Source organism: Saccopteryx bilineata, chromosome 1 (assembly GCF_036850765.1).
Source record: "Saccopteryx bilineata isolate mSacBil1 chromosome 1, mSacBil1_pri_phased_curated, whole genome shotgun sequence".
Lineage (NCBI taxonomy): Eukaryota > Metazoa > Chordata > Mammalia > Chiroptera > Emballonuridae > Saccopteryx > Saccopteryx bilineata.
Genome location: NC_089490.1, coordinates 153,417,545 through 153,560,967, shown reverse-complemented (window position 1 = coordinate 153,560,967; position 143,423 = coordinate 153,417,545). Strand labels below are relative to the sequence as shown.

Genomic DNA, 143,423 nt, shown 5'->3' with positions numbered 1-143,423 from the left:
AACATTATTTAGATTATATATATATATATATATATATATATATATATATATATATATATGTTTTTGTTTTACCCTAGTGGAATATTAGCTTCAATTTAGAAGAAAGTTAATGTGGCAGGCTGGAGGAGGAGGTTCAGGATGAGAAAACGGAACGTGGAAGCGGGGGAGGGGCTGTCCACATCTGTCTGGGCCAGCCCACTGGACTTAGTACATGGGTGGCCTTTCTTCATTGCAGGGTATTGAAGGGTCCCCGCCTCCCTCGGAGCCTCCAAGCCAACCCTGGTTTGAGGCAAGTGCTGCATTGTGGCAGGTCTTGCAACCTGTGGTGCAGGAATATTGGGGTTACAGATGAGTTCTGTCAGCTGGTCGCTGCTCTGTGTGAAGGATATGCTTGTAACACATGAGGTTTTTCCATGGCAAGTGACAGAGCACTTCTGGTTGTCTTGGAGGGGAAGGGATTCAGTAGGAAGGTAGGAGGGGAGACTTAGAGAATGGAAATGGGGGTGACATTAGCTTGGATGCACGGCCTCCCACCAACTCCCTCCCCTCATGCCACTTGTACCAGCATCAAAACCAGCCTGAAGAGCAACCCAACCTACACCCTCACTGCCCCCCATGTAGATTGGCATTAAGTAAGGGGGAGGACCTGTTTCTTCACTAAAAGAGGGTGCTATGATTCCCCCAAAGTCACATACAGTGAGAACCTCCCTAAAGCAGAATCCAGGTGCAATTGAGCATGGTGTTTGGGCCCCAAAGAGTAGCTGTCTGCTGCAGAATTTACTGTAGTCTGAAGATGAGGGTGAGGTGGGTCTGGGTCACCACTAGGACAACTCATTTTTCTGGAGGTTGCTAATCACATCCATCAGGACAGCTTGTTCTATGCCAGGAGTAATCAAAACCACTAACATATGCCCCTGCCACAGCATTGTATCAGTGAGCCTTTGCTGCATAACAAGTAATCCCAAAATGTTACAGTTTGAAACAACATTTATTATCATACAGTTTCTGGGGGCCTGGACTCTGGGTGTAGCATTATTGGGTCCCCTGCTTGAGGGTCTCAATTATAGCAAAATTGTGGCCAGTGACCATGGCCTCCAAGAAAGCTGAACTGAACAAGGAGCTGCTCCTGAGTGCACTCCTGTGGCTGTGGGCAGGATTCAGTTCTTGTTGGCTGTTGGCACCTTCTTCCCTCATGACATGGGCTTCCCATTTGGTCATTCACTTCATCACAGTGAGCAAGCAAGTCGGCCAGAGAGTATGAACAAATGCACGTCCTAGATGTTTACAACCACATCGTGGAATGACATTTTTATCACTTTTGTCTTATTCTGTTTGTTTGAAGCAGTCACTACGTCTCATCCACACCCATGGAGTGGGGCTCACAGAAGGGCATGACCACCAGGAGGCAGAGATCAAGGGCTGTGTCTGAAGCTGCTCCACCATACTGTATTTGTCCTCTATGCCCTGTATTGTCCACTGCTCTGCCCTAATACCTAGCACAGTGACCAGTTCAATTAGGTGCTCCATTAACAAATGTTTGTCAAGTCCTTCATTCACTTGCTTATTCAGCAAATATTTACTGAGCAACTACTATATGCCAGGACTGTGCTGAGAACCCAGGGTGACCAAGAGGGACCAGATCTTTGCCTTTGGGGATCTTACAATTTAGTGGAGAGAAACTGGCATTCAATAAATAACCATGTCCAAAAATACAAAACCACAACTGTGATCAACGCTAAGAAGAAGTAGGGAGCTGGGAGGACATTTTAAGGGGCCTGACCTGGGCTAGAATGTTCACAAAGAATTCTGGAAGAAGCCTGAGCTGGGATCTGAAGGATCGATGGGAGATGCAAAGCCAGACAGGGGATCAAGGGGCGCTTCCAGCAGAGGGAGCATGCAAAGGGAAGGGAGGAGAGGGAGGCTGGGCCTTGGGAGGCCCTGAGGATTAAAAAAGATTTTTTTAAATTGAGATAATTTACACGAGATAAAATTCACTACTTTAAAGTATACAATTCAGTGGTTTTTAGTATGTTCACAGAGTTGTGCAAATATCATTAGTAGCTAATTTCAAAACATTCTCATCACCCTAAAAGGAAACCTCGTCCCCATCAGCAGTCATTCCCCATCCCTCTCCCCCAGCCCCTGGCAACCACTAATCCATTTCCCTCTCCATGGACTGGACATTTCACATAGATGGAGTCACACACTCTGTGGCCTTGTGCGTCTGGCTTCTCTCACTGAGCGTCATGTGTTCAGGTTCATTGATGTTGTAGCAAGTGTCAGTCCCCCACTCCTTTTCATGGCTGAATAATATTCCAGTGTGTGGATGGGCACATCTTGTGTACCCACTTGACACTGATGGACTTTGGGTTGTTTCCACATTTGTCTATTATGAATTATGCTGCTATAAATATTTGCATACAAGTTTTTACACAAACATATGTTTTCACTTCCCAGGGGATGGCATTGCTGGGTTATATGTTAATTCTACATTTAACATTTTTAAAATTGATTTTAATTTATTGTGTTTACATAGATTCTAATGTCCCCCCTGAATGCATCCCCCTACGTTTAACATTTTGAGGAACTTTCAAACTGTTTCAAAGTGGCTGTGCCATTTTAAACTGCCCCCATCCCTGCCAGTAGCAAATGAGGGCTTGATTCTTCCACATCGTGGTCAACACTTGTTATTGTATGTATGTATGTATGTATTCAGTGAGGGGAGGGGAGGCAGAGAGACAGATTCCTGCATGTGCCCCGACTGGGATCCACCCAGCAAGCCCACTAGGAGTGATGCTCTGCCCATCAGGGGCTTTGCTTGGTTGCTCAGCAACCGAGTTCTTTTTTTTTTTTTTTTTAATAAATTTTTATTAATGGTAATGGGATGACATTAATAAATCAGGGTACATATATTCAAAGAAAACATGTCTAGGTTATTTTGTCATCAAATTATGTTGCAAACCCCTCGCCCAAAGTCAGATTGTCCTCCGTCACCCTCTATCTAGTTCTCTGTGCCCCTCCCCCTCCCCCTAACTCTCTCCCTCCCTCCCTCCCATGTCCTCCCTCCCCCCCACACCCTTGGTAACCACCACACTCTTGTCCATGTCTCTTAGTCTCATTTTTATGTTCCACCAATGTATGGAATCATGTAGTTCTTGTTTTTTTCTGATTTACTTATTTCACTCCTTATAATGTTATCAAGATCCCACCATTTTGCTGTAAATGATCTGATGTCATCATTTCTTATGGCTGAGTAGTATTCCATAGTGTATATGTGCCACATCTTCTTTATCCAGTCTTCTATTGAAGGGCTTTTTGGTTGTTTCCATGTCTTGGCCACTGTGAACAGTGCTGCAATGAACATGGGGCTACATGTGTCTTCACGTATCAATGTTTCTGAGGTTTTGGGGTATATACCCAGTAGAGGGATTGCTGGGTCATAAGGTAGTTCTATTTGCAGTTTTTTGAGGAACCACCATACTTTCCTCCATAATGGTTGTACTACTTTACAGTCCCACCAACAGTGAATGAGGGTTCCTTTTTCTCCACAGCCTCTCCAACATTTGCTATTACCCGTCTTGTTGATAATAGCTAATCTAACAGGAGTGAGGTGGTATCTCATTGTAGTTTTGATTTGCATTTCTCTAATAACTAATGAAGCTGAGCATCTTTTCATATATCTGTTGGCCATTTGTATCTCTTCCTGGGAGAAGTGTCTGTTCATGTCCTCTTCCCATTTTTTTATTGGATTGTTTGTTTGTTTGTTGTTGAGTTTTATGAGTTCTTTGTAAATTTTGGATATTAGGCCCTTATCTGAGCTGTCGTTTGAAAATATCAGTTCCCATATAGTTGGCTGTCTGTTTATTTTGATATCAGTTTCTCTTGCTGAGCAAAAACTTTTAATTCTGATGTAGTCCCATTCATTTATCTTTGCCTTCACTTCTCTTGCCATTGGAGTCAAGTTCATAAAATGTTCTTTAAAACCCAGGTCCATGATTTTAGTACCTATGTCTTCTTCTATGTACTTTATTGTTTCAGGTCTTATATTTAGGTCTTTGATCCATTTTGAATTAATTTTAGTACACGGGGACAGGCTGTAGTCGAGTTTCATTCTTTTGCATGTGGCTTTCCAGTTTTCCCAACACCATTTGTTGAAGAGGCTTTCTTTTCTCCATTGTGTGTTGTTGGCCCCTTTATCAAAGATTATTTGACCATATATATGTGGTTTTATTTCTGGGCTTTCTATTCTGTTCCATTGGTCTGAGTGTCTATTTTTCTGCCAATACCATGCTGTTTTGATTATCGTGGCCCTATAATATAGTTTAAAGTCAGGTATTGTAATGCCCCCAGCTTCATTCTTTTTCCTTAGGATTGTTTTGGCTATTCGGGGTTTTTTATAGTTCCATATAAATCTGATGATTTTTTGTTCCATTTCTTTAAAAAATCTCATAGGGATTTTGATGGGAATTGCATTAAATTTGTATATTGCTTTGGGTAATATGGCCATTTTGATTATATTTATTCTTCCTATCCAAGAACAAGGAATATTTTTCCATCTCATTGTACCTTTTTCGATTTCCCTTAACAATGCTTTGTAATTTTCATTATATAGGTCCTTTACGTTCTTTGTTATGTTTATTCCTAGGTATTTTATTTTTTTGTTGCAATTGTGAAGGGGATTATTTTTTTGAGTTCGTTTTCTAATATTTCATTGTTGGCATATAGAAAGGCTATGGACTTTTGTATGTTAATTTTGTATCCTGCGACCTTACTGTATTGGTTTATTGTTTCTAATAATCTTTTTGTGGAGTCCTTCGGGTTTTCGATGTATAGGATCATATCATCAGCAAAAAGTGATAGCTTTACTTCTTCTTTTCCGATATGGATGCCTTTTATTTCTTTGTCTTGTCTGATTGCTCTGGCCAGAACTTCTAGCACCACGTTGAATAAGAGTGGAGAGAGTGGACAACCCTGTCTTGTTCCTGATTTAAGGTAGAAAGTCCTCAGTTTTATGCCGTTTAATAGGATGTTGGCTGATGGTTTATCATATATGGCCTTTATCATGTTGAGATATTTTCCTTCTATACCCATTTTGTTGAGAGTCTTAAACATAAAATTGTGTTGTATTTTATCAAAAGCCTTTTCTGCATCTATTGATAAGATCATGTGGTTTTTGTTCTTTGTTTTGTTGATAAGCAACCGAGTTCTTAATACCTGAGGCGGTGGCCATGGAGCCATCCTCAGCGACCTAGGCCAACTTGCTCCAATCAAGCCATGGCCGCAGGAGGAGAAAAGAGAGGAAGTGAGAGAGAGAGAGAGAGAGAGAGAGAGAGAGAGAGAGAGAAAGTGAGAGGGAGAGGGAGAGGGGTGGAGAAGCTGATGCATGCTTTTCTTGTGTGCTCTGACTGGGAATGGAACCCGGGACATCCACACATGGGGCCCACGCTTTACCACTGAGCCAACCCTTCAGGGCCTGTATATTTTAAGTTAGCCATCCTGGTGTATTGAGTGTGGAGTTGCTCACTGTGATTCTCATAGCTTATAAGCCTGGAGAGACACTGTAGTAGGAAGTCACTGCAGAGAGACTCATGCGGATGATAGTGAGAGGTCCCCCAACGAGATGCAAGTGCCCCAGCTCTCTGCCACTTTCCTTCCCAGTGTCTTATATGAGGGCTCACAGGGTGGGAGGGAAGAGGTTAAGCCAACCCAGTCTTCCCATAACTGGGAACATCAGCAGGGCCCCAATACAGCAAGGTTGGCTATTCAGGAGGTTTATTCAGCCGGATCCCCTTCCGAAAGGGCCTCCAGGCTGCTGCTTGGGAACGAAGCTTTAAGATGGAGGGCCCCTTTGTAGGGTCTCTTCTGGGGCCTATGCAAGGGTGGGGACAGCCTCGCCTGAAGCCCTCTGGCTGCAGCTGCCCATTGTTTGCCTTGATTGAAATGCAGAGAAAATTAAAATTCTCCTGCTCCTTTCTCCTTTCTTCTGGGTTTTAATTAATTCAGTGGTTACAGGCTGAGCAGGTGAAAAAATGACTTTTGAGATGCTTTATAAAAGAAAAATTTTCAATTCCAGGCTGGTCCTTGAGTTAAACTTCAACCAGCAGAATATCCCCCCAAAGTTGCGTGGTCTGGACGGCTCTTTCTCCGTTTTGGCTGCTCCGCCAAGTTCTTCTACCAACTTGCTTCTTCTTTGGATTCACAAGGAGACTTTATAAAGCTGCAAATGACGTCACCTGTGTACCAGACAGGTGGTTGTAAAAATAAATATACGGGAGAGTATGTTTGCAAAAGACTCATCTGACAAAGGACTGTTGTCCAAAATATACGAAGAATTCTTAAAACTCAACAATTAGCTCACATCCAACTCAACAGTGCAAAGCTGAAAGCTTTTCCTCTAAAATCAGGGCCACTGACCAGGTGGTGGCGCAGTGGATAGAACGTCAGACTGGGATGTGGAGGACCCAGGTTCGAGACCCTGACGTCGCCAGCTTGGGTGCGGGCTCATCTGGTTTGAGCAAAAGCTCACCAGCTTGGACCCAAGGTCACTGGCTTGAGCAAGGGGTTACTCGGTCTGCTGAAGGCCCACGGTCAAGGCACATATGAGAAAGCAATCAATGAACAACTAAGGTTTCAAAATAAAATCTGGGCCTCCCTGTCATATGGCCAATGGGTACAAGAAGGCCCACTCTCTCCATATCTATAGCCAGAGCAGTCAGACAAGAAAAAGAAGTGAAAGCCATCTTAATTGGGAAAAAAAATTGTCTGTTTGCAAATGACATGATGCTATATTGAAAAATACCCTAAAGACTCCACCAAAATTTTTTTAAAAAGTATATATATAGCTAATAAATGAATTCAGCACAGTTGCAGGAAACAAAAATCAAAATACAGAAGTCAGTTGTATTTCTGTACACTAACAATGAACTATTCAAATAATAATAAAAAAAAACATCCTATTTGCCATAGCACCAAAAAGAATGAAATACTTAAGAATAAACTTAACCAATGAAATGAAAGACCTGTCTACTGAAAGCTATAAACCATTTATGAAACATTGAAGAAAATGCAAGTAAGTAGAAAGGTATTTTGTGTTCATGAATTAGAAAAATTACTCTTATTTATATGTTCATATAACCCAAAGTGATCTATAGATTCAATAAAATCTCCATCAAAATTTCAATGGTATTGCCTGACCAGTGCTGGCACAGTGGATAAAAGTGTTGACTCAGAATACTGAGGCCGCTGGTTAGAAACTCAAGGTTGCCAGCTGGAGTGTGGGGTTGCTGGCTTGAGTGCAGGATCATTGACATGATCCCAAGGTCACTGGCTTGAGCCAAAGGTCACTGGCTTGAGCAAGGGGTTGCTGGCTTGGCATGAGCCTGAGGTCATAGGTCTGAACCCCAGTCAAGGCACATACAAGAAGCAGGTAATGCACAACTAAGTGGAGCAATGAGTTGAGGCTCCTCTCTCTCTCTCTCTCTCTCTCTCTTTCTCTCTCTCTTTCTGTCTCTCCCTCCCTGTCTCTCCCTTTCTCTCTCTCTTAAAAAAAAAAACTTTAAAAAATTCCAATGATATTTTTCAGAGAAATAGAAAAAACTATCCTAAAATTTATATTGAACTACAAAGGACTCTGAATAGCCAAAGCATTCTTGAACAAGAACAAAGCTGGAGCTATTACCTAATGATTTCAAAAAATATTACAAAGCGCCTGACCTGTGGTGGCGCAGTGGATAAAGTGTCGACCTGGAATGCTGAGGTCGCTGGTTCAAAACCCTGGGATTACCTGATCAAGGCACATATGGGAGTTGATGCTTCCTGCTCCTCCCCTCTACTCTCTCTCTCTCTCTCTCTCTCTCTCTCTCCTCTCTAAAATGAATAAATAAAGTCTTAAAAATATATATTACAAAGCTACAATAATCAAAACACTATATATTGGCATAGAAACAGACACATAGGTCAATGGAACAGAATAGAGAGCCCAGAAAAAAAAAATCCATGTATTTTTGGTCAACTCTTCTTTGTCAAGAGTGCTAAGAACACACGATGGGGAACGAATAGTGTCTTCAATAAATGATATTGGAATAACTGGACAGCCACATGCACGAGAATGAACTTGGACACTTATCTCACACAGCATATAAAAATAAACTCAAATGAATTAAAGCCTTAAAAGTAAGACCCAAAACTTTAAAATACTAGAAATAAAGCAGGGGAAAAGCCTTTTCTTTTTCAGAGACAGAGAGTGAGTCAGAGTGAGGAATAGACAGGGACAGACAGGAACAGAGAGATGAAAAGCATCAATCATTAGTTTTTCACTGTGCGTTGCAACACCTTAGTTGTTCATTGATTGCTTTCTCATATGTGCCTTGACCGCGGGCCTTCAGCAGACCAAGTAAACCCTTGCTCGAGCCAGCGACCTTGGGCTCAAGCTGGTGAGCTTTTGCTCAAACCAGATGAGCCCGCGCTCAAGCTGGCGATCTCGGGGTCTTGAACCTGGGTCTTCTGCATCCCAGTCCAATGCTCTATCCACTGCACCACCGCCTGGTCAGGCTGGGAAAAGCTTTTTGACATTGATCTAGCACTAAGATTTTTCATAATAAGACCCCAAAAATACAAGTGACAAAAGCAAAAATAGACAAGTGAGACTGCCTCAAATTAAAAGCTCTGCACAGCAAAGGAAACCAACAGAGCGAAGCAACAAGACATGGAATGGGAAAAAATATTTGCCAACAATACATCTGATAAGGGGTTACTATCCAAAATATATAAGAAACTTAACTCAATAGCAAATAAACAAATGACCAGATTTTAAAACAAGTAAAGGGCCTGAACAGGCATTTCTCCAAAGAAGACATATAGGTTGCCAACAGGCACATGAAAAGATGCTCAATGGTCCTGGCCAGTTGTCTTAGTGATAGAGTATCCACCAGGCATGTGGAAGTCCCATGTTCAATTCTTGGTCAGGGCACACAGGAAAAGCCACCATCTGCTTCTCCACCCTTCCCCCTTCTCCTTCTCTCTGTCTCTCTGTCTGTCTGTCTCTTTCCCCCTCCCACAGCCATGGCTCATTTGATTCCAGCACGTTGGAACTGGGAGCTGAGGATGGCTTTGTGGAGCCTCCACCTCAGGCACTCAGTTGCAAGCATGGGCCCCAGATGGGCAGAGTGTTGGCTCCAAATGCGGGTTGCAGGGTGGATCTGGTCGGGGGGCATGCAGGAGTCTATCACTCCTCACTTAAATTAAAAAAAAATTACAAAAAGATGCTCAACATCACTGATCATCAGGGAAATGCAAAACAAATCCACAATAAGGAATCACCTCCCAACTGTTAACATGACGTTCATCAACAGACAAGAAATAACAAGTGTTGGTGAGGATGTAGAGAAAAAGGAACTCTAATACACTGTTGGTGGAATTGTAAATTGGTGCAACTAACGTGAAAAACAATATAGAGATTTCTAAAAAAAGGGGGTGGGATAAAACTATCATATGACACAGCAATGCCACTTCTGGGTACTTATCTGAAGGAAATAAAATCACTATATCAAAGAGATAATGTGCACCCCCATGTTCAATGCAGCATTATTCACAATAGCAAAGACATGGACCCAACCTAAGTATCATTGACAAATGAATGGATTAAAAATGTGCTATATATACAATAAAATATTATTCAACCTTAAAGAAAATCCTGCCATTTGGGACAATGTGGATGAAACTAGGGGACAAGATGCTAAGTGAAATAAGTCAGAGAAAGACATACTGTGTGCTGTTATATATGGGATCTAAAAAAGTCAAACTCATAAAGGCAGAGAGTAGAATGGTGTTTGGTGAGGCCTTGTCGGGGGACCAAGGGTGCAATGGGAGATGCTGGTCAAAAGGTACAAAGTTTCAGTCATGCGGGATGAATGGGTTCTTGGTGTTGCCAGTGGAAATGGGGTCCTTTCACGGAGTTGCAAGAAAGCATTTCAGGAGACTGGGGGTGGGGGTTGAGGTGGTGTTGTGGTAAGATTCGTTGGGGGCTGAAATAATCAGCTGCGCCCAGGTTCCCTATGTCTCATCTCCGACCTCCCACTGTGAAAGAAGTTCAACCTTGTCTTCACCAGACCCCAAAAAAGGCCAAGGTCCAGAGATTCTGTGCCACCGGTTCAGTCCAGTTCAGTCCCTGTTGCCGGTTGCACACAGCGCATCCCGCACTCGGCGCCTGCAGTCTGCCCCAGTCTGCCTGGGCCTCAGGCGGCGGCACTGGCTGCATGGCTGCTATAGAGGGAGAAGGAAGAACAGAGGTGGTGGGGGCAGTGGTGTTATCCAGCAACAGAGAGAGGAAAGGGCCTTGCCTTTATTGAGCTTGGAGTATATTATCTCAGCCTTGGGAAGGACTAGGACCCTTTGAATAACCAACTTCTTGATCTTTTGTTGGCTGGCCGTATCCTAGATTTTTCTGGGGTCTATATCCAATCGGATCCTTTTTCCCAGGATAGGCCCCACCCCTACGGTCACCATCTTAGTTCCTCCTTGGCATGTATTTACCTTCCCCTGGGCTGACTTGGCCTCTGCTGGGCATGTGCCCAGCACAGAAATTTCTCCTGCTGTTTTTTTTTTTTTTTTTTTTTTTTTGCATTTTTCTGAAGCTGGAAACAGGGAGAGACAGTCAGACAGACTCCCGCATGCGCCCGACCGGGATCCACCCGGCACGCCCACCATGGGGCGATGCTCTGCCCACCAGGGGACGATGCTCTGCCCATCCTGGGCGTCGCCATGTTGCGACCAGAGCCACTCTAGCGCCTGAGGCAGAGGCCACAGAGCCATCCCCAGCGCCCAGGCCATCTTTGCTCCAATGGAGCCTTGGCTGCGGGAGGGGAAGAGAGAGACAGAGAGGAAAGCGCGGCGGAGGGGTGGAGAAGCAAATGGGCGCTTCTCCTGTGTGCCCTGGCCGGGAATCGAACCCGGGTCCTCCGCACGCTAGGCCGACGCTCTACCGCTAAGCCAACCGGCCAGGGCCTCTCCTGCTGTTTTTATTCCTCCCTCTATAATGACTGCTGCTTTGAGGATTAGGTCCTAAGGGTGGAGAGTGCAGAGGTCTCCTGGAGAGCCTATTAAGTTGTAGCTTCCTAATGAAGCAGGCTTTTTTCGTGACAGAGACAGAGGGACAGATATTAAGGTGATCAACTTTTTTACAATGAAAAGGAGGACAAAAATAAATTGAAGAGCCTGACCAGGCGGTGGCGCAGTGGATAGAGCGTTGGACTGGGATGCAGAGGACCCAGGTTTGAGACCCCAAGGTCGCCAGCTTGAGCGCGGGCTCATCTGGTTTGAGCAAAAATCCCACCAGCTTGAGGTCGCTCAGTCTGCTGAAGGCCCGCGGTCAAGGCACATATGAGAAAGCAATCAATGAACAACTAAGGTGTTGCAACGAGCAATGAAAAACTAATGATTGATGCTTCTCATCTCTCTCCGTTCCTGTCTGTCCCTGTCTATCCCTCTCTCTGACTCACCCTCTGTCTCTGTAAAAAAAAAAAAAAAAAAAAAAAAAAAATTGAAGAAAACAATATTGTAAATAAAAGAAACATTCATTGCAGCAATAATACACTATAATATGATAAGTGCATAATAAAAACATTTGTAATATTTTATATTGTAATTATGCTTACATGCCTATTAATTTTTAATAATAATTGTCAGAAAAAAAGTACTCATTTAGATACAAATACGTCACATCACACACAATGGATTGACTCTGCATTGATCAAATACAGATATTTACAGATTAGTCTTCCAGTATTAAAAGAAGGACATGTAGGAGGACACTTTTCGAGGGAGGATGAAACTTACAAAAGAAGGACTGTCCTCCCTAAAGGAGGAGGATTGGTCACCTTACAGATAGGGACAAACAGACAGGAAGAGAGAGAGAGAGATGAGAAGCATTAATTCTTCGTTGTGGCACCTTAGTTGTTCATTGATTGCTTTCTCATATGTGCCTTGACCGAGGGACTACAGCAGACCGAGTTACCAGTGACCTTGGGTTCAAGCTGGTGAGCTGTGCTCAAACCAGATGAGCCTGTGCTCAAGCCAGCGACCTTGAGGTTTTAAACCTGGGTCCTCAGTGTCCCAGTCCAATAATCTATCCACTGCACCACTGCCTGGTCAGGCATGAAGCAGGCTTTTTTCTTTCTTTCTTTCTTTTTTCCCGAAGCTGGAAATGGGGAGGCAGTCAGACAGACTCCTGCATGCGCCCGACCGGGATCCACCCCACACACCCACCAGGGGGCGATGCTCTGCCCCTCTGGGGCGTCGCTCTGTTGCGACCAGAGCCAGTCTAGCGCCTGAGTCAGAGGCCACGGAGCCATCCTCAGCACCTGGGCCATCTCTGCTCCAATGGAGCCTTGGCTGCGGGAGGGGAAGAGAGAGACAGAGAGGAAGGGGAGGGGGAGGGGTGGAGAAGCAGATGGGCGCTTCTCCTGTGTGCCCTGGCCGGAAATCGAACCCGGGACTCCTGCACGCCAGGCCGACGCTCTACCGCTGAGCCTACTGGCCAGGGCCTGAAGCAGGCTTTTTGATGTCTGATTCCCCTTGCTCCCTTCCTCAATTAATATCTAGCTACCCCGCAAACATGGGAACCTAATGTACAGCATGGTGACTATAGTTGACAATACTGTACTGTATGCTTGGAATTTGCTGACAGCGTAGCTCTTAAGAGTTCTCACCACACACACATAAAGGGACCTGTGTGAGGTGCTGGGTGTGTTCATTAACTTGACTGTTGTGATCATTTCACAATGTAATGTGTATCAAAAGATCACATTGTACAGCTTAAGTATATATATATATATATAGTGACCAATTGTCCTCCTTTAGGGAGGACAGTCCTTCTTTTGCAAGTTTCATCCTGCCTTGAAAAATGTCCTCCTACATGTCCTCCTTTTGATACTGGAAGACTAATCTGTAAATATCTGTATTCGATCAATGCAGAGTCAATCCATTGTGTGTGATGTGACATATTTGTATCTAAATGAGTACTTTTTTCTGACAATTATTATTAAAAATTAATAGGCATGTAAGCATAATTACAATATAAAATATTACAAATGTTTTTATTTTGCATTTATCATATTATAGTGTATTATTGCTGCAATGAATAAAATGTTTCTTTTATTTACGATATTGTTTTCTTCAATTTATTTTTGTCCTCCATCTCATTGTAAAAAAGTTGGTCACCTTAGTATATACAATCTTTATGTGTCAATTATATCTCAATAAAGCTGGGGGTGGGGAGGGAACAATAAGAAAACAGCCAAGCGTGCGGAGGACCCGGGTTCGATTCCCGGCCAGGGCAGATAGGAGAAGCATCCATTTGCTTCTCCACCCCTCCGCCGCGCTTTCCTCACTGTCTCTCTCTTCCCCTCCCGCAGCCAAGGCTCCATTGGAGCAAAGATGGCCCAGGCGCTGGGCATGGCTCTGTGGCCTCTGCCTCAGGCGCTAGAGTGGCTCTGGTCGCAATATGGCGACGCCCAGGATGGGCAGAGCATCGCCCCCTGGGGGGCAGAGCACCGCCCCTGGTGGGCGTGCCGGGTGGATCCCGGTGGGGCGCATGCGGGAGTCTGTCTGACTGTCTCTCCCTGTTTCCAGCTTCAGAAAAATGAAAAAAAAAAAAAAAGAAAACAGCCAAAGAGCTGAACAACACCTCACCAAAGAAGATACACAGATGGCAAACAAGGATATAAAAGAAGGCTCTACATCACCTCTCCTAAGGGAAAGAAATGCAAATTAAAACCGCAATTAACTACCGCTACACACCTATCAGAATGGCCAAAATCCGGAACACTGACCACAGCAAATGCTGACAAGGATGTGGAGCCACAGGAACTCTCACTTGTTGCAAAACGGTGCAGCCACTTTGGAAGACAGTTTGGCAATTTCTTTCAAAACTAACATACTTTTACCATACATTCCATGCCCTGTGGCATTTACCCCAAGGAGCTGATAACTTATGTCCAACAAAAATATTCACAACAGCTTTATTCATAATTGCCAACCCAGATGTCCTTCAGGAGATGATGCGTAAACAAACGGTGGGGCATTCAGACAGTGGGATGTTACTTGGTGCTAAAAGAAATGGAGCTATTTCTTCAGTGAAAGAAGGCACTTTGAAAAGACTACAACTGCATGATTCCAACTCTGTGACATTCTGGAAAAGGTGAAGCTATGGAGACAGCCAAAGGATCAGCGCTTGCCAAGGAGGGATGACCGGGTGGCGCTCAGAGGATTTTCAGGGCAGCAAAACTACTCAGTATGATACTGTAATGGAGGACACACATCATCACACAATTGTCTAAACTCACAGAATGTACACCACCAAGAGTGAGCCCCTCATGTCAACTGTGGATCTGGGTGAAGACGTGTCAGTGCAGGCCATCGACTGGAACAAATATTTCACTCTGGGGGGCTTTGCCAGTTATAAGGAGGCTGTCCATGTGTAGGGGCAAGGAGCTTATGGAAAACTTGTACCTTCTGCTCAATTTTGCTGTGAACCTAAAACTTCTCTAAAAAATAAAGTTTGTTTAAAAATATATAAAGGAAACAATTAGGTTAATAAAAATTTTTCCTGCCAAAGCACTTGAAGCTGAGACCTGATGTCCTTCCAAAAAAAAAAAAAAAAAAAAAAAGTAGGAGATTGGAGGGTCTAACAATCTCATACTAGTGTGCTGACCAAATGGCTGACTCTTTTTCATTGCTTCATTGTATTCCATCATTTTTACAGAAGGCATATTCCATAATATTCCGTGTTTTTGAACAAGAATGTCAACAGCAGCTTTGTTCCTAAAACAGAAGCAGCCCAAATGCTGATTGACAGCAGAATGGATAATCCAACCACAGAATATTATGTTTGGAGCAACAAGAAAGGGGGATCATGGAACAGAAGCAACACATAAGTGTATGCGGGAAAGAAGACAAACACCAAAGAAAACATGCTTCATTATTTTATTTCTATGAAGCTCAAGAGCAGGCAAGATTAATTTACAGTGATGGGAATTAGTGGTTCTCCCTGGAGTGGCAGCATTGACTAGAAGGGGCACCAACAACTCCCGGGGGGGGGGGGGTCTGCTATGACAGAATTCTAGAGATTGAGAGGCTTATAAACAACAGACATTTATTTCCCTTAGTTCTGGAGACTGGAAGCCCAAGATCAAGGTGCCAGCAGATCCTGTCTGGCAAGAGCCTCTTCCTGGTTCATACATGGTAACATGGTACCTTCTGGCTATGTCCTCACATGACAGAGGGGTGAGGGAACTCTCTGGGTTCTATTTTATAAGGATACTCATCCCATTCAAGGGGGCCTCCACCCTGGTGACCTAATAACCCCCAAGCATGCCACCTCCTGCTACCATCACATTGGGATGGAGGATTTCAATACGCAGTTGACCCTTGAACAACATGGGTTTGAACTGTGCAGGCCCACTCATACATAGATTTATTTTTCAGCAAATACTCACAAAAGTGTTTTCTCTGCCTTATAATTTTTTTTTCTGAAGTTGGAAACAGGAAGGCAGTCAGACTCCCGCATGCGCCCGACCGGGATCCACCCAGCATACCCACCAGGGGGCGATGCTCTGCCCATCTGGGGCATCACTGTTGCAACCAGACCCATTCTAGCGCCTGAGGTATAGGCCATAGAGCCATCCTCAGCGCCCGGACCAACTTTGCTCCAATGGAGCCTTGGCTGTGGGAGGGGAAAAGAGAGACAGAAAGGAAGGAGAGGGGGAGGGGTGGAGAAGCAAATGGGCGCTTCTCCTATGTGCCCTGGCCGGGAATCGAACCCAGGACTCCTGCACGCCAGGCCGACGCTCTACCACTGAGCCAACTGGCCAGGGCCGAGGTGGATACTCTTATAATCTTTCTTCCTTCCTCTTTGATTGTGGTAAAATACACATAACATTTATCATCTTAAGCATTTGTTTTCTTGAGAGAGAGGAGGGGAGGACACAGAGTGAGAAGCATCAACTTGTAGTTGCTTCGCCTTAGTTGTTCATTGATTACTTCTCATACGTGCCTTGCCTGGGGATTGGACCGGTGACCTCAGGCCCAAGTTAAGCCAGTGACCCTTTCTTCTGGCAACCTTTGGGCTCAAGCTGGTGTCCTCAGGGTTTTGAACTGGAGACCTTAGTGTTCCAGGTCTATGCTCTACCTACTGCACCACCACTGGTCGGCCCGTCTTAACCATTTTGAAGTGCACAGTTCAGTGACATTTAGTACATTCACATTGTTGTGCAACCATCCAGCCCATAACCCTTTTCATCTTGCAAATCTGAACCCCTAACTCCATTAAACACCGCTTCTCATGGTCCCCTCGTACTAGCCTCTGGCGCCCACTTTTAGGATCTAGTGTCTTTTTTATTTACATTTCTCCTTTGTTATTGCTGTTGTTACAACCAGCTGCTGACTTCAAAAATTATTATAACTTTTTATTTTGAAATAATAGACCCACAGAGAAATTGCAAAAATAACAGGGAGTCCTGTGTGTCTTTCCCCTGCTTCTCCTCATGAGAGCATCTTACATAACCACAGGACATGTCCTGAAGCCAGGAAATCAACGTGATACAATACTAGTAACTAATGTACAGACCTTATGTAATTTTAAGCAATTTTTCCTCGTTTTCTGGTCTAGAATCCAATCCAGGACCCCACGTTGCCTTCAGTCATCACATTTTCTAAGTCTCCTCTGGTCTGTGATAAATTCTCATCGTTTGTCTTTCACGGTCTTGACCGTGACAGGGTACTGGTCAGTTAAATGTCCCTCAATTTGAGTTTGATGTTTACTCAGAATGAGATTTTTGCATTTGAGAGCAGGAATATCATAGAAGTGATGCTGTGTCCCTCCCAATGCATCATGTCAAGAGCAGTGGTGGGATTCAGCCAGTTCGCACTGGTTCGGCAGAACCAATACCTATGTTTTGGTTGAGTTTGACGAACCGGTTGTAATCAGGGTTCTCTCTAAGGGGGTGCCTGGGCAGCCATCCAATGTGGAAATCACAAATTTATATTCCTTATTCTTTTTTTTAATGAACTTTGCATTTGTCCTTTTTTATTCTCCCTATTTTTTTTAGATTGTATTTATTCATTTTTTTAGAGAGAAGAGACAGAGAGAGAGAGAGAAGGGGGTGGGGGGAGGAGCAGAAAGCATCAACTCCCATATGTGCCTTGACCAGGCAAGCCCAGGTTTTGAACCAGCGACCTCAGCGTTCCAGGTCAATGCTTTTACCCACTGTGCTACCGCAGGTCAGGCCTCCTTATTCTTTTTTTTAATGTCCATCTGTGCAACAGTGTATTCTAAGTGCCCATAGTAATGTTCATTCTGTCCATAGGTGAAAAAAATTTGATGGAACTATGCTTGTAATATTTATTTACTCATTTTATAAAACTCATTATGCCTTTGATGAAATACTACATTTGGATTCCTTCGCACATGTTACTTCAGTAAACAAACATATAATGTAAAGAAGAAAAGTGCCAAACCACCAGAGGGTGACAAGCTGTCATTGGAAATATCTTAAATAATAGTTTTATTGTTTTTTGTCAGGTATTACCTAATATTTTTTCATTAATATATATACATTTTTTTATAAAAGCTATTATTTTATTTTTAAAAAATTATGCACACTGTGCTACTCCTTGCTTTTTTTCAATACTTCTTTTTTATATAAATAAATTTTTATTAATTTTAATGGGGAGACATCAATAAATCAGGGTACATATATTCAAAGAAAACATGTCCAGGTTATCTTGTCATTCAATTATGTTGCATACCCATCACCCAAAGTCAGATTGTCCTTCATCATCTTCTGTCTAGTTTTCTTTGTGCCCCTCCCCCACCCCCTCCCCTTCTCCCTGCTTCCCTCCCCCGCCCCCCGTAACCACTACACTCTTGTCCATGTCTCTTAGTCTCGTTTTTATGTCCCACCAATGTATGGAATCATGCAGTTCTTGTTTTTTTCTGATTTACTTATTTCACTCTGTATAATGTTATCAAGATCCCACCATTTTGTTATAAATGATCCGATGTCATCATTTCTTATGGCTGAGTAGTATACCATAGTGTATATGTGCCACATCTTTATCCAGTCTTCTATATATATATTTTTTTACAGCGATTAAAGCCTTTAAGCAAATTCTTGGCCAATACAACAAGAATCCATAAAAGAGTAGTGTCCTTAACATGTTCACCAAGTCCAAGTTGGCACCAACACCATTCCAAATCCCTGTGAATGCAACCCAACCCCAGTTCAGTCCATTAGGAGCTGTCACAAGAAGCAGGAGTCCAGGAAAAGTCCACATCCAGGAAAAGTCCGCATGGCACTGGAATTGTTGTCACAATTCTATACTTTGCAGCTCACATCCAAGTCCCAATGACCGCTGCTTCTAGCTGGTAATGATTCAGGTAGACTGGAAAAGCCATCTGCAGCATGTGTGGAGATGGAGCCTCTGTTCTTCTCTGCCTGGAGAGATGAGACCAGGGTGCTTTTCCCTGGAGCTCTGCAACTGTGGCATGATAAAGAGAACCTTGGGATACACTAAGCTGGGTGGCAAAGGTAAATTCACAATAGAAGTTGGCAAAAGGGGGAGAGGGAGCTCTAAATTAGGAGTGGGTCCCAGCCTGAAATATGAGTGGGGCACTGAGGTAGGAAGAATAAAGGAAACACTATATATTAAACAAAGCATCAGAAAATAGGACTATCAACACCCACAACAGAGATCTTTGAGGGAAGAATAAAAAACCTGACTATTCAGGCAAGACATAGTTAAGTGGCCCTTGTGCAAATGAGATCAGTTCACCTGCTTCTTGGAAGAAATACCCTAGGCTCGTCCACAGTGTCATAGATGGGGCCGATGGCCCTGGGCACCTTCAGCCTTCAGTGGCAAAACCCAGCATTCTGGGCAAGGTTAGGTCATAGGTGGCTGGAGCAGGGCTGGAAGAGACTGAACCCTCCCTTAGGAGCGAGGGGAAAGCCTACCTTCTAGTATCCCTTTTTCCTCACAGCAAAGGCATATAAATATAAGCCTGGCAGGCTTTAGCTCAATGACCTTCCTTTTCACTATTGAAGCAGGATCCAGATGGATTCCTATGAGACCCCTTTGGGGTGTTGGAGCCTTTAAGGGCATACCCTAAAAGCTGGTCGTTCACCTGATCTCTATTGGGCTTTTTCTGCCTCTTGGTACCTTAAAAGCCATGCTCAGAAGATCTCGCTGAGGGGTTTGAGGATCCCCATCCACCTATATAAACCTTTTCTGTATATCTGGAGCTATTTGGAAAAAGACAAAACAGTGTTATTAGCTGGATCAAATAAAAGAAGGTGGAAGTTTGCAGAAGAAGAAGATTTGGCATCTCCTGTTCATCAGCATTCAAAAGAAATTTAAAATTTTTTAAGTAAAAAGCATGATATGGTAGACCTATAGGAGTTCCAGGATATGACTCCCCCCTTTTAAATTTTTTTAAATTGACCTTAAAATATCAATATTTGCTGAGTATGCTTTAATAATACCTTGACTTTAAAGATTGTAAGAAATACCCATAATTCAAGAGGTTTGACAAAATACAGTAAATGCTTTTGCTACATATGCAGGAGTATTGTCAGTTTTCACCAGTTTAGGAAATCCAATAATAGAAAAATGCATACAGACAATGAGCTATAACATGCTTAGCAACCTCTCCTGTTCTGGCAGAGGTTACTATGTATTTACATCCAGAATAAGTATCCACTGTAACGTGGACATAGGACTGTTTGCCAAATGAAGGTATATGAGTAACCTCCATTTGCCAAAGTTGTCCTGGTAGGAGTCCTTGAGGGTTAACTCCAAATGAAGGGACAGATTGTAGTATAAGACCCCTTGGACAGGATTTACCAATCTGCTGTGCTGCTTCCCGAGAAAGTTGAAGCTGTTTACACAGGGCTGCAGCGTTCTGGTGATGAATAGTATGAGACTGAATTGCTCAATCTGTCATGGTTGCTCCAAATAATTTTCTTTTGGGTAGCTTGATCAACAAGGGCATTCCCTTGTGCTAAAGCTCCAGGGAGCATGGAGTGAGCTTGAGTATGTTCTATAAAACATGTTGGTGACCTGTGGTGGCGCAGTGGATAGAGTGTTGACCTGGAACGCTGAAGTTGCTGGTTCGAAATCCTGCACTTGCTTGGTCAAGGCACATATGGGAGTTGACACAAGTCCTATAAAACTTGTATGTCTATGTTGACATACAAGTCTTTGAAGAAGGAGGAGCTGCTGAAATATTAATAGTTCATCAGCAGTTGTCCCTAAGACAGCAGTCTCTATAGTGGAAACACCATAAGTAAATATTTGCTGTCTGTATATAGATTAAAGGAGGAATATGGCAAATGCTGAAAAGCCATGATAATGGCATATAATTCTAGTCTTTGAGCTGATTTTAAGTTGACTATTTCAGTATAAAGTTGTCCATTGATTTGCAAAAGTGATTTGCCATTTAGTGGAAGTTTCCCAGAGCCATTGTTGTTGATCCTTTGAAAAAAGGAACAACAATAATTTTATATACATTTTTAAATATATTTTTCAGTGTGCCACAGGATTTTTTTTTTTTTTTTTCATTTTTCTGAAGCTGGAAACAGGGAGAGACAGTCAGACAGACTCCCGCATGCGCCCGACCGGGATCCACCCGGCACGCCCACCAGGGGGCGATGCTCTGCCCATCCTGGGCGTCGCCATGTTGCGACCCTCCTGGGTGTCGCCATATTGCGACCAGAGCCACTCTAGCGCCTGGGGCAGAGGCCACAGAGCCATCCCCAGCGCCCGGGCCATCTTTTGCTCCAATGGAGCCTTGGCTGCGGGAGGGGAAGAGAGAGACAGAGAGGAAGGCGCGGCGGAGGGGTGGAGAAGCAAATGGGCGCCTCTCCTATGTGCCCTGACCGGGAATCGAACCCGGGTCCTCCGCACGCTAGGCCGACGCTCTACCGCTGAGCCAACCGGCCAGGGCCAACCACAGGATGTTTTTAACTTTTATTTATTCATTTTAGAGAGAGAGAGAGAGAGAGAGAGAGCGCAAGCGCGAGTGAAGGGGGGGAGGAGCAGGAAGCATCAACTCCCATATGTGCCTTGACCAAGCAAGTGCAGGGTTTTGAACCAGCAACTGCAGCATTCCAGGTCAACACTCTATCCACTGTGCCACCACAGGTCAGGCCTAATATTTTTTTTCATTAATATTTTAAAACTCTTTCTTATAACATCTAGTTTTGTGTACTTCTTTTATTGTTCTTATTTAAGTATTAAATTCATGAAATAATAAACTACCTTTCAGTATATCGTTTTTTTTATAATCAAAATGGTCAGTAGGGCAGAAAACCGGTTGTTAAATTATTTGAATCTCACCACTGGGCAGGAGGCACATGCCGTGGGCATGTCTCCTCACTGATCACTTGGTTAAGGTCTTGTTGGCCCAGTTTCGCCACTGTAAAGATACTTCTGTTCTCTTTGTAAAAAAAAAAAAAGAAAAGAAAAAAAAGTATCTTGTGTGAAAAAAAAAAAAGTATCTTGTGTGGAGTAACTCTAAGAGTATGCAAATATCCTGCTTTTCCTTCCTTTTTTTTTCTTCTTTCTCCACCCCACTGCCTCCCTGTTGGCAGTCATCAGCCGTTCTCTGTATCTATGGAGTCTGCTTCTGTTTCATTTATTCATTTGTTTTGTTTTAGATTCCACATATAAGTAAAATCATACAGCTTTGTCTTTCTCTGTCAAGCTTACTTCATTTAGCATAATACCCTCTAGGCGTTTTGGCAAATGGCAAGATTTCATTCTTTTTTGTGATTGAATAACATTCCACTGTGTATAAGTTTCACTTCTTCCTTATTCATTCATATATTGGTGGATACTTAAGTTGCTTCCATATCTTGGCTATTACTAGTAACACTGCAATGAACATAGTGGGTACATGTATCCTTTTGAATTAGTGATTTTGTTTTCTTCAGATAAATACCCAGAAGTGGGATTGCTGGGTCATAAGGTAATTCTATTTTTAATTTTTTGAGGAAACTCCACACCGTTTTCCAGGGTGGCTGTACCAATCTGCATTCCCACCAACAGTGCACAAGGGTTCCCTTTTCTCCACATCCTTGCCAGCACTTGTTTGTTATTTATTAATGATAGTCATTCTGACAGGTGTGCAATGAAATCTCATTATGATTCTATTTTGCATTTTTCTGATTAGTGACATTGAGTATCTTTTCATATATCTGTGGTCATTTTTTAATTGAATATTTTTTTGGGTGTTAAGATGTATGAGTTCCTTATATATTTTGGATATTAACCCCTTATTGGATGTATCATTGGCAAATATCTTCTCCCATTGAGTAGTTTGTCTTTTTGTTTTGTTAGCTTCCTTCACTGTGCAAAACCTGTTTAGTTTGCTGTGGTCCCAATTGTTTATTTTTTCTGTTGTCCTTGCCCAAGGACACAAGTCCAAAAAGATATTGATTGCTAAGAGCAATGTCAGAGAATTTACTACCTATATATTTTTTCTAGGATTTTTATGGTTTCAGGTCTTTTTTAAAAATTTTATTTATTAAATTTAATGCAGTGACATTGATAAATCAGGGTACATATGTTGAGAGAAAACATCTCTAGATTACTTTGACATTTGATTGCACTGTATACCCCTCCCCCAAAGTTAAATTGTCTTCTGTCACCTTCTACCTGGTTTTCTTTGTGCCCCTCCCATCCCCCCTCCCCTCACCCCCCACCCCTGTTGCCATCACATTCTTATTCATGTCTCTGAGTCTCATTTTTATGTCCCTTCTATGTATGGATTCATATAGTTCTTAGTTTTTTTTCTGATTTACTTATTTCACTCCATATAATGTTATCAAGGTCCATCCATGTTATTGTAAATGATCCGATATCATCATTTCTTATGGCTGAGTAGGATTCCATAGTATATATGTACCAAAGCTTTTTTTTTTTTTTTTTTTTTTTTCTGAAGCTGGAAGCGGGGAGAGACAGTCAGACAGAATCCCGCATGCGCCCGACCAGGATCCACCCAGCATGCCCACCAGGGGGCGACGCTCTGCCCACCAGGGGGCAATGCTCTGCCCCCCTGGGGTGTCGCTCTGTTGTGACCAGAGCCACTCTAGCGCCTGGGGCAGAGGCCAAGGAGCCATCCCCAGCGCCCGGGCCATCTTTGCTCCAATGGAGCCTCGCTGCAGGAGGGGAAGAGAGAGACAGAGAGGAAGGAGAGGGGGAGGGGTGGAGAAGCAGATGGGCGCTTCTCCTGTGTGCCCTGGCCGGAAATCGAACCTGGGACTTCTGCATGCCAGGCCGATGCTCTACCACTGAGCCAACCGGCCAGGGCCTGTACCAAAGCTTTTTAATCCACTCGTCCTCTGACGGACACTTGGGCTGTTTCCAGATCTTCGCTATTGTGAACAATGCTGCCACAAACGTGGGGGTGCATTTCTCCTTTTGGAGCCGTTCTATGGTGTCCTTGGGGTATATTCCTAAAAGTGGGAGAGCTGGGTCAAAAGGCAGTTCGATTTTCAGTTTTGTTGGTTTTTGTTTTGTTTTGTTTTTTTTACAGAGACAGGGAGTGAGTCAGAGAGAGGGATAGACAGGGACAGACAGACAGGGTTGGAGAGAGATGAGAAGCATCAATCATTAGTTTTCCATTGCACGTTGCAACACCTTAGTTGTTCATTGATTGCTTTCTCATATGTGCCTTGACCGTGGGCCTTCAGCAGACCAAGTAACCCCTTGTTGGAGCCAGTGACCTTGGTTGGATTCAAGCTGGTGGGCTTTTGCTCAAACCAGATGAGCCCTCGCTCAAGCTTGCGACCTCGGGGTCTCGAACCTGGGTCATCTGCATCCCAGTCTGACGCTCTCTCCACTGCGCCACCGCCTGGTCAGGCGATTTTCAGTTTTTTGAGGAATCTCCATACTGTTTTCTACAGTGGCTGCACCAGTCTGCATTCCCACCAGCAGTGCAGGAGGTTTCCCTTTTCTCCACATCCTCGCTAGCACTTATTCTGTGTTGTTTTGTTGATGAACGCCATTCTGGCTGGTGTGAGATGATATCTCATTGTGGTTTTAATTTGCATTTATCTAATGATTAGTGATGTTGAGCATTTTTTCATATGCCTATTGGCCATCTGTATGTCCTCTTTGGAGAAGTGTCTATTCATCTCTTTTGCCCATTTTTTGATTGGATTGTTTGTCTTCCTGGTGTTGAGATTTACAAGTTCTTTATAAATTTTGGTTATTAACCCCTTATCAGACATATTGTCAAATATATTCTCCCATTGTGTAGTTTGTCTTTTTATTCTGTTCTTGTTGTCTTTAGCTGTGCAAAAGCTTTTTAGTTTGATATAGTCCCATTTGTTTATCCTGTCTTTTTTTTTTTTAAATATCTGATTCTTTTTTTTTTTAATTTTTTTTTTTACTTTATTTATTCATTTTTAGAGAGGAGAGAGAGACAGAGAGGGAGAGAGAGAGACAGAGAGAGAGAAGTGGGGAGGAACTGGAAGCATCAACTCCCATATGTGCCTTGACCAGGCAAGCCCAGGGTTTCGAACTGGCGACCTCAGCATTTCCAGGGCGACGCTTTATCCACTGCGCCACCACAGGCCAGGCATGTTTATCCTGTCTTTTATTTCACTTCCCTGTGGAGATAAATCAGCAAATATATTGCTCCAAGAGATGTCCGAGAGCTTACTGCCTATGTTTTCTTCTAAGATGCTTATGGTTTCACAGCCTACATTTAAGTCTTTTATCCATTTTGAGTTTATTTTTGTGAGTGGTGTAAGCTGGTGATCTAGTTTCATTTTTTTGCAGGTAGCTGTCCAATTTTCCCAACACCATTTGTTAAAGAGGCTGTCTTTACTCCATTGTATTTCCTTACCTCCTTTGTCAAATATCAGTTGTCCATAGAACTGTGGGTTTATTTCTGGGTTCTCTGTTCTGTTCCATTGATCAATATGCCTGTTCTTATGCCAGTACCAGGCTGTTTTGAGTACAATGGCCTTGTAGTATAACTTGATATCACGAAGTGTGATACCTCCCACTTTATTCTTCTTTTTTAAGATTGCTGAGGCTATTTGTGTTCTTTTTTGGTTCCATATAAATTTTTGGAATATGTGGTCTATATCTTTGAAGTATGTCATTGGTATTTTAATTGGTATTGCATTGAATTTATAAATTGCTTTGGGTAATATAGACATTTTAATGATGTTTATTCTTCCTAACCATGAGCACGGTATATGCTTCCACTTGTTTGTATCTTCCTTGATTTCTTTTATCAATGCTTTGTAATTTTCCGAGTACAAGTCTTTAGTCTCCTTGGTTAAGTTTTCTCCTAGGTACTTTATTTTTTTGGTTGTAATTGTGAAGGGGATTGTTTCCTTAATTTCTCTTTCTGACTGTTTATTGTTGGTGTATAAAAATGCCTCTGATTTCTGAATATTGATTTTATATCCTTCCACTTTGCTGAATTCATTTATCAGGTCCAGTAGTTTTTTGACTGAGACTTTAGGGTTTTGTATATACAATATCATATCATCTGCAAATAATGATAGTTTTACTTCTTCTTTTCCAACTTGAATGCCTTTTATTTCTTCTTCTTGTCTGATTGCTGAGGCTAGGACTTCCAGGACTATGTTAAATAAGAGTGGTGAAAGGGGGCACCCCTGCCTTGTTCCTGATCTTAAGGGTATTGCTTTTAATTTTTGCCCATTGAGTATGATGTTGGCTGTGGGTTTCTCATAGATGGCTTTTATCATGTTGAGGTATGTTCCCTGTATTCCCACTTTGCTAAGAGTTTTGATCAAGAATGGGTGCTGGATTTTATCAAATGCTTTTTCTGCATCTATTGAAATTATCATATGGTTTTTCTCCTTCTTTTTGTTTATGTGATGAATCACATTGATTTACGAATATTGTACCAGCCTTGCCTCCCCAGAATAAATCCCACTTGATCATGGTGTATGATTTTTTCCATATATTGTTGGATCCGGTTTGCTAATATTTTGTTGAGGATTTTAGCATCTATATTCATCAGAGATATTGGCCTATAATTTTCTTTCTTTGGCCCTGGCCGGTTGGCTCAGCGGTAGAGCGTCGCCCTGGCATGCGGGGGACCCAGGTTCGATTCCCGGCCAGGGCACATAGGAGAAGCGCCCATTTGCTTCTCCATCCCCACCCCCTCCTTCCTCTCTGTCTCTCTCTTCCCCTCCCGCAGCCAAGGCTCCATTGGAGCAGGGATGGCCTGGGCGCTGGGGATGGCTCCTTGGCCTCTGCCCCAGGTACTAGAGTGGCTCTGGTCTCGGCAGAGCGATGTCCCGGAGGGGCAGAGCATCGCCCCCTGGTGGGCAGAGCATCGCCCCTGGTGGGCGTGCCGGGTGGATCCCGGTCGGGCGCATGCGGGAGTCTGTCTGACTGTCTCTCCCCGTTTCCAGCTTCAGAAAAATACAAAATAAATAAATATATATATATATATATAAATTTTCTTTCTTTGTGTTGTCTTTGCCTGGTTTTGGAATCAGAATTATGCTCGCCTCATAAAAGGAGCTTGGAAGTCTTCCTTCCTCTTGAATTTTTTGAAATAGTTTGAGAAGGATAGGAGTTAGTTCTTCTTTCAATATTTGGTAGAATTCCACTGTGAAGCCATCGGCCCCGGACTTTTCTTTGTTGGGAGTTTTTTGATAACTGTTTCGATCTCATTTGGTGTAATCGGTCTGTTTAGGTTTTCTGATTCTTCCAGATTGATTTTTGGAAGATTGTATGTTTCAAGGAATTTGTCCATTTCATCTAGGTTGTCTAGTTTTTTGGCATACAGTTCTTCATAGTATTTTCTTACAATATTTTGTATTTCTGTTGTGTCAGTTGTTATTTATCCTCTCTCATTTCTAATTTTACTTATTTGAGCCCTCTCTCGCTTTTTCTTGGTGAGTCTAGTTAAAGGTTCATCAATCTTGTTTACCTTTTCAAAGAACCAGCTCCTGGTTTCATTGATCCTCTGTATTGTTTCTTTAGCCTCTATGTCATTTATTTCTGCTCTGACCTTTATTATTTCCTTCCTTCTACTACATTTGGGCTTTACTTACTGTTCTTTTTCTAGTTCTTTTAGATGCAGGGTTAAGTTGTTTATTTGAGCTTTATCTAGCTTCTGAAAGTGTGCCTGTAGTGCTATGAACTTCCCTCTCAGTACTGCTTTCACTGTGTCCCATAAATTTTGAGTTGTTGTATGCTCATTGTCATTCGTTTCTAGGAATTTTTTTATTTCTTCTTTGATCTCATTCTTAATCCATTCATTATTTAACAACCTGCTATTTAGTTTCCATGTGTTTGAGAATTTTTGAGCTTTTCTGTTGTGGTTCATCTCTAGTTTCATGCCATTGTGATCAGAGAAAGTGCTCGATATGATTTCAGTCTTCTTAAATTTGTTGAGAGCATTTTTGTGCCCTAACATGTGGTCTAAACTAGAGAATGTACCATGAGCACTTGAAAAGAATGTATATTCTGCTGCTTTAGGGTGAAAGGTTCTGAAGATATCTATTAAATCGAGTTGATCTAGTGTGTCCAATAAGTCTGCTGTTTCTTTGTTAATTTTCTTTCTTGAGGATCTATCTAGTGATGTTAGTGGAGTATTGAAATCCCCTACTATTATAGTATTACTGTTGATCTCGCCCTTTAAATCCATCAAAGTCTGCTTTAAAGATTTGGATGCTCCTATATTAGGTGCATAGATATTTATAATAGTTATGTCTTCCTGTTGGATTACTCCCTTTATCATTTTGTAGTGGTCTTCTTTATCTCTTACTATATCCTTTGTTTTAAAGTCCAATTTGTTTGATATAAGTATTGCTACCCCAGCTTTTTTTTCATTTCCATTTCCATGAAATGGTTTTTTCCATCCTTTTACCTTTAATCTATGTGTATCTTTTGTTCTAAGGTGTGTCTCTTGTAGACAGCATATGTATGGGTCCCGTTTTCTTATCCACGCAGCTACCCTATGTCTTTTGATTGGATCATTTAATCCATTTACATTTAAGGTTATTATTGATATGTAGTTGTTTATTGCCATTTTCTTCTTTAAAGGTGTATTCCTTTTTTGCTATATTCTTTTTCCACTTTGATCTGTTTACAACAGGCCTCTTAACATTTCCTGCAGCATTGGTTTGGTTGTAATGAATTCCTTGAGTTGTTTTTTGTCTGGGAAGCTTTTTATTTCTCCTTCGATTTTAAATGATAGCCTTGCTGGATAAAGTAGTCTTGGTTGTAGGTTCTTGTTCTGCATTACTTTGAATATTTCTTGCCATTCCCTTCTGGCCTCAAGTGTTTCTGTTGAGAAGTCGGATGTCATCCTTATGGGGGCTCCTTTGTAGGTGATAACTTTTTTTTCTCTTGCAGTTTTTAATATTTTCTCTTTATCACTTAGCTTTGGTATTTTAATTATGATGTGTCTTGGTGTAGATTTCTTTGGGTTTCTCTTTAATGGAGTCCTCTGTGCTTCTTGGACTTGTGAGAGTTTCTCTTGCATTAATTTAGGGAAGTTTTCAGCTATGATATGATTGAACAAAGACTCAATCCCTTGTTCTTTTTCTTCTTCTTCAGGAATCCCTATGATGCGGATGTTATTTCTCTTCATGTTGTCACAGAGCTCTCTAAGAGTTTCCTCTGACTTTTTTTTTTTTTCTTTTTCTGAAGCTGGAAACGGGGAGAGACAGTCAGACAGACTCCCACATGCGCCCGACCGGGATCCACCCGGCACACCCACCAGGGGTGAAGCTCTGCCTACCAGGGGGCGATGCTCTGTCCCTCTGGGGCATCGCTCTGTGGCAACCAGAGCCACTCTAGCGCCTGGGGCAGAGGCCAAGGAGCCATCCCCAGCGACCGGGCCATCTTTGCTCCAATGGAGTCTTGGCTGCGGGAGGGGAAGAGAGAGACAGAGAGGAAGGAGGGGGTGGGGGTGGAGAAGCAAATGGGCGCTTCTCCTATGTGCCCTGGCCGGGAATCGAACCCAGGTCCCCGCACACCAGGCCGACGCTCTACCGCTGAGCCAACCGGCCAGGGCTTCCTCTGACTTTTTGAGTCTCTTTTCTCTTTTCTTCTCTGCTTTCATGCCTTCATTCCAGTTGTCCTCCAACTCGCTGATTCAATCCTCAGCTTTATCTATCCTGTTTTTAATTCCTTCCATTGTGGTCTTTATTTCTGATATTGTATTTGTCATCTCCCACTGATTCTTTTTTATACTTGCTATTTTTTTATTTAGGTGTTCATAATGACCATCCATTGTTGTTCTAAGATCCCTAAGCATCCTTACAATCATTATTTTGAACTCCGCATCTGGAAGTTTGATTATTTCCATATCACTCAGTTCATCTCCTGAAGGTGTCTCTTGTGGTTTCATTTGGATTGCACTTCTTTGTCTTCTCATTGTCTGGTTTTGGGTGTTTTATTTGTAGGGTTGGTTGAGTCTAGGCTTGGTGTTGTCTGCCTCCAGTTTTCAGTTGTGTTATTTCTAGGTCTTCTTGGGTTGGTATCAGCTGTTATCTGTCATCCACTTTCGGATTTGGGCAGCTTTGAAGTCTTGATTTGTTTGTTTTCTTAACAGGTGATAGTCTTGTTAATGATCTCAGCAGGAGGCTTCCTTGAAACTGTATCCAGGAATGCAATGGGTGTAACCTGAGACTCTGAAGGCCTCTTTAGTCAGCTAATCTCACTGGGGGCAGGGTGTTTTCTCAGCTTCAGTAGGGGGAGGTGTATCTCAGATCTCCATGGAGACCTGAGTTACTGCCCCTCCTCCCCACTTCTTGTTTTCAGCTGTGTCTTGTTGCGCTGATTGGAGCTGGATAGATGTCCGGAGATCTCTGATCCGGAAGCAATTCAGCTCTGTTTTTTGAAAGGTTCAGTCCCTCCCCCAGCTATGGCCGCCTCCAGCATGGATGAGTCAGCTTTTTTAGGTTGTCTCCTTCATTCCTTAGCCCCTCACAGTCTGTCCCTCTCTCTTTCCTTTCCACTTGGGAGATAAGCTGGTCTTTTCAACACACCTCGCTCCCTGGTCGCCAGGCAAGTGGCTGTGAGCAGTAGTTTCAGCTCTTTTCCCTTGTGTGAGATCCCCTCTGGGCTCTCAGCCTCACGCCCCCCCCTCCATTCCTGTAAGCAGGGGAGATTCAGGCGCTCCCTACCAGGTTTTTTGTGGCTTCTTCTTTGCTCCTAGGTTTTTGAGAGCTGTTCTTGCAGTTCAGAGTTGGTTTTTCATGCTGATTTTTCCTAAATTGATTTGTATTCCAGTTTGGTGGTGAGAGCTGGGTGTCTGTGCGTCTGCCTACTCTGCTGCCATCTTTTTCTCCTATGGTTTCAGGTCTTAAACTTCAGTCTTTAATCCATTTTGAGTTTATTTTTGTATATGGTATGAGAAAGTGGTCCAATTATCCTTTTTTTTTCATCCACTAATTTTACTATAATCATCATCATCATTTCCTTTCTTCTTTGGTTCGGTCTTTTCTGAAACATAGAGTTCACAGTTAACTTGTACCAGGTAACACTGTGCATATCCTAGTGATATTTATTTATTTATTTTTCTTTTTTCTTTTTCTTTTTTTCATTTTTCTGAAGCTGGAAACAGGGAGAGACAGTCAGACAGACTCCCGCATGCGCCCGACCGGGATCCACCCGGCACGCCCACCAGGGGCGACGCTCTGCCCACCAGGGGGCGATGCTCTGCCCATCCTGGGCGTCGCCATGTTGCGACCAGAGCCACTGTAGCGCCTGAGGCAGAGGCCACAGAGCCATCCCCAGCTCCCGGGCCATCTTTGCTCCAATGGAACCTCGGCTGTGGGAGGGGAGGAGAGAGACAGAGAGGAAAGTGCGGCGGAGGGGTGGAGAAGCAAATGGGCACTTCTCCTGTGTGCCCTGGCTGGAATCGAACCTGGGTCCTCCGCACGCTAGGCCGACGCTCTACCGCTGAGCCAACCGGCCAGGGCCTATCCTAGTGATATTTAAAAAAAATGACTTCTCTTAAATAATTGCAACTGAGAGAGTGAACTCTGCCTGACTTTGCCTAGTGATGAGAGGTTCAAATGCAAAATGTGGGACAGTGTGGACTTCTCTTTTATATGGAAAATCGCCTATTTTGGGGGCTGTGAGTACATAATCATATATCTGAGTGTGCTGTGTGTGCTTGATAAGAAATAGAATCAGAGCTATCTGTGGCTGGAAATGTTCTTTGTTGAGCTGCACCAACTTCAGAAATAGACCAATAACGTTTTATGGTGGCTTTGTAATGTAATCTATTTGGGTTTTCTTATTTCCAGTATAATTGAAGACAATTCTTTCAAATGATCTAGGTAGGCAATCATATCTTTTGCAATAATGAAAGCTTTGGCTACCTGACTAGTCCAGCTGACTTGGTAGCAAGAGACTAGCTGGCCTGCAAAGCCTAAAATACTCATATTTAGTTCTTTACAGAAAAATTTTGCCAACTCCTAAAGTTTCTGCATGATCAAGTCAATATATTAGGTTATGGGACAGTTGTTTATTCTTTTTTTTAATTAAAAAACTTTTATTAAGTGAGAGGTGGCAAGGCAGAGAGACTCCCGCATGTGCCCCACCTGGGATCCACCCAGCAAACCCCCTACCAGGCGATGCTCTGCCCATCTGGGGCCGCTGTTCTGTTGCTCAGCAACTGAGCTATTTTAGTGCCTGAGGTGAGGCCATGGCACCATCCTTAGCGCCTGGGGCCAACTTTGCTCAAACCATGGCTGAGAGAGGAGAGAGAAAAAGAGAGAGAGAAAGGGGAGGGTGGAGAAGCAGACAGATGCTTCTCCTGTGTGCTCTGATCAGAAATCAAACCTGGGATTTCCACATGCTGGGCTGACACTCTACCACTGAGCCAACCGGCTAGGACCTAGTTGTTTATTCTTTTAATCAAATGCTTTGGAGTAATATTTCTCCCCTTTTCTATTGATAGATTTATTATTTTATTATTCTGATATACAAAAGTCATATAATGACATAATGGAGACCATATCTTCACACCCAACTTGAAAAATAGAACACTACATGACTTTCTGGATTTACCTGTGTAATCTGTATCCTTTCCTTCTGCTCAAAGGAAACATTTATTCCAAATTTGTGTATTGATGAGTTGCCCTAGTTTTATAATTTAGCTCCTACATTTAAGTCTCAGATCCATTTTGAGTCAATTTTCATATATATGAGGCAAGGGTCCAATTTCATTCTTTCGTATGTGGATGTCCAGCTGTCCCAGCACCATCTGTTGAAGAGACCATTCTTTCTTCATTGAATAATCTTGGCATCCTTGTCAAAAATCAATGGTCATAGATGCATGGGTTTGTTTCTGGACTTGCAATTCTGTTCCATTCATCTCTATATCTATCCTTATGCCAATATCACAGTGTTTTGATTACTGCAAGTTTTGAAATTGGGAAATTTGACTCCTCCAATGTTGTTCAATTTCAAGACCATGCCTTCTAGTCTGGGTCCTTTGCAATGCCATTTGAACTTGAGAATTGGCTTGGCCATTTCTGAAAAATAAAAGTCATTGCAATTTTGATAGGGATTGCATTGAATCTGTAGATTGCTTTTGATAATATTGCCATATAATTTTTATATATTTGCTGCTTATCTGTTTATTTCTAACTACTATTGCTTGCTTTATGTGTTTTAAAATATCCCATAATGAAATTACACATTTTCTTCTTGCTTCCTGCTTGTTTGGTCAGTGTATTTGAGATTCACTCATGTTGTGGGTCAGAGTTCTAATTGCTTCATAGTCACTGCTGTATATATTCCATTGTATGACCTTATAAAATTCTTTATGCATTTTCCTGCTGGTAGATATTTAAGTCGGTTGCAATTAAAAATTTTTTCCATTGAGAGAGAGAGAGGAGAGAGAAAGAAGCATCAACTCACTGTTCCACGTAGTTGTTCCATTTAGTTGTGCACTCATTGATTGCTTCTCTTAAGAGCCGTGAGCAGTGATAAAACCCATAACCTCGGTGTGCTGGAACGATGCTTTATCCACTGAACCACCTGGCCAGGGTCCCAATTTTTTCCAGTTAAAACATTTTTAATGTATTACACTTTGCACTTTAAAAAAAAAAATTTTTTTTAATTTTTCCGAAGCTGGAAACGGGGAGACAGTCAGAGTCCCGCATGCGCCCAACCGGGATCCACCCGGCATGCCCACCAGGGGGCGATGCTCTGCCCATCTGGGGCGTCGCTCTGTTGCATCCAGAGCCATTCTAGCGCCTGAGGCAGAGGCCACAGAGCCATCCCCAGCGCCCGGGCCATCTTTGCTCCAATGGAGCCTCGGCTGTGGGAGGGGAAGAGAGAGACAGAGAGGGAGGAGAGGGGGAGGGGTGGAGAAGCAGATGGGCGCTTCTCCTGTGTGCCCTGGCTGGGAATCGAACTTGGGACTCCTGCACGCCAGGCCGACGCTCTAACCACTGAGCCAACCAGCCAGGGCCTGCACTTTTTTTTTTTTTTTTTTTAACATACTTCCACTTTGGGTGCACCTGTAAGTCTCCTTGGCACATCGCGAGTCCACAAAAGATGTAGCTCAGAGTGTAATTGTTGGGTCAAAGTTTATGTATATCTTCAATTTACTAGATACTCTCAACTTGCTCTCCAAGGTAGCAATTTATTCTAACTCTAATTTGAATGTTTATTCTAACTCTAATTTCTAATGTTAAACTGTTCTTATTCTTTTAATGAGATGCTCTATTTGCATTGCTGGTATTTTCTTAGCCTTTTTGCATCTAGGCACATAAAAGGGATGTGCTACCCTCATACCCCAATGTATCCTTGTACAGTTTGAGCACCACTATATTTGTTCCCTTATAAGCTGACAGTTTGTAAAAAATGCAAATCATTTCTTCCTGAAGATTTCACAAAACTCACCTGAAAAACCACCTGGAAAGGATTTTCGTATGGAGAATAGATCCTTGATGATCATTTCAGTAATTTCTAAGATTACTCATTTTAATGACTCAATTTAATTTTGATTTATTCTTTTCTATTTTATCCTTTTATAGACGTAGTGGTATGAAGTTGTATATACACGCCTTAAAACCTCCTGTAAGATAGTTGGTCTGCTACCATCCTTAATGTTGTTTGTGCCATCTGCCTTTTAATAAATAAATTTTTATTAATTTTAATGGGGTGACATCAATAAATCAGGGTACATATATTCAAAGAAAACATGTCCTGGTTATCTTGTCATTCAATTATGTTGCTCGACCTGGAAGTGCTGAGGTCGCCCGTTTGAAACCCTGAGCTTGCCTGGTCAAGGCACATATGGGAGTTGATGCTTCCAGCTCCTCCCCCCTTCTCTCTCTCTGTCTCTCCTCTCTCTCCCTCTCTGTCTCTCTCTCTCCCTCTCTCTCCTCTCTAAAAATGAACAATTATGTTGCATACCCATCACCCAAAGTCAGATTGTCCTCCATCACCCTCTATCTAGTTTTCTTTGTGCCCCTCCCCCTCCCCCCATCTGCCTCTTTTATTGTTTATAAAGATCCAGCTTTTTATATTGTCATTTCCTTGTTGCTGCTGTAGTTTCCATTTATTAAATTCTGATTGCCTTAAAATGTTTTCCTTTGACTTACCTTGGGTTTGTTCTTTTTGTAGATGTTTAATTGAGAGCTTTAGTCTATCTTCAGTTATTTTCCTCCTAAATTCATATAAGGCTATGTATTTGCCTGAGTACTCCTTTGGCTGCTGTTTCATTCATATTGTGATCTTCCTCCCCCAGCAAATGCACCTGACTTTAAATTTACCTCTGAGCATATCTTCGGTTGCATCCCACTGATTTTTTTTAAATTATTTATTTATTTATTTATTTATTTTTTACCGAGACAGAGAGTGAGTCAGAAAGAGGGATAGACAGGGACAAACAGGAACGGAGAGAGATGAGAAGTATCAATCATTAGTTTTTCATTGAGCGTTGCAACACCTTAGTTGTTCATTGATTGCTCTCTCACATGTGCCTTGACCGCGGGCCTTCAGCAGACCGAGTAACCCCTTGCTGGAGCCAGCGACCCTGGGTTCAAGCTAGTGGGTTTTTTCCTCAAACCAGATGAGCCCACACTCAAGCTGGCGACCTCGGGGTCCCGAACCCGGGTCCTCTGCATCGCAGTCCGATGCTCTATCCACTGCGCCACCACCTGGTCAGGCACATCCCACTGATTTTTATTTGCAACAGTCTCATCACTCAGTTCCAAATAGTTTACAACTTATATGATTTAATTCATTATTTAACACTTCCAATTATGTGGATTCCAGGAGCTAGATGCCATTGATCTATAATTTTATTGCATTGTGGCAAGTCTTGACTCTTGAATTTTCCTTTATGATCTAACACAGGTTCTGCTTTTATGACAGCTGTTTGAACAGAATGTATATGTACAAAGTCCTATACATATCTATTTGATCAAGTTTGCTTTGTATTATAAATCTCAAGATCCTTATTTTGATAACTTGGTCTTTCTGTTCCCAAGTTAGGTTCAATCTCCAGCGCCACTGTGCTTCTTTCCATTCCTCCTCATGGGTGTTTTTGTTTAAACATTTAAAAATAATGTTAGAGATAGTGTATTGAGGTCACTTGCACCCAACAGCACACTACAGTGCATTGGCTCCTGACAAACCCATCATGATCGGTGGTGGCGCTCTGTTCTAGGCTGTCTTCCTGGTCTTGGGCTGTGGTGTGCGTGTGTGTGGCTGATACTGACCAGGAGCAGGCAGAGCTCAGAGATGCCTTTAACTCCCTCACTATGGCCATGGGGAATGGGTAGACCTGCGTCATCTTGAGTAAGAGACTTGACCTCTTAGGTCTTTTTTTCTTATTTTTATATTGTCAGTAGGATTGAGATTGCATGAGGTAAGCATAAAATAAGTGCTCAATAAATGGGAATGGATGTTATAGTATCCTGTGGCAGAGCCAAGGCAAATGAAGATATTTAGTGTCTTGGTAATCTTGCCTGTAGGTTAAGACAAGTCCTTAGGGCTCTCTTCTTCCAGAAGCCCTCAGGTAAATTCTTGTCTGCTTTTACCTACAACCAACCATAGTCATGAGCATCGTAAGGGCTAAATCACTGAACTGAGCATCATACATGTTCCTTTTTCTTGAAGATCCTCTTCATCCAGTTTCCAGTAAGGAGGGCAAGGTAGGTCCTAGACACTTAAGCCTCATGGACTTGGGAAACCAAAGGGGTTTTTACCATGGGGCTTTGAGGATTAAGTGTGAGTTCTCTGGGCGGAGGACTCATCTTAGGTGATTCAGCTAGGACTGAGCTTAGGTTTGAGTCTGATTTTTCTGTCCATTTTGTCCCACAACCTGACACTAGAAAGAAGATCCCTCTCCCTTATTGAATTCAGAAGTTAGGAGCCAAGTGATTTTTGTTAATACAAAAGAAACTACAAAATGCCCCATTAACTTCCACTTTCATATTTATTTTTATTTTTTGTTAGGATTTATTTTATTATTTTCTAGTTATTTGAATTGAAAGCTTGGTTCATATTGTTTTCTGATCGTGTTCATTACTGTATTTTCCTCTGGGTACCCCTTTGACTGCAATCCACAGATTTCATTACATAATATACTTATTTATAGTCTTTCTTTAAACCCATGCCTTATTTAGAAATGTTTTTAAAAATTTCTCACTTTAGGCCTTTTTGTGGAGGCAGACTTTACTGCAGAATCTACTCCACGGTGCCAAGATCTGGTTATTTTATCTAATATTTGTTTTTTTTAATTTGTAAAGCTGTCCACTGCTGGTTTTTCTAAATGTTGACTTTTTAAAAAATGGTCCATGTGTTTGAGAGATTGGGGGCTGGGGAATATAGGGGTTTTTTTTTTGTTTTGTTTTTAATTTTTCTGAAGCTGGAAACGGGGAGAGACAGTCAGACAGACTCCTGCATGCGCTCGACCGGGATCCACCCGGCACGCCCACCAGGGGCCACGCTCTACCCCTCCGGGGCGTTGCTCTGCCGTGACCAGAGCCACTCTAGCGCCTGGGGCAAAGGCCAAGGAGCCAACCCCAGCGCCCGGGCCATCTTTGCTCCAATGGAGCCTTGGCTGCGGGAGGGGAAGAGAGAGACAGAGAGGAAGGGGGGGGGGTTGGAGAAGCAAATGGGCGCTTCTCCTATGTGCCCTGGCCGGGAATTGAACCTGGGTCCCCCGCACACCAGGCCGACGCTCTACCGCTGAGCCAACCGGCCAGGGCCGGAATATAGGGTTTGATCAGCCTATTTGACTAAGTTTATTAATAGTGTTAGCTACATCTTCTATATATGTACGGACTACTTGATCTAATGGTTTCTAAAAGGAGTAATTCTGTCCTTTTCTAGGCTGGGCCCATGTCCTCACTAAAACCATCTCTCCTTGTCCCTGGGGCCTCTGTATGACCACAGAGTGAAGGATCTTTCATCCCATCTCTGGCTCTGAGTCAAGGTATAGACAGAATGGCCCACCCTCCATCTTCCAGGGTCTGATTCTGGCTTGGAGCATGGGTCCACTGGTAATAGTGCTCCTAACTCAATGCTTTCTTCTCTGGACTCAGCTCTCTCACCAGCCCTTCCAGAAAAGGTGGCATGGCTATGGTTAAGACTGACCAGAGTATGATTCCCTGCTCCATTTCAAACCTGTGTATATGATTTTGGGTTAGTGCCTGCCTTTCTCTGAGCCTCAGTTTCCTCATCTGTAAATTGGGTTGATGATGCCCATCTTAGAGATCTGGCTCCTGGTAGATGCTCAGTGGTGGTCACATTATAATCAACAAGAATAACTATGATCAATGAGGCAGACCCTGTAAGACCAGAACTTAGGTTCTAGCTTTAAGTCTTAGTACAGCCTCTTTAGACACTCTGATCTTGGACCAGCAACACCACCTCTCTGGGCCCCACTCCTCATTAGTCACACAATGGCATGAAAATACAGCTTTCCAGGCCCTGGTCAGCACCTAGGACAAGATGAGACAGACAGAGGCACGACAAAGATGCCACCAACGGCCGGGTTCACACGATCTTCCTTTAATACAAAGTTGATATATCTACATACACAGAGGTGGGAAAACCACCCAGCTGCTTCCATTTGAATAAACAGGGTCATGAGCAATGGCAGATCTGCTCTTGTACAAAGAGAAAAACTCACTTGCTCGGGGATGGGGGATACCGTCCTTTCTGCTTTTGCCCCAGAGTCCCAGGGGAAAGCTCCCTGAACGGGGCAATACACAGCCTCTCTGTCCCTGAAGAGGCGGAATCTCCTGTTTTCTTCATTCTTCCTCCTCAGGGGCAAGCGATGGGGGCTCGGGCTGCGGGCAAGGCTGGCTGCGGTCATCTCCTGGGGCGGTGCCCACACCACCCTGCCCACCTTCTGAACTATTCTTGATATGTCTGAGAATTTAATCATTAAAAAAAAAAAAGGTAAAAAAGAAACCAGGAGCAAAAGGACATCCTATTTCTTGAGTGAGGCACGGCTTCTGATGGCAGGAAAAAAAGCCAGCCACAGGGATAGCTGTCGTGGTGCGCACTTGCGGACACAGCCAGCACACAAGAACATTTTCTATGGTGAAAAAATAGACTGTGAAGATAACAGGAATAAGCAACATTTTTCTTTTTAAATTCGCTTACTGGCAAGTTACTTTTTTTTCTGTTTGTTTCTTCTTTAAAAAAATGGAAAAAAAATACGCTATTTAAAAAAAAGGAAATGTCACTGGATACAGTCACATGGAGTTTGAAAAGAAAGCTGAATTCTGCCCCCCTCCCCACCCCAGTGCCCCAGGATGCAGGCTGGAAGGCTCCTGGGGGGATGAGGGGTCCCGTCCCCGGCCCCTGCCCTCTGGTTCTGGGGAGAACCCCCATTTATTCACCATCCCCTCACCCGCCCCACCCCGGAACTGCTCGTTTTGGAATCCAAGGAAACGAGGAATGTGGCAAGTATCAGAAGGCGATGGCCTGTGCCAGGGAGGTTGCTGGGGCCGCGGGGGGGGGGGGGGGGGGGGGGGGGGGGGGGGGCTCGAGGGGCTGCGTTGTTCCCAGAGACCGTGCAGAAATGCTGCCACCGGGGTGCAGGCGTCCCGGGGCCTGCCCAACCTGGGCAGGAGCATCAGGAGCCGGTGCAGTTGGGCCGGACGACCATGGCTTTAGGTTGCATAGTGGTCAAAGCTTCCCAGATACTCCAGAGCTGCCTGGTAACAGAACTGGTACTCATCCTGTGGAGGCGGGGGTGGGGGTGGGGGACAGGAGCTGTCAGTGACTCCTGCTCCCTGTGGCCCACAGGAGCAGCCATCTCCTTAGCCTGGTGTGTGTCCCTTGCACGGGCTAACTCTGCAGCCTCAAAGTCCTCTCCTCTCTGCCTACAGGTCACACACATCTTATAAGACTCGACTGCTCAGCTGTCCCCTCCACCTGCCACCTGCCCCTCCAGGCTAGGAACCTGTAACTCCAGCTTTGTCTCTGTAGAGATGGGAGTTTCAGTACATTGTTTTTAAAATGCCCAACGAAGAATGCTATTGCAGGAAGACCCTCCCCACTCTGGGCCTCACTTTCCCCATCTGGGGAGAGGTTGGACTTTACAGTCTGTGGCCTGTACTAGGGCCCTGGCTGACTGAGCCATGAACTTTGAGACTAGAATGGAACCCTCTCCATCCATTCCAAAGGGCACATCTTGGCTCTGGACTTCAGCCTACTCTCATGTCAAGAGTTAACTAATCCCCTTTTAGTCCAAAGCAGGAAGCGATGAAGACCACCCATTCACAACAAGCCCACCTCACAGAGGAGGGGACTGTGGTTCAGGCGACAGAGCTGTGAGGCCAGGCCACCTCCCCCTCACTCCTCACCTCCGTCTGCACCATGGCTGGCCTCTGGGTCCGCAGCATCTTCACCGTCTGGAAGATGTCCACCACTCCTTCGTACCGCATCCGCTCCAGCACGATGCTGAGCGTGATGAAGACACCGGTCCTGCCCACGCCGGCACTGGGGGAGGGGGTGGCAGTTCAGGGCCAGGGGCTCTGGAGCCCCCACTTCTCCAGGCATGAAAATAGCCCAGACTGGACTGCCTGAGGCTGATGGCTATTCTCCTTAGGCCTGTCTCCCTAGACAGAAAATGGGCTGGGGCTTGGGGAGCAGCTCACCTGCAGTGGACAGAGATGGGGCCATCCTGGCCGAACTGTTCCTTAGTCTTGTGCACTTGGCCGATAAAGTCAATGAAGCCCTCCCCTGACTTTGGCACACCCTGTTCTGGCCAGTCCGTGAACTGGAACTGCCGGACAGTCCGGGACTGGCCGTCCTGGAAAGAAGAACCCAGTCTTGCTATTGAGGTCAGTGGTAGTCATGGTTGTTTTCTGGCCCTGCCAACCTCCACTCTGATCCTCCAGCCCAGCTAATAGCACCCTCCATCCCTCCTCATCCACCCTGATGACTCACTGTCCTTCACCTCTTCCCCTGAGATGCTCCGGTCTCACTGCCAACACCACTGTACCCCTCCATCTTCTGTTGTCTCGCTCCACAGACACCACCTTACATGGCCACTGTCCACCCCCCATCACGCCCAACAGCTCCTCTCTCCATATCTCCAATCCCATCCACCACAACCACAGTGCCAGCCAACACGACCATTCTCTGCCATCCTCCATCCTGTACCACCCACCTCCCTGTCCTCAGTCACCCTGCACCATCTCCAGGCACCACTGGAACCATCATCTTCCGTCCTTCACAACCCAGCAGCTCCATCTTCTACCAGCGCCAACCAACATCAGCACCTGTGCCCTTCGCCACCCAACCGCGCCATCTCCCCCCACCCTCCGTCTCTGTCACTCAGCGGACCACCTGAAACGGTCATCTCCCCCCTCCCCCTCCCCCCCCAACTTATCTTCTGCTGCCATGTCGTCCAACACCCCCTCCACCACCCACCATCGATAGAGCAGCGCCTCCCTCCTCCGTAGTTTCGCTTTCTATGGTTTCAGTTACCCGCTGTCAACCATGATCTGAAATCTGAATTATTTCTGGAATTTTCCATTTAATAAGCTTTAAGTGGTGTGACTTTCTGAGTAGTGTGATGAAATCTCACGCTGTTCTGCCTGGCACGGGAGTCACCCCTTGGTCCGGTGTGTCCACACTGTAGCTGCTCCCTGCCTATCAGTCACTTAGTAGCCATCTTGGTCTTCAGATCAACTGGTGTACGTGTTCAAGTTGCCCTTATTTTACTTCATATTGGCCCCAAAGCTACTCATATAACTTGTTACAGTATACTCTTATAACTGTTCTACTTTATTGTTGTTAGTGTCTTACTGTGCCTAATTTATAAATTTATAAAAAAAAATTATAATAGGTACATATGTCTAGGAGAAGACGGTCCATACAGGGTTCAGCACTATCCACCAAGTCAGGTATCCTCTGTGGGTCTTGGAACACATCCCCTACAGCTAAGTGGAGGACAACTGTACACATCACCCTGTATCACCACAGAGTACCCCCTAACACAGTGGTCCCCAAACTACGGCCCACGGGCCGCATGTGGCCCCCTGAGGCCATTTATCCAGCCCCCGCCGCACTTCCGGAAGGGGCACCTCTTTCATTGGTGGTCAGTGAGAGGAGCATAGTTCTCACTGAAATACCGGTCAGTTTGTTGATTTAAATTTACTTGTTCTTTATTTTAAATATTGTATTTGTTCCCGTTTTGTTTTTTACTTTAAAATAAGATATGTGCAGTGTGCATAGGGATTTATTCATAGTTTTTTTTATAGTCCGGCCCTCCAACGGTCTGAGGAACAGTGAACTGGCCCCCTGTGTAAAAAGTTTGGGGACCCCTGACCTAACACTATGCCCTCCTATCATATCATCCACCATTGCCAGCTCCCAACCTTTGACCACCCCATGTCACCTTCCACCGACGGTCTCCATTTCCACCAACCACTCTCCCTCCTTGCCAGTCCTGTCTCCCACTACCCAGCAGTGCCATCTGGATCCTCGCCCTCTGCCACTCCCACTCCTCACAGCCCAGCGGCACCACTTCCCCATCCATCTCCACTGTCCAAGGAATGTTATCTTCCTCTGATGTTCTCTATCCTCCTTTCCCATCATCTGCTTTTCCCCAATCACATTCTCTACAGCAAAATGGTGACATCCAATGCCATCTCACCCTAAAAATCTCAATCCTCCACCACTTGCCAGACCCTTTCTCCAAGCCTGCCTTCCTCTATCTACAGCACTGTCAACCACCAGTGAATGTTTACCATTCTCTATATTCAGAAGTCATTTTCCATTGATTTTCTTCACCACCCCCTACTGGCTCTTCTCCAATCTCTTCTTCCTCCGTCCATTGCTGATAACACATCACCCTCGCTGGCCTGTAGCACCATGTTCCATGGGCATTACCCATCTTTTGTCCACACATTTCCATTCTCAATCCTCTCCCATTCAGCGCCATTCTTGTTCACACCCACTTCCGCCATCCAACAGTACACTCTCCCACCAATTCTCCAATCCCACAGCCCCGTCTTATACCACCCAACAGTGTGACCAACGATGATGATCATTGGCTTTGCCAGCCACTGGCAACATCCTGACGGCGTCTTCCCAACCCCCATCATCCTACCTCTGCATTCTCCAATCCCCTCTTCTACCACTCACTTTGATCCTCTGTAACCCAACAGGGCCACCGTCCTGTGTTAGTCTTTATCTATTGCCATCTGATAGCTACTGTTCTCCCACCATCCAATACCACTATCCTCCACTGAGTCCTTATCAAACACCTCTGCTCTGCTTCTCATCTCTCCCTACTGCCCTGGTGCCAAGTCCCACCACCTCACTCTCATTGTCACCACCCCTTTCCGTTCCACAGCTCCAGTTTCCGCCACCAGCAGCATCAAGCCATCACATCTCCCCCCAGCCTCTGCCTTCTCACACTACCCAGGCTGCTGCTTCCAGGGCACACTGCTCACTCCCTTTCACATTATCCCCGTGGGCTGTGTTCCCTAAGAGTGGGGTTACACATGCTCCAGTGGGGACACTATAGGACAGCACAGGGACACAGTCCTCTCTTCTACCCACTTGGTGGCAGGAGAGATCGGTCAACTCACTCTTTTTCCTCCCAACCCTTATGCTCATTCCTACCCCCTGGGTCTTTGCTTCTGCCCCCAACTAGAGAAGCGCTCTCCAGATCACCAGGGAAACAGAGCCAGCCTGGGCTCTTGCCAACCTGTCCCCACACTTACCCGGGCGTCTGTGACCTTGAATTCTCGCAGGATGTACTGTGGCATGTTGTATTCCGCCATTGGGTCCACCACGAAATACTGGTAGCGGGCGGAGCGCTCAGCTGGCCAGTACTGGTGACATTTTTCCTATTGAGGGGATGATGTCTGTGGTCAGCCCTGTCCAAGTCCCTGCTTGCCTGGGCCCTGCCCTCCATGATCCCCACGTACCCGGCCCATCTCCCGCAGCTTGGTGAGCATCACCACAATGGTCGAGTTGTTCTCCCACAGCATACGCCAGAAGTCCTCCGTGGTTTCTGCCAGCGGTCCCTGTGTTGCGATGTAGGCCTTCTGCTGCCTGTGGGGTGGGGCTGTGAGGGCAGGGCTCGGGGAGGCCTGGGCCTGGCTTGATGCTGCCTAACTGGTCAGGAGCAAAGCAGGACTCCACACCTGCAGCATGCCAGCCTTCCTTGGAACGGGTAGCCAGTGGACCATCTCCCTCTGTCTTATTCAGCTTTCCCAATGACCCCACTTTGCACATGGGAAATCCTCAGGATTTGTTCCAGCTCGCTACACTGTCCGCTGACCTCACTGCTTCACCTCCCTTAAGTGCCAGTAAACTAGTTTCTGCTGTTGGCACAGACCAAGTTCTCGCTCACACCAGGGCCTCTGCACAGGCAGTACCTTCTGCCTAGACACCTGCCTTGGCCAGTTTTTCAGCATCAGCAGCATTGACATTGAAGGTTTGATCACACTCTGTGACCAGGCACTGATCTGGGGAAAGCCCTGGCCTCTGCCCACTACATGCCACCCCCCAAACACACACTCAGATCATCACAATCAAAATCCCTAAGCATTGCTAAATTTCCCCTGGGTGGCAGAATTGCTCAGATCGAGGACCACCAATATATATATTTAAAAAACAAATCGTGTTATAGACAGCAGCCACTAGTTATATACATGCTGGAAGACTCCCTCTGCCTCAACTGAGACTGCACGGGGCTGGCAGTATCTGTGCAGCTTGTCTCCCAAGTAAGAATGGAGGCCCCTTGGGGACAAGGCTGGAACCCTTCTGGTGCCCCACTATTGCCAGGCAAAGGGGAGGTACCTGTAGCCATCAATAAAGCTGGCATTGATATAGTCGGAGCCTTCAACGCCCCGGATGGGCTGTAGGCAGACCCGCGTACTCTCATATGGCATGATGTTTACCAGGCGGTTCTTGAACTTGTTACAAGGCAGATTGGCACTGATGAATCGGGATGTGTGGGCTTTGGAGTTGGCTAGCCGCTGTGGGGACAAGGAGGCGGGGGCTGCCATCAACACAGCCGCCAGCCAGAGCACTGATGGTGGAACGGAAAGCAGGGGAACACCACCCCCAAACTCTGGTCCCCACCGTTAGGGGTAACTTCAGTCTACAGCTCCTCAGTCCCCTCTCATCCCACCCACAGCAGGCCTCCACCTCCTTTCCCACCTTGAACTCGAGTTCCATGCCAGTGACATGCTCGCCGGGCTCCACCTGCGCCAGCTTCTGAATGTAGGTGTAGAGGCTGCGGGCAGGCACCTCCGTGTTGCCGCAGCCCACGGCCTCCAGCAGGGCCTCATGGATGAAGCTGTACTGGTCCTCAGTCTGCACCATGTAGTTGCGCTGGGACCGCATGAGTGTCACGTGGCCATACACATCCACCGTCTTCTCAGGTTTGATCCGCTCCAGCATGGCATCAATGACAATGAAGCAGCCAGTGCGGCCCACGCCAGCACTATGGGGAGAGGTGTGGCGATCAGGGACCCCTTAGGAGAGGGGGACAAGGCAGGGCATGCAGAACAGGGCAAAGGACAGGGATGGGAATACCTGCAGTGGACCACAATGGGGCCAGCATCTGGGGGATTGCAGGTCTTGACTCTCCGTAGGAAAGCGAGGAAGGGTGTCGGGTACTCAGGCACTCCGTGGTCCGGCCACGCTGTGAACTGGAACTGGCGGACTTCACGTTTCTCGCTGGAGCCATTCTGGGAGCCACAGAGACACTGCCTGTCTGTCATGCAGCCAACCACCCACAGGCAGAGGACACCCAACACACACCTCCCGACCACTGTACCCAAGTGTCCCCTAGACACAGAGGAGTCTCCACAATGAAAGTTGTGTGCCTGCCTCACACAATGCAGCCAACACTGTGCCCCAACTTTCTCCCCAAACCTGCTCCCTCCATCTCAGCTGATGGTGGTTCCATCCTTCCAGGTGCTCTGACCAGAACTTAAGTCACCCTCGACTCAACCCCCTTCCTATATCCAACACAACAGCAACACTGTCAACTGCCTTCAGAGTCTGTCCCAAACCTGCCCCCTTCTTGCTCTCCTCATGGTGGTCACCATGGTCCACCCCATCATCGCCCTGGGACCATGTGAGTGTGCCCTGGTACCCCCAGTGTACTGGTGTCACTCCCACAGCCTGTTCCCCACACAGCAGCCAGCATCTGTGAGCATGAGCCAGGTCCCCCACTTCCTTTGCCTACAACCCTTGAAGGCTCCCACTTCCCTTGGGGGAAAAGTCCAACTCCTCCCTGAGGCCCACTAGGCCCTGCACAACTTGCCCCATCAACTCCTTGACCTTGATTCCTCCCTCTCTCCTCATTGTTCCCTCAGCCCTAGCCACATAGCCTTCTCATTGTTCCTCCAACATGCCAGGCACAGTCCTGCCCCCGGGCCTTTGCACAGGCTGTGTCCGCTGCCTGGAATGCTATTTCTACATACCTCCTCATGGCTCCCTTCCTCAATTCCTCCAGGTCCCCCAGTACACATTCTACTTTATTTTAATCCTACATGTATGATTTGTTATTTTTGGACCTTGGTCTCAGAGGGGTTTCTGTAAACTTGATCCTCTCCCAAAGGCAAGGGAAATAAAAGAAAAAAACAATGAACGGACTGTATCCAATCGAAAGGCTTCTGCACTGCAAAAACCAATGAAACGAAAGGCAACCAACCAAATAGGAGAAGACACTTGTAAGTGATACATCCAATAAAGGATTAATATCCAAAATATATAAAAAAACTAAAAAAAAACTGATTAAAATATGGGCAGAGGACCTGAACAATTTTCCAAAGACATACAAATGGCCAATAGCTATACGAAAGATGCTCAGCTTCACTATTAGGAAAATGCAAATCAAAACCACAATGATACACCACCTCACTCCTGTCAGATTGGCTAATATCAACGAGACAAGTGTTGGAGAGGCTGTGGAGAAAAGGGAACCCTCATTCACTGCTGGTGGGAATGCAGACTAGTACAGCCATGGAAAATAGCATGGAAACTCCTAAAAATTTTAAGAATAAAGCTGCCATATGACCCAGCAATCCCTCTTTTGGGTATCTATTCAAAATACTTGAGAACTCTTACACATAAAGATATATGTGCCCATATGTTCCTGGCAACATTATTCACGGTGGCCAAGACATGAAATCGACCTAAGTGTCCTTTTAAGGATCAATGGATAAAGAAGATACAATGAAATATTCAGCCATAAAAAAGTTGAAATTTGCGACAACCTGGATGAATATTGAGAATATTACGTTAAGTGAAATAATTTAGACAGAAAAGAACAGGAACATATGGAACAACAAATGAACAAACTCATTGATACAGGCAACAGAATGGTGGTTACAGAGGGGAAAGGGAGAGGACAGTGAGGATAAAGGGGGTCAAATATACATTGACGGAAGGAGACCAGACTTTGGGTGGTGAGCACACAGTGGAGTACAGAGATGTCACATTATAAAGATATATAGCCTGACCAGGCGGTGGCGCAGTGGATAAGAGCGTCGGACTGGGATGCAGAGGACCCAGGTTTGAGACCCCAAGGTCACCAGCTTGAGCACAGGCTCATCTGGTTTGAGCAAAAGCTCACCAGCTTGGACCCAAGGTCACTGGCTTGAGCAAGGGGTTACTTGGTCTGCTGAAGGCCCACGGTCAAGGCACATATGAGAAAGCAATCAATGAACTAAGGTGTTGCAACAAAAAACTAATGATTAATGCTTCTCATCTCTCCATTCCTGTCTGTTTGTCCCTATCTATCCCTCTCTCTCTCTGTCTCTGTAAAAAAAAAAAAGAAAAAAAAAGATATACAATTGAAACTTACATAATGTTATCAACCAATGCCATCCTAATACATTTAATTTAAAAAGACTTGTTATTTTCATGTTTTTTGTCTGTGTCTTGTCCACTAGACTAAGCCCCACAAGGTGAGGATATTTGTCTGTCTTGGTCCCACCTGTTTCCCAGTGCCCAGGTGAGGATCTGACACACAGTGTGTGCTTAATAAGTATGAATGAACTAAGAATTCTTACTCCCTCCTCCTGTCCACCTGCTCAGTCTTCTGGCACTCGGGCCAGGTGTGTGCTCATGTTGAGAGGGGACCTGACTGGAGTCAGGGGAGCATCGTGGTGCTAGTAGCCCCTCCTCTTCCCATCACGACAATAAAGTAAGTTCCCTGGATTGCAAACTGCCACAACTGAAAACCACTGATAGAGAAGACAGATGGAACCATAATATGTATCTCGAGACTACCTTTGTCCCAGCCTTGACTTCCCAAGGCCAGCAAGGTCTCTGTGTGTTCCAACCAAGACTTAAGGCTCGTTACGGGCAGGGGTTAGACTCTGCCAGAACTCTGTCAGAGGTCTCGGGCAGGTAAGGCCAGAGAATAAGGGGTCAGGTAACACCTGGGACATAACTGATGGCAAGAGGATAACAGTTTTATTGCTAGGTGGGTTCTGTTGGTTTTGTCCTCCTGCGGTGACCAGAGACAAGAGGCATGAGAATGTGGTCAGCCTGGGTCAATATGCTTGGTTATCTCTGATAGGAAGTTCCCAGGGCAGAAGCTGGGGTCCTGTCTTCCTCCTGCGCCCAGCATCCCTCCCGTGGCCTCTAGCTCCGGCTGAGGCCTACCTTGTGCAGGGAGAACGTCCGCACACAGAATGTGGCCAGCTCGATGGTGTCCAGCAGCGTTACCTGGATGAAGCCGTAGGTCTCCGTGCCCCTGTTGGGCCAGTACTGATCACATTTGATCTGTGCCGAGCAAGAGACCAGAGGTGAGGGTGTGCCGGCCTGGCTGGGGGCTCTGGGGCGGTGGGACTCAGGCCTCACCCGTGATTTCTCCTCTAGCCGTGTCATCATGACAATGGTAGCTGAGCGCTGCTCCCACACCATTCGCCAGAAGTCACCAAAGGTCTCGGGCAGCGGCCCCTGCGTGGCGATGTATGCGTTCTGCCGCCTGTAGCCGTCCACATAGTTGGCATTGATGTAATCACTGCCCACGATGCCTACGACCAGGGTGAGAAGCCAGAGATCAGTGGGGGTGCCCTGTCCTTCTAGGCTGGCTACATGTGGTCCACCTGGAAGCCCTCCTGGGGTGCCCTAATCTGCCCTCAAGGAAATGGTGAGGCATGGACTTCAGGACTTTTCCACCTCAGCACTACTACCATTTGGGGCCGGATCATTCTCTGTGGGGGGCCGTCCAGTGCCCTGGCCTCTACCCTCTTAATATCATTAGCAACCTCCTCTTCCAACTTGTGATCATGAAAATGTCCCTAGACACTGCCAAACGTCCCTTGGCAGAATTGCCCCAACTGAGAATCAGTGATGTAAAGTGACAGATGGAAACAGGTCATGGGTAAGAGTCACTGGTTAAATACGAATCAGAAAATTCCCAGAGACCTCTGGCTAGTGTTGGAGCAGGCCTGAGACCAGAATCAGGCTTCAGTTTCCCTATCTGTGCCTGAACCTGTCCATGCTGGCCCTGCCCCGTGGCCAACAGGAGGCGTGGAGTCCACGTGCTATTCTGGGAAGCGAAAAAGGGCAGGATGGCACCAAGGCCCTCACGTTACCTTCGATTGGCTGGAGGATGACGCGGGAGTGGTCGTAGGCGATGACATTGGCATAGCGGTTCTTGGGTTTGTTCACTTCCAGGTTGGAATGCTCCCACGTGAACTGCTGGCCTGGGTCAATGGACTGTGGGAGAAGGTGGGAACTGTCAGGGTGGGCACTACAGGGTCCAGGATGGTGGGAGGCAGGGTCCAGCTTACCTCGTACTCCTGTGAGAGCTTGAGGCTGTCATTAGCCTTGAGGCGTTCTGTGTGTTCTGCCATGTCTGAGATGGGGATTGGTGGGTGGCTGAGCATGCCTGTGGGGAGAGCAGACATAAATGGTGTGGGCTGGTCACCAGGGGGCCAGCCTAGAGGCTGGGGGTGGGGGTGCTCTACAGAGTGAGTCTACAATGGATGAGCTGCAGTTAGAGGGCGTGGTGGGGGTAGGGACCCCAGGCCTGAGGGTCTGAAGTGGAGCATCAGAGGCTGAAGTTCCTGGCGGAGCCCCACTCCTCTGCTCAGACTGTCCTCCCACTCCATCTCAGCTCAGGGGGCGCTGCCCCAGAGGACCTGAAGCTCCTAGTGCCTCGTGGCAGGAAGCAGGCGAATGACACAGAAATGACGAAGCAGATGGCAGCTACCTGGGCCTCCAGAAACACTGTTCCCTGGGATGGGAGACGAATACTCCTTTCTGCCCCCTTGGGATCAGAGGGCCTGAAGTTCTCTGCCAGGTAGAGCTGAGGGACTGCAGGGGAGACATGTCCCCTTCCATCTGTGCACCAGCCCAGGGCAGGTGTGCTGAGCCCCTGACTCTGAGGGCTGGTTTCTCATCTAATACATGAAGTGGATGACCCTGGTCTTCAGAGCGCCTGGGGGGTTGCCTGAGGTAGTGGGGTGGGTCTGGTTCCTTCCCGAGCTGGCACTACACATGCACTCACACGGAGCTACAAGCCGCCACAGAAGCAGTGGTGTTGAACAGTGCCAGGCCAGCAGGTAAACAACTTGTTCTGACTGGTGCTCTGGGAGCCCACCTCCGCGGGGTTTGAGGCATGTGCCTGTGGCTCTCCTTGTCTGTTACATGGGGGGGCTCCTGTTCTTACGTATGTATGTGTGTCTCAGCTACATACCTGCTGCCACCCCCCCACACACACAGTCACAACCAGCACCCTAAGGGCACAATGGACCAGACCTCCCCCAGAAACCAGTGCAGGACAAGTGGGCAGAGAGAGGTGGCGGGATGGAGAAACCGAAGATGGAAACAAACGAGGGGTGGTGGGGGGTACGGGAGCCGAGAACAGAAAGACACAGAAACTAACTTTCAAAGTGAAACCCCGGCTCCCTGAGGGGGCTGCTGAGGCCTGAATCTGCAGAAACAGCAAACAATAAAGAAATGAAAACACGCTGGGGGCTCGCCTCCCCCACCCCTTGGTGGGTGCACGCACAACAGCCTGCCGACAGACGCCAAGGGCAGAGCAACTTCAACAATGAGGGCCGCAGGCTGCGGGCCTGACCCAGGGCCTAGAGGGGCTGCTGTGTTTCCCTCTGCCTGGGCTTCAGCCATAACGTGGGGAAGATCCCAAAATTTTAGGTTCTTCTGTCAATGTGTCACCCCAAACCAACCTGGCCTTGGGCCCCCTGTTGGGGTCACGAGAGGGTATTTTGGAGAAGAATGCAGAATGGGAGGGAGAAACTTGGGGGCAGAGGAAGGACATGTGGGCCCATGCCATGAACTTTAAGGAGGACAGCAGCCACCAGTTAAGCTCATGTGTTTAAAATCCTCATTTGGGCCTGGCCTGTGGTGGCGCAGTGGATAAAACATCAACCTGGAACACTGAGGTCACTGGTTCAAACCCTGGGCTTATCTGGTCAAGGCACATATGGGAGTTAGTGCTTCCTCCTCCTTCCTCCTTTCTCTCTCTTTCTCTCTCCTCTCTAAAAATGAATAAAATCTTAAAAAAAAATCCTCATATGAATGGAAACTAACATAAGACAGAAACTCTTTTCTGACCGGAGACAGAAAAAAGAAAGGTGTACATTAGAGGCGCCACATGAGACCTTTCATGACCTTTTATGGAGAGCTAGAGCCATCAGTTAAATACAAATGTTTAAAATCTCCATTTGGTTGAAAACATTAATATGAACCAGTTCAGACACAGGAGTGGAGACCAGAATGCAGGTAGTAGGACAGATGTGACCATGCTATGAGATCATAAGAACAGCAGCAGCAGTTACATAAAAAACTCCTGATCTAGTTAGAAGCAACTGGCATGAGCCCATTAAGAGGGAGGAGCTGAGGGAATGCGTGGATGATCAAGGACAAGACCCTGATTCAGTTCCCCCCTAGGCTCTGCAGGTGATTTAAGCTGCACCCCATTACTCTACAGGGGACTGTTAGAGGCAGGAGTGGGAGCAGCTGTGGCCATGGAGGGGAGAGAAGCAGGGCATGTGGGAGGTGTAATGCCTGTGCCTGGCTAAGGACACATCCCAGAGGACTGTGAGAAAAGGCCAGTCTTAAGACTAGAGGTGTGAACAGAATTGTAGCTCTTTCTGCCGGAAGAACTGGGGGGGAGGGGGAGTTGGTTTTGAGATGTCCTTTAAGCTCCCCACAAAAGTCAGCAACCACCAACTAAATGCAGCTTTTCAAAAGCCTCATTTGGTTTTAAGCAGAAACGATCCATGAGAGCTCCAAGCCTGGATGGATCCATGTGGAATTTGGGAATCCGAAATTTAACTGCACAAGCATGGTTTGCTGGGAAGAAGAGGGTCGCCAGGAGGCCACTTCCTCTTCCCTATCAGTGTTGTCCTTGGCACCTGGGGTAAGCACATACCTGGTGTCTGGAAGTTAATGCGTCTCATTTCCACGGGGTCCTTGGGGTGGTGGGGGGCAAAGTCAGCATTGTTCAGTAGGCATTTGGTGCGGGGCTCTGAGTCCTTGCGTTTACTTTGTGGAAGGAAGAGGGAGAATCAGTGAGAGCCAACATGTGCCCAAAATGTGTATGCACGTGTGAACACACTCCAGGCACCGTGAACGTGTGACCCAGCCAGTGGGAAAGGAATCGTGTGTAGGCATGACTGGAGTTCCCAGGACCACGCATGCACACATGAGCACCCTGCTAGAGCGGCCAGGCACCCCCACCCCCAGGGCTCAGCACCACCCGTTCTCCCTCCTCAGCCTCCTGTCTGAGGCCTCTAGAGGGCACGGCCAGTTCTTACCTGTCAGGTTTGCTGCTCCCAAAAGCAGACACAGGAAAGGAGGGAAAAGAGACAGGTGAGGGTGTGCTGGCCATAAAGTACCTGTTCTGTGACGGTGGGTGGCCTTAACCTCTCTAAGCCGAGCGCTAGTCCTTTCTGCTGAGCCCACCACCCTCCTTTTCTAAGCTGGGCTATATCCCATGTGGCCACTACAACCACCATCTTCATTAAACTGGACAGAGATAGCCTCTACCCCCAATCTTCTTACTGAGCGGAGCGTGGGGCTTAACAAAAGTCAAGTCACTGGCCTGGTGTGGACCCCAGCCCTACTTCTTCCCAGGCTGCGTGTCTCTGATCAAGTGGCTTAACCTCTCAGCCTCAGTTTCCCTATCTATACCATAGAGGGTTTCTATAATGATCTTCTGAGATGACTTTTCCCTAGACCTTTCCAGAACACCCTCCTTTTCCAGGAAACCATCCCTTCTGTCAAGCAGGGAGTGTAGGGGACTCACTTCTTGTAGAGCAAGATGGCAATCACGATGCAGATGATGAAGACCACAGCCAGCACAGGCCCGATCACCCAGATGAGCCCCTCCTCGCCGTCCACAATAGGCTGGGGGTCTGGGTTATCTAGCTGGAAGGGGTCTGAGAAGGGGCTGGCTGCAAATGTCTGCACAGACAGGGTAGAGAGAACCTCCATCAGTCTCTATCCTCCTCGCAGTGGCCAGATGGGTCCTCCACAGTCACAAATCTATGTCTCTCCCCTACTCTAAAACTTCTTATGGCTCCCTGGAATGGAATACTGACCCTGGTGGTAGCCTGCATGGCTGGGCCCTTGCCAAGCTGGCGTTCTCCTGCTTCCCTCTCTGCTTCAGCCACTCTGAAATCCTTTCTGCACCTCTTGTATCTTCAGACCTTTGCACATGCAAATCCTTGGGTGTCTTTTTGTGACACCAGTCAAAACCCCAGTTTCCCAAGTTCCTTCCTCTAAAACGCCTTCTTCTTGGGCTTCCCCTAACTTCAAGTCCTTCTCTCTTGCCAGGAAGCTGGGAACATCTGTGTCTGCCTGAGGTCAGGGCCCTAGGCTGAGGTCACTTTGGGGCCTGCCTCACTCAGACAGCATGGCTGGATGTAGGCAGACATCACTGGGGACTTACGGGCTCGCTCTTCTGCAGCACAGCGAGCACAAAGAGAACATATCGGTGGCCAGGTTCCAGGCCTCTATTGTCAAAGCCCCCATACTGCTTCTGGTCCCCGGGCTGGAAGGTAGATGGCAACATGGAGAAGCGAGCTGCGATGTAGGGCCGGGGCACCTCGAGCTGGCGCGAGTGCCGCAGGCTGCGCCTCTGCAGCCGGGAGATGTCCTGGATAAGCTATGGAAACAGAAGCGTGTGCTTCTCAGAGCCCGGCTGGGATCAACTGGGCTCACGACAGCTGGGACACGTCTGTCTGTTGCAGTTTAGGCCCTAGCCCTCACCTCCTCCAGGTCCATGTCCTCCGGGCTGCCCAGTGGGGTCAGGAACTGTCCACCACGAGACTTGCGCAGTGGCACCATCACAATGAAGTAGTTCCTTTCATGAGACAAAGAGTCAGACGGAGGCTATGTACAGGCAGGACCAGAGATGCTGTCTGGGGGTGAGTGGGGAGCCTCCCTTTCTGAATCTTCACTTCTGCTTACAATGGGTCTATTCCCCTAATGCCCCAGCCATAGTTAAACCTCCAGGCCTTTGATTACACTGTGCCTTCTGCCTAGAAAGCCTAACCCATACAACTATATTTCTTGAATTCCTTACACACCCTTCAAAACCTCAGCTTCCATGCCCACACATTTTTTGCAGCCCTTAATGCTTCTCTGCCTCTTACTGCCACACCAAGGGGCTGATGGCCTGTTTAGCTGTCTCCCCACCAATCTGGGAACCCAAAATGAGAAGGTCAGCCACACAGATATGTCATTTACTATTCCCAGGAGACGCACTGGACCTTCAGGGGAACCACATAAGATGGGGCTGACATAACCCCCATTTTATAGACAAGTGAGGAAAATGAGGCACAGACAGGTCAAGTGGCTGTCCTGCCACACAGCTGGCTAATGGGAGTGTGAGGAATCCTGGAGGTTGGGGGTGTCAAGCGTACTGGACTGGCACGGGGCTCTGGCCGTCAGGTAGATACACCATGATGAAGCCATCGGCGTTGGGCTTGGGGGCCACACTGGGCTTGCCGCTGAGCAGACTGAAGGCAGTCCAGGCAGTGACTGTCTGCTGGAGGCCGCCTAGGCTGCTGCCGCGGTTGGTCAGCACAAAGTTGTAGAAGGTGTTGGGCTTGAGATGCGTGATGAGCTTTTTGGTGGTGCGGCCATCCACGTCCAGTGTGAGCCCATTGTACTGGATCTGTGGGCCAGAGCTGGCTCAGTGGAGTTCTGGGCTGACCCCCAACTTGGAGATCCAATCCTGACTGAGCCTTAATCCTAAAACTCAGCCCTGGCCCAGGACAGAGCCTCAACCCCAGGTGAGTACCAATTCTGAACCCTAATCCCAGGCTGAATCCCATCTCTGAGACCCAATCCCCACTGAGCCCAAACCATAAAATTTGAGCCCTAAATCCTGACAGAGCTTCAGTCCCAACTGAGTCCCTACATTAACTGAGCCCTAATCCCAGAATGAGCCTGATCCCAGGTTACATCTCGAGCCCAGACTAAGCCTCAATCCTAGCTGAACCCTTAGCCCAAGAGAAGGCCCAGCTGCAAGACCCCATCCTGACTGACTCCTAATCCCCAACTGAGACTGAACCCAGAATGAGCCTTAATCCCCAGTGAAGCCCAATCCCACACAGCCCTGAGTCCAAATGAACCCTTTCACCAAGACTCCAGACTGAGCCACACCCCCCTGCCAAGCTCCTAAACCTGACCCAGCCCACCCGCCTGCCAGGTGGCCACACCTTGTAGGGTGTCGGCGAGTTGTAGTTGTCCGGGAACTCCCAGCTGAGCAGGACTGATGTCTTCATGATCATCTTCACCTTAAAGTTCTTGGGTGAGACTGCCAGGCAGCAGCCAAGCAGGAGAGAGCAGAAGAGAAGCCACGTGAGTGTCAGGATGGGCCAGGCAGGCAGATGGGGTGGGGTGGGGCGGCCCAGGCATTCCCTGTAGTCCACTGTGCCCATGGCCTTCCTGCCTGGCCCTGGCCCGGCCCTGCCTGGCCCTGTCCCAAGACCCTGCTGGGGAAGACGGCGCGGCTGCAGAGAGAAGGCAGAGGAGGAGGGAAAGTGGGGGATGGTGGTGCCACCTAGGCACGTCCCACCTTTGCCAACGCCAGAGCCTCGGGGTCCAGACTCGCCTCGAGCATCCACGAGGAAGCAGAAAAGTGACCACTTACCTGGGCAGGGGAGAGGGAGGGGGCTGGGGTGGGGGTGGGCACAAGGCCCAGTCCGGCTCTGGTGCGGGGGTCGCCGCGCGCCTACCTTGGTCCCGCAGGAATGTCCGGTAGCGGACGGGGGGGCTGTAGGGGCCGGGGCCCCGGCGCGTGTGGGCCCGCACTTGGAGGTCATAGGCCGTGTCGGGCTTGAGGCCCTGCAGTGTGAGCACATTCTCAGCGCCCGGCTCGGCTGCTGCCAGCAGCTCAGTCTCTCGGGCTGGGCCTAGGGCACCGGCCTCCCGGACTGCCACTGTGTACTTGACAATGGCCCCGTTGCGCTCAGCGGGCACTGGTGGCAGCCAGCGCAGCAAGACAGTGCCAGCAGAGGCGTTGCCAGCTGCTTCAAGGATCTGCGGGTGGCCACGGGGTGTGTCCTCTGGGATGCTCAGGACCTCCACTGCCTCCTCGCCCAGGCCGCCTCGGCTCCGGGCTGCCAGCCGGAACACATACGTGGCCCCCTTGTGCACGCCTGATGCTGTGTAGTGGTCCTCAGTGGGCAGGAACTCCAGAGTGGCCAGGGGTGATGAGTCCTCACGGCCGAACTGCAGGCGGTAGCCCAGTACCTGGTCCTCGGTGGTACTTGCTGGGGGCTCCCAGTGTGCCAGCAGGCTGCCCTCGGGGGTCTGCTGCACCGACAGAGTGGGGCGGCCCAGCACTGTGGGGACAGGGCCAGTGTCAGTCACCACCTGGGAGCATGGGTAGGGTTGTAGTTCTTTTTTTTAAAAGATTTTTATTTATTGATTCTTTTACAGAGAACAGGGGGAAGAACAAGAAGTATGAGTTGCTTCACTTTAATTGTTCATACATGGCTTGTTGCATGTACCTTGACCAGGAAGCCCAGGGTTCGAACCTGCGACCTCAGCAATCCAGGTCAACACCTGTCCACTATGCTACCACAGGCCCGACAAGGGCTGCACTTTTTTAAAGTGGGTCTCAGAGAGGCCTACTGAGAAACAAAGACTTGAAGGAGGGGAGGGAGCCACAAGGAAGTATAGGAGGAACCGTGTGCCAGGCAGAGGGAACAGCTAGTGTGAAAAACCCTGAGGTAGGACTGTGCTGGGTGAGTGTAAGGAACAGCCAGCAAGGAGGCCAGGGACTCAAAAAACCCAGTAAAGAAAAAACCCCCAACGTTATATAGCAGGCCTCATCTACTTATTTCCTCCTTCGGTCAGTAATCATACATTTCTTGCCATGTTTACTGCCCCTCACTGGCACCTGATTAACATCCGTGGGACACAGGAGTGTTCACATCCTGCCCTCGCCCTATAGTTCTCGCAGTTTTAGTAGTGAGTGTGCCAAGAGGTTTTGGGTCAGGTAAAAAAAGTGGGAAAGTTGGGCTCCAAACTTCTCCTCTGCAGGACTTACCAAGACCTTTACTGGACTATGAACAACCACAGTGTATGCAGTGGGTTCAGCTTAGCAAGCATGGCTCTAATGCAATGTTCCTGACAGAAAAGGGGGAGACCAAGGGAGACTCCTTGGAAAAGGTGACATGGGCACTAGGCACTGGAGGAGATACAGACTAACGAGGCTCAGGAAACAGCAAGGGCAAGGCTGGCAGCAGTGTGAAGATGGGCTGTGTTTAGCCTGAATGTCATGCTGTGTGGTCACAGGTATCGCACTGAGGGTGGCAGAGAGAGGAGTGAGTGCAGGAAGTGAGGTAGAGACCTTGCTATGGTTTCTCAAACACACTAAGCTTGTTTCCCTTTTCAGGCCTTTGCCTGGACTGTGCCCTCTGTTTGGAACATCCTTCCCTTACATTTTCACGGCTGTCTCTTTTTCCTCACTCAGCTCACTTGTGGGTGGGGAAAAAACAGAACCTTGGGGCTGATGGGAGAAGCCAGAAGGGGCAACTGAGGCAGGACTGCCAGGAGAAGAAGTTTCCTGGCCCTGGCCGGTTGGCTCAGTGGTAGAGCGTCAGCCTAGCGTGCGGAGGACCCGGGTTCGATTCCCGGCCAGGGCACACAGGAGAAGCGCCCATTTGCTTCTCCACCCCTCCGCCGCGCTTTCCTCTCTGTCTCTCTCTTCCCCTCCCGCAGCCAAGGCTCCATTGGAGCAAAGATGGCCCGGGCGCTGGGGATGGCTCTGTGGCCTCTGCCCCAGGCGCTAGAGTGGCTCTGGTCGCAACATGGCGATGCCCAGGATGGGCAGAGCATCGCCCCCTGGTGGGCAGAGCGTCGCCCCTGGTGGGCGTGCCGGGTGGATCCCAGTCGGGCGCATGCGGGAGTCTGTCTGACTGTCTCTCCATGTTTCCAGCTCAGAAAATGCAAAAAAAAAAAAAAAAAAAGAAGTTTCCTGTTATAGCTGAGAAAGGCACACCACCTCAAAATGACAACCCACCCAGGGTGATCAGAGCCATGATGGGGGAATGACTAGAGTGCTGGGTGGGCCCAGAGGGGACATCAAACCGAGACAGTGGGATGAGGTGGGGTGGGGAAGGCTTCCCCGACGAGGTAGAGACAAAGCAAACACCTAAAGGATGGAGAGGAGACCGCCAGCCCAGTTGAGGCAGAGGGAGCAGCCAGGAAAAGCCAGAAGAACTTGGGGGTTAGAGTCAGCCATTAACTATTTGCATCTGGCTGGAGCCAAGTGACAAAGGAAGAGAGTGGATGAAGATAAGTTGGGTTTGGAACTTGCTGGGCCCTAAATACCACTTGAGCAGCCCCCACCCCCTTTTCTCTGGCTGTTCCCCTTGCCCAGTACACCCTCTACCCACATGGGCTCAAGAACTCTTTGGGAACACTCTGGGGGCAAAGGAACCATTAGGGGAAGGGCGCCTCATACCTGCTCCTTTGGTCACTACCACCTTGGGTTTGCTGCGAGCGCCATCGCCTTTCATAGTATAGGCAGCTACAGTGATGGAGTAGGTGGTCTCAGGCTGCAGGTTGGTGATGACCATCTCCTGCAGGCAGGGGTGAGGTCAGCAATGCAACCAGGGCTGAGATCAGCCCTGTCCATCCTCCTTCCAGGGCTAGGCTCAAACAAGGTAAATGTGGGCCTGGTCCATGGGCAGAGACGTGCACCCAACCTCATGCACAGACCCCAACAGGTATTAGGTTCATGCTGAGATGGGCACACGCAGCCTGATGGAACAAGGAAACTAACTGCCTCTGTCCCAGTAATCTGGCTCCCATCCCCTCACCAATTGTGTCCTCCTTGTAGCAGCCACCAGAGGGTGCCTGTGAACACCTGAGTCAGTTCCTACCTCTCCTCTGCCCAAAGCCCTCCAGGGCTTCCACCTTCCTGGAACAAAAGCTCAAGTCTTTCCCGAAGCCTTTATAAGGTCCTACAATGCCTGCCAGTTCCCCTCCCTGCTCTCACCTCCTCCTCCTCTTCCCCTCACTAGGCTCCAGCTATAAGGACCTCGTTACTGTTCCTCCAACAGGCCAGGCATGGTCCTGCCCATTGGTGTGCTTGAATTTCTATACCAATTCACAACAGCCAATAGTTAAATTTTCATAAGTTTTGTGAGCTAGTTATTAAACATAGCCATTACTGAAAAGCAAATTATATAAATGTACAATAAATAAAAAATTTTAAAAAGGTATTAAAAACTCAACCCTCTATTCTTAACGATCCTAATATGTTTATCACTTTCTGTGATGTCAAGGTCATTCTGCCTCTTGTACCTTGTGGTAGAAAACTACACAATGATGAGCTATTGCACATCTAGCCAGTAGCTTGAAACTGACATGGTGGGAGTATTTATACCACCGGCAAATGCTACATATTAGGGTTGCCCTCATCCACCCATCTGGAGAGCTGACATTTATACACCACTGTCTCTACACCCTGCCTCCATCAGTGCTGTACCTAGACATTTATTTGCGTTTTTTCCCCCATGAATGTCCCTCTCCCACACTGGACTGTGACTCCAGGGAGGGCAGGGTCAGAACTCTGTCTTGGTCACTGTCATTTCTGTAGCATGTTACACAGTGTTTAGCCTACATTAGGTGTTCAGTAAATGACTGCTTATTCTACAAATGCCAGAGCACCCTGCACACACACCCATATACACCATCACACGTGTGCCCATGTTCACACATGCACACCGCAAACACAGTCCAGCATGCCTGGGAGCTGTGGGGTGTCCCCAGGTCTAGAGCATGAGGGGGACAAGGATGCATGAACAGAGGGTCTCCTGTCCCTGAGCCTCACATTTAGTCCCTCCCAGGGTCTTGGTGGGTGGAATGGATTGAAACTTCCATATGTGACAGGGTAGGGCCAGTGTCAATTTAACATCAGACCTGGGGCTCTCAGAAGAGCCTGTGGCCCTCTTATGAAAGGGTGAAAGATAGTCCAGAGAGGCAGTGACTTGACCAAAGTCACACAGCAATCCCAATGCCAGTTTAGGGCCTCCAGAGAAAGCTTGGAAGGATGCAAACAGTGGTGCTGCAGGCCTCCTTTCCCTCCCTGGGCCCGCTAACCTTGCTCCTCACTCAGTGGCGAGAATGAAGCAGATGCTTTGGCCACAGAAATTTCTAGCTCAAGGAAGGCTGAGGCAGGTGATAAAAGGGTCCGGCTGGGTTGGAAAGCAACCTGGTCCTGGTCTGGGTCTGACACGGGAGGCAGTGGGGCAGACGAGTGGGCTGGCACTATAGCAGGGGTCCCCAAACTTTTTACACAGGGTGCCAGTTCACTGTCCCTCAGACCGTTGGAGGGCCGGACTATAAAAAAAACTATGAACAAATCCCTATGCACACTGCACATATCTTATTTTAAAGTAAAAAACAAAACGGGAACAAATACAATATTTAAAATAAAGAACAAGTAAATTTAAATCGGCAAACTGACCAGTATTTCAATGGGAACTATGCTCCTCTCACTGACCACCAATGAAAGAGGTGCCCCTTCCGGAAATGCGGCGGGGGCCGGATAAATGGCCTCAGGGGGCCACATGTGGCCCACAGGCCGTAGTTTGGGGACCCCTGCACTATAGTAAAGGCACTCTAGTTCTCAGGAACAGCTTGAGCAAAGGTTTAGTAGTGAAGACCGCAAATGGTGTGTGTGTGTGTGTGTGTGTGTGTGTGAGAGAGAGAGAGAGAGAGAGAGAGAGAGAGATAGACTGGGAGTCTAGGGACCAAGTTACATTATCCAAGTAAGAATAACAGATGACCTCTGGAGTCCCCTAGCAGGTGCCCCTGGGGCTGCTGGGTCCATTTTCCAGAGGTCAGGACTGGAAGTGCTTGCTTTAAGAGGTAATGTGTATCCAGGACCCAGGGGAGGAGACCCTTTGACAAGGGGCGTGCAGGAGGGGATCACAGCACAGCAAGACACTGCCCGAGGAAAGAGCACGCCAGTGGCCAAAGAGTACTACTTACATATTCAGCCGTGTCATCCGTCTCCCACTGAGTGTGGGAGGAGGCCGCAGGGAAGAGAGCAGGAGATGAGCAGGGTGGCCAGAGAGAGAGAAGCAGCAAGAACGCAAGAGGAGCACTGGTCGGGCACATCCCCGCCCACCTGGAACTTCACCCCCCTAGGACCCGCCCCCAGAGCCCCGCCCACCTGGGCATCGGCCAGCATGACATCCTTGATGCGCGGTGGCCCCTGGGCCTCAGCACCCTCCATGCGCACGTAGTGGACCTGGTAGCCGCGGATCTGGCCGTGCTGCCGGCCTGGCGCGGGTGAGCGCCACAGCACACGGATGGCCGTGGAGTTGAGCGCCTCCGCTTCCACCTTCCGCGGTGGCGCACTGGGCACTGGCGGGGGAGGGGGAGCGGGAAGCGGAGGGGAGGGTGGGGGCACTGTTACCAGGGGATCCGGCCCTGTCCCGGGCAGCTGCCCGATGCCAGGGTGCCAAGTGGCGGCTGGCTGACTGGGTGCTCTAAGTGCACAGCACCAGCAAGGGAGGGCACGCCTCCATCACGCCTCCCGCCAGCCCAGGGAGAGAGCCCTGATGGTGTGGTGTGCTCCATCAAACAACAGATGGGGCAACTGAGCAGCCCCAGAGCCTGTGGCTCTGTGATAGTGCCATCCACATCCTGTTCTAAGAACTTAAGCCATACAGTTGATTCCATGACCACAGGGTTAGAAAGAGGCAATGCAAGGGTCTGAACCCAGGTAGTCCAGCTGCATGCTCCTATGCAGTGAGCCCACTTGGTCTGGCGATCTTTCTCAGTCAGTCCTCAGATTAGAACCCTCTCCGACCACCTCCACCCATGAAGAGCATCTTTTCTTCCCCATGCTCAGGATACAATATGGGGCTGCCAACTGAATCTTCCAGGCCAATGGCTCAGAAAGCAAATCAGGTTCAAAGGGGCTATTTTATTGGGAAAGCTACTTGCTTTATTTCACCCCAGACGTTCAGCTTCAATCATGTCAGCACCCATCTCACTTGGCAGCTTAAAACTTTCTACTTCCCAACTGTCCACAGCAGAAATATTGACACCCCAGAAACTGACCAATGGTACAAATCAGTTTCTGTCTCCCAAAGAGCTGATGATTAAGTTTATCAGCCCACAGTCTACCTACTTTTAGGTAGAATGGTTCAAACCCAGGAAGCTGGAGATCCTAGTCTAAAAGCTAGGTTTCTGGGGTCAGGGACCATAAATTTTTTGCAAATGATACTCATGCTTCTTACACTTTGTTTCCATGGTTTTCAACATTGCACCAAAATATTGGGATGTCCATTCAACTTTCTGGGCACAAGGCTCAGGGGGCAAATGGTGCCCATTGGTCTAGATTAGAAAATTCCAAGACAAGAAACCCAGAATTTCTTGGGAACAGTGCTTGCTTCATGTCTCCCTTTCATGACAGTGGCTTCTACCTTTTGGCCACCAGCCAGCCCAGTTTTCCAGAGAGAAGACTCCAAGGCAGGGTGGACTGGGGCCTGAGGGGGATCCCCAGGCCAGGGCGATGCTTACCGTCCTCGTCGGTGCGGATGACCACGGGCGAGCTCTCAGGCCCTGGTCCCACCTCTGTGTGAGCGACAGTCGTGATGCGGTACTCGGTCCACTTGTCCAGTGCCTCCAGCAGGATCTGAGTGGTGGTCGGGGGGATGCCGTTCACCTCCTTGGGTTGTGGGTCCTCCGAGCCCAGCGGTCGGTAGCGGACGCTATAGCTCACCAGGGCCCCGTTGTGCGTTTCCGGTGGCGGCGGGCGCCAACTTACCAAAATGGCCGTGGAGCGTGTGCTGACACACTTAACATCTTGAGGGGGGGCAGACGGTTCTATTGGAGGAGGGGAGAACGTAGGGGTGGGGAAGGGAGGCAGGATGGGCAGGGAGGGGGTGGGGAAACAAAAGATGGGAAAGAGAAAATAAAAAAAGAAGATGATAACAAACAAAACAGGACCAAAGCAAAAAGAAGTCGAAACCAAAAGAAACGGGTGTCAACCAAAAGTGAGATGGGAGGGTAGGGGTTGGAGTGGGGGCTGGGAGGGCTGGCCAAGAACACTGCACCCACTTATGTGGCTACACCTACCTGACACATAGTAGGTCTTAGGTAGTGGGCAGCCACAGTCCCTGTGGAGGACATGTGTGTACAAAGCATTGTAACGAAAGGAGCAGCAATAATAGCTCCATTTATTGGGCATGTACTATGTGCCGACATGGTGCCAAGGGCTTCACTGAATAACAGCAAAAGGATGTATTTATTGAACCCATACGACATGCAAGTACCATGACAAGTGCTTCATAAAATAGTAAATGTGCTTATTTATTGAACATCTACTCTGTGCTACACATTGTGCTGGAGGAAGAGCAATAAAAGCTCCATATACTGGGTACCTACTATGTGCCAGCCACCATGCCAAGTGAAAAAGCAATAAAGCCTCATTTATTAGATAACTACTATGTGTCAGACACAGTACCTAGGGCTTCATAGAATAACAGTAAAATACAGTGTGTCCGTCAAGTCATGGTGCACTTCTGACCAGTCACAGGAAAGCAACAAAAGATGATAGAAATGTGAAATCTGGCCTGACCAGGTGGTGGCGCAGTGGATAGAGCGTCGGACTGGGATGCGGAAGGACCCAGGTTCGAGACCCCGAGGTGGCCAGCTTGAGCGCGGGCTCATATGGCTTGAGCAAAGAGCTCACCAGCTTGGACCCAAGGTCACTGGCTCCAGCAGGGGGTTACTCAGTCTGCTGAAGGCCCGCGGTCAAGGCACATGTGAGAAAGCAATCAATGAACAACTAAGAAGTCGCAACGCGCAACGAGAAACTGATGATTGATGCTTCTCATCTCTCTCTGTTCCTGTCTGTCTGTCCCTGTCTATCTCTGCCTCTGTAAAAATAAATAAATAAATAATAAAAAAAAAATTAAAAAAAAAAAATAAAGAAGTGTGAAATCTGCACCAAATAAAAGGAAAACTCTCCCAGTTTCATACCTATTCAGTGCAGTTCGATGTGGGCTCACACACAGATTTTTTAGGGCTCCTTAGGTAGCTATCCCGTATAGCCTCTACAGACTCGTCACTGACTGATGGCCTACCAGAACGGGGTTTCTCCACCAAACTGCCGGTTTCCTTCAATTGCTTATCCCACCGAGTAATGTTATTCCTATGTGGTGGCACTTCGTTCTAAACATGCCGATATTCACATTGCACTTTGGTCATGGATTCAAATTTAGCGAGCCACAGAACACACTGAACTTTCCTCTGTACCGTCCACATCTCGACTGGCATGGCTGTGGGCTGCTCGGTGTATACACAGTGTTACGTCATCATCTGTGCATGCACACATGCTGCCACATCATCCTACAGAAACTGGGAGGGTTTTCCTTTTATTTGGTGCAGATTTCACATTTCTATCGTCTTTTGTTGCTTTCCTGTGACTGGTCAAAAGTGCACCATGACTTTACGAACACACTGTATTTATTAAACACCTATTATGTGCCAGGTACTGTGCCAGAAGATTAGCAAAAGCTCCATTTACTGGGCACCTACTGCGTGCCAGGCATAGCACCAGGATGGGATAACAGGAAACACATTAATTTACTGAACACCACTTGACTAGATGGCGGTGCAGTGGATAGAGTGTCAGACTGGGACACAGAGGACCAGGTTTGAAACCCCAAGGTCGCTGGCCTGAGCAAGCGCTCATCCGGATTGAGCATGGGGTCACTGGTTAGTGCGTGGGATCATAGACATGACCCCATGGTTGCTGGCTTGAAGCCCAAGGTTGCTGGCTTGAGCAAGGGGTCACTCACTCTGCTGTAGCCCTCTGGCCAAGGCACATATGAGAAAGCAATCAATGAACTAAAGAGTCACAACGAAGAATTGATGCTTCTCATCTCTCTCCCTTCCTGTCAGTCTGTCCCTCTCCCTGTCTCTGTCAAAGACAGACACACATACACATACACACTTACTGAACACCTACTGTATACCAAAGGAAGAACAATAAAAGCCCCATTTATTAGGCACCTACTGTATGCCAGGCACCCATGACACTAAGAGCTTCATAAAATAATAGTAAATGCATTTATTTAGTGAACCAGTGTGCCAGAGGAATAACACACTACCAGGGAAATACCTACTATGTGCCAGACACTGGGCCAGGTAGAAAAGCAATAAAAACCCCACTAGGTAAGTATATGCCAAGCACCATGCCAAAAGCCTTCAGAGAGTGACAGTATATATTTATTAAAGACCTACTATGTGCCAGGTACTATGCTAGGATAGGTAACAGCAATAAAAGCCACATTTATTGGGCATCTACTGGTGCTAGAGCTTCACAGAGTAACAGTAAGCACATTTATTTACTCAATACCTACTGTGTACCAGGGGAATAGCACTGTCAGGTAACAGCAGTGTTAGGGGAGTAGCAGTAAAAGCCCCATTTATTGGGGACCTACTGTGTGTAGGCATGGTGCTAAGATTTCACAGGTTAACAGTAAAAGCATCTATTTGCTGAATATGTGTTCTGTCAAGGACCCCAGAGGCTATCCCTAACCAGGACCATAGTCTTGGCCTCACTTGAAAATGTTGCCAATGTCTTGAGCACCTACTGGGTACCAGGGAGCATGCCAAGGGCTACACAAAGTAATACTATAAATGCCTTTATTGCACACACACTGTGTTGGTCCCGGACTGAGGACTTTATAGAGAACACAGCACATATTTAGCACCTACTATGTGCCTAAGTCTTTATATATCTGAGTTGTTTTGAGTCCACACTGCATCTGGCACCCACACTAAGCATTACAGATCAAAAGTAAGTCTTATTGGCCTGACCTGTGGTGGCGCAGTGGATAAAGCATCAACCTGAAATGCTGAGATCGCCAGTTCAAAACCCTGCGCTTGCCTGGTCAAGGCATATATGGGAGTTGATGCTTCCTGCTCCTCCCCCTTCTCTCTCTCTCCTCTAAAATGAATAAATAAATAAAAATAATTAAAAAGTAAGTCTTATTTACTGAGCACCTACTATAGGCTAGGCACTGTAATAGCCCTCTAAAGATAAAAAGTGTGTACCAGGCACTGTGCTAGGGTTAACTTAAAAACAGTAACAGATCCCACATATTAAGCACCTACTATGTGCTAGGCAAACAGAACATGAATACTGTGGTTCTCACTTCTTAAGCACCTACTGTGTGCCAAGAGCTGTATTATTGGATAAACTGGTTAATAGTAGTAGTTCCCATACATTAAGTACCTGCTGTATTCCAGATACTACACTAAGGGCTTTACTGGATAACGGTAGTAGTTCCCATGTATTAAGTTCCCATTGTGTGTCAGACACTATGTTAAGAGCCTTACATACAAATCATAGTAGTTCTTATCGAGCACCTACTATTTGGACACATGGTGACAAGGGCTTTGCAGAAAATAACTACACGTTTTGAGCAAAAACTGTACCAGCACCATGTTAGACCCTTTCAGGCTGACAAGGGTTCAGATCTGAACACATTATACCTACTGCCAGGCCGACTTCATTTTTTTATTTTATTGTTTTAATTCTTTAAATTTATTAATCTTGAGGGAGAGGAAGGAACAGAGAGAGAGACAAAAACATTGATCTGTTCCTGTATGTGCCTGAACAGGGATTGAACCCATAAGCCTTGAGTATCAGGATGATGCTCCTAACCAAACAAGCTATCTAGCCAGGGCCAGGCCAACTTGTTTAAAGAAAATACCACTATTGAGCACTTATTGTATGCCAGGCATCATGCTAAGGGCTTTGCAGAACAGTAACAGTAGCCCTCATGTTTTGAGTATCTACTGTGTACCTGGCACAAGATTAACCTTGTAATAAACTGCTAATAGTTTCCATTCATTGAGTGCAAACTATATTCCCAGCACCATGACAATTTGTATTTAGACTTAAAACAGCAGCTGCATATATGAAGCACCTACTGTGTGCTAGGCAACATGCTAACAGTGAGACTTTCCATATCTCAAGCACCTACTGTGTGTTAAAAGGCTTTATGAAGTAACAGTAATGGTCTCCATGTGTTGAGCACTACTACGGGCCAGGCTATGTGTCATTGGCATTATTGATAATAAACCTCAAGTTCTGTGTGCTTTTTGTACACCTAGTACCCCATGCGCTCTAAAGACTCAAAGCGTGTCCCACTGATCATATTTCATTTAATACTCATGACCAACTATTACCCCTTCCCAAACCAAGGCTCAGCTATTCTCCAAGGACTGCTTCAACTTGAGGCTGGGAATTCTGACCTCAGCCCGTACCTTTGATCAGCTCAGGCCTGTTGAGGATGGCTGGAGCCACACTCCCTCAGCTGCCCAGGACTCCAAGTCTACCTTTCCTAGAAGAAGGTCCAGAAAGGTCACTGGCCTTGCTTGATGTCAAGGCACAGATAACCCTCAGCATCATGCCAGCCTCATTTGTTCACTAAACATGTGTTTACAGAGTATTTACTACATGCATACCCTAGGATCCAGAGATGAATCAGAAGCTCATCTTCAAAGTCATTGGGCTACCAGAGACCCGAGAAGCCATTCCATAGACTTACTTCAACTACAATGACCCTCCAACCTCACTTAAGGTGAAATACTGGAATGCCCTCCTTCAAAACTAGACACTTGGGGTCCCCTCCCCTATTTCTTGACCAGCCACCCCAACCAAAAGTGCCCAGGGGAGTTAGGCAGGAGGGAAAAAACCAACCAAGGAATGTGTTGGAAGAAATGGATTCACTGACAAAGGGGGAGGAACAATAAAACCAAAACCATAATAAAATACGAAACAGTGATGGTAATGATGATGAGGAAAACCATAATAAAAGAAAGACGCCTTCCAGAAAACTCCCAGTCCGGTTACCTACCTTCCACTCTTCAACTGCTAACTTATAAGACTTTCTTACGAGGGAGGGACTGGCGAGTGCTGAGCTACAAGGCCAGACCGAGCTCTGGGTGGGTCTCCAGACGCAAGCGGGCCTACAGCCCTGCTCCGGCCCCCAGTGTGAGCATGCTGCAGTTCCGGACTGGTGCCGACGAGGCAGGAAGGTGGGATGGTGTCTGGGGAGACCCACGGCTGAGTGGTCTGGCCTCCACCTACCCTTGAGGTCAGCCTAAGAAGCCCGTAGCCCCCAGGGGATACGCCTGGCCCTGAATCTTGGCTGCCAGTTTTCTCAGGCCCCACCCATCTCGGGCGAGAAGCAGAGTCCCTTCTCCCCAGGTCCCTGTCCTGGGCCGCCCCTGAGGTTCCATGGCTGGGCCAAAGCCACTTTCTTGACGACCCTGGAGGCCGCCTCCTTCACAATCCGGCCCAACCTGCATGACATCTTGGAAGGGGGTGAGTGTGAACAGAAATAAGACACGTGTGTGGCAGCACGTGATTCCAGATTCCCCACTTCTGGGCAGATGTGCCTCTTGGCAATAAAGAATGTGGGGGGCTGAATTTGGGCTCTGGACTGCCTATGCAGCCCAGAGCTGCTGGGGCAGGTGGGGGGCACACAGGGTGGGCCGTCTTTGTGAATCTGCTTGAGACCAGCGCGTACTCACCTTCACAGCACCTGTGCCAGTCTCTCACGTGGCCACCCAAGCCACAGGACACCCTCACTGATCGCCTCACGCACAAACACGCCCAGACGTCTGTGACCTGCAGAGCACTCGGCTCGGCACGGAGGAGTGGGGAGGAGGGAAGGGCTGCAGGTGGACAGCTGCTGTGTCTCCAAAGCCCCTGATCCCAGCAGTTCAGACACCCTGGCCCAAGTTGCTGTTATTCTCTACTGACCCGTGATCCTCCCCCAGGTGCACACACCCAGGGAGGGCTTGAATGTTTGAACACTGAGGCTGCTTCCAGTACAAGGCCTCGGTGGCTACGCGTGACTGACTGAGAAGTGGGAGGGGAGGAGGCCACAAACGACGAAGGCCACAGCAGTGGAGACCATGTGGCGGAGGCCACACCAGAGGCCACGCCAGGCTAGGCTGAGCAGAGAGGAGAAAGCAGAGGGAAGAGAGGGAGGCAGGGAAACAGCAGGAGGAGGGGCCTGCACAGGCCCTGAGCTCAGAGCAAGCAGGCAGAGGGCAGTGGCGGGGGCCACGGTGTGGCCCAGACTCAGCTCCCAGCTGTAGTGTCCTAGCCAAAAGGTTAACTTGTTTGTGACAGGGAAGCCAGGCAGGCACAGCAAAGAACTCGAGGAATTTGAGAGCCCTGTACTGAGCCCTACACTACCCCCCAAAACCAATGTCAACTCTGGCTCCCACCACCCCTGTGTTCGACCAAGGGGACCCTAGAGTGAGGGAAGGAAGGGCCACCTAAGGAGGTAAAATGGTCTCTGCACCCTTTCTTCTCTCCAGGTGTGGCCTGTGACAGCCTCATGTACCCCTCTAATTAGCATCAAATCAGGAAGAGGAAGAGGAGAGAGGTGCAACCAGCAACTCCTCCCAAACTAAGAGCAGTCCCCTAAAACTAGCCCCCAGGAAGACAGAAACCAGAGCCTGCAGGACCTCACTGCCCTGGTGGGGAAGGCAAGGACAGCCGCCAGTGGACGTGTCCAAAGTTAAGAAGGAGGGGATAGGCCAGAGGTGCCCCCCACCCCTTACGGCAGGCTCCACCTGGGTCAATGCACACAGACGAGATCTGCGACAGACGAGGGGCCCACCGAAATGAGGGCGGGGTCTGCGAGACACCTACTGGACTGCAGCGTGCGCTGCCGCACCACCGAGGTGAAGGCGCCCAGGCCTTGTGGGGAGCGTGCCGCTAGGCGGAAGGCATACTCCGTGTTGGGCTTGAGGTCGTCCACCACGAACACCGTGGTCGGGTCGAAGGTCCTCCCGACCTGGGAGCAGGGGCAGGAGTGGGGAGACACACACAGACAGAGACAAACACATAGAGACAGAGAGAGACAGATACAGAGATGACAGAGACAAACACACAGAGACAGAGAGAGACAGAGGCACAGAGAGAAACAGATACAGAGATGACAGAGACAAACACACAGAGACAGAGAGAGACAGAAGCACAGAGAGAAACAGATACAGAGATGACAGAGACAAACACCCACAGAGAAGGAAACAGATGGGAACAGGTGTATGCAGAGATTACAAGAGACAAAAACACAAAAAGACAGAAAAGAGAAAGAAATGGAGAGACATAGATGCAAATGAATTATAGAGAAAAAGAGAGAGGAGCAAAGAGAGAGGAAAAAGTGGGCGGAGGGAAGGGGGAGAGAGACAGACATGGAAAGAGATGAGAGGCAGGAAAATCAGGAACACATAAGGCAAGAGAAGGGGGAAGAGAGACATCCAGACAGAGTCAGCGAGACAGGAGAGGAAGCTCAGAGCAGGCTGGGAGGCCCAGCTGAGCACCGCTGCTGCCCGCCGCCTTGCCCCCAGGTACCTCTCTGCCATGGTCGCCTTCCCGGAACAGGAGTTCATACTTGACGATGCTCTCCTGCCTTGGGGGGCTCCAGGAGAGCCCAATGCTCGTCTCTGACTTGGCCTCGGCCCGGAAGTTCATGGGCTGACCAGGCACTGGGGGGAGGCAGAGGAACAGAAATGTGGGGAGGCTGGGAGGGGTCCACCCCTGGGGTGCATAACTTGCTAGGTATCCACATTCTCCTTAAAAAGAGCCCTGTGGGACTCAGGCTGTCTCTGGATGTTTCCAGAATATTCTCCCACTGTCCTTATTACTCTTATTTTCCCAGGTGACCTTCTATAGTCCCCTTGTTGTCTATCATCCACCTCAATTCTCCCACTCTCTCTGCATCCAGTGGAAAACACATTTTTAAATTACCCCCATGCCTTTTCCCTCCCCCAAATTAAGTGACAGAGAAATGGGAGGACAGGAGATAATATTTGGAAATATGCATCTCCATCCTTTCTGCTGTGTGGTGGCAGTCCCAACCCTCCTGTCCATTTGCTTGAGTTGCCTGAGACCTCCTGGATTTGAGGTTCAGGAAGCCTGAGCCCATGAGGAAAGGACCAGAAACCTGCAGAGAGCTGGGGCCCCACACACCTAGATGCCCTCCACCCCCACCCTGGTCCTTCAACCTCAGTGGCTGGAGACCAGCCTATCCTCTTTGGGTCATGCGCATTCCGTTTGTTGCTTCAAATTGGGCAGCGTGCATCTCTTCAGTGACAGCAACGGGCAGGGGCTCTCAAACTGAGATCCCAGTGGGCTAGGCAGTTACTGGAGAAAAGCAAGGGAACTGGAAACCAAACCCCTTTATTCAGATACAGCCATGGGGATCTATCTAGATGTCACACTGTAGCCCTGTGGGCTTGCCAAAATCAGATTTTCCAAGTGAAGCCAGAAATTTGGGTTTTTCTGGGACAACTTCCTGCTTTGAAACGCAAGCATGAAAATATTTTAAAGCACTGTGTAGGACAAATGAACCATTTTGCAGCTTCCAGGCATGATCAGCCAGCTGCCTACTAGGAGGAGGCATATCATCATACCGCTGCCTCTCCCTCTGTTGGGACACCCCAAATCCTGCAGTCCCCACAGAAGTCAAGCCTCCCACAGACGTCTCACCTCCTTGCTGTGTCTTGACCTGGATAGGGTCCGAGAGGGGCCCGTCGCCCACAGAGGTGAAGGCCAGCACGCGCACAGTGTAGGTCTCATCCTCCAGCAGGCTGCCCACAGTGGTCAGCAGGCTGTCATCCACATTGTGCTTCTGCCAGTTGCCCACGGGGTGCTCAGGTTCCATGGTGTAGTAGATCCTGTAGCCCCGGATGAGGCCGTTGGGCTCCACTGGCTCCTCCCACTGGATGATCATGGTGGTGGCACTCAGCATGCGGGCCTGCACGTTACGTGGCGCACTGGCTGGGGCCTGCTCGCCTGTGCGGGTGACCACTGACTCACTGGGGGGACCCTGGCCAATAGAGTTGACAGCTGACACCCAGATCTCATACTCCGAGTTGGGGCTCAAGCCACCGATGCTATAACGTGTCGTGGTGATGTCCTCTTTGATCTGGTACGGTCCATCCTGGCTCTTGGATTTATACTCGATGACGTAGTAGGACACAGGGTCTGGGTTACCTGAGTCCCATGTGATGGTGATGCTTGTAGCTGTATTCTCTGTCACCACAGGAGTCCCGGGGGCTTTAGGGAGAGCTGTGGGTGGGGGCATGGTCACATGTTGGGCATGCTGCCTGTAGGCCCTGAAAGCTGTGTGACTTTCAGCTAGACAACTGACCTCTCTCAGCCTTGATTTCCTTAGCAGTGACCATGAGCCTAATGCACCCTATCCCGCCTAACCTGTGGTGGCGCAGTGGATAAAGTGTTGACCTGGAAATGCTGAGGTTGCCGGTTCGAAACCCTGGGCTTGCCTGGTCAAGGCACATATGGGAGTTGATGCTTCCAGCTCCTCCCCACCTTCTCTCTCTCTCTCTCTCCCTTTCTCTCTTCTCTCTAAAATGAATAAAATTTAAAAAAACCAAAAAACTAATGACCCCTATCCCATCACCTATACCAGTGGTAAGCAAACTATGGTCCAAAGGCAGGCATCTATTTTTGTAAATAAAGTTTTATTGGAATACAGCAGTGCTTACTTATTGCTGATGGCTACTATTACACTATGAGGCAGAGATGAGTGTCTGCAGCAGAGACCAGATGGCCCATAAAGCTGAAAATATTTACTAAAAAAAAAAAAATGCTATTTAGGAAAAATACTTATGTTTGAAGGACACATTGGCGGCACTTAAGCCACAGCTCTCTCTGTGGTTCACTCTGCTCAGCCATAGGGTCCTTCTGTCTGTTCCCACTTCCCACTTTGCTGTTCCAGTACCTGGAATACTCAGACAGCTACATGGCCAGCTCCTATAACCATTCCTTAAGGCCTCACCACCTTGCTTACCACCCCTTGCCCAGTTCTTATCACCACCTAAGGTCATCTCATTTTCACATCTGTCTATTCTCCCTAACAGCGGGGCCCAAGTTTACAGCTGTGTCCCAGCACCTGTATAATTGTGACTTTCTCTCCCACTTGTTCCAGTATCTCATACCACACAGGCCCCAGGAAGCATTCACCAGGAGTTCAATCCCTCAGCAAAATGACCAACAAATCAGCTGACGCTGACACCTCTAGGGCCCTAGGGCAGGGCTCATTAATCTTTTCCCGTAAAAGCCCACAAAGTAAATATTTTTAGCTTTGCAGGCCTGTGTTGAGACTATTTAGCTTTCCCTCTGCAGTCAGAAAGCTTCCGCACACAAAGCATGAACAAATGGGTATGTGTCAATAAAACTTTATAAAAAAAATTGAGGCCCAATTCAGCCTGTGGGCTGAAGTTTGCTGGCCCCTGTTTTAAAGCTAGAAAAATATTTGTGGGCTTCCTCTGAATCTCACCACAACTTGACACAGGGAAAATCTGCAGTCCTCATATCTTACCCTGCCTTTCTCTCTAGGTCTCTGAATGAGCTCTTTCTTTTCCTTAAAACTGTGCCCCATCTTTTCTGGCTTATTCCTCTTTCAACTTTTAGTCTTTCCCTGATCTAACTTCCCTGGGAAATGTGGCCTTTACTCTGAGGGTGTGAACAGTGCTATGGGGCCCCCATGACAGCCCTAATCCACCTGTATCATGGCTACCTGGCTACATAGGCATCTTCCACTTTAAACTATGAGATCAAGGGAGAGCAAGGCCCAATTTATAACCAACAAATGTATGTCCAGAGAACTATCACCCTCGACACCACGAATGAATAAAGCCAAAACTCAGAGGTTTTCCACCTGTATCCCATCATCTGCACCTGGGGTTAGGGGACCACCTGCCTCCCCCGCACTCCCTGCTTACATTTCACTGTGATTTGGGCCACAGCCTCGATGACGCCCAGGCTGGACATGGCTACACATGTGTAGTTGGCAGAGTCCTTGACATCCGTGAGTTCTAGCACATTCCGACCCACGGGCATGTCATCTTCTGGTGTCAGGTCCTCAGCCCCCTGCATCCACTTGACATATGGCATGGGAGAGCCCACAGCTACACATGTGATGTTCACGTTGCCACCTGGCATGATCTCGTGGCTCATGGGCAAGATGGAGAATCGAGGAGCCACGCGGCGGACTGGGGGCAGGAGGAAGATGCATGGGGTTGGGGGTTGAGTTGGGGAGACAGAATGCAGAGGGAAAAAGAAAGAAAGGCAAGAAGAAAGAAAAAGGAAAAGAAAGGAAAGGAAAGGAAAGGAAAGGAAAGGAAAGGAAAGGAAAGGAAAGGAGAGGGAGGAGGGAGGGAGGGAGGGAGGGAGGGAAGGAAGGAAGGAAGGAAGGAAGGAAGGAAGGAAGGAAGGAAGGAAGGAAGGAGGGAAGGGAGGGAGGGAGGGAGGGAGGGAGGGAGGGAGGGAGGGAGGGAGGGAGGGAGGGAGGAAGGAGGAAGGAAGGAAGGAAGGAAGGAAGGAAGGAAGGAAGGAAGGAAGGAAGGAAGGGAAGGAGAAAGAAAAACAAAAAGAAAGAAAGAAAAAAAGGGGGGGGAAAAGTGGAAAACAATTTAAATATAAACAGGGCTGTTTCCTTTCCCTCAGTTGAATTTTTTTTTTAATTCCAAATGAAAAGAAAACAAATAAACCAAATTAAAAAACCAAATTCCAACACAAAGAAACTAAAACTTCAAAGGAAGGTACTCCACAAACAATAGAGATATATTGATATATATTCAGAGACATGAAGCATTATTTCATAGCAACAGGGTTTCAGAGACCAGAGGGGCTGGTCACAGCACAGTTACAAACACAAAAATTTATCAGCTGTTTCTCATCTTTGATGACAGATATGGCTTCAGGGAGCAGACCCTCCACCCGCTCTCCCAAGTGGGGAGCTTTGGAAAATCCTGGCTGCCCATGGGGGGTTCTGGGACAGAATGGAGCAGGGAGGTCAGGGAAAGGGTTGGAACCAGGAGGTAGAGGGGGCCAGTAATATCAGGCCCCACCCTCACCCCCTTGGTGACTCAGGGGCCCCGCCCACTTCCCCAGGGGCCCTCCAGGAAAAGATGAGAAACTCTAATGAAATTTTTGTGGTTTTTGGGTATAGAAACCCTTCTAAAAGCTTCTGTCGGATCTCACAAGTTTCCATTGATAAATGCAGCTCTCAGAGTCACAAACAGCATGCAAAAGAGATTGGTTGATAGAAAGGGAGAGAAAAAGAGAGAGGCAGGAAGAGGAGAGAGCTAATGCATTGGAGAGGCCTGGATCTCAAGGGCCTTAGTGCACACTCATGTGGGTACCATAGAAAAGACAGATGAAGCAAGACAAAGATAACACAGGAAGAGGGACAGAGAGAGGGAGGGAGAGAGAAATTAGGAGGAGGGAGGGGGCCCACTCAATGCTGCATATTAATTCTAGTGGATGTGACCCAATGTGACATGTCACATTGTCACATCACAGCCCTGGCAGAATACAACAACAACAACAACAATAATAATAAACTGGGGGATGAACTTGAATGCTGAGAAAACAGGGACATATTCTGTGCATTTCTTAGTGGGAAAGCAGATGCAGCCTTCTGTCCCATCTCGCAGACCATGAAGGCAGCAGGACACATTTCGGGGGCTCCATTTTCGGAAGTTGGACAGGTTTCTGGGTTGGGGAATAGGGAGATGGTGCTCACAGGCACCTGAACTTCCAAAAGACCTTGCTGCCCTCTAAGAGTGGTTTAACCGTAGTGGGAAGAACTGGGGTTAACCTAGTAAATCCTTCTAGCCAGAAAAAGTCTGTCCCTAGTTAACATCTTGGGGCATCAAGAAGCCACGTGGGCAGGTCCCCAGCTTTGGGTGGACCAAGGAGTCTTGTCTCTGACTGTGGAGAGGACAGAGTAGAGTCTCAAAAGGCAAAACAGGGCTACAATGTGACTTTCAGCATTCCAACCTGCCTCTAATTTTCACATGGTACTGGGGTTCAGCTGTACCCCTAAAAGGATTCTTGTAGGGAGTGTGGCCTCCCTACAGAGGCGGAGGCTATAGGGGACAGATAAAGAGAGGCAGCCTGGTTCCCAGCTAGAACGCCCACCCCATTCCCTGAATCGCTGAATGGAAGCATAGAGAAGGAGGGAGCCCCTTGGGGGGTGGGGAGGAGAGCCAAGAAGCTGGCAGCCCTTCAGAAAAGGAAGCCCCACGAAAAGTCCAGAGTCATGTTGGAGACAGGATAGAGGAAGTGGAAGGTAGCCCCTGAGGGAGGAGTGGGGGAGGCAGGGAGGGGAAACAAAGGAGCCATGCAGACAGACTAGGGGTGATGGGTGGGGCTCTGAGATGGGGGAACAGCTTTCTGGCAGGGCTGGGTGGAAGGCAGTGGGAGTCAGAGGAGGAGAATGGGGTAGGGCCAGTCAGTGGACTCGGTCCAGGCCAGCCGCAGCCGCCGGCATCCACAGCGAGGCATATGAGTGGGATGCCCACTGCTGCGTTGTCATGGAAACAGAACACGATGGGAGATGAGCGTGGGGAGCTAATTAATCAAGGACAAAAAACGGCAACGACGTCCAAAACAAAACCAGGAGAAACAAATGAAGAAACAAAGCTAAAAAAAAGAAAAATCCAAAACAATCAAACAAAAAACCATTCCAAAACAAAACACCCAAAAGCAAGAAGAAAAAAAGACATGGAATGGGTATGGGGCTGAAAATCGGGGTCTGAAAGGAGAAGGGCTGTGGCTTCCCCTGGGAGGTACCCCCCCACCCCTGGCAGAACACAGGGTCTGGCCCCCCTATTCACCACCCAAGAGCTTCAGCAGCCAGAGGTGACATCCTCACAGAGAAAACCTTCGGGACAAACCAACCCGGCCCCACTAGAGCCCCTCTCTACAAAGCCCCTCTAGGCCTACTTCTCAGTGACATCCTGCTTGACATTTAGGGCTGAACAGAGGACCAGACACTAATTGCATAATAAGACCAACTCCTCAAGGCTTCAGGAAACCTCTCTGGGCAGAGGTGGGGGTGCTGACGTGGCTGAATGAGCCCCGTGGCCTTGGGTAGGTCTCTCATCCTTCTGGAACCTCAGTTTCCTCATCTGTAAAATGGAGGCAATCGGTGGCACGATGAGGTCATTAAGCTGCCTGGGGCAGTGCCTAGGACGAAGTAGTTGCTTGGCCTGGCATGGGACTGGTGAAGTTTTCTTCTGAATGTCCAGGGTTCTGGGAAGATCAACTAGATTCTCTACCTTAAGAGAGTTTGGGGGATGAATTAGAATTAAAAAAAGAAAATTTAAGGAAATACTAAGAATTTGTATTGAATCTCCATCTCACTTTATCCCTCCCAACTTTGAGAGGCAAATGTTCTTATGGCTATTTTGTGGATAAGGGAGTGGAGGCTCAGAGAGGTAGCAGGGCTAGCTGGAAGACACAAAGGAAGGACATCGTGGTGGGTGAGGCCACAGATCAGAGCCAGGCATACCTGGTCTCTGCCTCAAAGTGAGCCTTCTCTTCTTACACCAAGAAATACAGCCAGGTGTCCCTTTTTGGCATTTGGCTCTTGCAAACTTGTGTGGCCTTACCCACTGAGGACACGAAAGAGGGCAGAAGTCCCCATCACCTACCTATATACCGCTATTAACTGAATAATGCCCAATAACCACCAGTTCAATAACAACCAGAAGCCTTATAATGAAAGGGATTGTTGGAACATCAAAGGGAATGAGAGCTAGTTTTAGGATGTAAAGCTTAAATGTGAGCCCAGTTTATCCCTCTGTAAGGCTCAACATCCCACCCAAAAGACCCCGTTCACATCTGATCTTAAAATATCTTCCCTTAGGAAGTATCATAATTTGGAAGGTACCTTTTTTCAGAAGTAGAGACAAGGCATACATCTTCAATATGTAAAAGACTTGCTGTGCAAGGTTGTTAACTATACGTCGGTTAAATGTGGGAGGCATTTATCAACAAGAGCAATTTTAGTGCTTATAATCCCCAACATGGCCGGCAGCCATCAGTTAAATGGATCTGCCAATAGCTATAAAAGCTGATGCCTAAGACACTTTGCCTACATGCTTTCTCACCCATCCTATTCACTTCTAAGGATATGCTGTAGGAGGAGGGCTGGTTTGCCACGAGTTTGGGGAGGATTGTGCCCATTGGCACTAGTGACTCAGAACCCCCCGGGGGTCTCATAAGGCTTCCAGCCATCCTCCCAGCTGGCAAGGTCAGGTGGCTGACGCTGTGTTCTGCCCAGTTTGGTGCTGATACCCACCCATGTCATCTTTCCACCCCCGGTTGCAAGTGTGAGGTATGGGTTAGAAAGTAAGGTGGGCGCGGAGCCCATAGGACAGAGTGGCCCCGCGGGACCCCCGCCCCCAATTACCGACCTGAATGGAGGGTCCAGGCAGGTTATAAGGGGACCACACCAGCCTTGGTCCTCAGCACGCTCCAGCTGGCTCTCGTTTCCAGCTCTTCTCGTCACCGAGTAGCTGGGGGGTCCCAGCGGGGGACCCGCATGGGTGAGGGGATTAGGAAGGTGGGCGGTGGGGGTGGCGGGTTTGGGATGGGGGTGGGTCGCTTCAAACCCCGATTCACATGGCAAAACAACTCAAAAACTGTCAAAGCAACTGGGAGACGACCCCTACCCCAAGCAGGAAGAGGCAGAAACTCAAAAACCAAAAGTGGGGTTCAAGGGAGAAGGGTGGGGGAAAGGTGGGAAGAAACTCAAAAGTGAGGTGATCTGGTTGAAGCACTAGATAGGGAACTCAACAGTGTCAGACATCTCAATGATTCAGCAAGCCGCAGCTCCAAGGGGTGGGGGGTAGGGCTCTGCTGGGCATTTTGAGGTGAGAGAAGCTACTAATGCTCCTCCAAACTCCAAAATGAGGATGAGGGTGGGGAGGACAGGGGAGAGATGCCAAGAAGTTCTGCAGCCTCCATGGGTTTAAGCTTAGATTACACCTGTCAGGGGAAGGGAGGGGGTCCAAGGCCTAATTTCAAACCCTGTTTCTCAGCCCCTCCATTGATCCCCAGCCTGTAGCCCAGGGAGGGTGGGTACCGTCCCCCCACTGGCCTGCCTTGTGCATCTCCCCTCTCCACCATCTTGCCTCCCTCCTCCTACCACCAGCTCCCTCCGCCATCCGGATAGCATGCAAAGGCCTGGAGGGACCTGGCTGGACTCCTGCCCCATGGGCTGACCAGTGGCCTTGGCAAACTGGTGTTTTAAGCTGGACATTTTGCTGCACTATCAATTTTTTTATTGGTTCTTTTTTTTTATACCCTCTCTCTCCCCATTTCTTTTTGTTTGTTTTGGTTCTTGCAGAAAATGGAATGACATCTTGCCAATTGACTGATTACCCTTGCCCCTTTGCTGCAGCTGGAGACACAGGGCTTTCCAAGTGACAAGGTGTAATCTAATGTTCCCCTCACACCCCACCAAAAACAGAGGAAACAGCAATGCAGAGTGTGTGGGGCAGGCAGCAGGCGAGAGGTGTCTAGAGCTCAGTGTTCCTGCAGAATGCCTCCCTCCCCACCACCCGCCATGTCCAAACAGGGGAGAATCTGCCTCCCCACCCTGGAGCCCCCTCTCCCCTAGGGGTGAGGGTGGGATGAGGAGAGAAGGGCTGGGTCCTGGTCTGCCATCGCCTACCTTCATGGGAGTAGCATGGCTAGGTATAAGCAGAACTGGGGAGCTCGCCCACATACCCCAGGGAAGTATTCTGGAGATAAAGGAGGTGAGAGAGGTTCCAGGCCTAATATCTTCACCTACTCCTGCTTTGGGAGACCAGGAGGTAAGGAGAGCACTTAGAGGTTATATCCATAATTATATGGCTTGAGTACCAGAAGTTTAATTTTAAAAACAATTTGTCCCATAAGACTCCATGCGGACTGATCTAAAAAGAACCAGGGACGGGTCTCCGATAAAGGTTCTGAAAAACTCCTGGAAATCAGAACAATCTAGGTCTCCCACTGGTGATGGGTTTCTTAGTTTAGCATTCAAGACTAGGCATTAAATTACCCCAACCCTACAAACCCTGATGATATCTCAAGTCCCTTAAAGGTGGAAAGTTCTGCCCCATGTCTCCATCTTGCTGTGAGTTCTCCCTGCATATTCCCACAATACAGGTGTGTGGCACACCATTTTACTGGGTCCTGTGCATCATGGTTCAGTAATGCTATGTTGCTAGACCAGATGGTAAAGACACCATCTCTAGCCACTAACTTGTATCTTAAAGATTTACAATTTTACAGAAACAAAAAAGAATATTAACAACCAGGGAAGATAGAATCTGATATCTTCCCACCTTGTCAAAAGCCTGAGCTACATCTTCCCCAGGAGAGTTCTGGGAATACAGCTGCCAGCCACATTAAAAAGTGGGCTTGGTTTTGCCCTGGCCGGTTGGCTCAGTGGTAGAGCGTCGGCCTGGCGTGGAGTCCCGGGTTTGATTCCTGGCCAGGGCACACAGGAGAAGCGCCCATCTGCTTCTCTACCCCTCCCCCTCTCCTTCCTCTCTGTCTCTCTCTTCCCCTCCCGCAGCCAAGGCTCCACTGGAGCACAGTTGGCCCGGGCACTGAGGATGGCTCTATGGCCTCTGCCTCAGGCTCTAGAATGGCTCTGGTTGCAACAGAGCGGCACCCCAGATGGGCAGAGCATCGCCCCGTGGTGGGCGTGCTGGGTGGATCCCAGTCGGGCGCATGCGGAAGTCTGACTGACTCCCCATTCCCAACTTCAGAAAAATACAAAAAAAAAAAAAGTGGGCTTGGTTTTGACTTTCACCCTTTGAATCACACAGATTAAAGTTCAGGAGGAGAAGGTCAAGTCTGGATACTGTATTCCACTCCCTGAACAACCCAGGATCAGCAAAGCTAAAGATTGTTAATTGAAGAAGAGTTAGATTTGGGGTGGAAATTCCTTGCAATTAACTCCCAGGACTGGCTGCTCTGGCAACAATGTAAAACATTTGTAGCTTTCAGGGCAGAACTTGCCTGATGGCCCATCTCTTCTGGTAGGCTGGCACTTATCTGCAAGGGTAGCCTAGCACCCAAGCTGGGCTTCTTTTTTGCCCCCTTCTGATACTGTGGCCACAGAACTGCCTGGGGGAGTGACTGGGCATAAGATAAGAAATATGGCTCTGGGGAGGCCACTGATCTCACAGGAATGGGTTTGGAGCCAGGAAAAAACGAGATTATGGGATGACCTCAGAAAAGCACTAGTAAATAATGAGATCCAAACAAATGGATTAGTTTTTGCCCTTCTTTTCAAAGCAGTTTCCCATACCATATTATTCAAACAGTAGATCACTGAAGTATATAACAGGGAAACTGAGGTTCCCAAAGAAGGGAAGTAACTTGGTTCAGATCATTTGTTTGAACATTTTACTCCCCTGTTCTACAACAATCACACTAGCGATTTCTTTTGTGCCATGAACTACACGGGGCACTTATGGAGTCTTGATTATCTTGATGGGATCCTCCCAACTACCCTGTGAGCTAGGCATATAAATGATCCTTACTCTTTATTTGAGGAAATAGTGACTAGCCCAAAGCCACACAGCCAAGGAGAAGCAGAAGCAGGATTTGAAACCTGGTCTGCTGGAACACAGAGTCTGTGCTCTCACCACGAGGCTATACTGCCCCCAAAGTCCAAGTGGTCTTCAGAGACCCTCAGCTACTCCTCTGTTTCAATTCACTGGGACCCAACTTTGGTAGAGGGGCTGGGAAACCCCTCTCTCATCTTTTGGAACTTCCTTGAGGGTCAACCTGACAGCTCTCACACTAGATTAAAAAGAGACAAAAGAAATATATCCCCCCTTTGCATCTAAATTCCTCCTGACAACTTGGCCCTAGACTAAATAATTGGGAGTTTAGCAAAGGTGAGTAAGGGACAAGAGAAGGGTAAAGGTGATCCCAAAGAGACTGGCCTCTCTCAATTATCAATGTTGTGAAGTGGCTGGGGGCTAGGGCTCAGAAATCTAAATGGATTTTACTGGAGACTGGCTGGGGTTGGAGTGGGACTCTCAATGACTTGCCTTTATTCAAGGGAGGGGACAAATAATGGGAGTGAGAATCCCTGAAGGTCTGCAAGAGTGAAAGAGACAGAGAGAAAGAGAGCTGAAAGAAAGAGGTAGAGAGAACTGCAGAGGCAAAGAGGGGGGGGGGAGAGGCTGTGTCCAAATTTCCCATGGGTTTTCTCCAGAATTCCACAGTTCTGATGCTCAGGTAATCAGAAAGTGACCATGCTATATTGCTGGACAAAAGACACCAGCAACTAGACCCAGAGCCTATGAAGGTGTGAGGGAGTCAGCCAACATCATCTGGTAGGCAAAGGCATAATAGTAAAGGGCAGGAAAACTGGCTAAATATTTCTTCAAAGTCATCATACCAGCTGCCATTCTGAGTGCTGCCAATGTGCCAAACACACTTCATTTTGGGAGGATGGTCCCGTTTAAGGTGGCCACTTCCCACACTTGGACATATCACTACATAGAACAAGAACTCAAAATGCCAACTGCCCATTCAGACATACTTCAAATGCCTGTTTTTTGGGTTGTTTGGGAGCGTGGTAGGTGGTCTCATGATGAGGCAGAAAGATGGGAATGCACCTGCTTAAGTACCCTTCCAACATGGCCACTTGGCAGGGTTGAGGCTCCAGATCTGGGTAAAAGGGGCTGGCCAGTGAGATCAGACAAATTGGGCTGCTCTCCTCACATCTTTCACCCAGGCTATGACTACCTCCCACCACTTGTCCATGCCCTGTCCCTCGCGCCCAGGCGGTCACTTTCTGCACCAGCATCCCAGCTGTGGGACCCCTTCCGCCTTCCAGATGGTAGCTGGGACAGGAACACTGGCTTTTAAATCACAATGCGTTTGGAGAACAACCACAGAACAGCTCAGCCCAAGAAACCAAAACCAAATAGCACGGAAAACACAAGACAGAACCAAATACAAAACGCTTTGGAGGAGGGGCCAGGTGAAAGGAATGGGAGGGGGAAAAAATAACGAACGGATCGGTTTTTTCCCCCCTGAAATGAAACAAAACTTAAAAAAAGGAAAGAAACCTCATCATTAAATAAAAAAAACAAATAAAGAAAAAAAAACCAAAAGGGAAAAACGGAACAGAAGACGAGAAACACTCCAACAGAAGGCGTTGGGAATTCACCAAACCCACCGACAAGAGTGGCATGCAGAGAAATTTTTACATTCTCCCAGCATGCATCAGGCCCAAGTTACCATGACGACGAGGAGTGCAAAAAACTTAGCAACAACATTACCAACGGATGCATAGATAGGCGACCACAATGCAAGCATCGCATGTGTGCGGCCTGCCCTAGGCCGGGCTGGGCGCGGCTGAGATTTTCGTGTCTTTCTGGGTTTTTGCTCTCGCTTGGTGGTATTTTGTTTCGTTGTTTGCTTTGCGCTTATTTATTCATATTCCGTTATTTTTATTTTTTTAGTTCATTTTTCTATTATTTTCCATGTGCATGTCTGTGTGTGTCCGTGTGCTCTGTGTATATTTCATGTGTGCGTGTCACTTTCAGAATGTAAAAATGTGGGTAAAGAAAGTAAAAAAGAAAAAAACACACCAACCTTCTCGAAGCTCTGAGGGATGTAAAGGGGGTTTGATGCAGAACACAATGACATGGGGAGAAGAGAAAAAATAGGGGAGATACAGAGAGTAAAAAGAGGACTTCCCAAGGCTAAAAGCTGCAATAGTTTGTTTTTTCTTTAAACCAAAAAAAAAAAAATTAAAATTAAAAAATAAAAAAGAACAGCAATGACCTTTTTCCTTTCTTCCACTCCTTCCTTGACAAATAAGATCTACATTTGCCTTCCACGATTCTTTTTAAATTCAATTTTGGAGCATCTGAGACCCAGACAAAGACTGGGAGGCTGGATTCCCCCCAGAGGAAGGAGGCACATAGCGGGGACCCAACCTCTGGGGGCCGAGGACACAAAGGCCCCGTCATACCCTTGCTAAAGGCCGCCCCCACCCTGCCCCATTACTGCTGTCCACACTCTCCTCGAGCTCTGCCAGACTTATACATCCCCATCCCAGGTGTTTGCGGAAAAATAAGCAGGTTAGACGAAGACCAGTCAGCTGGAGTCATGGACGCACTATAACTCACCAGAGGGGCCATGGCAGCAGATCAAATGTGTGCCCCCTGCCCGCCTGCCCACCCGCATCCCCATCCCCTCCCTCCACGCAGCCTCCTTCTCAGAGACTTGATGCAAAACCCCAGGTGCAGAACTGAGGCGCTGCTTCACGGCCAGTGGGGCTGTGCTTGGTGGGGCTATGGGTGAGGGAGCAGCCGCTCAGCCTTGCAGTGGAGAATGGCAGGAGCTTGGTGTGTCAATGGGGGAAACTGAGGCCTGGAGAGGGGGAGTTATGGAGTCAAGTATACAGAGCCAATTGGGACAGCCCTGGGGTTTGAATGGGCCGTTTTTCTGGCAGACAGAAGTTGTTTCTACCACAAATCTGATCAGAAACATCTGTGGGAAGGCAGGAAGTGGAGGCAGATTAAAATTTCTGAAAGGACTGAAGAGAACCAACACAGGGATTAAGGGGTTGACAGATGCATCAGGGGGCAGGAGCCCTCAGGGTCGTTGAGGGGATACCAAGGGACCCAAAAAGAAGTGTGTGTAGATACTTCCTAGGGCTTCCTTGGGTGGGATGAGGGTGCTGGGGCAAGAACCTTATGCCTCTGGAAGGGACAAGCCTGGCTGGCTTGACAGAGCACCAGGCCCTGGGTACAGGTCCCTGCTATGGCCCTGGTCTCGCTCTGGTCTACATGAGTCCTTTCTGAGGGTGACAGAGAAAGAGCACTGGGCTGACAATGCTGGGCCAGCGGCGGAGGGCACCCTCGAAGATCCCTCCCCAACTCTCAGATGGAGGGCGCTGGAGGTGGGGGCAGTGAGGTGAGCTATGAGGCCACAAATTTTGGAGAAGCGAAGCGAGCACATGACAAGGGGAGGCACGCACGACACAGCACAGAAGAAGCTGACTCAGGTGAGTGGGCAGAGGCCTGCAGACTCCCCCGGCCCTGTAGGCTCAAGACTGAACCCATCCCATGGCCCTGCCCTGTTCCCTCCTTCCGCTCCGCAAGTCCTGTATCCCACTTGGGTATCTATCACAAGGCACAGGGGTGGGGGCTAATGCTGCCTCTATCTTATAGGCAAGAAAACAGATTCAGAGAGGGATGCCACCCTGCCCAAGGTCCCACCACGACCAGGCAGAAAGCCCCCTGCTCAGGTCTGCAGGGGACAGGGGAGCCCGGAGGCTGTGAGCCCGAGGAGGGAGGGGGACGGGATGGGGCTGGTCCCTGCCTTTGACTTGGATACGGCGTTCCCTACCTCGCACGTAGAGGTTGGCAGGTGAGGAATAGCGCACACCGGCACTGTTGGTGGCCACACACTCATATTTGCCCTGGTCGGTCTCCTCGCTGCTCTCAATCTGCAGAGCCCCTGTAGGGAGAGGGCAGAAAGCTTGGCCAGTCAGGAGAGGCCCAGGGGTGGGCTAGGAGGGCTCTCTCAGAGTCCCATCTGGCCCGTCTCTTGGTCTGGCTGGGCCGGAGAAGCAGACGAAAGAGTTGAGTTAGCCTAAAAGCCCCAGCTGGGCTGGTGCCTCCCTGGCTCATCTCTCCTCACCCCAAGTCTAGCCCTATACTGTCCTGATCACACCACATTCCCCCCAAATCCTCCACCATCACTGTAAAAGCAGCTAGGGTTTCATAAACAGGTGCCAAGGTGAAGTTCGAGCTGGGGGGAGCATGTGCCATAAAGGTGTGCTTGCAAAAGCACCGAATGCCACTGTCCAGGCAAAGGGGAAAGACAGGGTTAGCATTCATAACTGGTAAGTCATTCCAGAGACCCTGGGACCTAACGAGCCCAGGTGATGTGCGAATTCAGGGAACCTGCTTTGCTGGTTTTACCCAAAGTCCATGTGTAAATGAACATGAGTCTGGGTTCCTTAAGTGTGTTTGCAATCATAGGCCCCAATGGCCACAATGCTCGTAAGTCAACAGAGGCAGGGTGTAGTTCTTCAAGGGTGACCGAATGAAATTTCAGGACTGGCTTACCCCGGATGATAGTTAAAGTAAAGGATGCTGAGACTGATATACATCAGATATGTTTAAAATTATAATCCTGGATCAAAAAATTTGTAGATCCTGAGTGAATAAAAATTTAAAGAAAAGGCCAATTTTCTCAAGCATACTTAAAATCACGGGCCCTAATCACAGATCTTGGTGCCCATGAGGTAAATAAAAATAGGGCTGATTTCCCCTCAGCATGTTAGAAATCACAGGAAGTGAACCAGACTTCACATGCACATAGAAAAATGAATGAAACTTCTCAAAAATGTTTGAAAGCACAGGCCTTGATCAAGCACTACAATGCCCATGAGTAAATGAAAACAAGCCCAGGATTTTCCCAAGGACACCTGAAACCAAAACCTAGGCCAAACTGTCATTTTCACAATAAGAATGTGCCTGACCAGGCGGTGGCGCAGTGGATAGATCGTCAAATTGGGATGTGGAAGGACCCAGGTTCGAGACCCCGAGGTCGCCAGCTTAAGTGCGGGCTCATCTGGTTTGAGCAAGGCTCACCAGCTTGAGCCCAAGGTCGCTGGCTCAAGGAAGGGGTTACTCAGTCTGCTGAAGGCCTGCGGTCAAGGCACATATGAGAAATCAATCAATGAACAACTAAGGAACTGCAACAAAGAATTGATGTTTCTCATCTCTCTCCCTTCTGTCTGTCTGTCCCTATCTGTCCCTCTGTCCCTCTGTCTGTCTCTGCCAAAAATAAAAAAAATAAAAAAATAAAAAGAATGAGTGAACAGATATATCTCTAAGAAAATCTGAATCACAGGCCTGACCCAAGTGCTTGTTGACCTGTAAATAAAGATGAGTGAATATCTTCAAGTGTGTTAGAATCACAGGCTTCTATCAGAGTCCCTGGCACCAAGCTCCCAGGCAGACCCCTCCTCCTAGCTTTGTTCATGGTTGTCCCATGGGAGTGATGTGGGACACTTCACTTAAAAGGTGGGTGAGGGTCTGCTCCCATATAACATTCCTACTTTCCTCCAAGTTCAAGGCTCTGGGGAAGCAGGAAGGCAGGTATTATTATGGAAGACCAGAGATGACGGAGAGGCCGTTCTAAGACACAGAGCATTTTGTGGTAACACCAGGATTCCTAGAATTCCCATCCAGACCTATTCTATTCTCTGGGGCAGCACCCAGGGACTCAAGTCAGATCCAGCCTTTGAGACTGCCTATCTCCCTGCTCCGAGGCTGGACCCTCCATCCCCAGATCAAAGCTTCAGAGCTGAAAGACCTTTTCTGAACACTCATGTTACCGATGGGAAAACCGAGGCTGGAGATGGACAAGGGCTGCATATAGAGCAATGGTAAAAAACCTGGCTTCTTGCACTCTAGGTGGGCATGGAAGGAAGTAACCCTTCCTGAGCTGGAAATTGCCCCCTTCCTGCAGGCAGGTGGCCTGAGGAGCCACTATGGCCAGACTCAGCACCCAAGCCATAGATAGCAACATAGACACAGAAAATAGACAAACATGGGCAGGGTGGCAAGGAGGAGACACGTGAAAGGGGGCCTTGGGCAGCCCCCCATGGAGCCTGGGGGGCTAGGTGGGCAGCAAGAGAGCATGAGTGGGTGAGTGGGTGGGTGAGTAAAGAGCCTCTTACCTCGGATCGGAGTGCTTTCTGTAAGGGAAGCAGAGAGAGTCAGGTGAATGACAGAAGGTAGTCCTGGGGGGGGGGGGGCTGGGGGCCCCAAGGAGGCCAGGCTGGGCCGTGAATGAGGCCTGTCCATTCTGCTCCTGGTGGGACTAAGCCAGCCTAGGTCTAAAGACCCTGAAGACCTTGCTGAGGAATTGGGAGACAAAGCTCCTAGGAGCAGGGTGGATTTGAGGGCTTGTCAATCGAGAGGACTTCCCATAGGCTTAGCAGGAATCTACTGGGGAAGGAGGGGCATCTCTATGCCCTGGGAAGGTCTATGGCCTGGCCTGGCCTGGCTCTGTTGGCTGCCTTCCTTCTGAGCTGAGGGAGGGAGGTCTGGTCCATGACCTCCCTTCCTTCTTTCCTTCTCGGGAGGGACAGGGAGCAATGGGGATCTCAGGAATCTTGTTAGAGACAGTGGGAAACAGGTTAGTGCCCCAGGGTCGGGCATTAATAAAGCAAAGGAAAGGAAAGGTGTTACAGACAGGCCAAGTAGGAGGGAGAGGGGAGGGCAGTGAAAGGGGATCGAGGGCAGAGGGAGGGCCCCATAGCCTCATTTATTCCAAAAGGAAAAGAGGAAAAAAGGGTTATCTGTGTGTCTACCTGGGTACTGGGGGCAGGGACAACTTAGGGGACAAGAAAAGAAGGTCCTGGACTGGAGTGTCATATCCTCAGCTCATCTTCCTGGGGGATATAACCCCTACCTGCTGATGACAAGGGGACCCCAAGGGCAGGGCAGAGAAGCTGTCAAGGGTGAAAAAACAGCTCCTTTGCATGGTCCCGGCCCATTTTACAGATGGGCAAACTGAGGCCCAGAGGGGCCAGGGTATTGTCACACCATGAGTTAAAGACAGGGGTGGGCTTTGAACCCAGCTATCCAACCTATCAGGTTGGGGACCTTCTAGCCTAAAGTTTTTGGGACCCCTATGTTACGTCTTACAAAATCCTCCATTCAGCAAGGCCACTCTCTCCTCTTTACAGAGAGGAAATGGGAAGTTGCCTAATGCTACAACATGGAAAACTAGAATCCAGGGCAGTTGGGAATCTAGGTCAGCCCCTGCTTTGGGCAGTTTCACTACATGTGGATTATGATAGAGGCTGGAGAACAGGAGTTCTTCCCAAGATGGCCAAATAGTCCATGGCAACTATACTGACAGGAAAAGAATGTACCCCAAGATAAGAAGGAAAACATCATGGGTCACTATCAGTCATTCTCACCTTAGTAAGAATTAACCCAGCCATTGGTTTCAGGGAATTCAGGCTAGATACTGGGAAAAGAGGATGAGTAGTACCCAGTACCAGCCCAGCTAGAAAACATCCCTCTCACTCCAGCCCCAGTCCCCAAACTTCTGTAATTTCATCATTTTCCAGCAGTGTCAGGGCCCAGATGGGGTAGGTAGACTGTTATATGCAATGCTCCAGGATATCCCTGATTTCCCCTCATCCCCCTGTGTGGCCTTGCCTTTTTTCCTCTTTTCCTTTTGGCCTCCTCTCTCTGCAGCTCCCTGGTGCCTGGCTAGGGAGGACTGGGTGGCCGGTAGGGAATGCTGGTGGAGAGGGCTAGGTTAGTAAACATGCCACGTGGAGTGGGTCAGTTACTGTCACAGTGGCTGTTAGTCTGAGGGAAAGGGACAGGGGGACAAAAAGGGAACGTTAGTTGTTGACGTGGTGAAGAAATGAGACTTACCAAAGGTTTCTGAACGTTTATAATAGAGGGACAAGAAAAAGAGAACAGGATCATTAACGGGTGGTTATGCAGAAGCTTGTATAGTTGTGGGGGCAGGGTGTGGAGGGGAAGTCAGAATAATCAGATTTATTATGATTAATAAAGCAGCTTATGTTCACTGAGTACCTATTACGTGCCAGACATTCCGTCCTGGGCCTCTCACAATAGTGCCAGGGAGTAGGCACATTCTACAAGGAAGCTGAGACCCAGAGAGAACATGCTCTGGGTCACCGCTGACACCTGACCCAGGCCAGCAGGACCTGAGGCCCATGCTCTTAATCATTTCACTACACTGGGGAGACAATGGTGGAAGCCAACAGAGAAACAAGTGAATTTCTGATGTTGCCATCATTCCTCCAGCTGAACCCCCAAAGCTGCAAATATCATCAGACAGATTGGGAGGGATCAGGCTCTCTCTCCCCAGTGCAAGAATTCTGGGTTTAATATCTGCCCTTTTTCCAGGCTTAGGTCTCCCCTGGGGAGGGGAGCAGAGAGCAGAGAGCAGAGGACAGGCAGACAGGCTCCTCAGAAGGTGCAGCTGGGAGCGAGTAAGGAGCACTGAGAATGAACGACCGGGCAGCCTTTAGGTATGGGCGGCTCCATGGTGGACTCTTCAGAGGAAGGGGAGAAAAAGTACAAAGAAGTATGCTCTAATGCGTGTACTCACAATGGACTGACACACGCAAGAGTGCATACAGCACATCCCTACCACGTGTCTGCACACACAGGACTGCGGCCTGAGCTACGTGCGCATGGGGGGCCTGCCCTGGGTACACGTGCACGGAAGGGACTGTAACATGGGTACACGTGGCTGAGATGCGCGTAGACAAGCTCTGCCCTGGGAGGGAGAAGGGCTGCGTGTGCCCACAGATCAGACCAGTACAGGGAGCTCAGACACACACACACACGGACATATCATGAAGCAGGGGGAAAATGGACACAATACACACAGCCCAGCCCCCCACCCCCAGACGTATGGATTCACAGATGGGGCTCACAGGTTCTATTCCGAGACACAACTGTGGAACCACCCATCTCTGAGGTGACCAAGGCATGGTGCTCTGTCCCAAGGCTGCCTAACCCAGCTGGGGCCTAAACAAACAAGCTAAGCTGCCTGTCTGTGCTCCATAACTTCCTTACTGTGTTGCTCTTGGACACTCTAACCCTACTGCTCTCTATGGCTCCCACACCTTACCTGTCTACAGCTCACTACCCCTCCAGAGAGGCCTACTACTTCAACATAGAAGATACTCTCCCTATGCCACCTCTCATAGTTTCCATTACTTTGACTCTCTGTGCCCCATTACATACCCAGTGGTTAGGCATTGAAGATGGCCTTTCCTTGCTACCTGCCATGGCTTCCCATCACCTCTGCCTGTCTGTCCCCCTTTGTGTCCCCACTGCAGATAACCACTATCCTCTGTGGCTTTCCATCACCCGTAACTATGTGTGCCTCATTGGGAACCCACTACTGGGTACTGGAGACACTGGGGCCACCACCGTGCATAACTGGACCAATTATATGCCCACTCAGCATTAAAGAACTCTCCTCCCACCACCTACCACTGCTCTTCATCACCACTGCCAGTCTATGCCCCACCATGTTCCCATTGGTTCAGCTCTGAAGACACTCTCCTCTCCCCATCATCTGTGCCCTGCATGGCTGCCCATCATCTCTGTCTTTCTGTCTCCCATGAGCCCACAGGGCTTGGGCCCTAGAGAAGCTGCCATCCCCCTGCTGCCCACTGTGGCTCCCAGAGCCTCCTGGCCACCTGCACTCACCTGATCTCAGCTGTTTGATGCGCCCGTTGCTGGCACTGGGGTCCACGGGCAGGAAGTCCTTAAACCAGGTGATCTCGGGGTCAGGGTTGCCACTGGCAGCACACAGCATTGTAGCTGTCCGCGTCCGCTCCACCACCTTCAGCTGGGGGCCCATGTCGATGTTGGGGAAACCGGGAGGCAGCTGGTCCTCTGCAGGAGGAGACAGGAAAAAAAGGGTGGAGGCTGGTTATCACATGGCCACCCCCCAGGGTAGGGCTCTGGGACCAGCTGCCCTATTTCCCCAGGGAAACAAGAGGGCTGTATTGCGGCCCACATGGGTCACTGCACAGAAGGAAATGACCCCAGTCCAAAGTCCTGAATGCTAACTCTGTACCAGGTTCTGCGCGTGTTCCTTCCTGTGCCCTCCGCAGAGAGGGGGCCTGTTTCAGAGGAGGAAACTGAGGCTCAGACACACATCTGTCCCAGGTCATATAGCCAGGACATAGCAAGGCCCTTAGGTTGGGTAGCTGTAGAACCCCATACTGGACTGGACCTACTGGAGCCTGAGGTAGTTCAGGCCCTGAGGCCTGAATGACCAGAAAGGTGGTTCTCACTAGTTCCAATGACATCACCAGAGGTTAAAGCCAAAACAATTGGACCTTAATTCCTGGTGCTCAGGGCTGGCCTGTACATGTAGGAGGTTGGGGGTCTGCCTGCAACCCTCTGTGCTCCCGTTTCCACATGTGTGCATGCACATGCATAAGTATTCACCCATGTACACACTCACACCCCCTGCATGTTCACATGTTAGCACTTCCCATGTGTATGTAGGTCTGCTGGGGTCCCCATGAGCATGTATGGATGGGAGCAGGCACATGGGTGCTAGGGGAGGCCGCAGTCTCCTGATGTTAATTCAAGCTCCTAATTAAACAAAAATGTTCATCACGTACCACATTGTGGCCTATTCCTCGGAGTTTAATTAAAACAACGGTGTGGGAGGCGTGAGTGGAGTCCACAATCAGATAGCAGGGGAGGGATAAGGAGGGAAGGAGTGGCAGTGAATGCTGGGACCAATAGCTCAGACCTTCCTCACTCAGCAGGGGCCACTGTGGGGAACTGGGGCTCAGGGCCTAGGGCTGGGGATGCCAGGCATTCCTGGGTCAAACACCCCAGGCTGCAGGCCCAGCCCAAGCACCACATCCTTCTAGCAGCTGGAGCACAGAGAGATGCCAAAGAGGCCTTGATGGGGGCAGGGAGCAGAGATATTGCTTTCCCAGATGCCCAGGGCACTTAATAGATTCAGTTTGTTCTTTTAACTCTCTGAGCACTTACAATGGAGGCTGGCACAGGCCGAGGAGAGGGAGGCTATTCCATCTGAGCCGGGAAAGGTCAGGGCAAAAATATCTGCTGGGAAGGGGCAAGGCAGGCCAGGCTCCGGACTCCTCCCCGTTCCCCTCCCTCTTCCCTCCATCCCTCACAGGACAGGTTCTAGGACCCATGGAAAAAGAAACAATGGGGCCTCTGGTTAAAAAATTAAGAATTTCCAGATGGCCTGACCTGTGGTGGCGCAGTGGATAAAATGTTGACCTGGAATGTTGTGGTCACTGGTTTGAAACACTGGGCTTGTCTGGTCAAGGCACCTGTAAGAGTTTCCTACCCCCTTTTTTTTTTCTCTCTCTCTCTCTCCTCCCTCTCTAAAAAGAATAAATGTAAAATAATAATAATAATAATAATAATAATAATTTCCAGATGGTCACAGCAGAGCTTTCTGAATGAGGGACCCTGCAGAGGTCACTCACACACCAGGGTATAAGACAGAGTGCCCTTGGGGCCAATGGGATGCCTCCTCCCAGGGCTCCAAGCTGACCGCAGCTCTGCTGTCCTGGAGGGCACTGGAAGAATGCCACTCTGGGAGGCGTAAGGGGGCCACCTACCATCAAACCGCTGACTGTGGCTCATACTTATAGATCAGGGTATTATCCCTGCAGGTGACAGGAGCAATCCACCTACCTGAGAGCTGCAGAATGGCTGGTGGCCAAGCTGTCTTGTTCAAACCAGAATAACAACGACAACAGTAATATCAGACAGATAGACTTGACCAAGTGCTTATTCCCTGTGTAGCACTGCATGAGTCTCTTATATTGTACACTCATCTGATTTATGAAACCACCCCATGTGTTAAGTATCATTATTACCCCACTCTGGAAGTGAGGAAACTGCAGTTCAAAAGAAGTTCATTAACTTGTCCAAAGGCACACAGCTTCAGAGTGGCAGTGTTAGGATTCAAACTCAAGTTGTAGGGCCCCAGGCTAAAACCACCTTGTAATAGAGAAGGCAGTAGAGAGCAGCTGTGTGGAAATTTGTGGCAAGGCTGTCTGAAGGCTGCTGTTTTATAATGAGAAATTAATTTTCTGGTGCCCCCAGCCCAACTGAAAGAGACCAGCAAACAGGCCAGCAAAGCAGTGTTCCCAAAGGATCCGTGTGAATGTATGGGGAAGTGGGGCAGCTGTTTCTGCCTGCCAGTATCTTATTCCTCCTTGTTCCTTTGGGAAAACCATGCCTTACTGACCATGTCTAAGCAGCAAACATACCCTGGACTCCAGGACTCCAGGAAGAGCTCTGCCAACCAGAGTCCTCTGATTGTTCCTCTAGCCATAGTAACTGGCTCAAGCATGGACAGGCTGCGCCAATGTGTACCAGTCCTGCGTTATTTGGTCCTCCCTTTTAGGTGACGGCTTAGAAGCCTCGAGTTAATGAGAGAGAGGCATCTCTCTGAGGATATAGTTGATATGGAAGAAAACAATCCCAGAAGCAGAGAGAGTGAGCTCCGAGAAAATCATATGAGCATCTAGATCCAGCTGAACCTGAAGCTGGTCCACTCTGCAGAATTCTAATTACATGAACCAATGAATTCTCTTTCTTACTTGAACCAGTGTGTGTTCAGGCAACCTCTTGTAATCAGAAAAGCATGATTAAGATAAAAAATGAGAACGACTCTAGTCTCTTAACTCCTCCTTCCTGAAAAGGTTTGCTAAAACCTATTAGTAGGCTCTGGGCTCAGTGGTATTAGGGGCTAGAGAAGGGAGATCAAGGTCTCCTGAAGAGAAAATCAAAACCAAGACTTTCATAGATGCCTTTGGCATTTGTCCCCAAAGCCTCGGGCCCAGTTCCCCACCCCCACCCGGGAACACAGTACCTCGGAGGACAGTGAGCTTGGCATGGACCGTGATCTCCCCAACCGAGTTCTGGGCCACACATTCATACACGTTCTCATCCCGTGGTGTTCGTAATGGCTGGATCCTCAGCACGGCCCCCGAACTCCCGTCAAACTCAATAGTCTGCCAAGGGCAGGGGAGAAAAGTCAGGGTGAGGCTGGGGTACCGGAGGTCCAGGGAGAGGAGATGGGGTATGTACAAACAAAGAGTATTATGTGTATGTGGGTGTGTGACATGCACATTAAGTTTGTGTAACAGGCATGTGAAGGTGTGTTAGATGTGAAAACATGGATGTCTGATCATGTGCATGTGTATAAATTCCTTTCTGTGAGCAGTGGTTAGATGTGAGTCTGTGTGAGTATACGATAAGATCGAGAGAGGGCCCTGGATGGTTGGCTCAGTGGTAGAGTGTCGGCCTGGCGTGCAGGAGTCCCGGGTTCGATTCCCGGCCAGGGCACACAGGAGAAGTGCCCATCTGCTTCTCCACCCCTCCCTCTCTCCTTCCTCTCTGTCTCTCTCTTCCCCTCCCACAGCCAAGGCTCCATTGGAGCAAAGTTTGCCTGGGCGCTAAGGATGGCTCTATGGCCTCTGCCTCAGGCGCTAGAATGGCTCTGGTTGCAACAGAGCAACGCCCCAGATGAGCAGAGCATCGCCCCCTGGTGGGCATGCCGGGTGGATCCCAGTCGGGCACATACAGGAGTCTGTCTGACTGCCTCCCCGTTTCCAGCTTCAGAAAAAAAAAAAAAAAAAATAGATCGAGAGAGGGCAGGCCTCTCCTTGAGGCCACACAGCATGCAGGTGGCAGAGCAAGCCAGCTTGGCAGGGCCCTCACATGACAGGGAGTAGACGGGAAAAAGGTCCTAGCTTGCAAGCGAGCCCATGTACAATTGTCTGGCCCCAGGCTGCTTCCCCTCACCCCCCACTCACCTCAAAGCGCTGTGAGTTGACCTTCTTCCCCTTCTTGTTCCAGGTCACTCGTGGCTTGGGGTCGCCCGTGGCCTGACACACAAAGGAAGCCACACCTCCTGACACGCCTATCTGGTCTTTGGGTTCTTTGATGAACCTGGGGGGCTCTAGGGATAGAGCAGGAAAAAAGAGAGGCTCCAGTGGGCCCAGGTAAGTGGCCAGGACCTCATGGGGCCATGCCCCCATCCCCTGTCCAGCCATGGAGTTACTATGTGGGCCCAATAGGAGGGCTGGAGAGAGAAGAAAGGTGAAGAAATGCTGCCATTGGATGCCCCCCACTGCCAAGGAACCCAGGGGTCTGCACAGCCCCAACCCAAACCACTACCACCTAGACCAGGGGTCCCCAAACTACAGCCCACGGGCCGCATGCGGTCCCCTGAGGCCATTTATCCAGCTCCCGCCGCACTTCCGGAAGGGGCACCTCTTTCATTGGTGGTCAGTGAGAGGATCATAGTTCTCATTGAAATACTGGTCAGTTTGTTGATTTAAATTTACTTGTTCTTTATTTTAAATATTGTATTTGTTCCCATTTTGTTTTTTAACTTTAAAATAAGATATGTGCAGTGTGCATAGGGATTTGTTCATAGTTTTTTTTATAGTCCAGCCCTCCAATGGTCTGAGGGACAGTGAACTGGCCCCCTGTGTAAAAAGTTTGGGGACCCCTGACCTAGACCCTTGAAGGGTCCTTAGTTTTGAAAAGACTTAGATAACTTGATCTAATCCCCTGGTGAGACATGTGGGAAAACTGAGGCACCAAGCATATTAGTAACATCTAATCCTTCTGACATGTTTGACATGCTGAGGAGCAAGGCCATTATAATTCCCATTTCATACATGAGAAAGCTGAGGCACTGACCAGACAAGGCACTTGCTTCTGACACACACAACCAGTGGCAGAGAAGGGATTTGAACTGGGCTGGCTCCTGTGCCCACATTTCCTGCCCTTCTCAATGATCTAATATAGTCTCTCCAAGAAAGTGTCACAAAAGAACATGTGTCTTTAACATTCCCTGGACAGTTTCAACTCTGCACCTAGGACAAGCTACAGTATCCAGCCAGACTTCAATAACATTGTTTCCTTTTTATTGACTTTTCACAGTAACATCTGAATTGCCCAAAGGAATACTGCGTTTCCATTCACAGTCATGCTACAATGTATCCTATAAAATGAATTCACTTAATATATCCAACCAAAGGAGAGTGATTAAATGAATAGTGGGCTATCAGTGAAGTAGAATATTATGCCCCCCCAAAAAAGGTACAAGGATGCTTTTCAAATGTACTATTTAGAGAAAAAAACAGCAAGACATAACATGAAATAGAAAAAAGTGAGGGCTAATAAAAGTGTAGTGACCAGTTGATCCCTGGTCAGGGCACATACAGAACAGCTCAATGTTCCTGTCTATCTTTCTCTCCCTGCCTCTCTCAAAAAAAACGGTGTACTTAGTGCTGTGTTTGAGTGATAAGAAAAATGAAAAGAGGGAGAGTGTGTATCTCGTGTGCATGTGCACGTGTGTGTTTGGAAACAGTGGCTGCCTCCAGGGAGAGAAACGTGCTGGACCCAGGAGGAAAGAGGCGTCATACCTTAGTACCTTCCTTAGATTTAGAACTAATTTACAAATAAACTTAAAATACTTTTTTAAAGGATCAAATAAAAAGGTCAGCCAATTAAAGGAAACTATTAAGTAAAAGTTTGGGGTCTGAGGAGAGGTGGAAAAGGGCTAAACAACTCAAACTATAGCCATACTGGGTCTCTGGGCCCTCAAAATCAGCAGAGAGCAGAGGACCACGAGGGTTCAGCAGGAAACTTCTGGCTGTTCAGAAGCACAGAAAAGCTCAAGGCAGCCTCAGGTTTCAAGTATGGGAGCCCACAGGCCCAGTTTGTCCCATGCATAGTTCAGGTTAGGTTCTGAACAAAACAGAGTACCTGTATCAGTGGTCTGATCAGCCTCACCTCCCTCATTCAAGGCTCTGCTTCCACTCACTCAACTCCAATGTAATCTCCTGACACAGTGACTGTTAATCCCACTGTAGAGACGGGGCTATACAGATTCAGGAAGGTTACCACCTTGCACAAGGTCACACAGCTCAGAAATAAGAGTACCCAGATTTGAACCTGGGTCTCTCTGTCCCCAAGACCACATCTTATGCTCTTATCACCTTCAAGCCTTCAACCTGGCTTAGATGTTTTGCTCTACACTGAGCCTTGAGCTGGGCCCAACTCCCTGGCTCTGACCGCTGGCCGCCCTCCTCTGAGCCTCAGGACTGGTGACTGGTGCCATATGGGTCCCCAGCCAAGGTCACAGGGAAAGTTGTTGTGGCCAGGTCAGGAATCTTACTTCTGGGAAAAGACTCCCCCAGAGCCGTTGGATGAAAGGGCAGAGCAGCTGTGGGAGGCATAGCTGTCTGTTTGTCAGGGCTGGAGACACACCCCTACACCCACCAATCCAAGGAAGGAAACACACTGGGAGCCCCACTATTCCTTCTCCTGGAGTCCCTCCCTCCCCCTTCCTTTGGCAGCCCCAACATCAGTTGGGCCAGCACCTACCCTAGGAGCCTTCGCAGATTACAGCAGCCCAGGTCCAGAACCCCTTTGTCCTCACTGCCGCCTGGATGTACCCCATCATTGCCCTGATCCCGCCGGGATGAAATACCTGGCTTTTTGCCACATGGCAGGATGGGAATGGGCAACCCCCTTCCCTAGGACCCCATCATACCTTTCTGTGTTCAGTGACCTTGAGGGGCTCTTGACTTTGATGCCCATTAACACCAGGCCCAATGAAGCTGCCCACTAACTCCTGGGCTCCCCCTCTCTGCAGCAGTCAACTCCTTAGCCTCTCTGCAGGTGGCCTCAGGATCACTGCCACCCAGGAGAGCTTCCTCTGCCCACTGCATCCCCTACTAGAAAATTCTTTGTGGATGCCTGGATTCTCATTCTCTCCCCTCCTCTTCTTGGCAAAGGAGCCCCAGACATGAGAAATATGCACTGGGTATGGCCAAAGTTTGTGCCAGCAAGCAGTCATTTGTGCTAGGCCTGGTGGGGCTCCTTTCTTACCCCCGTGTCACAGATGGGCAAACTGAGGCTCAGGAAGGGTAACTGACCTGTACATCAGGTCACCTAGCTCATGATGGGCAAAGAGCTAGGATTCTAACCTGGTCCTATCCAGTTCCCAAACCTTGTAAGCAGCACACTGAATAAATGGGGCTGTGGGTCTTCATTACTGAAGAGTGCTCCAGGGGTCCCTGTTTCCTAGATGAAGAGACTGAGGTTCTGAGTGGTGATGTCAACAGTGTAGAAGCAGGAAAAGGTCTGATTTCTGCTTGTTCATTTCAGATTCTGCAGAAAAGAATCTGGTGCCAGATCCAGAGACCCACCCATCTGTCCCCTTCAACTCTGACTGGGCTGGCCCACAGTATTTTCCTGGGGGAAAAGCCCCCAGAACTAGGATCCAGTTCTACAGCAGAAATCACTCTTCTTGGCACTGGCTGGTGAACACTTCAGCTGCTCCCCCAGGCTCTTTGCATCCCTGACAGCCCCCATCACAAATGGCTCCCTGAAGACCTGGGCTACTCCCTGAAGATGGCAGTGCCAATCACGATGCCCATAGCCCCCTGTTGCGCCCCAGATGACAAAGTTCCTGCTAAACAGACCTACCTACTGCAGTTGAGATGCACTACCCCTAGAGATGAAGACCTGTTTGAAACTAGACCAACACCTACAGGAATACAGTAATAATCAGGGGCTCATGAAAGAAACACCTATTGAGCTATCTCCAGCTACATGCCAGGTCCTGACTGACATCCTGGGTCACACTCCATCGTGGTCCAGTCCCTCAGCTGCTACTATCACCCACAACAGTCTGTCTTCCCCCATAGGAGGCTCCAGAGGGTGCCAATGAGCACCTAAGTCAGGTGCAGCCCCTCCTTTATCCACACCCCTCCAGGGCTCTCATTTCCTTAGTGGTAAAAGCCCAGTGCTCCCCAAACCCACAGAACTGAGTACAACCTGCCCCGTCCCCTCCCTGACCTTACTTCCTCTTTCTCCTCCAGCCACACAGGCCTCCTGGCTGTTCCTCCAACAAACAAGGCATGATCCTGCCTCAGGGTCTTTGAACATGCTATGCCCTTTGGTTGGGACACCCCCTCCCAATACCACTGACGTGCACTCCTCACCTCCTTTAAATCTCTGCACAGATGCCACCTACTCATTGTGACCTCCCTCTAATCCTCCCCCATGCCCTCAGCTCCCTTTCTGCTTATCTTGCTCCTAAGCATGTCCACCATCCAACGCACTTAGAGTCTCTACTTCACTAGATTAGCAGCTCCTTAAAGAGGGGAGAAGTCTGTTTCATCCCCTGTGTCTAAACCAGTGGCTGGCACACAGTAGGTGTTTAGGTAAGAACACAGTCTCTCCCATGTCACATGATCAAGCTAGAGTTCAAGCCCAGGACTAGAACTCTGATCTCCATCCCTCATCACAAAGGCCACTTTGTGGCCTCAGTTTCCCCACCTGAAAACAGGGATGATCTCAGCTCCAGCATGGCCAAGGCTGGTATTTATCAGTGGAGCAAGATGTTAAGCAGTAAATATATTAGTTATTTAACTGGTGTAAATTAAATCAGTGGTTCTCAACTGAGAATGAGGTATTTTTGTCTGAGGACATATGTTGTCACATTGAGGGTGGTTCCTGGCATTGAGTGAGTGGGGCCAGGGATGCTGCTCAACCCTTTACAGTGCCCAGGACAGGCCTCCACAAAGAATGACCAGACCTCAATGTCAGCAGTGCCTGTGAGGAGAAACCCTATGTTAAATGAATGAAAAACTAAAATTTCTTAGTACGTTTAGTCCACCATTCCCACTGCAGAGAATCAAGTCTAGGAAGACACAGACCCTGGGTAAAGACTGGACAGATCATAGCCTAGCCACACCTGGCCTTTGGCTTGGAGGCAGTTTCATACCATCCTTGGGAACTCAGCCTCTGGAGCCAGGTAGCCCGGGTTCAAATCTGAGCATGGCCCCTTCCTGACTATTGTAACCTAACTGTGCCTCAGTTTCCCCATTTGTACAGTGGGGGTAATGATAACAGCATTCATCTCATCAGACTGTGGTGGTGATCTGAATCTGAATTACGCACTTACTAAAAAACAACATGAAAACGAGAAAAAGCACCAATGGAGAAGGCAGGTGTGTGTGTCTCTGGTATTCTCATCCAGCAGTAATAATTACTATGCTTGTGAAACACGGGACTGTGGGCCTACTATGTACCAGACAGCATGCAAGGGCTTATCACATATTCTTGTCACATGAATGCTAGAGTGGGGATAATGTTATAAGCCTCATTCAATCAAGGTAAAAATGGGAGCTGAGTTAGTTACTAGCCTAAGGTCACATAGCAGGTCTTCAGCAAAACCAGCCTGATCAAAGATCCCAATTTCTTCCCCTTCTGGCCTGACTCTGTGTCCCTATGGGCCTGAGTGATGCTTCCGCTGGGCCCCTCATGGTAGGGTGGGTATTGGTGTTGAGCCCACAACTGACTCTCATCCTCTCCATGTTATCACCAGAAATGCAGCCTTGTCCACTGCCTAACTGCACCAACCTCTTTTCCTCACACCTCCATGTGCTAACACCTTCACCAGAAATACCCTTTCCATCGGCAAACTCCTACACACCCACGAAGCCCCACCTCCAATACCCTCTTTCCTAAGAAGTCTCCCCTGGCTCTGCCTGGAAAGTTGTCTCCCAGCTGGGTCCTGGTGTTTCTACCTAAGGCAAGGGAAGGTGAACTCTGGCTCACTCAGGAGTGAGGGACTTCAAGAAAGTCCCTGCCTACTCTGAGCCTCAGTTTCTCTCACTGGAAAATGTAGAAGGTAATAGAACTGGCATGTTGGGTTTTGAAAGGCCTGGAGGGAGGTGAAGCAGGTAAATCTGTATTTAGCAGTGGGCTTGGCACAGAGCTGATGCTGGGGAAGCAGACATTGTAACCATTATTACTGTTATTCCTTTATTAATACCATCATTACTACAGTCTTTAGTTCAGATGTTCTCAAGACTCAGTGCATAACAAGCATCTTACTCAGTAAAATTCATGGAGCACAGAGGCTCCACTTGGCAAAACCAGGGGCCCCTGGGAGGACATGTGTTCACACATGCACACAAAAATGCATACTCAGGTATCCACACACTCTGCACCAGGCTCTTACCTTCTGCTGCGCAGCCTCCAACCAACAAGACCACAAGGAAGCCCACGGGACCAATCACAGATGCCACTCCAGGGCCCCAGGCAGGAGCCATTCTTAGCAGTCACCTGCAACCTCCAACCACGGCCCTGGAGGAGAGGATGGCCCCAGTCCCTCACAGAGAGGCCTTGAGCCAAGGGTCTGACGAGGCAGCGTCTGCAGAGACAATGAAAGGGTAGAGAGAGCAGGGGAATCTGGTGGGCCTTCAAGGGGAAGAGAGTCACAGGATGGGGAAGATAGGGTTACAGGACAATGGGGGAGGGTCACAGGGTGACGATGGGGTGGAAAGAAAAGTGCTGAGCCCTTACTATGGATTGAATGTTTTCTCCCTTCCCTAAATACATGTTGCAATCCTAACCCCCAATGTGATGGTATTAGGATGTGGGGCCTTTGGGAGGTGATTGCATCATGAGGGTGGAGCCCTCCTGAATGGGATTAGGGCCCTGACAACAGAGGCCCCGGGAGCTCTCTCAACTTTTCTTCCCTGTGAGGACTCAAGGAGACAACAATGTTTAAAAAAACCAGGAAACGGACTCTCATTAGACACCAAACCTGTCGGCACCTTAATCTTGGAATGTCTGCTGTTTGTAAGACACCTCCCCCCAGTCTCTGGTATTGCTATCACAGCCCGAACTGAGACAGCCCCAACATGCAGCTGAATCCCAGCACCAAAATGAGCCCCCAAACCTGGACAGAATTCCTAACTGACTCCAGCCAAGCCCCAAACCAGGATTAAACACCAGCTCCAGAATTTGCTCTGAACACCCAATTTCTCCCTCTCATAGCCCAGAACTCTGGAAGAAAGAGGTTCCGGCTAACATTGCTAATTGTCCCTAAAACCAAGGCCCATTTGGCCACCAGTCAGATCTTCCAAACACACACCTGTTGATCCTTGTCCTGCTCTAACACATGCTGTGGCTCTTACTGTCCCCAGAGAAAGCCACTCCTGCTGACTGCCACACAGCCTGTGCTGTCTCTCCTGCAAGCCTTTGCCCCTGCTGTGTCTTCTGCCATAAATGTCCCCCTTTCCCACACTACCACATGACAAACTCAGCTGTCACTTCCTTCGAAACCCTCCTTGCCCTCAAAAGTCAGCGCCCCCACCCAATCCCACATCCCACAGCCTCAGAAATGACTAAGATCATCCTCCACAAGATATACTCCAGTTTGTAAATTAAATGGAATGTTAATCACTTAGTAGTCTGCTTGTCTCACAAGAATTTAAACTCTTCTAAAGGCAGAAGGGTCCCTTGTCGCATGGGCAGAACCTGGGCTGGCCCCCTCCTCAGTCTCTGCTGTGGCCAGAATCAGGGTGGAGGGCTAGTGAGGGGCAGGGAAAGACCCAAGGATAAGGCCCTCTGACCAGGTCAGCCCCGCGCCCACTCCGGCCATGCCCTGGGTGGGTCTGGGCCATGCCACAGGGATGGCTGCCACATAATGACAGGGCAGCCCCTGTCATCTGGCTCCCAAAATACCCAGCTGTGGTCACCTCGCCCAGCCATGGAGCAGCCCCAGGGAAAACTGGGTGGTGGCTGGGTCATGGCCCAGGGCAGAGGGTAGGGAAGCTGGGATGGGGGCTGGGGGTAGGAGGGATCAACCTACACACAGTCAGACCAGTAACTGATACATAGTCAGACTAGACCCAGAGAAGGATGTCTGCAAATTCAAACCACAGGCAGGCACAGGTGCAGTCAGATCACAGGCGGAGAGAGAACAGAAACAGTCACAGATATAGTCAGGCGACAGATTTGGGGCCACAGGAAGTCAGGTAAATAAAACACACATAGTCAGACCACAGGCAGGCAACAAATCAGACTTCAGATACACAGAGTCAGATAAAATACATATACAGGGTCACAGTGGGGCAGGGCAGGCACTACACGTACTCAGACCACAGCACAGCACACAGAAACAGTCAGCAGACACACACAGGTCCACACAAAGACACAGACACACAGCCAGACAAGAGACACACACAGGGTCATGGCCAGGCAAGTTAAACAGGTACATGATTAGGCTTCAGGCAAATATAAATATGGAGTCAGGTCAGAGATGTGGTGCACAGGCAGGTAAACAACACACAGACCTCAGACTCAGATACACGCACACAGACATGCTAAAGAGGGGCCATGTAGTCAGCAAACCACACTTTCCCCAGCCAGACAGTAAGTCCAGACATGCGAAGCCAGATCCCGCTCACACGCACATACGTGCAGACAGGCATGTACACAGACTACAGATACACACTCAGACACCGACAGTTGGGGACTGGGCAGCGGGGCAAACTGGAACCTCGAGCACAACCCCTCATCTTATACCCCAGCTATGGGCCCTTTAAGAGCAAAAGTGACTGATGAGGAATTTGGAGGCCCAGTTGAGGCCAGGGTGACCACAGTAGCTGGCTCTGCCTACAGAAGCACATCTGCTTGGCCACATCTGGGGAGGAGGACTCTGGCCCAGAGCACTTGGGTTAGCCGAATGAGCCCTCAGAGAGCCTCTAGAGAAACCAAGGCAGCAGCAAGCCTGCAGCACAGAAGGGTCCAAACCAGGGCTTTCAGGCTTACCATAGACCCCCAGGGGGTGACATCTCTGTTTCAGCCTTAATTTCCTCACCTAGGCCCAGTGTATAGAAGGGTCCAGGCCACAGCTGCTTCCCTTACTCTCCATGCCCCACGGGAGCCAGGGGCAGTTCCTTCTAAACAGGGAAGCTCCAAATTACCCCCTGGTTCCCGCAGCCTGGCCTTGCTGGGCCCATGGCTTCTTGATGTCTGGGCAGGATGGGGCCAGGCTCCTAACTCTCTCAGACCCAGCCTGCTGGGGTTGGGGTGAGGGAAGGGAGAGGACACAATGTTGGGGGCTTTCAAGGTCTGGATGAGGAAGCTAGAATGGGGGTGGGAAGCATGAAACAGACTAGGAGAGGAGAGGGTCAGCCACCACACAGAAGATAAGTGTGACAGTGTCTCTTAGGCCTCCATGTACCATGGAAGAACTTGCTATGACAAGAAGTAAGACCATGAAAAGCCCATGACCCTCCTAACAACCACTTCCAAAAAGACTCCGAATATAGGGTCTTTTTCAAGGGGCCTGGGGAGAATACAAAAAAGTCCTGTTGGCCTTGGCGGGCTGGTTCAGTGAACAGAGCATCGGCCTGGCACGTGGATGTCCTGGGTTTGATCCCCAGTTAGTGCACACAGGAGAAGTAACCATCTGCTTCTCTTTCCTTCCCTCTCCCCCTTCTCCCTCTCTTCCTTTCTTGCAGCTAGTGGCTCCACAGGTCCAAGCATCGGCCCTGGGCGCTGAAGATAGCTTGGTTGATTCAAGCATCAGTCCAGACAGTGGATTCCGATCAGGGTGCATGTGGGAGCCTGTCTCACTACCTCCCTTTCTCTGACTTAAAAAATAAAAAAGGCCCTGTCAGCTCTGCCTTCAAAATCTATCCCAAATCTGCCTACTTGTTACTTTCCCCTCTTCTGTCTCTACCTGGTCCAACGTCACCCTCAACCACACTTGGAGCCAATGCACTCCCATCCTCACCCCCCCCCCAAGTCAGTCCTCACCTGGAAGCCAGTGAGCACCTGAGTCAAGTCCCATCCTTCCTCTGTCCACAGCCCTCCTGGGCTTTCCGCCTCCCTTGAGGTAAAAGCCCAAGGCCTCCCCCAACCTATAAGGTCCTGCACGACCTGCCGTCATCCCATCCCTGCCCTCTCACACCTCGCTGACCTGCTACAGCCACATGGGCCTCCTCACTATTACTACAACAAATAAGGCAAGATCCTGCCCCAGGACTTTTGCACTGGCTATCCCCTCTGCCTGGCTCTCTCTGCCTTCAGATTTAATGTTAATATTATTCATTGGCTGAAAATTAAAGAGTGAATGTACACGGGGGGGGGGGGTCCATCCTCACAAGGAACAGCAAGAAGCAGTACTTAGAGGTCCTAGGAGAAAGATGGGAAGAGATCAGAGCAGAAACACAGACAGTAAGGTGCTCTAGGCAGCTCTGGGCAGGGAAGGATGTGGCCAGGTTGGCAGCCAGCCAAATCTCCTCCCTGAGCCTCTTTCAGGAAAGCAGCCTGGGACACCACCAGCCCTGCCACTGTCGAGAAAGGGGAACAAAGGCAGGTACATTGGGCCCTGGCCGGTTGGCTCAGCAGTAGAGCGTCGGTCTGGCATGCGGGGGACCCAGATTCGATTCCCGCCCAGGGCACATAGGAGAAGCGCCCATTTGCTTCTCTACCCCCCCCCCCTCCTTCCTCTCTGTCTCTCTCTTCCCCTCCCGCAGCCGAGGCTCCATTGGAGCAAAGATGGCCCGGGCGCTGGGGATGGCTCCTTGGCCTCTGCCCCAGGCGCTAGAGTGGCTCTGGTCGCGGCAGAGTGACGCCCCGGAGGGGCAGAGCATTGCCCCCTGGTGGGCAGAGCTTCACCCCTGGTGGGCATGCCGGGTGGATCCCGGTCGGGCGCATGCGGGAGTCTGTCTGTCTCTCCCCGTTTCCAGCTTCAGAAAAATACAAAAAAAAAAAAAAAAAAAAAAAGGCAGGTGCATTGGGGCTGCATAATGCCGCAATCCCTGAGTGCCAGGAGGGTGGTGTGGCTCTTAAAAGGGGAAGAGCCACCTATGGGAGTTGCAGGAAATAATGGGCAGCAAATGAGGCTGGGTCAGGGGTGGGGAGAAGGGAGCAGCCTCGGGACCTGGAACCCAGGGTCCAGGGATGGTCCCACCCAACAGTAAGCAGAGTTTCCTCTATGCCAGGTGCTGAGATATCCACCATTTGCTCCCAGCAGTCAGCTGGAGGAGAGAGGGTGCCCTCCTTTCAGAGATGCGGAAACTAAGAGTCACAGAAGTGTCTCCAGGGACTTGCCCAAGACACCAAGCTGGGTCCTGAGTTCTCTGGATCTTGGGTCCAACACGCAAATTTAATCACATGACTGTGTCCTTCCTTGGCCACTATGTGATCTCACGGTCTGATATAGCCTGCTGGGCAGCCACTGGGGGCTCCTAGACTGTGCTAATGGGAGACTAGTGGGCACCCATTCCAGCTAGGCCAGCGCCTGGGTCACGCGATTCCAGAGCGGGTCTTGTGTACCCACGCAGGCCAGGGAGCATAAAGGGGTGATTATGACAAAGGACTGCACAGCAAACAGGCTCTGTGTCACCCGCACAAGGCGGGGTCTTCTGGGGCCTGATGATGCTACTCTCTACCCCTGCCTGAGGGTCCTGGGGGGGTTCTAGGGGTTCGTCTGTGCAACTCTGACTCTCAGGAGACTTCCCATGGCCTCAGACCACGGGAAGGGAAGGCTGGTGATGTTGGCAGTGGGGTTTGAGGACACTTAGTACTGACCATCTCTCCACCCTGACATCCACCCCCCCCTTCCCCACTGCCTCTTTTCTGGGCCAGAAGACTTTCCTGGTGCTCGAAAACTCTTCCCCAGGGCCTTAGAGCCCCTTGAGGGCAGGAGCTGAGCTTCCAGCCTCACTGGATTTCTGTGTCTGCAAAGTGCCCACCAGCCTGACCAGGCGGTGGCGCAGTGGACTGAGCGGCGGACTGGGATGCCAAAGACCCAGGTTCGAAACCCCGAGGTCGCCAGCTTGAGTGTGGGCTCATCTGGTTTGAGCAAAGCTTACCAGCTTGGACCCAAGGTCGCTGGCTCGAGCAAGGGGTTACTCGGTCTGCTGAAGACCCACAGTCAAGGCACATATGAGAAAGCAATCAATGAACAACAACTAAGGTGTCACAATGAAAAACTAATGATTGATGCTTCTCATCTCTCTCCGTTCCTGTCTGTCCCTGTCTATCCCTCTCTCTGACTCACTCTCTTGTCTCTGTAAAAAAAAAAAAGTGCCCACCAGGTCTAAGCTCCAGCTGAGTCACTTTTGGGCTCAAATGGCTCCAGCCAAGTCCTTTTCCCTCTTAGGGCTGCAGTGTCCCCCCACTGGGAAACAGGCTCAGTGCTGGACTGGTCCTGCCACCTTCCTGGAGCAGACTAGAACTGGGGCAAAGGATGTGTTGATGTATTAAGTGCTGTCCCCAAGACCAAAAGTGGACAACAGGGCATAAAGAGAGCCAGGCTCAGCCCCAGCAGGAGAAATCAGTAATCCTAGTCGGGTGTCCCAGTGTGACAAGCTCTCTTAAGTGTTCTTGAATTGCTTTCTGTTTGACAGATGAGGAAACTGAAGCTTAGAGAGGGGTTGCTGCTTCCATGGGTCACATAGCATGGAAATGGCTATGCTGGGATTCAAGGTCAGACACTAGCTCTCAGTCTAACCCAGAGTCATCAATCCATGAGTGTCCAAGCTGCCAGGCTTGCTCCTGCCAGCATGTCCCCCCACTGGCTTCATAGAGAAGCTTGAGACATCAAGAACTTGGTGCATCTCTGCCCTGCTCACACCCTCCAGGGCCCCCACCTCCCCAGCTCCTAAGCTCAGCATTCTAGGACCTTCAGGATCTGACACTAGGCGCACCCTGTGGCCTCTTTCCAAAAGTTACCACCAATCCCAGAATGTAGTGGTCTGCCTGGGGCCTCTGGGCCTTTCTTGACATGGGCCTGCTTAACAGGTACACCATTCTCCAGCTGGCCCAACTGTCAACTCATCCTTCAAGCTAAAGCCACAGATTCACCCCAATCCCAGGCTAAGCCTTGACCGCCCCTAGACTCTCCTCCCCTGACCCCAGGACCCTTCCTCAGCTCAGTTCTGACCCACATACCTGCTGCTGGAAGGAGCTGTGTCTGACTGCCCCTCCTCTGCTCTAAAACCTCCCATGACTCTCATCTATGTACATTAAAATCCAGACTCCTAACAGCCCAGAACTGCTGACCCCATCATGTCGCACCCCAGTGCCTTGCTTGCCTCATTGCCCTACTCACTGCCTTCTGGCTCACACAGGGGTATTTGTACATGCTATTCCTTCCCCCAGCACAACCTTCCTCCTTCCACATCGAAACTCAGCCGAGCTGTCACCTCCTCCAAGAAGCTCCCCTGGATGCCCCAGACTAGATCAGGGCTCTCTCTGGGCTCTCCCAGCACCCTATGTCTCCCATCATGGGCCTGTCATCCTCCATGATGGGAGCCTTCTCCCCATCCCAGAAACTTGGCAAGGCCCCTGCATATATTGGATGCCTACTGCATGCCTGGCTCCACTTGGCACTTTATTCACAATCATTCCTGCGGTCACGTTCATTACAGGAGGGGAAACTGAGGCCAGAGTGAAACACTGCAGGCAGGGGAGGCCAATACAGGCATGGCAGGTCTCCAGCTGCAACTTACATCTGCTCTGGCAGTGAGACTTGAGGAGGGGTAGCCTGGACTTGGGGGGCTGGGACCCTTGCCAAAGAGTTGTAGGAAGTTCCTCTGGGGTGGCCCAGAACTAGGAAGAAATCTTGGGAAGGAGGACTCTCAGGCAGTAATAGAGGTTGCTGAGGCATGGATTTGGTGGGCAATAATGGAAGGTACAAGGTATGGAGCTTGGGGGTAGGGACAGGAGGTGAGAAGGTGAGCACTGATATGCTTGCCCTGATCCCCCACGTTATTAAAGCCCCAATGAGAGACAGTGTCAACCTGGGGTCCACAGGCTAGAAGGACGCACACAAATAAAGAGTGGAAAACTTTCCGTAAGTTTTAGGGGGTGTCTTAGAGCAGAGATCCCAGCCACGTATCCCCCAACCCACCCCCATGGTCCTGCGGCCTTCTTCCAGGTCCAGTTCTGCAAGGAAGGTTGCAGAAGCCCCCCCCCCCCCCAGCAAAGCTCCCCAGGGCTGGCAGCTAACGCAGCCCCAGCCTGGCTCCGCCCTCAGGAGGTGGAGAAGGAGAAAGGGCCAGGGTCCAGGCGGGGGAGGGGACCCTGCGGAGCATAACGGTCAGAAGTTTTCCAAAGTAAGAACAACAAGCCTAAATGGGGGAGGGCCAAGCAGTGTTGGGATAAAGCTGTCCCTGGAGCTTGGCTGAGCCAAGCCCGTGCAGGGAGGGAAAAGTTGAGAGACGCGAGAGTACACCATCCTGGGAGCCTGGGGGGTGGGGGGGAGGGACGACAAGGAGGGAAACAAAGCCCAGCGCAGATTGGCTCCAGGAGTGGAAGAGAATCCCAGGTGCACTCACCCCGCGGCTCGGCTGGGAGATCTGGGGCCGGAGCCTCGCTGCAGCTGGTCCCTCGATCCCTTGTCCACCCTAAACGCTAGCGCCTTACGCTTAGCGTATCAAGGACTTGGGAGAGGCCTCGGCCCAAAGGGCTCAGTCTGGGGGCGGGGCCGGGGCGGGGGGGGGGGGGGTGACTTGGGGGCGGGGCTCCGGACGGAAGTGGGGCCGAGGACCAGCGGAGGAGTCCTATCTGGGGCACTGGAAGCGTCCACGGGGTTCCTGCGTGGGGAAAGCCTTCAAGGGGGTACTGTGCCCTCCACATGCACATGCATGCAGGAGCATTCTGAGACGCCCTCCCCTCTGGAAACCTGATGTCAGAGGGAACCCCTATCCTGCTCCCCCTCCCCTTCCAGGTGCTGATCGTGGCTATGGCAACGGATGATGGGGTTGGATGCCTGACGAAGCAACAGAAGGCTCCTCAAACACACCCAAATATTGGAGGTCGGATAAGGGGCAGAAGGAACCCCTCCCAGTTTGAGTTGGATGGCAGAGGCCACGCCCCCTACACACACAGAAAGACCCAAAGGGTGGGGGAAGGGCGCAGGCACAAAGAGGCTGCCCTTCCGCAGTGATCTAGTTGGGGTCTATGGGGATGAATGGGGAACATGGTGTCAGAGGCTCCCTCCCTAGGCACAACCCTGAAGGGGGAGGAGAGAGAGCGCTGGCCCAGATTGGAAACAGATGCGGCCACCATGCCAGGCGGAGACACCCGATATACAGTGGGTGAGTGGAAAGGAGGGGGGAGAAAGAGGGGCGGCCCCACCCAGGCAACCAATCCCAGCAGTGCTGCTGCTCCAGTGTGGATTTGAAAACTCCAGGGTTGAGGCAGGGAACGTAGAGGCCCCTCTGGTTCTGGGAGCTTGGGGAGGCATTCAGGGAGAGGCAGAGACCCTGATGGAGGGCTAAGAGCCAGCCACCACAGGGGCAGGCTCCCCCATCTGCTCTTATCCCTGGTGAAAATGCCTCTTGTTCCACCACTGGTGCTCAGGATGATTCCCATAGCTAATGTGTATTGAGCTACTAATGTATACCAAACACTGGGCCTGCTCTCACCACCCCAACATCACCCTCCATTTTCCAAAGGGATTAGAGGAGGAATAGAGAGGTTACTTGTCCAAGGTCAGGGAGAGAAGGAACTGGAGCCAAGGTTTGGGTCCGGAGGATGAGCCCTTACCCACAATGCTGCAGGAGGCCTGGAGCAGGGAAAACGACAAACGAACAAATTGCTACAAATTTAAAGCATCCAGGACACAGTAGTGCTGGATAGAGACAGGTTCTACCCTTTATAAGTTCACTGCCCAGTGGGACAAACGCCATGGGCTTTGATGGTGACACACAGGCAGCTGTGGGAGCCCAAAGGAGCCTCTGATAAGCATGCAGGGACAACTCACTTCCCATGGTGGTCCATCCATGCCCTGCTATGCCTGCCTTAGAGGGTCCATTCCCCACCTCCCCTAGCACTGGAGAGGCCTACACCAGAGTTCCCAAAGCTGGGCACACAGTAGGTTCTCTGTGAATGTCTAGATGCGGACTCTACACGGAACACACAATAGATGCTGCTAAACACAAAATACTACAATATCTCCCCCCTGTAGCCCTAACCAGGGAGGCACATAGTAGTTACTTCATAAAGTGCAATACCTGACACTCCAGCACCATGTACGGCACACAGGAGGTACTCTTCGTCAACACAGATGTGGAATCAAGCAGTGTAACCCCCTCCAGCATGGCAGGGGACAGAGTAGGCCCTCAGGAAATGCCACCAGGGCATAATGAGTGCTTTGATGGCATCTGTAGGCTGCTGGCCTAGGCATAGAGCTCTTACACATCCAGGAATGAATCCAAGCATGGCCCATGTGACCTCGAAGAAGAGCCTGCACCTCCAGACCTCAGCTTTCCTATCTATAATAGAAACCAGGCACACAACAGGTACTCAAAGAATCCAAAATGTCAGGATGTCCAGGACTGTGACCTGGGGAAGAAATGCCTGTCTCTGGGTTGTCCAGGACCCAGAGGATAGTGGCTGAGGACCTGCCACCCCCATCCCTGGCTGGCCCTGCCCTCTCTGGGCCTCTTGCCCATGTCTCCCTAGAGATGACATTTTGCCTCCATGCAGTAGCAATGACCACAGTGGGCTGGGAACACAGCCACCCCCAAGGTAGGGGTGGGAGAGATAAGGGCCGTGAATGAGCCCTGCATCTGGTCGACCCCAACTGAGTGACTCCGTCCACACAGGGCAGACTCTCTGTCTTGCTCAGAGCACACATCCTGTGCTGGGTCCTTAGCACCCAGCAGAGGGCATGCATGGTACACAGTATGTTCTCAACAAACCATTACATAAACAGCCAGGACACTCCTCACTCAGGAAAGCCCTCTACAATCTTATTCTCCCCTAGAGGCCACAAGGCTTGGTATCCTCATCACAAAGCAAGCGTCTTCACTCACCTACTTTTAAACAAAAATTTCTCAGCACCTACTGTAAGCCAGAACTGGTTTGAGGCACTGGGGACCCAAAAGTGACTAAGACTGACAAAGAACCCTGCCCCCATGAAGCTGATGCTCTAGAAAAAAATCAAATACACCAAAGTTCAGTTAATAGTGAGCTATGAAGATGGGACAAAGTGGGGGGTGGAGGTGGAATGTAGTGTTAAAACAGGAAGGTCAGGGAGTAACATTTAACCTAAGGTGACATTTGACTTAAGGCCTGAAGGAATTGAGAGGATGTGAAGAAAGTGGGGATGTTTGGAGAAAGCGTGATGAGGGGGACATAGAACATGCAAAGGTCCTGGGGAAGGATTATGCTTGGCAAGTTGTAGGAACAGGGAAGAGGGGTCTGTGCAGCTGGAGCAGAGTGAGCTAGGAGGAGAGAGGAAGTAAGGACAGGGAAGTGATGGGAGCAGGTCACACAGGGGCTTTTATCTCTTAGGAGCTGTGAGCTCTGGAGGGCTATGAGCGGAGGAGGAACAGGACCTGACTCAAGTGCTTACAGGTGTCCTCTAGCCACTACAAGGACAGACTGGGGAGGGGGTCAGGAAGGATGTGGCTACACATATTCGGGCCAGCAATGAGGGGGCTGGATCAAGTGGAAGCACAGGAGAGGGGCAAGGAGAGAAGTAGTAGACATATTCTGGATAGATTGTGAAAGCAGAACCAACAGAATTTTCTAAAGAACTAGTTGTAGGGCATAAATTAAAGCAGGAACTTAAGGACAACTCCAGGGCTTGGGGCCTGAACACCATGAAGGTTAAGAGCTGCCACCTCCGGGAAGGCCTCTCTAACTGCTTTGCTTACCCATTGCCTTTGAGGGCTGACTCCAGGAGCCCCCAAATATTTGGTTGATATGTCCTCTATATATATACCCAGGAGGCAGCTGCCCTTGGGGAGAAGCATGGGGCTAGATCACGTCAGCCCCTGCAGCTGGGATATTTGGGGGTAATTTTTTTTTCAAAATAACTTTTCTTCTAATTATAAAACAGGCACATGCAGCAGAAAATTAGAGAAAATCAGCACAAAGAAGAAAATAAAAATTGCCCATAATCTACCCCTCTTCTGGAGAGAAAATGTGAGCATGTAGTCATTTTCATTCTTTTCACAAACATTTATTGAGTACCTACTGCGTGTCAGGCTAATGGGGATACAGCAGTGAGCATGAGAGAGCCAGCCCTCCTGTCCTCAAGACAAGTGAGGGAGACAGACACTGATAAGAAAACCAACATTGTCACTAATTTAATGCCGGACAGTGCTAAGATAAGAGATGCCAAAAGAAAAGAAAATGCAAACTGAGGCTCTGTAAGGCTGGAGGGGTATGGAGGACTTCTCAGAGAACCTGGATGAAATCAGCAAATCTACATTTAAATACCTATGGGAATAGAGTTTCAGGCAGAAGCAACAGCAAGTGCAAATGTCCTGAGGCCAGTTGCTTTCTTCCAGTCTTTCTTCTATGTGTGTGAATTGGAACTTTCCTCTTAAAATGGAGGTCACTATTATGAGACCATTTGCCTGTGTACAACCCACAGAGTTTAACTAGTTCCCACTGCTCTACCTTACAAACAACACTGAGAGGGACATCCACATATGAACTAACTTCCAACCAATAGCTGTCTCTGTTGGGATGTTCTACTGCCTTTGACCCCTGACCTAATGTGGTACCCTCAGGCAAAACCACACGTCCCTGGAGAGGACACTCCTCTCCCATCCGTCTTAAAAGTTGATTCACTGTGATCACATTTGGGACCAAAATCTCTCAAAGTTGCATTTATAGGCAACCACCAAACTCCACACCCTTGGGATATAGAATGAGGGAGAAACTGGTTGGGCAACTTCCTCTTTTCCTTAGGTTCCAGGGCTCCCCTGCTTTCCATTCAGAACAGTATTCATGACCTGGGTCAGTGAGCATGTGCTGACTAGTCAGGAGCCCACCTCACCCACACATACATTACGGTCCTGGCACCGTATCTGCCTGCCAGCTACACCACAGTGGGCACCCTGCCCACTACAGGCATGCCCCAGCTCATCTGCCTTTTTCACTTGCCATTCCCCCAGGCCCAGCTACCTTCCTCTCCATCCAGAGAAATCAAAGATGCCTTCAGGTACAGCTGGATCCAGATGTTTCTCCCTTTCTTGGCTGATGGCAGCTCTACCTTCCAGAGGCTCAGGCTGGAACCTAAGGGCCAGCCCTGCCTTTTCTTCCCTCACCTGCACACGCTGCTGGTCTAGAAATACTCCCAAGTGTCCCTCTTAAATTTCTTCTAAATTTGTCCACCTTTCTCCATGTGCCTTCTTACCCTGTCTAGTTCCCATTATTGCCTGCCTGGACCAGACAGTCACCTCTGCCCTGGTCCCCCAGCTCTTGCCTTCACCCCCCAGTTTGTCCTTCCCTCAGTAGGCAGAGGGTTCCGGAGTCAGGTTTCTGGTCCTGTCCTTCTTCTGCCCAGCCCTCCAGAGCTCCTGCCACCTTCAAGGTAAAAGCCCAAGCATTCTCCATAGCCCACAAGGCCCTGAATAATCTACGCCCATCCCCTCCTACCCACACCTCCTCCCTTTCTCCCCTGCTCACTCCACTCCAGCTACATGGCCTCCTCACTGCTCCTCCAACATACCAGCCACAAACCTGCCTCAGGGCCTTTGCAAAGATGATTCCCTCTGCTGGAACACCCTTCTTCCACACCTTCTTGGCTGTTCCTTCTCACCTTTCAGGTTGCCCTTATACATCACCTCCTGACACACACCCTGATTGATCACTCTGGTTCAGGTAACACCCCTATCATCCTTTATCACATATTCCTCTATTTTTTTTCTTTTTTGGCACTTTTGCCTGAAATTACAGGTTGGGGCAAAAGTAGGTTTACAGTGTGAGTACACAAAACATAGTTTAGTCTTGTATTTTTATTAATTATTGTATTTTCCATACAAACAACTATAAGCCTACTTTTGGCCCACCTTGTACTTATCTCTTGTTTATTGTCTAGATCAGTGCTGTCCAACAGGGGAAAATTAGCCAAGTACAACTAGTTAAATAAAATTCAAAATTCAGTTCCTCAGTCATACTGGCTGAACTTCCTGCTCGTGGCCATGGTACTGGTGCAGATATCGTGCATTTCTATCACCACATGTGGACAGCTCTGCTGGAGACCCAGAGCCAGGAGGGTGAGGCTGGGTTGGCTTTAGTTACTGCTGTGTCCCAGGGCCTGGTACATAGTAGGTGCTCAATAAATGCTCTCTCAATAAGTTAATGAACAAATGAATGGCTAAAGGGCTTTGTGAAGACTGTAGGGGCTGCTCTGCAGGACAGGGCAGAGGTCAGCAGGTGCTATATGCAGTTACAAGTCCACAGGCTGGGATTTACACCTGGGTCTACCTGACTTGCAACTCAGGTCCTTTTTAGGGGCATTTTCTAGCCCCAAGGCAGAAATGCATAAAAAGCTGCTTTAGTTAGCCCTGGTCGGGTGGTTCAGTGGATAGAGCACCATCCCAGCATACCGAGGTCACAGATTCAATCCCCGGCCAGGACACATACAAGAAGCAACCAATGGGTACACAACTAAATGGAACTAAGTGGAACAATGAGTTGATACTTCTGTGTTGCTCTCTCTTCCTTTCTCTATTTCTCTCCCCATTTCCCCCAAACTCTCCCCTCCTTGCTCATGACTTCTGTGACATCCCAACCCCCTCATTAAATCTTTTATTTAATTGGCTCATGCCTTTCCCTTAAACAAGCAATTTTCAAGCAGTGTGCCCCAAGAATTTTTAAAACATGCAATACCTGACCATTTAGTGAGGGGCACCAACCTCTTTTCTCTTAGATTGTCAAATTTAAAAAATGACAACAGCCAACAAACAAGAGCCGTTTTGAACTTTAAATTTATAGGTCATATAACAGAGTTGCATCTTATTGATCACGTCAAATAATAAGGTTACATGTGACTAGTTAACTCTTGGTACCAGAAATCCTATACTATACAAGTATAGGTACCCGATTTTTTAAAAAGTCACTTTGGAGCAAAAAGGGTAGGTAATCACTATTATTTTTTTGTAATTCAATCAAAATTATACCTATTTTTCTATCACATCAGCAAAAAATATATTTTTTGGTGTACCATAGAATTTCAGTAATTAGTTTATGTGTGCCATGAGATGAAAAAGGTTGAAAATCACTGCCTTGATTTACTTCAGAAACTAACTCGATAATGCACGGCTCTAAATGCCTAGCCTTGAAAGTCACCAGAAAAATTGTTACAATAAAAATATGTGCAGAGTTCTACCATTTTCCCTGGATACTGTTGCTAAAAGCAGCAGCCTGAATGAGACTTGGTTATAAAGAGATTGGCAGGTGTTGGTGTTAAAGATCCCCCTGGCCCTGACTCTTTCTCCTTGACCTGTTACATATGAACCACAAGGGGAGTCACTGCTAGTCTGTGCAGGTCTGTGCCAGTGAACACCTCCATAGGTCATCCCCAAACAGCTTTGCTCAGGGGCGTGGGTCCCCCACTTTAGAAATCATGGCCCCAGGAGACATTAGGACAAGGTTCTCTTCCCAGCTCTGTCCCCAGGAAGCTATGTGGCCCTGAGCAAGTCCTTGCCACTCTCTGGGCCTCAGTTTCCCTACCTGTACAGAGAAAGATTGGTTTTTTTTAATGCCTCAAGCTGATTTTTATGGGTTCAAGGCCTTTGAAGATCAAGGTAACTGAGGTCAAAAAGCTCAGTGAGGTCCCCAAGACTTGGCTTGGTGCAGCCCCCGACTTCCCTTGCGAGATGGGACCCCGTCTTGATCACTACTCATACCTCAGTCATCTACCCTGCACCAAGTGCTTTCCTGAGTTCTGGAGACACAGCAGGGACTGAGGCAGACAACCTTCCACAGCTTCTCTTCTAGGGCAGGAAAGTGACGGACAAAGGCAGCCATGCAAAGATGGGAGTTAGGAGAGAGTTCTGGGCAGCGGACACAACAATTGCAAAAGCCCTGAGGCAGGACTGAACATACAAAGTTCTAAGTAAAGACAGGTAGCTTGTAGCTGAGAAATGGGATTAGAGCGGTGAGGGGGGCTTGTCATTTGAGGAATGAATATATTTGTGGCATAAACAATCATCACACTCCTGTAACATTCTCCTTTCATATCCAACCTGCATTTATAGAGCCCCTATACCAGGTGCTAGGCTGAGCACTATAGGCACAGGATGACCCAGGAAGCCCCAGCTCGGTGTTAAGGAGTTCACCACCCTGTGGGGGAGGTACACGGGGCTCCAGTAGTTAAAGATCAGAGCTGTGATGGGGGATAGCTCTGCCCTCGGAGTGGGGCAGGCTTCCAGGAGGAGGTGATAGCTAAGATACTAAGAAATAAGAGAAACTGCGAGAGGAGACTTAAGTAGCACTGGACAAAATGGAAGAGGTGAGAACAGGAACCTTGGGCCAAGTCCCTCCCAATCACACCCCCACAGATGAGAGACAGGGACTAGGGAACTAGCTGTTGGGGGGGGGGGGTGGACCTCCTAAGTGAGCTCAGATGCAGGTACAACCTCTAAGCTTCCCCAGCTCTCAAGTCCAGGAAGAAGGTGACATCTTTAGACAGGGATTTGGATCTGAACCCAACCTTGTCTCCCCTAAGACCTAAAAACATTCTTTAAATACTTAGTATGGGCAAAGCACTCAGAACTGAGCCGGGCATACTGTAGGTGCTCAAGGAACACAGTGCGTGTTACTTCCGGCTCTTCCCCAAAGGCCAGACATATTCAAGCAGCTTGCTGAACCCCCTCAATGAATGGTATTATTCCATTTTTCAGTTAAGGAAACTGAGGCACAGAGGTTGAGCCCAAATTTTCTCCACTAATGAGCATCAGAACAGGGACCAGAACCCAAGTTGGTTCTTAACTCCTCCCACAACCACTCATATGAGTCTCAGTTTCCCCTCCCCAGCCCTCACTCTCCTGCCTCACTTAGAGTTAACACGGTCCCAGAATTCAAGGCTTCTCAAGCTGAGCCCACCTGTGACTCACAATCTGTACATGGTGACCTGGAGGCATAGGGTGGACCACTGGTTCCCAAATATATTTATTATTATTACCACTATTTTTATTACCATTATTAATTATTCTGTAGCAGCTTCCCCCAGCATTGGGAGCCATAAGGAAGGCATGGACAAAGACAGTGTCTGGGGTGAGGACAGTGGTTTGGGCTCAGCAACTGTCCCAAGAAGACAAAGTACCAGGCCTTTGTACTCTCTGCCCCTCTGCCAGAACTTTCACTGCAGAAGCCCTCCCTCACTGTCTCTGCTTGAATGTTATCTTTTCAATGAAGGCTTCCAGGACCTCCTACTTAAAATTCTGCCTTCCACTCTGGCACTCGCCCCTCCCCTTCTCCGATTTTTTTCCTCAGGGCAATGTACCACCCTCACGCTGGATGTGGATTTTCTTCTGGGCTTTGTTTGCTTTCCCCAACTAAACTGTGAGCTGCAAAAGGACAGGGAGTCTGTTCCTTTAAGTGACCTGTGCCCAGAACAGTGAGTAGCAGGCACACAGGACACATTGAACAGTGCTGAAGGGAAAGTCCCTCTTTGCCCCAGAAACAACCTCTGTTGTTGCTTTGTATCAATCTATGCAGACCTTTCCCCTGCAGTTACAGACCAAAAGTAATGCCATAACACAGTGTTGGGCAGATAAAATGTATTATGCTCACTTTGTTAAAGAGGCCGTTGCCCAGGTGATATTAATGTGTGTTGAGAATTGTTGTAGCCTGAGGCTTGGTTTTGGGATTAAGCCTGTCCCACCCTTTTTGGTGTGAGGTGGTACAATCCTATCATGCCTCAGAGAAGTGACTTTGTATTAGGGACTTCCCTACTTTGTATATTGGATTAGAAGTTGTGAAGCTACACTATAAAATGGAGGCAGAACGGGACTTGGCTCTTGGTTCCTGAGATTATCATTAGAAGAGAGAGCAGAAAGCAGAGAAAGGCCTCGTGGAAGAGGCCAGGAGAAGCAGCCAAGATGGCGGAGTGCTGAGTGAGATGCCAGTTTGTGTAGAGTTTGTATCTGGGATAAGGAAGGAGATGGGGAACTGAGGAGAATAAGGCTGGTGAGCTAGAAACCTTTGATTCTAGGAAACTCGGATAAGTCAGTGGCTTTGAGAGCACTGAATGTGAGTGGGTTTTGGAGCCCAGTGTGTATTTTTACTTGCCCGCCGGGTACAAGCTAGAATTAAAGACTATGGCCCATCAGTTCTAGGCTCCGCTGTTTCTTTACCGACTGTCCGAATCCAATGCGAACCTGCATGGACCAGACGGCTGTGATGCTGGCCCTGGCCGTGGCTTCTGGCTTTACACACAGACAGAGTGGGGTTATTTATTTATTATTATTATTATTTGTATTTTTTTGAAGTGAGAAGCGGGGAGGCAGAGACAAACTCCCACATACAACTGACCGGGATCCACCCGGCATGCCCCACCAGGGCGATGGAGAGTGGGGTTTTTAAGCGGAAACTGTATCATCCTGTTTGTGTCATTTCCCAACTTGCATTTTTTCCCACATGACAGTATACACGCATCCATGGCCTCTTTTCACCCGCCTTACAATCGCCCATTACAAGACTGGACCCATTTATTACTATCTGTTGCCCATCCAAGGCCATGGTAAATCTCTGCATCCATGCCTCCCAGGCCCTCAGGGAAGCATTTGTCCCTCTCTCAATGCTGAGAGGTACAGGGATGTTTTCACATTCCCTTTGAGCCCGCCAACGACACCTCTAGAAATTTATCTGATAGACACATTCCCCTGAAGTGACATGTATAAAAATCCTTACAACCAGACTTGAAATAAGTGCCATCAATAATGGATCAGTTAACTATACAAGAGTACAAGGGATCAAATAATGCCACAAAAAAATTAGTATCTCTTACTTATGAGATTAGTATCAAAGCTGTGAAAAGGAATGGGAAAACTAGAGATGTACAGTTATGAAATTATTTTCAAGATGTTGTATTTTTATTTATTTTTTGGGTTTTTTTTGTTTTTGTTTTTTTTACAGAGTCAGAGAGGGGTAGATAGAGACAGACAGACAGGAACGGAGAGAGAAGAGAAGCATCAACCATCAGTTTTTTGTTGCGACACCTTAGTTGTTCATTGATTGCTTTCTCATATGTGCCTTGACCGTGGGCCTTCAGCAGACCGAGTAACCCCTTGCTCAAGCCAGTGACCTTGGGTCCAAGCTGGTGAGCTTTGCTCAAACCAGATGAGCCCACGCTCAAGCTGGCGAGCTCAGGGGTCTCGAACCTGGGTCCTTCCGCATCCCAATCCGATGCTCTATCCACTGTGCCACCACCTGGTCAGGCAAGATGTATTTTTAAACATACACTCACCAAGGTATAGAAAAGCATGTAAAGGATACTATCATTTGCTTAAACAAAGGAGTATAAATCTATCCACCTACTGAATGTTTACCGAAGAATTCTACACAAATGGACTGTGCAAAATGGCGGCCATAAGCTGCACGTGGCTGCTTACATTTAAATGGAATAAAATGGAATATAATTTAAAATTCAAGTCCTCAGTTACACTAGCCATATTTCAAATACGTAAGAGGACATCTGGCTAGTGGCTAATTTATTAGAAAGTTCAGGTGGAGAATATTTCTATAACCACACAAAAGTTCTACTGATTGGTGCAGAACCAGGGTAGCAAGCCACAACCCACAGGCCTAATCCGACCCACTGACTATTTGTGTGAATGAAACTTTACTGGTACATGGCTACGCTCACTCATCCTCTACTGTCTCTGGCTGCCTTCTTCCTACAATGGTAGAGTTGAGTAGTAGGGACAGGATCCTCCAGTTAGCAAGCCTGAAAAGATTTACTATCTGGCCCTTTGCAGAAAAAATTCTACTGACCTCTGGTTCTGGGTAAGGAGGGGGAAGAGAACTGAGGATCTGGGAGGCAGCACAGACTGTCCACTGTGCATTCTTCTGCATACTCTCAACTGTGCCCCATGTATATGCATTATCTGGCCAGAGGTGGCACAGTGGATAAAACGTCAACATGGAATGTTGAGGCCATGGGTTTGAAACCCTGGGCTTGCCTGGTCAAGATACATATGGGAATTGATGTGTCCTGCTCCCCTCCTTTCTTTCTCTCTCCTCTCTTTCTCTCTCTCAAATAAATAAAATCTTAAAAAGTAAATAAATACATACATATATACATACATATAAATAAAGGTCCATCCACTCATCCATCAACCCCAGACTCTTAAAGAACAGAGGGGAGGGTCCCAGTGCATCTCAATCGCTGCAGCATCCCCAGCATCTGTGCTGGGTCAAGCAAACAGCTGAAGCCCAATAAACAATCATGGAGGGCTGAGGGAACTGGGTGCAGGGCCGGGGCTGCTCTGCAAGGCCCGCGATTGCTGGGGCTGGCAATGGGCATGGAATACCAAGCCAAGCTTTCCCAAGGCTGTGTCACCAATGAACATGGGGCCAGCCTGGCTCCTGGGCAGGCCAGAACTACTACTACTGGTCCCTTGGGCAGGAGCCTGTGTGCATCCTTCCTGGGGGCAGTGCTCGGCAGTGGGAGAAATGGGCAGGGTGGGTGGGGGTCCTGCAGCCATGGGGGTGAAAGGAACATCAGGCTCCAGACCTGGAGAGAAATTATATATTCATCAGAATCTTAAACAAAAGCCCCACAAGTCTCCTGTCAGACAGGCTCTGGTTTTCATGGTAATCGGCGATGAATTACCCACAATGCCTGGCCAAGCGCAAGTGGTTCTTGGCCCAGATCCTAAACTAATTTTTATATATTCGTGTGTATATAATTTCACTCCCTCCCTCCCATTCCTCTTCCATCATTAGTGGGACTGGGCGGAGAGCGGGGCAGAAGGAACCCTGGGTGTAAGGCAGAAGGTGCTCGTCAAGTCCCTGGAGCCCACCTGGCACCAGCCCCAGGGCGCAGAGCACAGTGGGGGCAGAAGGTAAGTGCCAAGCTGAAGCCAAGGGGAGCCTGGAAACCACCAAGGACTAAAGCTGGAACTCTAGGGGTGGAAGACACACAGAAAAGAAGAAAGAGCTAGGACGGGAGGGAAAGGCGTTCAGGCCTATAGTGGGGTCAAACCCCTACCACATACTGTGTTGGCCTCAGGCAAGTGTCTCAATCTCTCTCTTCCACATCCTAAACTAGAGGCCTCCGCGAATCTCTGAATTTCTGCCCCAAGAGCCCCAGAAGAGCTGGAGCTGGAGCTGGTAGAGCCCCAACCCAAGCCCCATGCAGCCCCCAAAGGTATAGCTGGGCACTATTCCAGTGCTTTGTACATAAAGCTAAGAAAAGAATGTGCCTTGCACTGAGGGCACTGGCTTGTTTGCAGCAAAAAGACACAAACCCCAGATCACATCTACCACCTCTAGGAGGCCCACACCAAGCCTCCAGGGAAAACCAGCCCCTTTGCCTTCTGGGCACCTTGACGACTGTCCTGTAATGGGGGGTCCCCATGCCTGCCCCTCCTGTCCTTGCAGATGCTCAGGTCAAAAATCTAGGGGTCATCCTTGGTTCCCTTCAATCCCACCCTCACTCAACCACCTGACCAATCCCACTGGTTTCTGTGAAATACCCTTCCAGAATCCAATCACTTATTTCCCCTCTGCCTCCACCTGATCACCTCTAGCCTCTATCATCTCCCGCTTGGACTAGTGTAGTCACCCCCCCCCCCACCCAGGTTCCCTGGCTCCTGCCTTTGCCCCCACTGTCTGTCCTCCCTGCAGTAGCAAAAATACTCCTGCAAGCATCTGAGCTAAGTACCACTCCCTCCTCTGACTATAGCCATCCAGGACACCCACCTCCCTCAAGCTAAAAGCCCAAGTCCTCCTTGCAGCCCACAGGGCCCTGCCTGACCTGTCCCCACCCTCTCTTCCTCTCCCCCTCACTCACTCTGCTACAGGCACACGGGCTTCCTTGCTGTTTTTCCAATGATCCAAGCATAGTCCAGCACAGACCCCTTGCATGGGTTGTTTCTCCTGCCAGGAACACCCTTCCTCCAAAACTCCACATAGCTCACTTCCTCACCTCTTGCTAGTCTTGACTAAAATGTCACCTCCTCAGAGAGGCCTGCCTTGATTCACTATCTAAAATAGCTCTCCTTATCACCTAACCCTTTCCCGGGCTTCATTTTTCTTAGAGGCATGGCATCCAGTAGGCCCTTAATAATTACTTAGGCTACTAGTTTGTGTACGGTCCTTCTCCCCGCTACACTCCATGAGCACAGGGTTTTTCCTCTGGCTCCTGCACTACTCTGCTACCAGAACCTGGATCAGGGCCCAGCACACAGCAGGTGCTCAGTAAATACGCACTGGTGACTCTAGACCCCCCAGCAGGGTTCTGGGCCCAGAAAAGGCAGAATGACTGTTTTCTCAATACTCAGAAGCTTTCCTCAGGGTCCGAAATAAAATTTTAGAGCTAAATCATCCCCTGGGAAAATGGGGGGCAGCAGTGCTGGCTCCTGCAACTGACTCAGTGGTAGCAGCCAAGAGCAGCCAAAGAAAGAAGAAAAACATGCCTGTGCCATAAAGCTGCCACCAGGAGGCCTGCACTGGCTCACTGGTGGCTGGCGTGCGGATTAGAAACACTCTTTGTAGGTGACCAGGCGAGGTCTAGAGAATGCTAATGTGGGCACAGGACTCGTGGAAATGGGAAGAGGGGAACAACAGAGCTGTATTTGCTAATGCTAATAGCAGCAATAACAACAATTGCTAATATTTTAAGACCATGTATTATGTGCTAGGCACTGTTCAAAGTGCTTTACACATAATACCCTTACCTAATTCTCTGCATTTTACAGATGAGGAAACGGAGTCTCAGAGAGGTCAGGACACTAGCTAAAGACCACAGCTCAGATGTGGCAGAATGGGATATGCGGTGGCAAAGCCTGCCAGCAGCCAAGCTCCAAGCCTGGTATACAGTAGGTGCCAAATAAATGCTACGGAAATACCCAAGGGCGAAGTGAACTGAGGCAGGGCTCATGGCTCCAAGTGGAGATGGCTGGAGTTGTTGAGCAGTCAGTGGGGAGGAGGAGGGAGGAGGGAGGAGGGAGGAGGGAGAAGGGAGAAAGGAGAAGGGAGAGGGAGGAAGGAGAGGAAGGAAAGGGAGGAAGGAGAGGGAGAAGGAAGGGGGAAGGGGAAGAGGGAGAGGGAGAGAGAGAAGGGAGTGGGAGAAAGGAGAAGGAGGAGGGAGAGGGGAGAAGGAGGAGGGAGAGGGGAGAAGGGAGAGAAAGGAGGGGGGAGGAAGAGGAGGGAGGAAGAGGAAGAAGGAAGAGGAAGAAGGAAGAGGAGGGAGAGGGAAGAAGATGAGGGCTCAGGCAAGCAATACAAACTCAGAGGGAACTGGGCCTCAGGCAAGGCGGCTGGCTCAAAGGATAACACTTGGCTGCCAGGCTCATTTCCTCCTGTCACAAAGATGGGCAGGCCTGGCCAGGGCCCATGGCTGGCATGGGGCCAGGGTCAGTGGGGACCTCCCCACCTGTCACCCATGATGTGTTCATCAAGAGCAAGGGGAATGTCATAGCCATGCAGGGTGGGTGGCAGAGGGGGCATCAGGGGGTACTTCTTGGGTGGAAAGAGGAGAGCCTGGCCCAAGGTCAATGTGGCCCCTAGCAAACCTGTTTTCCTTCTCTGCCTCAGTTGGACCAACCCACCATTTAACGTGTTTACATAGAACCATATGATGAGAGATCAAAGATCACAGGTTTGATATGAATTTAGTTCCAGGCTCCGCTCCTGGCTTACTTGCTGGGTGACCGTTAGCAAATCACCTCCCATCTATGAACCTCAGTTTTCCCATCTGTAAAATAGGCTCTTAGCCCTGGCCTGGGACAACTTTCCCAAGCCACAAAGTTTACATTCACAGCAACCCTGAGTCTAAATTTTTGGCTTAACTCTTTCTAGCTCTGTGTCCTCAGGCAAGTAGTTTAAGGCTGCAATTTAGGCCTGCTTTTCTTCATCTGTTAAAGGCTCCTTGTTTGTACCCCTGGACTAAGCCACGCCTGAAGCTGGTATGCTAATCAATTCATCGGATTTTGTACTCAAGTCCGTTTGATTTGGCCTTATTCTCCTTTCAGGGGGCAGGCCCACTGTGTGTCTCAGGTTGAAGCCTCACTTGTAGCAGGGCAGGGAGCTGAGGGTGTGAACCCTTGAAGGTTAGCTCAACAGTCAACTTGTTGAACGACTTCAGACAGACCCAAACCTCTGGGTCTCAGGTCTTTCAGAACAGTCACTGAAAGCAACACCCATGTGGGTGGCATCATCCAGATATGGGACCAAGAACAAGAACCATTTACATCTACTTTGTGCTGGGCCCAGTAAAGACACAAGTTTAAATGAAATACTTCACCTTGAAAGCTCACTGTGACTTTGTGCAGAAAAGGAAGTCTACCAACACTGTTTCCTCCGCCTGGAGCACGCTTCCCTCCCCACTACCCAATTACCGCCTGCTCAACCTCACCTGGGGAGCTTTCCCTGACCTCTCCCTCCCATCCTTTCTTCCCCTCTGTCTCAGTTCCAGGTCTGGCAATTTCCATGCTCACTGAGTCTAAGATGCATCATTATTTTACATATCAATAAGGGGGGGTGCTGCCAATTAAACTAGACATGGCTTTTTTATCACAGAGAATTATCATTTAATAGCTACTGAAAGAGCTTTTTAAATTTCTTTGAACAGAGATTTTGGTCACTTTTTTTCTACTGAACTAGGTACAAAATGGAAAGTGTAAATAAAATGTAAGGTTCAAGTTTTCCTAAAACTCCTCTGTGTGCCGAGCTCAACTCTTCTGAACTGCTTTTTCAACTCAGACTTGCCAATTTGGGGTTTTGCAAACGGCACTGATCCCTGTGCAGCCAGGCCCCAGAAACCCAGCACCACCCATGGGTGGCTGCTCCAGGATTTCCCTCCAAGCTGCCAACAACACCGTGAAGGGATCCACAGAAAGTACTAACGATGGCTGGGGCTCCTGCCCACCCTCACGTAGCCTGAGCACTGTGGTTTGTCAACTGAAACTTTGTGGAGTCTGCAGTGATCAAGGCAGGAATAACCACTCTGATTAAAACTACCTGGTGCATAGCAGGCGCTCAAAAAATATTAATGGATGCACAGACATTACAGAAAACATGAGTTCAGGCACTGGTCACAAGTCACACAGCCTAGCAAAAGGTGAGGGCAGACTTTGAATTGAATTCTAACACAAATGCCAGCTTTGCACTGGTACACATGTCTGATAGCACTTACAGTGTATTTTCCTAAAACAAGACAGAGTATGACCCCAACAACCTTTCAACTAAAAAACTTAACTCACACAGCCTTTAAAGGCTTGTGGTTAATCTATAAATTAGGAAGAAATGATGGCTGTTAAGTACTTGGGGAGCAAGCTGTACCCTGGCCAGACCCATCGGCAGGTCAGCCTGGCTGGCTACCCTACCACTATGCAACATCTAGCTGCGTGACAAGTGTCAGATGACTTGACCTTTCTGGGCTTCTGTGTTCTCATCTGTCAAATGGGTATAATTCTCTCTCCCCCTCACACCTATTGTGAAGAATAAATCCATTAAAAGTACACAAAATGTCACCTTCAAATTCTATCCCAAATCTGACCACTTCTTCCCCTCTGGTCCAGTCCCTTCTTCTGCCCTTGTCCTTACCCCCTCACCAACCCCACCTCCGTCCTTGTCCCCCACAGGCTGTCCTCCTCGAGACACTCACCAGAGGGCGCCAGTGAGCATCTGAGTCAGGTCCCATTCCTCCTCTGAATAGACCTCTAGAGCTGACACTTCCCAAGGGTTATTAAAAGCCCAGCTTCTCCCCAGAGCCCACAAGGCCCTGTACAACCTGCACCCCGACCTCACTCTGTTCCACCCACAGGGACTTCCTAACTACTCCTCCAAGAAGTCAGGCATGATCCTGCCCCAGGACTTTCTTTTTTAATTATTTTTAATTTTTATTATTTATTCATTCAGAGAGGAGAGAGAGAGAGAGAGAGAGAGAGAGAGAGAGAGAGAGAAGGTGGGGGGCAGGAAGCATCAACTTCCATATGTCCTTGACCAGACAAGCCCAGGGTTTCAAACTGGGGACCTCAGTGTTCTAGGTCGAGGCTTTATCCACTGCACCACCACTTTTTCATGGGCTATACTCTCTGCCCAGAACTTTCTTCTCCTACATATTACTTAGTTCCCTCCCTCACCTCCATCTGGTCTTTACTCAGACTGTCACCTCCTCAGTGAAGGTGTCCTTACCATCCCATTTAAAATGACAACCCTTATCCCTCTACTCCTAAATCCCTGTTTTTCCTTTCTTGCTTTCTCTCATCACCATCTAACACAGCAGATTTTATTTTGCTTACTGTCTCTATGATCTGAACAAGAGCCCCACAAAGGCAAGCACTTCCGCCCCAGCTGGTCCCAGCAGAGAGCCCACCACACAGTAGGTGTCCAAAAAACTCCCTGGATGACTGAAGGCAGACATGTGGGGGAGGCAGTGGCTGCAACTGAACCAGCCTCTCGGTATGCAGGGCTAGCATGGGAAGTGTCCACGCCTCCTCCAGTGGCCCTTCCTGTCCCATTTCTGAGCCATCCCTGGACTCTGCCCCCTTTCCTGAGCCTCCAGCCCCAGTTATGAGCCATCCGGTGGTCCAACACCTGCTGAGCAAACACAGGAAGCAGAGGCCCCTGCATGGTGCCTGTGGCCTGGGCTGGGCATGTCCCTCCCGCCAGTGATATGCCTGCCCTGGTGGGAGAGAGCGATTGTGAGGTTGAGCCAGGACCTCAAAGTCAAACAGATAGACTGGAAAAGCAGCCACCTCGCTGATCCTGTTCCCAGGAGGAACCGGCCCACAGAAGATGCCTTATCAATATTTAGCAAATAAACATGTTATTTACAAGCACCATCTCACCTTCAGTCTAAGCCAGGGTTGCTTTAAGGGGTTCACCCTCAGTAACTCACCAGATCCTCCCAAGGATCCTGGAGGGTGGTGGTCATGGGGACACTGACACCAGGAGAGGGGAAATCACAGCAAACAAGAAACAGAGCTAGGACTCAAACCCAGGCCATCTGGCCCTAGAGTTCATTTTATTAACGATTAATTCAGTCTCAATAAACAACAGGACTAAAACATAAATAAACGCTTATAACTTCTATAGAGTATTAGCTGTGTACTGAAGCTCAGAGAACTTCAGCCATTTGCTTAAGTGCTGAGATGTCCCCATTTCACAGACAGGTAAACTGAAGCTCAGAGAAGTTCTGAGCCCAAAGTCAAAGAGCCAGCAAGCTCAAGTGCTGGGAATTCAAACTCAGGGCTTCCCAACCAGTCTTGGGGCTGTGGGCCACATGGTCCCAACCAGAGCCGACATGAGCCTATGGCAGGAGCTCTTGGCTCTGCAAACCAGACACAGCTTGGCAGCCGAGCCTCCTCGACAGAGTGTCCACAGGGATACACAGAGTGAAATCTAAATGACAAGTGTCAAGGATGGGAAAACGGCCCTGTGGGAGACTGGGCTTCTTCAGAATAAAAGAGGGGCAAAAAAAAAAAACGACCTAACACCAACTATATTTTTAAAATCCCACAGCAGTAAGGAGACTGGCCCATCAGCAAGGCATCACATCCGTGGGCAGGCAGAGGCCCCGGAAGGCTCACAGGGACACAGCTATTTTAAAGGGGCTATTTCTGGAGGCCGAGGTGAGAACATGGGGGCGAGAGAAAGGATCAGGAGCAGCCGCTGGGACTGACTCTGTGCCTGGTCTGGCCAACTGGTTAGGGGGCAGGGTGAAAAGGGAGAACTTGGGAGCCAACCACCTGTTTGGTGCAAGTGTGGGCTCTGCCACCAGCCAGGTAGAAGACCTCAGGCCTCATTTCTTCCCCCTGTGAGCCGAGCTCTGTCTGTACAAATTTATGCACTGAGCCCCACTGTGCACAGAAGCTGCTGCGGACATAGCAAAGAAGACAGGCAGTAACGCCTCCCCCAGAGTCCCAGCCAGAGCACGAGGCAGATGACAAGATGTATACAACATGGACAAGGTGACAAGTGCTTCTAGTAAAAGCAGAGCAGGAAAAGGGGAAGATAGTGAGCCAGGTAGAGCGGCAAACTTTGCAAATCTTCATAGGGAGGTCAAGGGAGCCACACTTAAAAATGTTCAGAGACCTGAAGGAGACAAGAAAAGCAGTTTCCAGAGGCTCATGTATTGCTGCTGTTAGGGTCAAGTTGGGCTGCAAGTGCTAATTTTCTCTTCACATCAAGTAACCTCCTATGTTGGCCTTTCAGGGCCATTGTGCCCACCCCACAATCATCACAGTTCAGGCTCCTTCCATCTCGATTCTCCTATTCTCATCCATGATACCTGCCTCATGGTCCAAAATGGTTGCCTAAGTGCCTACTCTCCTCTCCATATTCCAGCTGAAGGGTAGAGAAAGTATGCACCACCTCCCTTTGAAGGCATTTCTAGGCAATCCTACTTATCTATCCCACTGGTCAGAACTGAATTACATAGTACAGACAACTTGCAAAGTACACTGGAAAAAAATTTTTTTAACCAGGTGGCCATGTGCCCAGATAAGTCATAGGATTTAACTGCTGTGGAGAAGAGAAGGGATACTAGGGCACCCTATCACAAACATATGGCCCAATGGGGTCAGGTCTTAGGCTCCAAACCAATGCACCTGGGACACTTTGGCCTGGAAAGTAGAGATGGAAGTCACTGGGGCCATCCTCCTGCCTCCATACCAGGATGGTGTTCATACATCCCTCCCCGAAAACTCCAAGGTCAGAAACAGTGCCCACAGCCCAGGTTCAGGGTCTGTGTTTTGGCAACCCCTCAAAGGCAGAAGCCCACCCATAGCCCACAGTCCCCAAGCACCAGAGCCCAAGGCACCAGGCCTCCCCCATCCTCCCTCCTGCCTGCGTGGAGGACGCCTGACCAATTCATCTCCTTCTCCTTGGTAAACAACTGTCAGGAAAAATAAATAGATTTTAATAGGCTCATTAATTGAATTCAGGGAAAATAACCTTCTCCCCAGGCCACTGAGAAGGAATACTCAGATGCAAACAAAAAAGTCTAAGCAACTCAGTCAGGAGGCAAGAGGGGGACCTGCCCTCCCAACAAGGCTGGGAGACCCCCCAATAGTGCTAGCCACTTTAAGTAACAATGACTCAACCAGCAAGGGGGCAGTCCTGTCCCGAGTGTCTTCCAGCCTCTGAGGGTTGGAAGTCTCTGGTGGGTCTAACGTAGCTTTAATGTCTCAGTAGCCCTTGGCCTCTGCTCTAAGCCTGTGGCAGCAACAAAATGATTTAATGTCTTTTTTTTCCTCCCATCACATTTTAAAAATTTTTTTCCATTGATTTAAGGGGGTGGGGGAGATAAAGGCAGAAGAAAGGGAGGGGGAGGGGAGAAGGGAAGACGGAGGGAGCAAGAAATATAAATTCATTATTCCACTTAGTTGTACACTCACTGACTGCTCCTCGTCCATGCCCTGACCAGGGATCTAACCTGTAACCTGGTGCGCAGGGACACGTTATCCACTGAGCTACCTGGCCAGGGCCTACCATCACACTTTTTGTTTTTATTTATTTATTTATTTATTTATTTTTATTTTTTATACAGAGACAGAGAGAGAGTCAGAGAGAGGGATAGATAGGGACAGACAGACAGGAACGGAGAGGGATGAGAAGCATCAATCATTAGTTTTTCATTGTGACATCTTAGTTGTTCATTGATTGCTTCTCATATGTGCCTTGACCACGGGCCTTCAGCAGACCGAGTAACCCCTTGCTCAAGCCAGTGACCTTGGGTCCAAGCTGGTGAGCTTTGCTCACACCAGGTGAGCCCCTGCTCAAGCTGGCGACCTTGGGTCTCGAACCTGGGTCCTCCGCATCCCAGGCCGATGCTCTATGCACTGCGCCACCTCCTGGTCAGGCCATCACATTTTTTGTAAGGTCTTGCCTACTTATGCCAAGGACATACCAGGTTCCCATTCACGAGAGTGAGACAGTTTTCTCTTAAGTTTTAAAAAAGGATGAGTTTAAAGAAAACTATTCAGTCATTAGGAGGACCAGGCAGCCAGGACAAAAGGCATATATCACAGTGAGTAACTGAAATTTGGGTGGTATCCAGCAGAGCACTGGACAGGGAGTCTGGAGGCCTCAATGCAGCCTGCAGGGTGACCTAAGCACAGACCTAGAAGGTCAGAACTGACCACCCATACCCATCAAGGACTCTGGCCACACCAGTGTGACTTGGTTTCCCCACCATGGATCAGGTGGTCCGGGGCAGGCCTCCTGCCAGCCTCAAAATCACAGCTTCAACCTGACCTGTGGTTTCACCTGCCCAGGGCTTGCCATTGGCTCCTGTCAGCCTGCCCTTGGCACTGCAGCAGGCATGTGACTCCACACCCTGAGAGAAGCCAGACTTGGCCCAACCATTTCCTGGCACCCCCAAACCATACTCCCCAAAACCCAATACACGGGTCCTCCAATTTTCTCCCAGAGGGCAATAACCATCACACTGTACTTTGTCAGTACTTTCTAGTTTTCCTCGGTCTGAATCCTTCTAACCACCTAAGAGACAGTCTCACACCCACTTTATTACAGACAAGCAGACAGACCCCGGCAGGTAGATCCACTGCTAGAGGCAGGGTCACACTGTCATGACTCCAAGCCAAGACTCCAATGTAGGTTCTTCAAATGTCAAATGTGACCCCCAAAAGAAAGCCTGGCCCATTCCTGGGGGCCTCCTCGGTATCCTCTCCAGCAATCTGGCCAGACACAAAGGGTATCTAATGAACATCAGGGGCAAGGGTAAATGAGGTAAATGAGTCTTAAAATCACCTGGCCTGGCTACTACGTACTTTCTGGGGTCCCAGCTCCTTTAAGCTTCTTCCAGGAGACAGGAAATGTTATAGACTGTTTCAGGGTTCCCTAACTCCCATCCTTAAAAAACACTTGGCTCTCAATAGCCACTGGATCACTGCTTCTGTGCCAGACACCTCAGAAATGCAGAGGCTCAGAGACAGTAAGTAAGTAGCCAAAGTCACATACAGCACCTCTAATTAGGACCCAGTCTCCTAGCCTCGCTGCCCAAGGCAGTGAGCTGAGCAGGAGTGTTTGAGCTGCCGAGGCAGGACTTTACCAGCTATGACTGATCTAACTGAGAGAATTAGTGTGGGATGGCAGTGGCTGCAGAATAAAGAAGAGGGCCTGACCAGGCAGTAGTAGCACAGTGGATAGAATGTCGGACTGGGACGTGGAGGACCCAGATTCAAAACTCCGAGGTCATCGGCTCATCTGGTTTGAGCAAGGCTCACCAGCTTGAGCCCAAGGTCACTGGTTCGAGCAAGGGGTCACTCAGTCTGCTGTGCTCCCCCCCCACCCCCGTCAAGGCACATAGGAGAAAGTAATCAATGAACCACTAAGGTGCCACAATGAAGAATCGATGCTTCTCATCTCTCTCCCTTCCTTTGTCTGTCCCTATCTGTTCCTCTTGCTGATTCTCTCTGTCTCTGTCACAAAAAAGGCAGGGAGAGAGGGTAGGAGAGAGGGTACGAAAGCTGGCAGGGACTTTGCTGCCAAGGGGAGGGGGGAGTTTGAGAGTGCCACCCAGAGAAGCAAAACTATGTCCCTAGAGCCACACAGCTTGTGAGAAGGAAAAAGAGTTGGAACCCAGACCTGGCCAACAACTATGTCCCTCCCTCTGCTCTGCTCCCAACCGCTATGGGAAGCAGCCTTTTGGCTCCAAAATTGCTACATAATTTCAGAGCCCAGTGCAAAATGAAACCGCAGGGCAACCAAAAATAAGATTTTCAAGAAAACAACAGCAGAGCATTAAACCAAGTAAAGTACAGACCCTTCTAACCTCCACAAGTGCAGAAATGACTCCTGGGCTTAGTCTGGCCAGGGGCGGGGGGCACAACCCTGACAAAAGGCTCCAGCCATTCTAGTTTATCATCCTCACTATGTGCCTCAGTTTCCCTATCTAAGGATGAAAACAGAAAATGCAAACAAAGCCGCAGCCCAGGACCAGGCACAGTGTGGGCTCCATGGGGGACTCAGTGACTGCTGAGGCGATCTCCCCTCCATTGTATGTTTGGGGCTCCATCCTCATCCCCTAGCTGTACATAAAGATGGGAGCGCAGGAGGACACAAGTCAGTCAGCCCCTACATGGGCACCCTGGGTGCCTGGCACCGTATCAACGTGACACTATTTAATCCCCAATGACGCAGCAGGCATGCTCTGTCCCCATTTCACAGATGAGAAAACCAAGACTGGGAGGAGAAAGTAACGGGTTGCTACACACTGGGGAAGATCAGTGTAAGAATTTGAAATTAGGGTGCTGAAGCCCACAAAAGCCCTTCCCCAGTAGGGACAGAGTCCAGGCTCCCAGGACCAGGTGGGACAACAGGGAAAAACAAGCCAGACATGGCAGCCCCTCCACAGTCTAGATCTAGCACCATTGCCAGAAACTCTAGCCGTTCCCGATTTCTAGATTCCATGTCAGGGGCAATTACCTGCTTCTGGTAATCAACTTAGCAGTGGTGCTGGGACAGGTGTACAGTGGGAACCCATCAGTAACCTCAGTGTGCAAGTCCAACAGGGCCCTGTAGAGCAGGGGTCTCCAAACTTTTTACACAGGGGGCCAGTTCACTGTCCCTCAGACCATTGGAGGGCTGCCAAATACAATGGTCCTCTCACTGACCACCAATGAAAGAGGTGCCCCTTCCAGAAGTGCAGCGGGCCGTAGTTTGGGGACGCCTGTTGCAGAGCATGGGAGGTGACCTTCCACAGAGGAGTCGACAGCCTGATTTCTCACACTGCCATGGGTCTTGAGCATGAATCGGGGTCTCCCCATCAGCACTGATGACATTGGGGCCAGCTCATTTCCTGTGAGGAGCCATCCCAGGCACTGTGGGATATTGAACAGTATCCCTGGCCCCCACCTTCTCAATGCCAGGAGCACCCCAGATGTTCCCAGACATTGCCATTCGTTCCCCAGGAGCAAAATCACCCCTGGCTGCAAACCACCGCAATAAATTCTACAAATGACATTGGTGACCCCACACCCCAGCCTCCAAAGCAAACAGGTATGGTCTGGAAAAGAGCGCGCGAACAGATCCTGCAGCCAGAAGATAATTCACAGCCCTCCCCGTGGGACCAGCCAGCTTCCTTCTGCACGGCATTTAATTTAAGTCAAGTTTATCATTATGACCAATATTAATATAATCAGAGCCAACATTTATCGAGCGCAGACACTGGCCCAGGCCATTCTCAGCACTTCCATGAGTTATTGGGCCAGTGCTTCTAAAGAACCCATCAAGGTGACTTCAAATCTAAATCCATTTTATAGCCCAAGAAACAGAGGCTCAGCAATGGCAAGTAAGGTGGTTCAAGGTAACACACCAGTGTTTTGTTTGTTTGTTTTAATTTTATTTATTTATTTTTTACAGACAGAGAGTGAGTCAGAGAGAGGGACAGACAGGGATAGACAGACAGGAACGGAGAGAGATGAGAAGCATCAATCATTAGTTTTTTTCATTGAGCGTTGCAACACCTTAGTTGTTCATTGATTGCTTTCTCATATGTGCCTTGACCGCGGACCTTCAGCAGACCAAGTAACCCCTTGCTGGAGCCAGCGACCCTGGGTTCAAGCTGGTGAGCTTTTTGCTCAAACCAGATGAGCCCGCGCTCAAGCTGGCGACCTCGGGGCCTCAAACCTGGGTCCTCTGCATCCCAGTCCAACGCTCTATCCACTGCGCCACCGCCTGGTCAGGCTACACACCAGTGTTTTAAGAAAAAGAAAGCTCCAAGGATGTAAAACAGGGCAATTTCATGTAAAATCTAGATTTGGAGCCATTCGGGACTGCCCACTCAGGAGGCTGGGGTAGCCCACCTGCTGGGCCCTGGGGTACCATAATGATGCTCCTGCCATGGCTTCCTGCCTCAGTTTCTCCCTCCAGACTGGTGTCAGAGGACCCAGCCACCCTCCCAGTGGAGCCTTCCACCTCTCGCTCCTGCTTCTCACTTCCAGCCACACAGCTGCTGTCCCCCACACCTGTTCATCTGTCTCTTTTCAGGTCTCAGCTCAAAGGTCATCTCAGAAAGACCCTCCGTGTCTCTGCCCCCCAAGACAAAATAGTGGCCAGGTAATGTACTAGGTGTCCCTGAATTTTCAATCTCAGAACCTGACTGCAGTCAGTATTTTTTTGCTTATTTATGTACTCACTATCTCCCCTAACACAGTGCAGGATCCAAGGGACACAGCTTGCCTTGTTCACTGCTGTATCCCTAGAACTTACCATAATTTTTATTTGCTACTATTTGAAAGGAAGGAAGGAAGGAAGGGAAGGGAAGGAAGGAGGAGGAGGGAGGGAGGGAGGGATGGAGGGAGAGACGGAGGGAGGGACGGAGGGACAGAGGAAGATCAAGTACTTATATAGCATTTTCTTTCTGTCAGGCTTAGTTCATATCCCCCTTGCAATACCCCTATCATGAGTAAAGCAATGCCAAAACACTCATTTCACAGATGAGTAAACTGAGGCACCAAACAGCTCTGTAAAGCCTGAAGCCCCACTTCCAGGAAGCAGCAGAGCTGGAATTTGAACCCAGAATCTGGCCCTCAAGTTCTCTGACAGCTGACATTCAACTAATACTGATTGAACTGAAGGAATGAAATGGCGAATAAAAGAATGGATTGGATGCTCACACGTCAAGCTTGTCAAATGATCCTCTTCTGAGCACTCCTCAGTGGGGCCACAATCAAAGCTGAGACCTCAAAGCTGTGAAGCATCCCTGACCTCCCCCAGCCACTTACTCAAAGCCCCCATGGATCCTGGCAGTCTGAGGTTATCGCCTGTGGTCTCAGGAGCACCCAGAACCCTCCCTAAGCAGTCGGCCCTGCCCTCCCCACCAGCATCGCCTGGCCTCCAGTGGCTCAGACCTTGCCAGGCACCTGGCCCAGTCCTGCTGCAGAAGTGGGGCGGCCTTGATTAAGCAGTTAGTGATGGGGAACGCCCCAGTTTGCAGTGGCTGAGTCATCCCGACATCTCTCCCATGCTGGAGCCCATGGAGGAACAGAGGGGCTGCTGGGGAGCCCCCACCAGGCAGGTCACACTAGGTAACAAAGCACTGCTTTATACATTAACTCATTTATCCTCCCAAAACCCTGCAAGGTGGGTACTATTAATCTCCAGTCTACAAATGTGAAAATGGAAGCATAGAGAAGTTGAGCAACGCATCTCAGGTCACACAGCCAGCAGGTGGCCAAGTCAGGATTTTAACCCAGACAGCATAGAACCAGCATCCATGCTCTTCTCTTACCCTCTGAGGAAGGCAGCTGGGAGACCCAGAACCTCCACAGTAACTCTCCAGTGCCCCCAGCAGGTGAAACATCATCAAAACAACTTCTTTGACAATTGCGCAGACTCTGCAGCAGTTAAGACTTCAGGTTCTGGTATCTGTTGGTCCTGGGTAAGATTCCTTACACTGTTACTTACAAGCTGTGTAACCCCAGGCCAGTGAAACTCTGTGCCTCAGTTTCCCTCTTGGAGAAACGGCTCTGAGCACAGTAACTGAGCTCACAAGGGGTATGACGGTTAAAGGCATGAGGATGTACCTTGTGTGCTTACTCAGCATAGGCCCTGGCACAAGGCACCAACTCCAAATAAGTCTGAGCAGCTATTATTGTCCCCCCAACATCCCTTCATTTACTGATCACGGGGTTAATTATAAGCGGCATTAAATTATACACACACAGACATGTCGACCTTGCTTCCCCAGAACCCCTAAATTTCCACCAACCCTCAATTACCCACACAACAGCAGCATCTTCCCGGCCCCTCTCTGCCCCGCGCCTGCCTCTATCCGGGGGTCTCATGCCTCTGGGGCTGTAGTACTACGACTTGCTGGACTGGGTGTCAGACACACAACATCTCACATCCCAGCACACCAAGAAGCAGGTTGTGATTGCCCCGAGCTTAGAAATGAAGCAAAACAGAAGTCAACTAACCAGCCCAAGAATGCACATCAAGGAGGGTAGGTGGTGGAAGTCAGGGCTCTGACCTCCAACCCAGGGGCATAATCTAATTTTGCAAGTGAAAAGCCTTCCGCAGAGAGGTTACAGAGCAGAGGCGAGGCCCCACAGAGAGGGAGAGAGGAGAGGAAGGAGAGAACCAGGAGAAAAACTGAGATTTTCAGTTCCCCCAATAGGAAGACAGGGGACCCCTGACCTTCCTACAAGGGGCTAACAACAAAGATTTAAAAAAAAAGGAAAAAACACACAAAAACTCAAAAGTCACAGGGACCACCCAGGGAGTTCTGGACAAAATCTGCACTCTGAAAGAAAAATTACATTTGTGATTCAGCTCCAGTTCAGGCATTTTGGGGGACGGGTCACTGCAACCCAGAAACCCAGGCTCCAAGCCCCCCTCCAGAGTGAATGAAATCCATGGGACCGAGAAGAGAACCAACAGGGATGCTGGACAAACACCTGGGAGGATTTTCAGGTCTGGGAACCCTTTGGCCTCAGCAGGACTCTGGGGTGCCTTGCTTCTGGGAAAGAAGAGGGGATTCCAAGGCCAAGGCCAATCAGCACCAACTCCCCCAGGTCCAGCCTGGCCAAGCCAGGAAGGGGCAGGGAGACTGGCAGCTCCTCGGAGGAGGAGAAAAGATAAGAGACAAAAATAAAGCAATAAAAAGGTCCAGGCCTTGTCCCTGAGTCACTTCCATGCGCTCGCTAATTTTCGCCTTTGCAGAAGTGTAAGCCAATTGATTTTTTCATATTCCCCATGCACCCTCCCACCCCCAACACTTCAGAAATATCAGCCAAACACAAGAAATGGTACATTGGGAATTTTTTTTCTTTCTTTTCTTTCCTTCCTTCCTTCTTTTCTTTCTTTCTTTCTTTCTTCTTTCTCTCTCTCTCTTTCTTTTTTGAGTGTCTTTATTTCCTTAAAGAAAAAAGTCAGAAAGGAAATAAATAAATCCACACATTATATTCAATACCCTTGAAATTCTAAAAGGAAAGAAGGTGACAAACTAAACCACAGGGCTAGGAGGTCCAGGTGTCACTACTTCCTGTGTATCTCAGTGCTAAGATCTGCCTGTCTCTGGGCTGCCCATCATCCTTATGATAGAGTTGCTGGCACTTGAACCTCAACTCTCATCCAGCACCCATCTTCCCACCCTGCAAGCCAGCAGCTTTCTGGTTTCAGACAAGGTGGGATTAGACGAAATTTAAAAACCACTTGAAAAGCCCTCAAAGCCTTGTTCTCCCTAAGACACACAGTGATGACTGTCCACACACCCACAGTGGATTTTTGTTGGCTTGGCACATGGATCCTGTATAGGTTATGCCTTCATCTCATCCCCTCCTATCTCAAGTCTCCAATGGAGGTTGAGCACCCTGCGTCATGGACTGGGGGATCGGGGTGGGGGGTTTCTCCAAATACCCCATCCAGGGCATTTTTTTGCTACGCAGAAGCACAAAGCAAGGACAGCTGGCACCTACTTCATGGGAGACAGGCATCCTCCTCCTCGTAAATTCTGGAAAAGGGCATGCCCACCATGGGAGGGTGTGCCAGGAGGTTGCCCTCGATGAAAAGAAGCCTGGGACTCTTGTATCTCAGTGCCCCTGCCTAGGTCCCCTGTCTCCCTGCAGAAGCACAAGACCCCCACAAAAAGAGCCATGGCCTGCAAGGTGCCTGCCAAATCCACCACACTCTTCAAGAACCTTCAGCTGGCTCCGAATGACTCTACAAATGGAGCCTAATGCAGTGTGTGTGTGTGTGGGGGGGGGGGTCTGCTCTCAGCTGAAAACATTAAGCTTCAACAATTATTCCCCAAACCTGCTGGGTTTATAAATACCCATTTTTATTTTTAGGGTTTTCCTCCCCACCCCAAACTCTCTCAATGCTCCCCCTATGTTCCCCCACACAAGGCCACGGTAGGTACTAAAGTCACGGTTAGCAGGCGAATACAGGGCAGAGGGTGCCTAGGTGGAAATGCCTAAGGAAATGCCTTTTACTGAGGAGTCACATAGTCCTGGCCCACACCTCCCCAGCCATCTCGCTTGCTGACCATTGTTCAAGCCATGCGGCTGCTGGAGTAATCAGCAGAGCCACAGGTCTCCTGGAGCCCAGATGCTGGAAGCAGCAGTTGGAAGTGTGCGCTGTGCTCTAACACCTGTGAAATCCTGCTCAATGCTGACCCAGAAGACAGGAGGGGAAACTGAGTCATCCCTGGAAATCCATTTGCCCAACAGGGGTGGATCTGTCTCCTTGACCAGGCCCAGGTCCGGGAAATACCTGGCAAAGCCCTACACTCTGTGTGACCCAAATATATAAGAAACTGGGTAGACAGTGATGGCTCCAGAATCATCCACCCAGATGCCACCACTAATCTCTAACACCCAGGGAGCTTCTCCCCTTCCACCTGCTCCTGACACCTGGGGCCTGAGCCACAGTCCCAGTGTTGGGAGAAAATGCTTCATATCTCTAAGTAGGGCCCACAGACTTGTGGAGATGCCTGGAATCCCCTGGGAAGCAGGGAAGGAAAAAAGGCTTTAAGGGGGAAAAACCAGAAGCATGGTCAACAGATGATGATCTCTGGTCAGCAGACAGCAGGCAGGCACCTGGTTTTCAGTGACCCTCTCTCAGCACCGACCACATGTCTTGCTCAGAAGCCTGCAAGGAACCTTGCGGGAAGAGGGTTCCCTGGGGAGCCCAGCCCACCACCCCAGCCACACCCACCAAAGCCACACCCCAGCCACACCAGAACAATCCACTCCCCATCTCCCAAAGGGAGTGGGCTAGGCTACCAAAGTCCACTGACATAATAGCACCAGCCCGCCCCCACCCTGTCACCCCTAAGGGGCCGATGTCACCGGCTGAGGTGGCAAGAATAGAAAAACGCATTAGCTCACCAGGCAGACTAGGTCTCCCGCGACGTTTTGTTTGCCTGAGCCCAATTACACCAACTCTCAGTGTTACAGAGTATGTCGGGTGGCAGCCCCCCAAGGGGCTGAGCGGGTGCTGGGCCCCATAAAGAAGTGCACTGTCATGGTGAAGGTGCCACCCCCCCACCCCAGCCCCGGAGACGGGGCAGAACAAAGCTTTCTGGAGAGGAGGAATAAAGACCTGGATAGCAGGCAGCACAGGAAGCGAAAGATGCCCAATGAAGGGCATCGTGTGGGGCAGGGGAGTCCAGCCAGAGACACAGGCTCACGTTGGTGGGCTCTGGGATTTGGGGGCGCAGGAAGCAGCTGCCCCTAGCCCCAGCTGCCTGCCTTCCTCAGCCAAAGTATCAGCTGGCAGAGGAAAAAGAGCTGAAGGACAGAAGGCAGGCGAGATTGGCAGGGGGAGGGGGCACAAAGGGAAGGGACCCTGGGAGGGGGAAGGGAACTATGCAAATGGCAGACTCAACTGGGTTGCTCAGCCATTAATAAAAGCTTCAGCAGCAGCAGCTGGCATCATAGGAGCAGCGGGGAGGGCTGGCTTCCTCTCTTCCAAGGCAGCTCCAAAGAGGAAGCAGGGCGCCCCAAACAAAGAAGGGCCCTTGTCCCTTGCACCCCAGAGATGACAACAATGAGGGACATCAAAAGGCCAGAACCCCAGCAACCAAAGTCTGGATGGAAGCCACTAGGGGTCCAGAATAGGTAGGTCCCTATCCTGGGGACCCTCCAGAACCCTCCAGCTTTGTCCCGCTTCTTAAGAGTCCTAATCCCAGGACTGGACACCTTGACACCCCCCCCCCCTTCACCCGCCGTGTTACCCAAGCTGGTTTTTCAGGGTTCTGATCAGCGGCAGAAGTGCCCCATGCTCAGAATGGGGACTCCCCCAGTCGGAGATGGGGGGAACAGGGGAATCCCAGCTGAGCCCACGAGAAGGAGGGGAGGCAGCTCCCGGATGGAGGCGCTGGGAAGGTTTGTTAATACGGGGAATGAGGTCCCTAGGGGATGGCTAAATTTGAAGAAAGGTTGCAAAGGAAGGAGAGTCTCAAAATCTGTGCATTTACAGAGCTACTAGAGGAGGATTTCAAATCTAGAAAGGGTCACTTAGGAGGAGGTTCCAGATTGGGGGAGTGTGTCGCTGAAAAAATTCCAGTTTGCGGAGGGTTCCCTGATTTGAGAATTTTGGAGAGAAAGCCTCTGAAGGGAAGTTCCCCGATTTAGGGGGGTTTCGTGAGGGTAAGTGTCCTGTATTTGTGAGGAGAGTAGTTAAGGGGGGGACCCCTAAATTTGAAAAATTTCCTAAGAAACAGTGAACTTGGCCGCAGCCTAGCCGAAACCCTTGAGCCCCGGGCACGGGCACTGTAACTCCGGGAACCTCTCCTTAGGGCAACGTCCACCCACCTCACGCCCCCTTCAACCTCTTTCAACGACTCCGCCCCTAGATGACGTCACCGATCCTCCCCTCCCAGCCCCCAAGGGTCTCCAGGGGCGTGCAGCACCCGTGGGGCTAGCGGATCTAGGGGCGGCTTCCCCTCTCCCGGGACCCCCAGCGCCCAGGGGAGGTCGGGTGCCCGGCGTGCGTTCGTCAGCTTGCCAGAGTCTCTGGGGCTGAGAGCTGAGCTAAGCCTCGCCTCGCCTGGCGGGGCGGGAAGGGGACGCCAGGGCCGCAGAAGGGTGGGGCAAGGCCGGGGTGATGGAGAGGCGCTCCCCTTTCAAGGGAGAGACGAGGCTGGGAAGGCGCTCGAGGGAGACAGGGATGAGTCCGGAGTCTCCAGGGGATGGGGACTGGAGAGGGAAGGCGGTGGGCAAAGCAGCCAACCAACCTGGGCGCACCTGCCGGTTCTCCCTCGTTCCCACCTGGAGCCACACGTCCCGGGCTGGTCTCCGCTGGCGGACGCCCGCGAATCCCCCAACACCAGCACAGCGCCCCCTGCCTCCAGGACCATCCCGGGGTCCCTCGCCGGCGTCGCCGAGGCCAGCACCCCCTCCGCACACACACACGTCCCCCTGCGCGCCTTCGCCCCGCCCGCAGCCCGGGGTGGTGCAGCCGGCGGCGTTGGGCAGCTTCCAACGCCGCGCTCCGGGCGAATCCAGCCCAGCCCCCTCCCCTGCCGCGGCGCGAAGCCCCCCGCCCCGCCCGCCGAGCCACCTTGTAGCCCCAGCCCGGTCCGGCTCTCGGGGGCATTGTTCGGACGCAGCTGACCGGGCAAAGCGACTGGGCGTGCAGCCGGCTGCAGCGGAGCGTCCTCCGAGCACAATGGCCGTGCAGGCTTCCCGGCACAAAGCCGGCGCGCTGCCCATTCCGCTGCCTCTGAGACACCCATTGTAGCGCCTGCAGTTTTGGAGTAATTAGGAATTTTGTTCCCCCTTTACCTGGAGGCTGGCTGGGCTGGGCTCCCCCGGCTCTGCTCCGCTTCACATCCTGACTATTACACGGGATCCTAGCGGAGCCGGAGCGCCAGCGACTCGCGGCGTGCGCGCGCCGGCCGGGCGGGCGGCGCGAGGACACTCACTGCGGCTCGCGCTCCCTTCGCGCCGGCTCGCGCGCACCCCCGCCTCCGGCCGGTGACGTCATCCCTTCCGCCAGCGCCGCCGCCGCCGCGGGGCGGGGTCTGCCTGCGCGCGTCACTGCGCAGCCGCCACGCCCCTCCTGGCCAATGAGGAGACGGTCTGGGTCACGTGGTCTCGGGGTTTTTAAACGGCCGCGGGAGCACGTGGGACACTCGGCTTAGCGAGACACGTGGGTAGTGGCGTTAGCGCGAGGGAACCCCTCCGGCCACCGGTTCGCGGGTGAGCAAGATAATTGGCACAAAGGACTTGGTGCTTACCATGCCCTACTATAAACTTTGTCGAGGCTCCCCAGTGCCTTCGAGCAAAACCCAGCTATCTCTCTACATTTGCATCAACCACTGTCCCCAGCTCTCCATGCTCCAGACAAGCCAGTTCCTTAAAGTTCCAGCAAACTGCTCACTCCTGACTCAGGGCCCTTGCCTCTGCTGTTCCTTTGCCTGGAATAGTCTTCCTCCAATATCTTCCAGTTTCTGCTCAAACTGCAAATCCTCAGAGAAGCCCTTCCTGACCCAGGCCACCAGCTACCTCATTCTCCATTCTCTATCCCTCATCCTGATTTTATTCTGGCCTCATTAAAGTGTGATTCCATGGGCTGTGGGATCCCTGTGTATTGGTTGGATGAATGAGTAAATAAATGAGGGAGCCTTCCTGCTGAGTAAGCACTTTACAAACATCCCACCTAGTTATGGTCAGCTGCCCTGGAGTCAGGACCAACCACCATAAGAATCCCAACTCAAGAACTGACTAGGTTTGTGGGGC

At 49.2% G+C, this 143,423-nt stretch overlaps 1 protein-coding gene across 9 annotated transcripts; it reads right to left on the bottom strand.

Moving 5' to 3' along the window:
• Positions 1-38,033: 38,033 nt before the first annotated feature.
• Positions 38,034-142,626, bottom strand: PTPRS (protein tyrosine phosphatase receptor type S). 9 transcript variants are annotated; one of them, XM_066274943.1, is made up of 35 exons: positions 142,467-142,626; positions 101,498-101,689; positions 95,259-95,404; positions 94,313-94,454; positions 91,138-91,326; positions 85,250-85,360; positions 73,801-74,070; positions 71,543-72,124; positions 70,406-70,539; positions 69,701-69,845; positions 62,530-62,835; positions 61,172-61,365; positions 60,988-61,014; positions 58,451-58,568; positions 55,713-56,321; positions 55,553-55,627; positions 55,194-55,291; positions 54,393-54,646; positions 53,737-53,830; positions 53,417-53,632; positions 52,772-52,929; positions 52,281-52,292; positions 51,896-52,008; positions 49,287-49,384; positions 49,089-49,212; positions 48,349-48,524; positions 48,151-48,270; positions 45,064-45,218; positions 44,686-44,971; positions 44,323-44,501; positions 43,446-43,572; positions 43,239-43,364; positions 40,158-40,312; positions 39,864-39,999; positions 38,034-39,236 (listed from the first exon to the last, which is right to left on the bottom strand). In XM_066274943.1, exons 2-35 carry the CDS (start codon positions 101,586-101,588, stop codon positions 39,168-39,170), a joined length of 5,835 nt encoding a protein of 1,944 aa, XP_066131040.1. In that variant the 5' UTR covers positions 101,589-101,689; positions 142,467-142,626; the 3' UTR covers positions 38,034-39,167. The 9 variants fall into 9 exon arrangements, with proteins under 9 accessions (XP_066131040.1, XP_066131049.1, XP_066131084.1 ...); XM_066274952.1 differs by lacking the exon at positions 52,281-52,292 and having other exon boundaries at positions 85,238-85,360; XM_066274987.1 differs by lacking the exons at positions 55,553-55,627; positions 60,988-61,014 and having other exon boundaries at positions 62,530-62,644; positions 62,777-62,835; positions 142,467-142,625.
• Positions 142,627-143,423: the final 797 nt, after the last annotated feature.

What these genes read in the sequence shown, in the direction of transcription:
- PTPRS (XM_066274952.1), bottom strand. Translation starts at nt 101,588, where the DNA reads ATGGCTCCTGCCTGGGGCCCTGGAGTGGCATCTGTGATTGGTCCCGTG. An exon ending in CATTAACTTCCAGACACCAG is followed by an intron (nt 49,385 to 51,895) that starts GTATGTGCTTAC and finishes CTCTCCCCACAG; the next exon opens with GCATGCTCAGCCACCCACCA. An exon ending in GGCTAGAGGAGAAATCACGG is followed by an intron (nt 48,271 to 48,348) that starts GTGAGGCCTGAG and finishes TGCTCGGCACAG; the next exon opens with ATCAAATGTGATCAGTACTG.